Source organism: Rutilus rutilus (genome assembly GCF_951802725.1).
Source record: "Rutilus rutilus genome assembly, chromosome: 20".
NCBI lineage: Eukaryota > Metazoa > Chordata > Actinopteri > Cypriniformes > Leuciscidae > Rutilus > Rutilus rutilus.
The window spans coordinates 34,893,707-35,037,885 of NC_140225.1; the positions used below are offsets into that span (position 1 = coordinate 34,893,707).

The 144,179-nt window shown below is 41.5% G+C and overlaps 5 protein-coding genes and 1 long non-coding RNA gene across 10 annotated transcripts; 4 read left to right on the forward strand and 2 right to left on the reverse strand.

Annotated features, from left to right (window-relative positions):
• The first annotated feature begins 16,792 nt into the window (after positions 1–16,792).
• Positions 16,793–57,465, forward strand: vit (vitrin). Its single transcript, XM_084391822.1, has 23 exons — positions 16,793–16,853; positions 27,946–28,036; positions 30,103–30,162; positions 30,397–30,553; positions 32,033–32,166; positions 32,338–32,415; positions 32,651–32,830; positions 33,059–33,091; positions 34,338–34,376; positions 34,461–34,514; positions 35,861–35,923; positions 36,042–36,101; positions 40,255–40,329; positions 40,519–40,584; positions 41,055–41,114; positions 42,063–42,122; positions 42,945–42,977; positions 43,889–43,960; positions 44,050–44,197; positions 44,728–44,831; positions 46,014–46,240; positions 47,369–47,882; positions 56,404–57,465. Exons 2-23 carry the CDS (start codon positions 28,003–28,005, stop codon positions 56,580–56,582), a joined length of 2,430 nt encoding a protein of 809 aa, XP_084247948.1. The 5' UTR covers positions 16,793–16,853; positions 27,946–28,002; the 3' UTR covers positions 56,583–57,465.
• On the reverse strand, positions 34,568–37,784 carry LOC311279973. The gene is made up of 3 exons (XR_014625603.1): positions 37,134–37,784; positions 36,612–37,070; positions 34,568–36,247 (listed from the first exon to the last, which is right to left on the reverse strand). It is a non-coding gene; the product is annotated as an uncharacterized lncRNA (long non-coding RNA).
• Positions 57,466–64,292: 6,827 nt separating the features above from the next.
• Positions 64,293–78,938, forward strand: LOC311280106 (membrane-spanning 4-domains subfamily A member 15). Of its 3 annotated transcripts, XR_014625632.1 has the most exons (8): positions 64,293–64,523; positions 69,858–69,967; positions 71,345–71,458; positions 72,209–72,265; positions 72,432–72,590; positions 74,746–74,859; positions 76,777–77,203; positions 77,999–78,938. XR_014625632.1 is itself a non-coding variant. In XM_084392027.1 (7 exons), exons 2-7 carry the CDS (start codon positions 69,860–69,862, stop codon positions 76,813–76,815), a joined length of 591 nt encoding a protein of 196 aa, XP_084248153.1. In that variant the 5' UTR covers positions 64,293–64,523; positions 69,858–69,859; the 3' UTR covers positions 76,816–78,938. The 3 variants fall into 3 exon arrangements, 2 of the variants coding, with proteins under 2 accessions (XP_084248153.1, XP_084248154.1); XM_084392027.1 differs by having other exon boundaries at positions 76,777–78,938; XM_084392028.1 differs by lacking the exons at positions 64,293–64,523; positions 77,999–78,938 and adding an exon at positions 64,859–64,881 and having other exon boundaries at positions 76,777–77,217.
• Positions 78,939–81,917: 2,979 nt separating this feature from the next.
• On the forward strand, positions 81,918–104,627 carry ddx21 (DEAD (Asp-Glu-Ala-Asp) box helicase 21). Of its 3 annotated transcripts, none has more exons than XM_084391430.1 (16): positions 81,918–82,081; positions 83,612–83,752; positions 85,802–85,960; positions 86,208–86,280; positions 86,768–86,946; positions 89,449–89,566; positions 89,688–89,873; positions 90,647–90,792; positions 91,890–92,039; positions 93,333–93,494; positions 93,971–94,090; positions 96,705–96,778; positions 97,569–97,728; positions 98,825–98,959; positions 102,141–102,185; positions 104,201–104,627. In XM_084391430.1, exons 1-16 carry the CDS (start codon positions 81,977–81,979, stop codon positions 104,459–104,461), a joined length of 2,214 nt encoding a protein of 737 aa, XP_084247556.1. In that variant the 5' UTR covers positions 81,918–81,976; the 3' UTR covers positions 104,462–104,627. The 3 variants fall into 3 exon arrangements, with proteins under 3 accessions (XP_084247556.1, XP_084247557.1, XP_084247558.1); XM_084391431.1 differs by having other exon boundaries at positions 85,805–85,960; XM_084391432.1 differs by having other exon boundaries at positions 85,811–85,960.
• A 250-nt stretch (positions 104,628–104,877) lies between these two features.
• Positions 104,878–111,976, reverse strand: irf1a (interferon regulatory factor 1a). The gene is made up of 8 exons (XM_084391433.1): positions 111,741–111,976; positions 110,730–110,829; positions 108,902–109,081; positions 107,978–108,061; positions 107,783–107,896; positions 107,654–107,706; positions 105,958–106,051; positions 104,878–105,823 (listed from the first exon to the last, which is right to left on the reverse strand). The coding sequence occupies exons 1-8, from the start codon at positions 111,825–111,827 to the stop codon at positions 105,744–105,746; spliced, it is 792 nt and encodes a 263-aa protein (XP_084247559.1). The 5' UTR covers positions 111,828–111,976; the 3' UTR covers positions 104,878–105,743.
• Positions 111,977–128,468: 16,492 nt separating this feature from the next.
• Positions 128,469–143,483, forward strand: chs1 (chitin synthase 1). Its single transcript, XM_084392042.1, has 19 exons — positions 128,469–128,554; positions 131,280–131,415; positions 132,896–133,081; positions 134,121–135,226; positions 135,322–135,420; positions 135,558–135,734; positions 135,855–136,002; positions 136,093–136,158; positions 136,473–136,707; positions 137,567–137,767; positions 137,995–138,279; positions 138,872–139,051; positions 139,138–139,678; positions 139,766–139,911; positions 140,016–140,371; positions 141,532–141,642; positions 141,730–141,947; positions 142,059–142,125; positions 143,064–143,483. The coding sequence occupies exons 1-19, from the start codon at positions 128,508–128,510 to the stop codon at positions 143,136–143,138; spliced, it is 4,380 nt and encodes a 1,459-aa protein (XP_084248168.1). The 5' UTR covers positions 128,469–128,507; the 3' UTR covers positions 143,139–143,483.
• Positions 143,484–144,179: the final 696 nt, after the last annotated feature.

The following is a 144,179-nucleotide window of genomic DNA, read 5'->3' on the forward strand; positions in this document are numbered from 1 at the left end:
GAGACTGACTTACTGGGAAATACAGGGCCATCGGCATTGGGCGGCTTCAGGAAAAAACATTACTGGATTTGACAGCTCTTTTGAATTCTGTTTTCACAATGTGTGTATCAGACACAAAATACTTTGCAAAGTTTACATGACACTTCATTTTAAACTAATTCATCTTGTTTTAAAATGACTGTGAAGGCAGTGTAATGTCATACCCCAAGACCCTTTCAAATGAAATGGCAAAGGTGTGTTTACAAGTAGTGAAAACTGTCAATTGTGGTCAATTAAAGGATCTAAAATATAAACTCTGACCTTGTCATTATTTGCACAAATACGATGGCTTTATCACAGGACTCAATATTGGACATTTCTAGATTGTATTGCTCCTTTGATTCATTTCTAACAGAAATTAACCATGCACTGTAAAATCTATTTAGTTAGACTTACTTTAAAAAAGCATGTAAAAAAAACACAAAAAAAAACAAGTAAAGTGAAATAGGAATAGTATGTTGTACTGACAAATGCATCTCACTTACACAAGAGTTCTAGTAACAAAAAATAATAACTGAGAGTTATTTAATTTAATTTAATTTAATAATAAAATAAATATTGTTACCATTGTTGTGTTTTGCATGCTGAATGTTGAAGTCTGTGTGTGACTCAAGCATGGTCATTTGCAAGATATTGTTACAAATATAGAGGGATTGGTGTTTATGACGTAAGTGTTGGCAATACATTTTTAAAAGATCTTAAAAGACTTTAAAAGACATGAAATATATATATATGATACTTATTACTTCCCTTACTTTGAAACCAAATAAATGTGATTTCTTGTTGCATTGCTGCATCAATAGGAAGAGAATTACAATAGTATCAAAGAAGTTCAAAGTGCCCAACCAAAAGGCAACAATCTATGCCTGCCTACCCTCATATCAATAGCAAATTTATTTCTAGAACACAGTTCCAGTAGTGTGACTGAATGTGAGATTGAATAGATTAGATGATTAGATTAGATTCAACTTTATTGTCATTACACAAGTACAGGTACAAGGCAACGAAATGCAGTTTAGGTCTAACCAGAAGTGCAATAGCAGCAAGTGCAGGATATACAGTGGTTCCATAAGTGCAGAACATGGATATGTACTGAATAAATATAGAGTTGAATACTATTATAAACAAAAATTTACAGATAGATTGTCCTATGAATATAATATACAGATAACTATTACTGTGAACAGAGTTTACAGCTAGATATGTACTGAATATAATAATATACAGATGGCTATTACTATAAACAGAATGTTTACAGATAGATATGTACTGAATATAATATACAGATGGCTGTTACTATAAACAGAATTTTACAGATAGATATGTACTATGAATATATATACAGATGGCTGTTACTATAAACAGAATGTGAGCATAATATACAGATGGCTATTACTATAAACAGAATTTAACAAATAGATATATGTATAAGTTAGGCTAATGAGCAGTATAACAATGGATTTAAAGTAGTGCAAATAAAGTTTGGACAGAAGCTATCCGAGTGAAAGTGCAGTGGAAAGTAATTGCATATTACAGTTAAGGTACGATATTGCAATGTATATATAAACAGTCGGTACTGTAAATAAACAGTCGGCAGTGCAAATTGAGCATATTCCAGTCAAGGTAGTAGTGCAAGATGCATATGTAAACAGTTGTTACTGTAATAACAGTCAGCAGTGCAAATGAACATTATAGTATTGCAAATAACAAAATGGAGGCAGGTGTGAGGAGGGAGAGGAGAGTCAATCAGTATATGAGGGGAGTGGGATCAATGAGGGTTAGAGTTTAATAAAGAGACAGCTCTGGGGAAAAAACTGTTCTTTAGTCTGCTGGTCCTGGTCCGGAGGCACCTGAAACGCCTGCCGGAGGGCAGGAGAGAAAACAGTCTGTGGGCTGGGTGAGAGGAGTCCTTAAGGATGCTGCGAGCTCGATGCAGACAGCGTTTCCTCTGGATGTGCTCGATGGCAGGTAGTGGAGTCCCAGTGATGCGCTGGGCGGTTTTCACCACCCGCTGCAGTGCCTTGCGCTCTGCAACAGAACAGCTCCCATACCACACTGTAGCACAGTTGGTCAGGATGCTTTCTATTGCACAGCGATAGAAGTTCACCAGGATAGTGGAGGAAAGCTGATTCTTCCTCAGTGTCCTCAGGAAGAAAAGGCGCTGGTGAGCCTTCTTGACCAGGCTGGAGGTGTTGGTTGTCCAGGTCATGTCCGCCGAGATGTGGATCCCCAGGAACTTGAAACTGGAGACACGCTCAACAGCCATTCCATTGATGTGGATGGTGTCGTGTGTGCCTCTTGACACTTTCCTGAAGTCCACGATGAGCTCCTTCGTTTTGGTGGTGTTGAGGAGCTGGTTATTTTCGGTGCACCATGTGGCCAGGTGCTTGATCTCCTCCCTATAGGCAGTCTCATCGTTGTTGCTGATGAGACCAATCACCGTAGTGTCGTCCGCAAACTTGACGATGGAATTAGATCCGTACACAGGCTTGCAGTCGGAGGTGAAGAGGGAGTAGAGGAACGGGCTTAGCACACAGCCCTGTGGTACACCAGTGTTGAGTGTGATGGATGTGGAGCAGTTGGAGCCTGATCGAACATTCTGGGGTCTGTTGGTCAAGAAGTCCAAAATCCAGTTGCACATGGAGGTGTTGAAGCCCAGGTCTCCAAGTTTGGCTATTAACTTAGTTGGGATGACAGTGTTAATAGCCAAACTTGGAATACGTGCACTCAATAGCATCCACAATGGTTTCGGACACCCAAATGTCTGTTCCCTCAAATATTACCCCTATTTAAAGTTTTTTTTTGCTTTTAGTATGAATATGTTAGCCTTACTGTTATCTATAAGATAGTGTGCTCCAAAACAATGACAAAATTCACATTTAGAAGACCAAACCCAACGCTGAAAATGAAAATCAGGTTGATGTCAGAATCCAACATCAGATGGACGTTAATCTCCACCGTTGGACCGACGTTGTATTGTGATTGAAAATGAAAATCGTATTGCTGTCAGAAACCAACATCAGTCGGGTTCTGACGTCAACCCGACTTGCATTTCCAACCAAAATCCAACATCTGGTCGACGTTGGATGTTGACGTCAACCCGACTTTTATTTCCAACCAAAATGCAACCCCTGCAACCAAAATCATCTACTGACTGATGTTACTACTTTCTACTCAAGGACCTTTACAGAAATGTAGTGGAGCAAAAAGTACGATATTTGTCTTTCAAATGTAGTAGAAGTAAAAGGTTTCCAGAAAAAATAATACTCAAGTAAAGTGCAGATACTCAAACAGTACTCAAGTACTCAAGTAAATGTACTTTGTTACTGTCCACCTCTGCACGTCGGTGACAGACGAATAGGAATCCCTACCAAAGGGCCACAGCTGCTGACCACATCCAGTGCCCTGTGTAAACCTCCTACTCCCTCTTACCTGATGGGACAGGGCTTACACAGAGAAGTCCATCACTGCTGTTCCGACTCAGTGAGACTATTGAATAACACTGGGCAAGCGAACCCTTTCCATTGGAAAAGGAACGCTGTGGAAGCCATATCCTTCCTCGAAGGAGTAATGTGGAGATGAGATATGGACTAACCCCGTGGGTTAGTTTGCATATGGAATTACTGGGGTGACACCAATCTCTTAAGAGATGGGTTCTCCCAAAGGAAAGACATGGGCATCAGTTTAGGAGCGACCGTGGAAAAAGCAAAATATGGGATCCCTGCAGGATCAGACATATGGCACCCAGCCTAGACCCGGTTCTCAAGGATTCAGCGGGATATAGGCCTGGTGCCAGACACTCCGCCACGTCCGGCTGGCGAAGGGTGATGGAGAACTCAACAGGTTTTTGACTCTGGAGACATGAGCGCAACTGTAGGGGCAGCAAGCCGACATGAGACGGGCCTCTCTGAGCTTCTACCCGTTTGAGGTGAGATCACAGGAGGAAACTGGCTCTACACGTAGACTATAGAACCTAGCTAACATGTTGGGTGTCGCCCAGCCCGCAGCTCTACAGATATCTGTTAGCGAGCACCACGTGCCAGCACCCAGGAAGATGCAACACTTCTTGTTGAGTGAGCTTGCAACCTGAACGGGCAAGGCACGCCTTGTGCTTCGTAAACCAAGACGATGGATTCCACTATCCAGTGGGCCATCCTCTACTTGGAGGCCGGAGGCCTTTCCCTTCTGCAGGCCTCCATAACAGACAAGAGCTGATCTGAGGTCCTGAAGCTTTGAGTTCTGTTTACATACCGTCACAGAGCACGGACGGGACAGAGGAAAGCCAGGGCTGGGTCTGCCTCCTCCGAGGGTAGCGCTTGCAGGTTCACCACCTGGTCCCTGAAGGGAGTGGTAGGAACCTTGGGCACATAGCCAGGCCGGGGTCTCAGTACCACGTGGCTGTCACCCGGTCCGAACTCTGTTCTCTCATGGGAACAAGGGCTCCCTCTGTGACTTTCGTGAAGACGCGGGGAGACAGGGACAGCCCGAAGGGAAGGACCTTGTACTGATATGCTCGACCCTCGAACACAAAGCGCAGAAACGGCCTGTGTCGAGGGAGAATCGAGATATGAAAGTACGCATCCTTCAGGTCGATCGCTGCAACCTATTTCGGGGACGGATGCATTTGAAATGCGTTTCTGAGTGAGCATTTTGAACGGTAGCTTGTGGAGACTCTGATTCAAAACTTGCAGGTCCAAGATCGGTCGTAACCCACCGCTTTTCTGTGGTTCAATGAAGTAGTGGCTGTAAAACCCTGACCTCATATCTGCTGGAGGGACTGGCTCTATCGGAGGGTATGCACCATCACACCAATGAGGAGAAAGCGTCTTCCTTGAGAACTGGCTCTTTTAGATTACACTGCGTGCAGATTAGAGACTGGACAAACGAACCGCTCGGCTCCGAAGCGAAAAGCTGAAGATGCGATGCACCTGCTGCTCATTATATGCACGTGCCGCAATGCAACACAGCTGATGCAATTATCGCATGCCAATGTGCATTGGCTTGTTTTAGTTACACTCGAAGTAAATTGGTAGCAAGATTCCTATTCGTCGGGCACGACGTGGCGTCGGAGTGACCGACTGAAAGGGAACCATGGTTTTAAAACAGTTAACCATAATAATGTCAGTTGCACTTTATTTAACCTAAGTACTGGGCAATTAATGTAGGTGGTTGCACTTTATTTTACAGTACATGTACTTACAGTGTTCTTATCTGAGAGCACTGGGTAATATAAGCTAACTACATGGGTTATGGTTAGGTTTAAGGGTAGGTTCAGGATTAGTACCTTAGTTAGTTATTATTACTATAATAAGTGCATAGTGTGTATGTATATGTGTGTGTGTGTGTGTGTGTGTGTGTGTGTGTGTGTGTGTAAAAGGACTGTAAAATAAAGTTCTGCCAATATGTCTTCACTATAGTATCTATATAGTAACCATGGTTTAGTTTTTGTAGGTTAGGTTTCAAGGTCGAGTTCCATAGGTAGAGTTTTCTTTAGAACACATGCAAAAACACAATACAAATCTTGCAGTGATGGCAACATTTAATGTGTATTAGTATAATGTTTATCAGTAGTATTTGAACTGTAGTATTTGAACTTGAGTACAAAAAAAGATCTGCCACTATTTGCACCAGTATGTAAATAATATATGAAGCTCTCGCATAAGTTCTGCCGGGAAGACTCAATTGTTACGTCACTTATTACCTTCTCATCTATCCAATCATATTCCTATACTTATGGTATAAAAGATTGGTAGTTACACACGTCTGAGTTTGCAGATGCTGACGCTTCAATTCACCTCCATCCACCCCACCACCACCAAGATGGGTCTTTCCCTCCATCCACCCCACCACCACCAGGATGGTCTTTCCCTCCATCCACCCCACCACCACCAGGATGGTCCCTTCCCTCCATCCACCCCACCACCACCAGGATGGTCCCTTCCTATACCTCGCAGGGGGTCGGCTGCGCCCCTGCCTTCGTCTTCAGGCAGGATATGCAGATCCGGACCCTCGGATTGCAAGCTACGGACGGGGCCTACGCCAAAGAACTTGATTGCTTGTTGGGCTGTTAATAAATGTTAATTGTTACAGTATTTATTCTCCCGAGTCTTTCTGGTAGAACTAATACTATAGATATCCACCTACACAATAAAGGATGCTAATAGTGATTTAAAGTGAGAGAAAGAGGAAAACTCATGAGCTGTTCTTCGTTCAGTCAGCCGGATGATTTCAAGATGGCAGTGTCTGTTGTAACATTTACAATGTGAGAAGAGAATAAAAAGGAAAAAGTGATCACCTGATTACTGATGACCTGCAGCTGTCTGTCCCTCATCAGGATGAAGAACACACACCTTCAGACACACGGATACAGACTCTTCACCTGCTCTACTTACCACAGTACTTCTGCTCGTAAGTCTCCAGCGATCTTCGGGTAACCTTCGGGAAAAGACTCCTGTGTTTATCTGTGTGGAAATATACTGGCCTGATACTGTGTGCTCTTCAGCGTTCACGTTTCCCGTCTGCACCTGAACTCTTGCTTCAACCTCGTAACAGAAAAGACCCAGTTATTATCGTCGTCGCTGAAAGCATCTCCGTTTTATGTTCAATAAAAAAACCTGTTTGGATATCTGGTTCTATTCTGACATTAAGAAACTCACTGAGAATAAAATAACTCTTTTTACACGGCAATGATATTATTGTACATTTTTAAATAACAAGCATTACAATATTTTACAGATGCGTTACTGAATATTTACGGCCCTGTCTGTCAAAGTGACGAACAGTGATTATTTGTAGCACCACCTCTGTATTACGTTTCTTCTGCAGTTGTGTGCTGATAATAAGATTGCATTAGTATTTATACATTAATTGAAAGTGTTTTGAATCCATCCATGAGCACCTTTAAATGTGACCTGATCACAGTGGCTCGTATTGTGGGAATTCATAAATTCATAGTAAGGTGAAGGTTTATTGAGGTTATGGGCAAGAAAAGACGTTCCACTGGTTATTTAAGTTGGCAAGAAATCAAAATGAACCATCATTTATTTTCTAAATGCATGTTATTAATCTTATTGTGAACCAGGTTTAATGTTTACCTCAGCATTTTTTATTAAAATGTCTGGTAACACTTTATTATACTGTTCCTTCATTAATGAACAACTACAGAGGAACAAATGAGTAACGCATTATAAACACTCTAGTAACTGCTAACAAGAGCTAACAAGAAACTCTGATTAATGATTTAGTAAGTAGCGCTCAGTCGGATGAGGAAGTTTATTAGCTAATCAATAACTACTATTTTTCATACCTCACTGAAGACTATAAGAACTATTATATACAGGTTCATAATTCATATTAATAATGCATAATGTATAAGGCAAGGGTAGCCCATTAGTAATAAACCAAGTGTTTCTACATCTTTCTAAAGGATCTACTAATAATTTTGGATCAGTGTCTAAAGTGAAGATCATAAACACACTAGTAATGACTGAAGTGTCACCAAATCCATCAGAAGGAATTACTATTCATAATCTCAAAAGCTTAATGACTTCAGTCAATATGAGGGAGTTATCATGTTTTTCACTTTAGATACTGATCCAAATAATGAGTAGTTCCTTTAGAAAGATGTAGAAACACTTGAGTCATTACTAGTGGGTTACCGTTACTTTTTATTATAAATGATGCATTATTCATGTTAATTATGAACCTGTATATAGTAGTTGAAATAGGTATGGAAAATAGTAGTTATTGATTAGCTAATAATGAATTAATCAGAGTTTCTTGTTAGTTAGTAGTTACTAGAGTGTTAATAGTGCATTACTCGTTTGTTCCTGTAGTTATTCATTAATGAACAGTATAATAAATTTTTACCAAATGTCTCTGTGACATAAGCCAGACTTCTCCAATCATTTGCTCTGCTTAAACTCGGCCATTTCTTACAATCCACTGCAAACTTGGAAGTCCCTGGCCTGAAGGGTTTCTCTCTTTCAGTCGTCAGTCAGAAGCTTCACAACACTGAAGAAACCATCCGTCGCTACTTCTGTTTCATCACAACTTTAACTATATGGTTCACATACTTCCTCATAAATAATCTTGATTTGTATGACATTTTGATAAATGTATAAATATTAGATATGGCAATGCAGAATGTAATGATTTGCTTGTGAAATAAGCTTTTATTTAATTGTATACAATGGTCTGTCTGAATACTCGATTCTGATTGGCTGAAAGGTATGCAATAAAACTGATTAATGCACAGGTAGTTCCAGTCAGTTTAATCACCGTTCTATATTAATGCTCTGCTTTCACTGAAACACACACACACACACACACACACACACACACACACACTCTCTCTCTCTCTCTCTCTCTCTCACACACACACACACACACACACACACACAAACAAACACTCTCTCTCTCTCTCTCTCTCTCACACACACACACACACACACACACACACTCTCTCTCTCTCTCTCTCTCTCTCTCTCACACACACACACACACACACACACACTCTCTCTCTCTCTCTCTCTCTCTCTCTCTCTCTCACACACACACACACACACACACACTCTCTCTCTCCCTCTCTCACACACACACACACACTCTCTCTCTCTCTCTCTCTCACACACACACACTCTCTCTCTCTCTCTCACACACACACACACTCTCTCTCTCTCTCTCACACACACACACACACACACATACACACACACACACTCTCTCTCTCTCTCTCTCTCTCTCTCTCTCTCACACACACACACACACACACACACACACACATTTAACACTGCAAACATCATTAACAGCTTTAACTTGTCAATGCTGTCAGATAAGTATGGTATAAATGGGATAATCCACGGATAGCTGTGAATTAAACCATCTCTGCTTCGCATCCGGTGACTGTTTTGCCTTATTTAATGCACAGCTAGTCGTGGATTATGCTTTGCTGATTATATAAGCCACATTTAGTAGTTTTAGTTTAAACCACATTTCATTTGGAATGATTCTGAAACGTTTTTTTTTTATATTTGATAAATATAGGAGAAATTAGTTGGCTGTGATCCGCCCTCCTCATATACACGCCTTATTTTATATTTCTGTGTATTTTAATCTATTTATCTAATCTACAGAATGCATTTTTAAACGTGATCATATTTTGCATTGCATAGGCCTTTCTGTTCTGTTAGTTTTATTCACAATATAGAACTATATATTTAGTGTTCTTTCCTAACTGTATATTCATTTGTGTAAATACAGAGATTAGCTTCTGTCATTGCGTTAATTAGAGACACATCTGAATTTAGCTGAAGCTGTTATTTACCAGAGACAAACTCTGACCCGGTTATTTACAAACCTCACTGTAAATCTGGCAGTCATAAATTTAGCTTGCATAGTATGAACACTCACCAAAAGATGAATCTTTCAAATCTACACCAAATATAAAAATGCAGTATTTGATGGAGAGCGCAAGAGAACCTCTTAAAGTCCCCCTGTGGGGAAGATCCAGCTTTTAATGTTGTTTATGTGTCTATGTGGTGTTTAATATACTTTAAGACAAAGCATGTGTAAATTCATAAGTCGACACCATTGCTGAGTATTTCTCCTTAAAACTGCAGTGAACCAAAGACAGTCTCAAACACACGCTTTGAAATCGCTGGTGTTTCTGACGTCACAAACTACCTTGTAACCAATCAGATCATGGGGGGGGGGGGGGGGTATTAGCATAATGAAAGCAGGGGAGTCTCAAGAGAAGCCACGTTATCCTGGGATATTTTTCTGTTGATATGAAAAATCAGCAGGTGAATAATATATATTACGATGTTTTGAGTTGTTCAGAGCGTTTCTGATGATTGTTAGAATCTGAGATGGCGAAGGGGAACATGGTTTGTGTAACATTAGCAACACAAATACGATGGGAAAAGGGAGAAGAACGAGCTCGGGATATAAAGCGAGACGCCACTGACCCTGTTTCAGACAGGTTTCTTATGTAATCATCCACCGGACACTGGTGGGCGGAGTCACGCTGGTGGGTGGAGTCACATGGGTGGGCGGAGTCAGTGTAAATAGCCTCTGTCAACAAAAGGTGCGCTATTTGCATTTAGACACTGTTTGTCATTTTTATTGTTTAAATCAAGTTAAAAAAATCAGCTCTTTAAGGTAACATCTGCAGGCTATACCATATAGTGTATATGTAATACAAAATAGATGAATAAAAGAACATTCATGCCTGAGATTTTGTTCTTTCATAGTACTTATATAATGATGAAGCATCCCTGTACATTCAGCCTTGTCTTCAACACAACTTGTAAATTTCACTCCAGGTTTTTATAGTCGTCTACAGAGCCCATATTCTGCACTGGCGTCCATATGCTGCGGTTTCCATGCGGTCCAGCTGCGGCTTCCATATCCCAACCATGAGCTTTTCACTCGGCACTCGGCCAGGGCAGCGAGCTCATACACTTCCCTTATATCCTTTAGCATGAGATTCATATTGTGTACAGAACTGGCATCTGCTTTCAGTGTTTCAAACACCTCTAACTGTGTGTGTGTGTGTGTGTGTGTGTGTGTGTGTGTGTGTGTGTGTGTGTGTGTGTTTTATATATTCCCCCTTCTTGTGTAGATTTATGTGCATTACATCAATGATTAAGCATTAGCTGACAAAGATCATACACATCTCCTGCTACCAGCTCATGCCCAGATGTTGACCAAATGCATGGTCACTAATGCAACACAAGCTGTGTTTCCATCCAAAGTTGTGAATTTAACTCATGCACAAAAATGGAATATCGCATAAAACATTTGCGAATAAAGCGTTTCCATCCCATGTGTTGAAGAGAACAAAATCATCACTTGCTGGGAAATTGGTGCAGAATATCAGTAATAAAACTGTAAGTTTCTGCAGTCTTTCTCTTTCTCCCTCCATCATAAACGAGTATGTCTCAGAGCGTCAGACGAAACACAGTAAACGCTGTCATGTTCTCTGGTATTCGGATGCTGGTGTTCGGGAACACACTCGTGTGTGTGAGACGCTTCTAAATCATTCTGAAGACAGACTTTGACTCCGGTGTTGGGCCGAATTCTGACCACCACCAAATTATTACCCCTCTAGTACTGGTAGGTTTAGGATTAGTTGTGGGGGAGGGGTTAGGATTAGGGGTGGGGTTATGATTGTGGGGGAGGGGTTAGGATTAGGGGTGGGGTTATGATTGTGGGGGAGGGGTTAGGATTAGGGGTGTGGTTATGGTTGTGGGGGAGGGGTTAGGATTAGGGGTGGGGTTATGATCGTGGGGGAGGGGTTAGGATTAGGCAATCAGGTACTGACTTCAACGAGGGCGGTAATAATTTGGCAGGGAGTCGTAATTCGGCACAACGCCGGCGTTTCAGAACCACCAAACCAACATTTGAGATGCTGCAATGCCATTGGTCCGCTGGTTAGTCAGTGCGTTTACAAATTATTCGCCTCAATTGAGCAGATAATATTTTATTTACATTTTTAGAACTTATCCTCACCTTGGTGCTTCCATCTAACGTTTTTTATACAATATCCCAGAATTAGCATAAGAATAGGTGGATGGAAAGACAGCAACAGTTGGCTTTGTGTGAAAGCGCTGTAAAGCTCTGTCACTGCGACCCAAAACACCTGTGATCATGTCCTCTATTATTTCCCCTGTGCAATTTCCTGAACATTGGCAACTGCTTGAAGTTTTAATTTTGTACAACAGCAATGCAATAATAGTCATTACATCAGTGAAGCAGCAACTCCTGTTTGATGGGGTTTCTTGAGGACATGCAGTGGATATGCACTATATAATGAGATGTGTGCCATGGAAAACTCCTCCTGATGAGACAGGTGAGGCATAATAAATCATGGTAACACTTTACAATAAGAATCCATTTGTTAAATACATTAGTTAACATGAACTAACAATAAAACATATTTCAACATTTATACATTATTGAAATCAAAATTTGCATCTCTTAATATTATTTAATGGACCTGAGCTGACATGAGCTAACAACGAAAAGTTATAATTTTATTATCTAACATCAAGAAAGATGAAATAATACTGTAACAAATACATTTCTCATTGTGAGTTAATGTTAGGTAATGCATTAGCTAAAGTTATTACACGGCTCTGTGGAATACTTGACTCTGATTGGTCAATCGCTCCATCCAGCGGTACATTATTCCCAGATAACCACAGAAAACAGAAGCACAGGCTCATCCGGGTCACTGAAGGCAGCTGTCTCCATCATGTTCAGTTAGATTCAGTTCATGGACTATTAGTTTGTTTTCATTCCTCACATGTGTTTCCTTGTCTGTGTTTCCCGCCACCATGAACACTAATCACACTCATCTCAGCTGCTAATCATTTAGTTAATTGCCACTGTGTATTTTAGTTCCTGGCTGTGTTCTGTCTAGTGTCTGGTATTGAACACGCTGTCTCGTCTGCTCGCTATGTTTCTGAGTTATTTATTAAACTTGTTACCTTTCAATCATCTCCGTCTTCCTTGGATCTAATCGTGACAGCAGCGCTATACACTCGCTAGGAACGTTTTTTTCTTCATGGAAGTTTTGCGTTTGGTGAGCTAATAAATTATTAAAACTCAAATCAAAATTTAGTGTACAGTTATTTAATTATGCCATCCAGTATCGTGGACTCACTCTCTCTTGTTTCATACAAACGCTGCTGCCATTTTGAGACTATTGTTTTGTACACTGTTGGATTATAAGATACAAACAGGTACGATTTTAAAACAGTTTAATCTGAAATCAATCTCTCTTATCTCCATAATTATTTATGAGTTGAAATGCTGTGTAATAAGTGTTATGACTGTATACCGTATCTCTGAAATGTGCGTCTAGTTTGAACTCGCTTTGCGTTTAAACATTTAATAAAATATTTCAACTCAGAGCAATATTTTGTGTCAAATATTTTACTTATGTGGCAAGTAGCCGTGTAATAAGCGAGATAATGCACATCCAACCGGTTGTTATCTCAGAATAAACCCCCTCAGGCTGATGAAGACCTGATCCTGATCACCCTGCCGGATGTGCATTATCCCTTAACTAATGGACCTTATTAAACAATGGACGCAGTGTGCTTCTGATCTGGTCAGATTCGTGCAGTCTAATGCATTCTGCATCCCGTGCAGCAGGGCAACTGGGTGACGGTGAGGCGCTGTAGTCGCGGGACAGAACATCGCTCTTCTGTTCTGATTACAACATCAAACAGGTTCTCCCCTCTCAGTAAAACACCCACTGTGAATCCTGTTGAAAGCAAGTGCTGGCTAATGCTAATCGTAAATTCTCTAAGATTATTATTCACGTCGGCGCTAACGATGTTCGACTTCGCCAGTCGGAGATCACTGAAATTAACATTAAAGAGGATGCTGCACACTGGTGGTGTTGAGGAGAGATCCCCTCATATGTCTGTAAAGCGCTTTGGGTGTACAGTAGTACATATGAAAGTGTTATATAAATGCCTCATTCATTCATTCATTCATTCATTCAAGAGGTGTGTGAACACGCAAGTACGATGTCAGGCACTGTAATTTGCTCTGGCCCCCTTCCTGTTCGCAGGAGTGATTGTCCTCACTCAATGGCTGGCTGTCGAGGTGGTGTCCGCAAAATAATATAGAGTTCAAAAACAATTGGAAAAGTTTTTGGGGCAGACCTGACCTGTTGAAAAGAGATGGTATTCATCCCTCCTGGGATGGTGCTGCTCTTCTCTCTAGTAATATGGCACATAGTCTTAGAGCTCAAACATGACAATCCGGCTGAAGTAGAGCCCGTGCAGCAGGGCAACTGGGTGACGGTGAGGCGCTGTAGTCACGGGACAAAACACCGCTCTTCCGTTCCGATTACAACTTCAAATAGATTCTCCCCTCTCAGTGAAACACCCACTGTGAATCCTGTTGAATGTGCCCTAGTTATTGGCCATTCTATTACACGGAACGTGAAAATAGAGACACCAGCCACCATAGTCACATGTTTGCCGGGAGCCAGAGCGCCTGACATCAAAGCAAATTCAAAAGTGCTGGCTAATGCTAATCGTAAATTCTCCAAGATTATTTTTCACGTCGGCACAAATGATGTTCGACTCCGCCAGTCGGAGATCACCAAAATGAATGCTAAAGATGTGTGTGAACTCACAAGTACGATGTCAGGCACTGTAATTTGCTCTGGCCCCCTTCCTGTTCACAGGAGTGATGAGATAGTTAGTAGATTGTGTTCACTCAATGGCTGGCTGTCGAGGTGGTGTCCGCAGAATAATATAGGGTTCAAAAACAATTGGAAAAGTTTTTGGGGCAGACCTGACCTGTTGAAAAGAGATGGTATTCATCCCTCCTGGGATGGTGCTGCTCTTCTCTCTAGTAATATGGCACATAGTCTTAGAGCTCAAACATGACAATCTGGGGCTCAGGTCAGGAAGCAGACAGACTGGGTAAACCGACCGTCTGCTAGCTGTCTCACGTCACCAAGGTCAGATAAATCCCATCACATAGAGCCTCTTTCACCTAGATATCCTTTTTTTTTTTTTTACCGTCTGTTTACACGTTCTATCAATTGTGACCCATATCTGATACATGTATTTACACTTGCCATTCTATCTGAAACGTTGTGCATGCTTAAAGGGTTAAATTCTCTAGCACAGATGGATGAACGCGAAATATCCTTGATGCTAACTCTGCGATATATGCAAAGTTCGCCAAACATCACCATGATTTTGAGGCGGAGGAGGAAAAGTGCATCATTGCAGCTGCGCATACGCTTCAGTTACTGTGTGCGAGAGAGATCTCAGGACTGGCGGGAGCATATTGTGTCGGGCTTTAATGAGGAGCAGTGGGTCCGAAATCTTATGATGAGCAAGCCAACCTTTGATATGTTGTGTCAACGTTTGTCCACATTCCTCTCCTACGACGACACAACGTTTCGTCAGGCCATCCGTCCCTTTGCAGATGTGCGTCGGGGTTTCTCTCGTCATTAAACCGCGGAGACGTTGCCTAATGCCTCAGAAAACCCGATCTGCCTGTTTACATGACAGTCGCATTGGCACATATCCGATTTATATCGGATTCATTTCCACGTATGAATGAGGCCTGAAACCGATCTCGAAATATCCGAATGCACATATGTCACATATGAGCATAAAATCGGAATTGGGTCACATTTCACTGACAGTGTAAACGAGGCCATAGAGACTCTTTCACCTAGATATCATCATACAGAGACTGTGTCTGTTATCCGAACCAGGAAATACAAAACACTCCCAAACCCATTTAAGGGAAACACTGTAACTGATGTGCCTAGTGTTGGCAGAGGCTATTTACACTAACTCCGCCCACTGACGTCTGATTGGGCCAGACAAAATTACGTAAGACGCTGAAATGTCAACAGTAGCAATAGTGTAGAAGTAAGGCCTGTTGCAGAAAGTTTTGACTCAATCATCCCGAGATTTGAATCTGCCGAACTCTCTCTACTCCCTTTTCCCATCAAATATCAGACTGGAAAGGCATTTATTTTCAGTAAAAATTAAGGAAATATTCGAACAGGGAAAATAAAAGTATCTTAAAAAATAAAGTGTTTTATTGGTTAGGGGTAGGTGTAGGGAGGGCTTTATTGTTCCAATAAGGCGGCATCCATTTAATTATTTTATTAAATATAATCATTTACACAATAACAGTTATTATTGCAAACCATTTAATGTACAACAACACTGAGGTGTAAATAGTATCTCCAAGTATCTATAAGTGTAAATAGCATCTAACTGCCATTTACATTTATTGCAAAGAAAATCCTATTTTTACATTGTGTAAATAAAATCTATTGCTATTTAAACTTAGTGTAAATAACATCTATCACCACTTTGTTGGGTTTTGATTAGACTGGCGAGGAAACTAGACCACTTTTTCAATCTGTTCTCACTCCTGCATATCCAAGACTTTTGCGCATCATTGTACCGATGATAAAGTGCTGAAAGCGCCTCGCGACACCATGATATTGTATCATTGTTGGACTCCTTGAGAGTGGAACGGGTTTGGCTTTTTTGAATGACTGACAATGTTAATAGAACGTTTGTTCGAAATGATCTGGTCTTTAATAATGTTCTCAAAACGTTAACACACAAAAACATTATGTATAGCCTACATCATTCATGAAATGTTTTAGCTGGATGTTCGCCTAACAATTTTTATTTGTTTCAGATCGTTCTATTCAAAAGTAACGTTCACATAATGTTTGAAGAATGATATTTGTTTGATGTTTGATTCGACATTCGATAACCAATAAAAACGTTTTTATTTTTTTTAAAGTAAAATTAAGAACTTTTAACTGAACATTTAACGTTTTCATATGTTAGAAAACAATGTTAGAAAACCCTTTTTGGAACATATTTTGTTAGTTTGTGTCACTTCTCTTAATTGACTGTCATAAAACTGAAATTGATTAAAAAAAAAATAATAATCAGCTATTTATAATAAATAGATTTGAATCAAAATCTTAATTTGGTTTAATTTCCCCCAAAAAAATATATTTTTTCTGAATTTCTGATTGGCCAGCAAATAGGCTGGAGAGTAAAACATGCTGATGTTCTGTACAGCAAGAATGAGTCACACACTGTATATTATGGAGAGTTTTGATCGTGACCTTGATGACTGTTCACAGCTGTGCGTGTGTTTAGGGTGGGACTGAAGGAGGCAGTGACTTTCTCCCCTGCAGCATCACACACACACACACACACACACACACACTGACAGCAGCGCGCGCGACTGGAGTTTCTGTGCGCGTGAGCCGAGTAGCTGTAAAGGTAAGATCGACGCTCATTTCACACACTTTCATGTGGACTCGGTTTCTCTGAGAGGAAAAAGGCAAACACTTTTATATTTGTTTGAATTACCTGCAGGTTTGTGGTTCAGTCTTTTCTCCACATGTTTTCATCCGATACTTTTTTTCAAGTAAATATAGAGACAGTGTCGCATCACATAGAGTCAGTGTGTGTGTGTGCTCTGTTGGGAATTGTAGTGTTTATTTGGGCTCGGATAAGGATAAGTTCTCTCTCAGGTAGATGTGTGACATGCTGAACCTGCAGCCTAAAGCCATCATGCAGAAGAGAAGAACAATCTCTCTCATCCGCGCGCGTGTGTGTGTGTGTGTGTGTGTGTTTACAGCAGCAGTATGTGAGGAATCGCGGTGAGCTTGATCAGGCTTGTATTGAGTGTGTGGGTGTGTGTGTGTGTGTGTGTGTGTGTGTGTGAAGATGTGAAGGGAAGCTCTGTAGAGACATGTCTGCAGTTTGAGGACTGCTGTGTTTCTCCTGCTGCTGTTTGTTCAGCTGTCCCAACAGTCTGGATGATATGTGTCAACTTTTATTATTACCATATATCTATCTATATCTATATCTATATATACACACACTGCCCGACCAAAAAGGTCACTGTTTGGATTCAGGCAAACGCCTAAGATTGGATCTATGATTGGATCGGTATTGCAGTGATTATTATGTTTCTTATATGTTTGGCAACAGTTCTTCTAACTCCAATTGATGGAGTGTGTAGCTTTTCATCTCTTAAGCAACCATCATGGTCATATTCCAGCATGATAATGTGAAGATTCATAAGCCTCAGACTGTGAGAGAATGAAGAATCATGTTCACCTCAGAGTCCAGATCTTAGTTCAGTGAGAGTGTTTGGGATGTGCTGGAGGAGACTTCACAGAGTGCTGGACTCTTGCCTTGACAACACAAGATCTGATGCACCTCTTGATGGAAATAACATCACAACATTTATTTCCATTCCATCAATGTTGAAGTATATATGATAGGGCCTATATATACATGCTAGTAAACTCCAAAAAAGTTGAGAAAATGATTTTTTTGCTTGAGTACACATTTAAAATGAAGTCTTCCTCATCTGGAAAGAAAGATGACTATAACTCAACATGCGCTTAGAAATGTTTGTCCAATCAAATGCTGTCTGTAATGAGAATGACCCTCCCCCTAATTTAATTGAACACCCATACGCAAGAGTAAACAGATAAACTACTTAAACTTCAAAATGTGCTGAAAAACCTCATAAAAACACACGAAAACACTCAGAACTCCATAGCAACCCTACATTGTAAAGGTGAGTTTGGTCAAGCATGCGTTTACTGTACAACCATGTGACTCGCTGATTAACTACCATATACGTCGCATCGTTGGAGAAACTAACCAACGAGTGGCGACTTTTGCGAAACCATATTAACATGTTCACACCTCTGTTGTTTGAACCACGTCTCTTAGAACATTTTTTTTTTCGGGAATTGTTGAACTATGTTGGCAATGACGGAACGTGTGACGTTAGTTGACTAACCGTATCAAATTATCAATTTAAATGTTAAAGACACTTAATATAAAGTGGACTCAATGTATTTTTATTCTTTGAGCTGTTGTGCTTTTCCTGCAGTAATGCTTTCAGTTAGGTGGGGATTATGGGATATTAGTCAGTTCCTAGACGTGATTGTTCAGGAGATTTCTCAGCTCAAGGTACCAGCCGCCCCTGATCTGAACACTGGTCTTGTGACTCAAAAACACCTTTTACCATTTTGCTATTTTTATGTGGTGTAAATTCACTTCCATAGTGTCTCTACAGAGGACAAGCGCTTCTGAGAATGGATGGATGAATAATGTGTTTAGTTTCATGATGTTTGAGTGTGTCACAGGTTTTCTTTCATGTGTGGGCATTGGTTCGGTCTGCTCATTCTGGGCTTTAAGAAGAGCTGAAGCTCATTGATCTCAGAATTCCTCCCTAATCTGTGTGTTATGATTGCACTCAATGATTACAGAAACTGAGAAAATAAAGCTGTATGTGGTGAAGCGCCCGAAACACAACGTGAGTTCACACGAGTTCAGCTTGAGTTCAGCAAGTACCTAAATCACAGCGAGATGCATTGAGGAGGTTAATGGAGACGGACTCGGCCTGTTGTGGGGCAGAAAGGCCTTTGCATGTCACAGAGTGGTGCATGTTTGGTTACGCAGGGGTTTTAACAGGGGAAGCAGATACTGCTCTTTAAATACTACAGTATTTAACACTCACTACGGTGAAGATGGGATGTGCAGTGTACAGTAATCTAATGCGTGCGGCACCAGTTTAACCGTACATGTCATTATTCATGTCCATGGCTTTGACATGCATTAATTAAATGATGAAGAACGGTGGATTTGGGATTCTACTTCTCATCCGTCTGATCCACAAATACGCCTTAGCCCTATTCGGATGATAAATGTTTCTCATGTGGACGTCTGTAAAAATAAATCAGCGTGGCACCTCAGTGATAAAACTCACGCACTGGGATTTATTGACGGTGAAGGAGCGAGTTTTGTAATTCCACGAACTCGCTGATCACGTGATCAGTCACATGATCGTCTGCTGTAAATAACATGTCAAATGCTTGGAATAATACGAATAAATTCATATTTAATTTAATAATAGGAAAATAATGTTCTATTTATTATTTAATTATTTAATTCTCATGTTTAAAAATAGGAAGCTAGTCGCGTGTACGCTATATTCAAAATGGTTCTTATATCCTTACATTTTATCTCAAAATGATGTTATTTTAAAAATATGGAAATTAGCGGAAACAAATGAATGCAGACTCTTATTTACATGAGGTGAAAATAAAGCTGCTTGGTTTGTATTTTTAATGTTGTGCATAATAGCCTACATATTTTAAAATTGTATCATATTGCTGTCACAATAACGCCCCGTTTCAAATGTTTACGTGCTTTTTTCTCTTTCTCCTTTGTGTTCGCTGAGGTGGAGCGCTGATCAAATATTGTTCTTGTAAAAACGCTCCAGCATTTCAGTAATAAAAGTGCACATCTTTAAGATGCACGCAAATAACAGTGAAGCGCAATAGTTATTGTGCGTACGGTGATCGGCAGAGATCAGAAAGGATTTTGAAGCGATCTCTTCATGTAAACTCAGAGATGTGGAGTCAGACAGAAATGGTGTTTGTCAAGAAACAGTCGGTAATTCGGCCAGGGATTTTTACACCGTCGGTGGGAGAAAAACACTGATATTCTGGATTCAGACGGCAATAAAATCACAGACTAACTCCTGTAAAAGGGGAAAATACCTCACGACCCCCTGAGAAACAGTGACCGTCCGAATAGGGCTTCAGGTTGTTATGGTTGTACTGATTTGCTTGTATAGTCTTTCAAATGGCAGGTACACTTCATGAGTGTATTGAAGGTGATTTACTAAGAGTTCACGAGATCCTTTGCCCATATAATCTTTAAGCTAATAAGGTTCAGCGTATTTGGCTTGCTGTCCGCAGCTTCAGCTCGAGCTCAGATAACCCCCCCGTGGGAACACTAATGCTCGGATGAGGAGTATGGTAGCGAGATGCCTAAATGATGCAGGTGGAGCTGGGGAGGAGGAGGGACGAGCGAGGTGAGGTGAGCGGCTGACTATCTGCTTATCACAAATAATTAGGCCAGACGTACTCTCCAAACAGGCTGTGGTCATTGCGTTGTCATGTCCGTGACTTACAGCTCTCACAGATCATGAAGCACTCGCTGAAGGAGACCAGAACCACAGGAGCTGAGAAAAGCAGATCTAACCCATTCTGCACATTACCGAGGTCTGTCTGATCTAGCACACCTGCGATGCATTGAGTGTTCGTTTGAACAGGACAAAAGCGCATCATGTTCAGCTTTTTATTATAATGGTTGATCACAATAAATAATTGAATATCACATGAGTGTGTGTTATCAGAGTCTGCGGGACACTTATGGCGCTTTTCCATTACCAGTACCAGCTCGACTCGACTCGACTCGACTCGCCTCGCCTCAGCTCGGCTCGGCTCGCTTTTCGCTCCGTTTTCCATTGCAGATAGTACCTCCACAATAGTACCTGGACGTCATAGCGACGCCGCAGGAAACTGCCGTGACTTAATCTTTTACGCGAGACACGCGAGACACACCCGCTACCCACACACACACAGGGCAAAGGAGGAAATCGAGTGTATGCTGTTTTTGGATGTTTTTGTTTTTGTTTTTGCTGTTTTTTATTCAGGATACTGCGTCTGGCGCGTGCAATGATGACACAGTGGATAGTGACGATTCTCTCTGACCAATCAGCAGTCTGCCGTGTTTTCACGTCACATTTTAGTATCGCCTCAGCTCGCCTCAGCCCGCTTAGAACCTCGCCGGAGGTGGTACGAAAAAAAGTACCTGGAAGCAGGTACAGGTACAACTTTTACACAGTGGAAAACCAAACAGAGCCGAGCCGAGGCGAGCTGGTACTGTGTAGTGGAAAAGCGCCATTAGACTGCAGGTAAATGTGGCCCAGATCCGATGGTTTTGCTCACATGTGACTCAGATCTGTTTTTTCTCGTGACAGTGTGAACGGCACAAACCACACTGAACCTGAACTTTTCAATTTCGATCTGTGCCAAATGTATGTGGTCCTAAATCCGACACAGGTCAGATGTTTTGCAATGCGAGTGTGTGACCTCAGTCTGAACAGTCGTATGGGAATTCATGCGACTTTTACGTCACTCTAGATCAACATTCGGCACATTTCTGCGCTCACATTTCACTTCAAAGATTTTACAATCCCACGTAGTTGCTTACTTTAATGTTCTCTGTGTTGACAGTGTGCTGCGTGACGTCTTTATCATTCTTTTGTGCATGTGGGTAACCACTTCAGGACCGGATATGTCCGCACTGGAATCTGATATTGGACACGTTTAAAACAACAATGTGAACAGATATTCAAAAAAAAATTGGATCTGAGCAATAAATCTGAATTGAGCACTAAGACTCGCAGTGTGAACGTAGTCTAAGTGCAAATAGCTCATGATGTTGGCAAAGGCTATTTACAGAAATCCCCATGAAATCAAAATTGACAATTCTTATTTTTTAATGGAATATTGCAGTGTTTATTATTAATGATTTATCGGTGCACATCATTATTGTGTTAATAATCTTGAATCAGAATAAGTTCCTCTTGCAGCATCTCTTCTCTTCTCTGATGATGTGGGCGGGGCAACCTGTCCCTCACATGAGATCAGCCAATAGCAAACCACAACCATCCAGTCAATTCCCCACAGACACAATCAAGCCCCGCCCACATTTGTTCTTGTTCCAGAAGCGTTTCGCTCGGATGTACGACACAAAAGAGGAGAAAAGACGAGCGCAACTTCACTTTCATGCACATTTTAAGAAAGAAACCCATATGTGAACAGTAACAGTGGTCAGGGTCTGCGCCAATGCCCACCAAACCAGTTACTGTGACGTGTGCAGGTCATATGGTTAAAAGTAGACTTTTCTGACACAAATACTAGCCTATGTGTAAAGCCAAATGCTTAGTCTTTTAAAGTATTTTCCATATATAACCAGGGATCCCTTTCGAGGACACCTTTACGAAGGTGTGTTTCCCAAAATCATCATTAGCCAACTATTGTCCGAAAGTTCCGTCGTTATCAGCAGTTTAACCAGTCGGTGTTTCCCGAAGTGGCCTCTTCTACCTTCTACCTGTGGCCAGAAGAAGAGTTTCTTGTTTGACTTAATAAATCCTTATCTTGAGCAAAATAATCAAGACATTCAGTACAATCTATATCTTTCATTTCAAATACATACAAATGTCACGTCTTTTAGTTGGTCAAGAGATTTAAAGCACTGTTTTTGAAGAGTGCGCATGTGTGTAAGACCGAGCCTATGATCGAATCTGGAAATAAAGCAGAATAACTGAGGAAAATGAGAGATAGTCCTCAGATGTCATGTCTGTAAATTATATTAGAATTTATTAGCATTAGAAATGTATTAGCATCACACTACCAGTTTATTATTGTCACGGTTTGGGTTAGGTTAGGTCATGTTTCTGTGTCTTGTCATGTGATTCCCTGTTTGTCATGTGATCCTGCCATGTGTCTGGTCATTGGTTAATCTGATCATTGTTCACAGGTGTTCCTTGTCTTGTAATTAGTCTGTGTATTCAAGGCCTCATGTTTGCCCTGTGTCCCGGTCGAGTATTGATTGTTCTATGTCTTGTTTTCTAGTCTTGGTTTTGTGTTCCTGTTTTAGTTTAGAGTTTCCCATGCCCGGTCATGCTTTTGTTTTGTGTTTGTTTTATGTTTGATAATTACGTTTGCGTTTGGGTCCTCATCTCAACTCGCCTCCAGTGAATTCATCACAGTTATAAAGCTGGTTTTTTTTTAGCATTCAAAATGGTATATTAAAAGTGCAAAAATAATTTACAATCTTTAATGTTAAGACACATACTTTGAAATCAAGAACACTTTAATAAACTATCTTGTTGTGCACATTGCAAAGTAAATACCTAGAGTACATTAAAAAAGTACAGCAGCATATATAATCTCTTGAACAAAATGCATTATAATACATGAAAGATCAGTGAAATGCTATGGCAGAGATATTTTTATACACTTTTTTGTAGAACATTTCTGTTATACCTGTATTACTGAAAAGTAAAGCATCACAAAGTTACAGAAAAACAATGTGCAGAAGTGAATTATGCATTATGTACAAATTTAAGCCTACAAACGGCTGAACCAAAGACACAGAAGAGTTCGAAGGTCACATCTTCATCTTCAAGTGGACGATCACTTCTCTGAGAACGACTCAGTTTCCACAACCGAGGGCTTGTGGTTCAGACTCTGTAGTGTTTGAAGACTGCGTTATCACAGGGTCTGGGAAAGGAAGAAGAGTTTATATAGAATTAACCAATGATTAACATTTTTGTATCCATGTTTGAATATGTGCATTATAATTTGCATAGATATGCATTAGAATTGTGTTGTCTTCTCAGTTTACCTTTAAAAGGTTTGGCTATATCCTCATCAAGCTGGACATGAGTGTGTCTGTCGTCACTATATGAGTTACACTGAACATGAGATTAGAAGAAGCCCAACACCACTTACAGTGAGCAGAGTTCAATCAAAACTTACACAGAATTAGAATTACACAAAATAATGGCATTCCAGATGTCACACGCCATGCAAACTTGAGGAAGCTGGGTAAAAAAAACACTACATTTTCTATTAATTAGTTCCCCCAAAAAACTCGAAATCCTGTCATCAATTACCCTTCAGTAGTTCCAAACCATTTAAGACTTTCGTTCATCTTCGAAAGAAAATCAGATATTTTAACCGCTCGACACGATCGCTCTATATGGAGCAAATTATGTGCCATAATTAAACAAACAAATCCAGCATTTTGCAAACAAACTCGATCTGCTTCGCAAAGGAAAACTCGACTCGCAAACAAACAGAAAGCAATGTGCAAGTACAAAGCTCAGTTTGAGTGAAAATGCAGTGGAGTAACACATATGTATTGTGTTTTACAAATATAAAGAAATGAGCCAAGATAATACTTCACAAATAAATACAACCCATCCTACAAATTGCATGTAACCTTTGAACAAATACCAAATCTAGTGCATACAAATGCACATCTGTCTGTTATGATTGTGTGACACTTGGCTTTTTATGAGATCTCTCGGCTCCATTTTCTCACAAATGCAGTTGAGCAACTTCCTCTTCTAAAACAGTAGATGGCGCTAAACTAGGGGATTAATTTAGCGCTAGTCTCCCGGGAGAAGCACTGATTTGAAACTTGTCTTTGCCAGAGCTGAGGAAAATGACCGGTGAACGGGTGTGTTTCTGTCTTTATCTATAATTAACCTTTTTGAGGTTTTCTTTTGCAAAATGTTTATTGCATATCTAGACAGATTAGCACTTAGCAATGCACTCTCTCTAGGATGGGGAATCTATAAGCTGAAAGCTCTGCCATCATATATTTTTGTTGTTTTTAGCACGCAAAAAGTATTCTCGTCGCTTGATAAACTTGTGGTTGAGCCACTGTAGTCACTTGGACTATTTTAACAATGTCTTTAATAACTTTTCTGGGCCGGCAAGTTTCAATAACAGAGAAGCCTATGGAGGAGTGAGACAGCTCTCAGATTTCATCAAAAATATCTTAATTTGTGTTTCGAAGATGAACGAGAGTCTTACGGGGTTGGAACAACATGAGGGAGAGTGATTACTGAGTTTTCATTTTTGGTTGAACTAACCCTTTTACATTAACCTTATAGACCTTACATTAACCTTATATATTAACCACAAGAGCCACTCGCCACCAAGTGGACAGGGGTTAGAATTACACTTACACATTACAATACATCACTCTCAGTGTAATCTGTCAAAATAACGGACCGATTTTAGATTTTTACGTCAAATTCTGTCAATGACGGAAAAATGTCCTGTTATCGCACCTCTGGGTTCAATATATAACTAATCCTCTGGCATCCCTTTATTTAACGCATGTTTGGAGCGGCTCCTGAAATTACAGTTTCATTCACGGAAACCACAAGACTTTTACAACCCATGACCCAATCTCAGTCTACCTGTACTGTTAATTACAGTATGTGTTCTTTTTATAAAAAAAATGTATACATGCAAACTTATAGTAAATCAGGCCCGCCCTTACGAAAAAGAAGTATACTTCAAGTTCTTTTTATGAAGTATACTTAAGTAATGTTCAAGTATATTTAAGAAAAAAAAGTATACTTTATGTAGTAAGTCTACTAATGTCAATGTGTACTTGTAGTAAACTTGTAAGTGTACTATTTTAATACTGCTTGGGACTAAATTGGCCCACTTTTAGTCTATAAAAGTATACGTTTAAGTGTACTATAAGTGTAACAGTAGTTTAAGTAACTTTAAGTACACAACAAGGTTTCTCATTTGTGATGCATCTGTACTACAAGTGAACTTATAAGTATACTAGTAGTTTATTATTTTAATACAAGTAGTGCATTTTTTTGTTTATGTAAGTACACACTGAAGTGTCCTCTCAGTAAACTACTAGTTTAGTAGTTTACACTCCAAGTATACTTGTAAGATTTCTTTAAGTGAACATAACATTCTACTTTCTATTTTTGCACTTGCGGTATACTACTATGTTCAAATGTAGATATTATTTTTTTATACTTGAAAAATACCTTTAAATGTACTTTTAACTAATTTTAAAAACATTTGATTAGCTTCATGCATCCTTTTTTATCAACACTTGAATGTCGGTAAGTTTCATAAAGAAAGGCAACATTTTAAACAAAAAAAATTGAGAAAATCACATTTTTGTCAAAGATTACGCCTTGATCAGAGTCAGAACGATGATCAAACACAGATGGAGGAGATGAACTGATGAAGCTTCAGTCGTTTTCTCATCATGGGTTCAACATTTCATTTGGTAATATTAAGCAGTTTTTATTTACACACTGTTTAATGTTTGATGATCACGTTATTTTACATTTGAGTGAGCAATCTTCTCTCACTTTTTTCAGCTTCTTCTTCTCCAGTGTTTTGATCTGGAGATTCTGTACTAGAAGATGTGTCATAGCGCCCCCTACCGTATAACAGTGAAAACATGGATAGCTGGAAAATTCCGTCAATAATGGGGAAAGAGTAAAGTAGAATTAAAGTAAAGTCCTATGTGCACTACCAGTGGACTAGCCTTCACAAACATTTAGAGAGAATTAGAAACAGTTAGAAATATATCTGCTTTATATCAATATTCTAATCAATATTTTCAAACAATGTAAGTTTCATAAGACTAACACTATGTAAAAGAAAGTATATTTAATAAGCTACTCGATCAAAAGAGTTAACACAACTACAAGCCAAGTATACTTTGAATACTTAATTATACTTTATGTATATCTTGATCAAAAGATTGAGTACAAGCACAGGCCAAATATACTTGGACTTTTCTCATAAGTCAAGTATACTTAAGTGTAATTTGAAGTATATTTCTGAGAAGTACATAAAATGTAGACTGAAAGTATACTTTCTTATTTTTAGTTTAAAAGAAGTATACTAATAGAACTCTTGAATAAAGCTCTTCTCCGTGAGGGGGTGTCTCAGGCAGTGGGGTTGAGCTCAGAGATAATGCCGTCATTGAGATGAGAAACGACTGATCTGGCTTTTCATTTCGCAGTCTTTGTTACCCTGATGAGGTTGGCAGTGTGTGTGTTGAGCCGCAGAATATCCACAGGGCTTCATAAAGCTAGGGTTTTTGAAAGGGCTGCCATTAAAAAAACAGTTGTGTCCAAGACTAGTGCACAAAAATACACCATGAATGCAGCACGAAATCTGGATCCCTGAGATGGGGAACTTAAAATATAACATGGTCTGATGAGTTATCATTCACATTTCCTGTAACCAGACTGGTTTACTGGTTTAGAGAAAGCCATCTTAACATTCTGCTAGCTTCATTGCCAATACAAGGCTTTAAACTCTTAAAAATAGTAGATCATATTGTTTGACACCAATGATTACTGTAAAGTCTGTTATTCTACTGCTGTTCTACTGTTTCTACTCAGTGTCCTTTGTTCTAGTCCCGCCGGTCTTTAGTTGTCATGGTATATGATTTTGTTATTCTGCTGTGTGTCGTTGATATTCCTAGTTTGCCTGTGTATTTTTCTGCCTATGTTTTCAGTTCTCTTTGTCGGTTGTCGTTAACGCTTATGTTGAGTTTGGTAATGCTTTCGTTCTATTAAAGTCCCCCTGTAGTCAATCCTTATATCCCTTAAAACTCACCAAAATGACATATTTAAACTTTTTATAAATTTCTTCATGCCTTAAAATATCTTGCATGTAACTCGACACCCTTGCCTCATTTAGGGTCTATGAATATGCAAATGAGCCCTGCCTCCACTCACTGGGTTCCACCACAGGGGTACTTTACATAAGTATTGTTTTAACTTCATACTCATCATCGTGTTCCTGTTTGACACCACGTTTGCTCCAGCCTGACTTTTGCATTCATTCACATATTTCATTTTTGTATTTGCCTTTAAAGTTTCCAAAGCCTTTCCTTTGTTGGATTACAGGAAGAAATACAGAGGCTGAAGAAAACATTTGAGCAGATTTACACTGTGGATCTCAAGATGAGTAAATCGACTCTCACTGCTGTCTTTATCGGTAGGTGTTGTTGTTTTTTACGATTTTCTTTTTTTTATATATATAAAATTGTACTTCTGAAAACAGGTATATTTACTTAAAGGTGTAATGAAACACCTTTAAGTAAACCTTTTATTAGGGGTTCAAGCGCTGTAACCCTATTGTAATTGTTAAATTTTCAAAGGATCAGCATTCTCCCCTAAAAGTGAGCAGGCAGACCAAACCGTAAGTCGTAGAGACTTGAAACTTTGAGGGCTGGTAGTACTCACACCGCCTACAACGTCACCAGTGCTCGCCCCAAACGGCCTGACGGTGGCGCTACAGCGCTCAAAAGTACAAAATGGCTCATAACTCCTAAACCGTTAGGCGAAATTTTCGGGTATTTTGGATTTTTTTAAAAACCTACGTTTGCGAGTTCTAGGTTTTTGGCCCGATCGGAATCAAACCAGTGCAGCAAGATTCTCTGAAGTCTGATTGTCAATAGTTTTCAATAAAACGACGCCCTAAGGGCCGCCAAAACGTTCGAAGTGGGAGGAGCCACTTTTACTAAAAATGGCTATAACTCGTGAACGGAATGAGAAATTTTCACCAAACTCAGCGCACCTATGAAAGAGCTCATTTTGTGGTCGCGTTGAAAAGGACGTGGCGACTGGCCACTTGGTGGCGCTATAACAGGAAAAAACAGGAAAAAACATAAAATGGCTATAACTACTTCACCGTTAGTCCGATTGACTTGAAAATTGGCATCCAGTGTCTTTGAAATTTGAGCAGCTTTCAGACAAGGTTAACGGTTAGCGCCTTCACGTTTCTCATGTGCGTAAAGGATTGAGTATCGTGTCATTTTTCACACACACCCACGACATTCACACCGCATGGTAGAACTCCTCTCTCTGAGCAACTTTGCCTCTAGGACTGCCGCCGTCCATCGAATCGTTCTTCAAATATTGGAGATTATTTAAAAAAACAACATTGGTGAGCTAGTCCTAGGTTTTTGGCTCAACCTCGATTAAAGCCTCTGCGGCACAATTCTCAGGACTCTCTAGGGTCAACACTTATCAAAAAAATAAATAACTTTGGCCTCTGGATAGCTATAGCAGGGTCAGTTAAAAAACAGGCGTGGCCAAGTCTACCCAAAAGCGTATAATTCCTAAATGAATGATTTCTATGTGAACATTAAGCGTAGCGTTAGTTCTGGCAGGTCACGTTAGTCAAGCTCGCATCAGCTGATCCACGTCTACGTATAGGAATACGACGTCTATCACTGTATTCATATATATATAAGCTCCTTCAGTATTATCAACAGCTATCGCGTTTCTCAGGAGCTGATTACCCCAGTCTCCAGTCTCCAGTCAGGATTTGGCCTTCTGAGTGCCCTTTGAATCAGAATAAATTCTCAAATTATGTTGTACTTAAAATCTTGAATGAATGATATCTGCAATACATTCATGTTGGTTCTGTTTTGTTTCCCCTAAGGGGGGTTATTGATACTCTTGTTCATGCTAGACTGCATTGATGCACAGGGAGTTCTTGCCCAGAACAGAACCATACCGCCAATCCAAACTATATGCTAATGGCCAATCGTATTTGACGATAGTGGTCTTGACAGAAATATAGTAAAGTGTCATTTATTCCTGTGATCAAAGCTGAATTTTCAGCATCAATTCTGTGGTTTCCTATTGTTATTGTCACTGATTTCACTGTTAAATATAAATCTGACTCAGGCTTTATATGTATTTATATACTTTCATAAACAGTAAATATAAAGAAAAGTATTCATTTTAGAGTGTCTGTGATGTCTTTTTTTTTTCTACTCTGCTATAAGCGGTTTCACATGTGTACATTACGTCCACAAGACAAAACACTAGTTGAATTTACAGCCCGTTCAACATCAGAGAGGTGGAAGGAACGAGTATTAGGGAGATAAAGCCCATACGCTTTATTCCGGATTACAGTTTTACTGCTACTCTGAGTTCTGAAAAGATGCCAGGAATAGTCTTACATTGGTCTTATTTGATTTCAGAGAACGTAATAACTTGGATAATGTTGTCTCGTAATTTGCTTTTGCATTATGTTCTGTATGTTCCTAGCATTTCTGCTGACTTCCAGTGGAGCAAAGCCAAGTGGAAAGAACAAAAAGCAAAAACAAGGTAGCTTCAACGGGTGGGACCCTTTCAAAATGTACTCCTTTTTACCTTATTTACACTTAAATGGTGCATATTAGTATCTCAAAGGTACACCTTAGTACCTAAATGGTATATATTAGTAGCTACTGAAAAAGTGACAGTGACAACTTATTTTATTTTTTTTATTTTTTGAGAGTCTATGCTAATAGTAATTAGCATGTTTGCCACATTCTTCTGACATTGATTCTGCTTCTCCAGTCGTTCCAGCAATTGAATGTGAAATGCGGGCTGGAAAGATCAATCTCCCAGAGTTTATCGTGAAGTGTCCAGGGAACTGCAAGGAGACCAAGGAGAAGGTCTATGGGACGGGAGTGTTTGCCTCAATATCCAGTATCTGCAATGCTGCTATTCACAGGTGAGCTCAAACAGCTTGTGTTTAATGAGACCCGATGTTATGAGACTAGCCTGTGCTAGTTTAATGAGATGTTAAAGTCTGATCAGTATTAGGGTAAAACACAATACTATGCAAAAGCTTGGACTGCCTTGACCAAATTACAAGTTGCTAATCTAATCGAAAACAAACAAACACAAGTTTATTTTTTTAACTAACACATTAAAAAATGTGACAGACAATCAGTCTGTTCTTTGTTGAGTAAGAAGTTTTCAATGCTATTTTATTAATAAAAGTTCTTTGAAGGAGTCCTATGGTGCTGTTTTCCATGTACGTCTTTCTTTAGTGTGTAATGTTGCTGTTTGAGCATGAAAAAGCTCCGGTTATTCTCTATATCAGAGTCAGTGTTTCAATATTCCTCATTATAATAATTAATACGCAGAATAAAGGGGCGGGGCCTGGTTGAGTTAGTTAGTAGTGTGTTAAACTGGCGGTTATGGAAAGGGGCGGGACATTTCCCAAACACACTGGAAGCGCTCGACCAATCACAACACACTGCTCCAGCCGACCAATCAGAGCACAGTGTGCTTTTCAGAAGGAGGGGCTTCAGAGAGACAGGAACTAAACAGAGCGTTACTGACAGACTGGGAAGAGAGGAGCCGCAACAATGGAGAATATGAGGAAAATAATCAACATTTGAGCATGGAAACCTAGTAGATCCCAAACACAACATCAAGACTTTATACAAGGGCATAATATGACCTCATTCATGTGATAGCAGCTCAACACTTGCTGTAGTTCTTGTTGTCCTTAGTAGTTGTTGTGGTGTGGGGGAAATCAAGCTTTTTATGGCATTCCTTACCTGTCCGAACCCTGTATATGAGGCTGTGGATGTACCTCAAGCAGGGAGAAGATGTCTTTAGAGATCGCTTAAGGCCTTCCCTGCTTTGCGAGCATCTGGTAGCATCTGATCCTCAGGCGTCTGTTTAGAGGGGCTCCTGAGAGGTTTGGAGAGTAGATGAATTTATATTATGGCCTCAGTGGTCAAGTTCTGACACTATGAAACTTGATAAATGAGCAGATTTACACAGGTGGATCAGGTTGCACAAAATGCCTCTTCAACAAATACTGTTTTATTGCTTGCTGTGGTGTATCGGTCAGTGCACATGTGGGCTGCTGGTCTGCATCATGTCTAGGACTCATTCCCTAGGACTCAATCTCCTTTCCCTCTTATACTTTGGTACACATTTTGTACACCGCAGTATAAGGCAGACTACATGCATTGAGTTTGGATTATCTCCAGAAGTGATCAAACCTTCTTTGCCATTGGATCTCAGTCAAATTTAAGTTGCAAGATCTCAATTGAATTGCATATCTAATTAAGTAAATGCATTTGCATAGCATTCTATAAATTAAATTTAATGTTTTGTCTAGATATTTGCTTAAAGCTACCGAATTTACTAGATCTCACATGCATGGTGTTTTGCTGTGTGTTGTTTTCAGTGGAGTCATCACTAACTCTGGAGGAAAGGTAATTGTGATGAAGATGGCAGGACAGGCGATCTACAAGGGCAGCTTTGCCCACGGCGTCCGATCCCTGTCCTTACCCAACTGGAGAGAATCATTTTCTGTCTCAGGTAGGGTGAATTTACTCTGAGCAAACACTCCTACATGTAGGCTCGCTATAGCGATCAAAATGAAATGAGAAACATGGAAAGACACACTAATTTCGTAAGAAACTTACTTTCTCATATTTTTCAACTTATGTTTTGAATGTTGGATTTATAACCTTTGGTTTTATGTGTCAGTGGGTAAACCAAAGAAGGGAGTGATATATCCATCCACTCTGGTCTTTGTACACTCAAGACCCACCATAGTGAAAACAGGTAAGTGTTTGAGCCAGATAGTAATGCTAGTTTGTCATATTTCTATGTCTTTAAGTCTTTAACTCAAACAATAATGCATGGCGCTAACAATGCCAAGATCGTGGGATTGCTAAACTCCCAGCAAACTCCCTTTTGGCAGAACCTGATAGAGTGTGGATCCATGGTCAGAATCTCGCTCTTTGATGATGAATGTCAGTGTCCAGTAGCAGCTCATCATCCATTCATGTTTCCTAAGGTGAAACCAAAGACCTGTCGTACTCCACAGTGTCACCAGTGACAGAGGCTCCAGAGGCGGAGCCGAGCACCACCACAGCTCCGCCCACAACCACTCCTGTGACCACGCCCACATCCACAGCTCCACCCACAACCACATCAGCCAAGCCAAGGGCCACCGTTCATAAAGTCCGCGAGGCAGGTGAGCCAATCTGTTCAATGCCTGTTTAAATCTTTCATTTAATGCCTTGAATGAATCATAGTCCTTATAGTAAAATCAATCCTATGCTTTTATCCATTTGTTCGTGGGTCAGTTTTTCAGTACCCTCTTAAAATGAACATCCTGACTGGACAATATGGATCAGGTTCCCTTTCAATCCGTCCTTTTCCTCTCTCTGTTTCTAAAGCAAGATCTTTCTTTCTGATCTAGGCAGCAGTCACCCGTATTTCAGCTCTGTTGCACGTAAGTGGAGCGGGCATGTCGAAGCCTCCCTCATGTGGGACTTGTGTTCTCTGCTTTCTGCTGTCGTATAATTTTACTCAGAGATCTCTGGGTGTTTTTAGTTTTTTTGTGTGGTGGTTTACAGAGCTAATGGTCTCTTGCAGTTTTCCTTTGATTCTTGTTATTGTAGTAACCGTCTGGGACTTTTGGGGTGTAGATGGTGTTGGCCTGTGAAATCCCTTTTTTTAAATCTAATCCACTTTAAAGTACGCATGCAACAGCATTTACTTTCCACAACATGACGAGTGACAAAGATATTCAATAAGGAGAAAATTGTAAGGTGGAGTTTTATTTTATCCACTGATTACCATACCAGTGACAATTGTAGTTGAAGCCAGTGTTGGGGAAAGTTACTTTTAAAAGAAATGTTACAATATTGCATTACTCCCTAAAAATGAACTAATTACATCACTTTTTATGTAAAGTAATTTAAAGGAAATGTACATTTTATGCAGAGGAATGCATTATGTTACTTTTGCGTTCCTTTTTGTCACCTGCTGTTACTTTACACATTATATAAAAAAATACGATTATGTAATACACACTACTTGTAAAAAGTTACTTTACTAGTTGCATCAAAAAGTAATCTGATTACATAATGCATATTGTAAAATTTTACTTTACTCTTTATAAAAAAATAATCTGATTATATAATACACGTTACTTGTTATATCAAAAAGTAATCGGATTACATAATACACATTACTTCTAATGCGTTACTTTACTTGTTATATCAAAAGGTAATTTGATTTTGTAATGCATGTTACTTGTAATGCGTTCCTTTACTCGTTACATCAAAAAAAGTAATCTGATTACGTATATAGGTTACTTTACTAATTATATAAAAAGTTCTGATTAAGTAATACAAATTACTTTTTAAAAAGTTACTTTACTAGTAACATCCAAAAGTCATCTGATTACATAATGCATATTGCAATGCGTTACTTTACTCAATATATCAAAAAGTAATCTGATTACATAATGCACATTACTTGCTTTACTCCAACACTGGTTTGAGCACCAGTTGTGTCAAAGGCAAAGTGTAATAATACTAACATTTTGATAAAGGTTAAAGATATTTTTTTCTTTAGAATAAAATGCACTGATGAATCCTGTACAGTTCTGTAAGGTTACTGTTACAGCTGAAAAAGAAACAGAATATATCTACTGCTTCAATATCTATGTTCTCTCTAAATGCGGCATGTAGGACAGTCACAGAGTGCCCAAGGAAAGGGTCCTACGCAAGGTATGTCCTGCTTTAACACTGTGTAGTCTTCACTTCCTGTCAGTAACACAAGCCCTAAACTCTAACCGTAACATTTGTCTTAAGCATTTAGAGGCAGCTCAGTCTATGCCAATAGGTTTTTACCACGCACAAACACAGGTAAACCACTCTCCTATTACTCTGTCTGTGTTTCCTTTTATTGTGATGTCTGACTGTTGTGCTTTGTTTTTAAGTACTTTTGTTCTCTAATACTTTCTCAAAGTAAATAGCTTTATTGAGTTTTACTGGTTTATTGAGTTTGTGTCCTGAGCTGGATGAGTTATGTTGATCTTGCTGTTTTTTTCTATTGTACGTCTATCGCTCTTTAATCCAAATGTGAATGTGTTCCAAAATCTGTTGTATGTGTCACTTCCTGCTGCCAGCTGGTGGCGCTATGACTGTGAACAACAATAGCAACATTCATGTGATCAGCCCTCATGAGCAAACATACAATTTAATCTAAATCAGAAAATGCATGAGTATATGAGACTCTTCCTGTTTCTCTGTTTTGGCATTAATACCCTTGCCATGGCAACATCATTCAAGATATCAAAAATCCACTCGCAATTGAGCATCTTTAATGTCTTGGCATCATCAGTTCAAATTGAGGGAGAAAAAATCTAATTCTGCAATTTTCAAAGGATTCTCATTTAAATCCAAGATGGCCGACTTCCTGTTGGTTGGAGCTAATGCAAAATGTCAAACCAAAATTTATTCAGACACCTTCAACATTTCTCACATTATCACAGTTTATTCGCTATAGTTTAGAAAATGGTAATAGAATGTGACAAGAACAGATCAGAAGTCTGGTAAGGAGTTATCAGATCAGTTGATATTTCACTGGTTTTGTCCACAAATGAATTATGTTGAATATCTGTCAGCTGTTAAATTTTACTACACAATTAGATAATACCAGTTTAGCTCAACCAATTACCACGCAATGCTTCATTTTGTTCAGTCTGTGTGTGAAAAGAGCATTAGCAATTAAAGAAAAAACACTTCAGCAAAACATGATCAGCTCAAAGTGTCGGAATCATTTTTGCTCCCAAATGTTTATAAATGTTACTGGTAGTCACTGTATGAAGAGTGTTTGGGTATAATATGTCACAGTTTACTTTATTTTGCATAAATGAACTATAGTGTTCTGCACCCACTAGTAAAAACATATAAAAAATTATATCTGGTGTCTGAATAATTTTTGGTTTGACTGTATACGGAGTTTGGTGACACTAAAACTAACACCACCAGTGTAATCAAACCAGGGCATGAACCAGCATAGTAAACGAGCCAATATATTTTAATTCCAGACACTATTCGGGCTGGTTAGTAATTAACCCATAAACATTAATGTTCTTGGTCTAGTTGGCTTTGACAGGTTTCCATTGTTAATGTAAATGTACTGTATTCTTTCAGTGAGTGCAGCTTTAGATGTGCTGGTCTGAAACATGTTTGTGTTTTGACGGCAGGTGTGCTCAGGCCAGACGTGAGCTCCACCATCCGAAGACAGCCGCACGTTCCCTCAGCTTCAGGTTTGCATGACTCGTTCACTTGGTTCAGACATCACTCAGTAGCAGCTGCAGTGCAGGCATGAACTCTTGCTTTCTTCTCTCTTGGATATCGCTCCATCTGTTTCACATTGATAAGCAGCTTTGAGTCGGGTGCAGCCGCAGTCTGAGAGAAAGCAACACACGCCGCAGTCTAATCCCAGTAAGTATCTGCAGATGCCATCTATTAGCATGTGCTTGTCTTTGTCTAACAACGCAATTAAAGAAGTCCAGGGCTCTTTTTTACATCTAGAGGGATCAGGTAAAGCACCTTTATACAATAAACAAATCATACATGCCAGTAAACAACTATTGAGCTTTCTACTTCACCAGTGTCATTGATGTCAATTAAGTTAAAGAACAGTAGTAAACTAGATGCTAATGTACTAGTCCTGTAATTTGTTCCTAAGGCATGAACAAGGATCTTTCAGTTGATTTGTCACTGATTCCTGAGACTTATCTCTGGCACAAAATATCTGATGATTTTATACTACAGATCAATAAACAGGATGTTAATATTTAACTTGATTTTTACATGCAATTTTGCCACTAACTTTGCTCTCTTGTCAAATAAGAAAATATTTCAGAAACAAAGTCAAACCTGAATCAACACTTGTGTCTCTGAGCAACACAGTTGTAATGTTTAATGAGTTTGTTTGATCACCAAAATGACATATTTAAATGTTGTTTCTAAAAAACAAAAAAAAACGTTATGCCTTAAAATATCTTGAATGTAACTCGACACCCTTGCCTCATTTAGTATGCGCGGTTTTATAAATATGCAAATGAGCCCCTCCTCCACTCACTCACTCAGCTCTGAGATCCACTGGTTGACGATCACACGTTGATCTGATTGGTTACAAGGTAGTTTGTGACGTCAGAAACACCAGCGATTTCAAAGTGTGTTTTTGAGACTGTCTTTGGTTCACTGCAGTTTTAAGGAGGAAATACTCAGCAATGGTGTCGACTTATGAATTTAAACATGGTTTGTCTTAAAGCATATTAAAAACACCACATAGACACAAACAATATTAAAAGTTTGATTTTCACCACAGGGCGACTTTAACATTAAATGATAAATAATGTGTTTTTGAGTAAATTGGTTGAGTGAATAATTCTATGACTCACTCTCCTGTTGAAAGAGTCACAGTAAGTAAGAGTAAGAGTCGAGTGAATAATTCTATGACTCACTCACCTGTTGAAAGAGTCACAGTAACTCACAGTAAGAGTTCCCCCCCCCCCCCCCCACTGACTGTCTATCTGGAACTAACACAGATAAGTGGAGTGTGTCAGGATTCAGAGAAGGGAGGACCCAGGCGCAGAACAGGGAGTGATATTTATTGACAAAGACAAAACACAGGCAGGAACAGTCCAAACAGTAGGGCAGGGCACACACTGGAGAACAGGCAGGGATGAGACAAACCCAGGCTCTTTGGCAACAGTGGGAAGTTGACAGCAGCTCAAGGAACCAGAGGCGTGGCATCGGGGAGATGAAACAGCACTAGAGCGGCTCGCCAGGACAGACCCACACAAGACGAACACACAACAAAAGATAACAGAAACTAAAAACTGACAACTATGACTAGAAAAACAAAATACACTAATTAATAACTGGAGGCAGCAAAGGAGAAAATAAGGTAAATAAATAATTTCTCAAAATAAGTAACTAGTACTTGCAAACAAAAAGAAATTAAACAAGACTGCAACCTTGCAGAGAACTAGAGAAAAGGAAATAAAAGATTACTTAACAAAAAATAAAGAGCAGTAAAAACAAGGCTTGAGAGAACTAGAAGTAAATAAAGACGAGAACTAGACTAAAAACACAGGAACAAAGAAACTAGAATTTAACAAAAACAGAAATAATCAAATAAGGAAAACTAAATATACAGTAGCACTGACTGTTACACTACATACGATGAACGCAGACAATGCACAAAACAAACCAGCAAAGACATGAGGGAAAGAGGCACAATATAAAGGGACCAGAGCACATGAGGATCAGGAGAGCGCAGTTAGTGAAAGAGGACAAGACGTGGACTACACAAGGGGGCGTGGTAACAGGAAACAAGGGGGCGGGGTAACAGGAAACAAGGAGGCGTGGTAACAGGAAACAAGGAGGCGGGGTAACAGGAAACAAGGGGGCGGGGTAACAGGAAACAAGGGGGCGTGGTAACAGGAAACAAGGAGGCGGGGTAACAGGAAACAAGGGGGCAGGGTAACAGGAAACAAGGAGGCGGGGTAACAGGAAATAAGCAGGCGGGGTAACAGGAAACAAGGAGGCGGGGTAACAGGAAACAAGGAGGCGGGGTAACAGGAAACAAGGGGGTGTGGTAACAGGAAACAAGGAGGTGGGGTAACAGGAAACAAGGGGGCGGGGTAACAGGAAACAAGGGGGCGGGGTAACAGGAAACAACGGGGCGTGGTAACAGGAAACAAGGAGGCAGGGTAACAGGAAACAAGGAGGCGGGGTAACAGGAAACAAGGAGGCGGGGTAACAGGAAACAAGCTGGCAGGGTAACAGGAAACAAAGAGGCGGGGTAACAGGAAACAAGCAGGTGGGGCGGGGTAACAAGAAACAAGGAGGCGTGGTAACAGGATACAAGGGGGCGTGGTGACAGGGAACAGGGGGTGTGGTAACAGGAAACAAGGAGGCGGGGTAACAGGAAACAAAGAGGTGGGGTAACAGGAAACAAGCAGGTGGGGTAACAGGAAACAAGGAGGCGTGGTGACAGGGAACAAAGGGGCGTGGTAACAGGAAACAAGGAGGCGGGGTAACAGGAAACAAGGAGGCGTGGTGACAGGGAACAAGGGGGCGGGGTAACAGGAAACAAGGGGGCGTGGTAACAGGAAACAAGGGGGCGAGGTAACAGGAAACAACGGGGCGTGGTAACAGGAAACAAGGAGGCGTGGTGACAGGGAACAAGGGGGCGGGGTAACAGGAAACAAGGAGGCGTGGTAACAGGAAACAAGGGGGCGAGGTAACTGGAAACAACGGGGCGTGGTAACAGGAAACAAGGAGGCGTGGTGACAGGGAACAAGGGGGCGTGGTAACAGGAAACAAGGAGGCGGGGTAACAGGAAACGAGGCGGGGTAACAGGAAACAAGCAGGCGGGGCGGGGTAACAGGAAACAAGGAGGCGTGGTAACAGGATACAAGGGGGCGTGGTGACAGGGAACAAGGGGGTGTGGTAACAGGAAACAAGGAGGCAGGGTAACAGGAAACAAAGAGGTGGGGTAACAGGAAACAAGCAGGCAGGGTAACAGGAAACAAGGAGGCGTGGTGACAGGGAACAAGGGGGCGTGGTAACAGGAAACAAGGAGGCGGGGTAACAGGAAACAAGGAGGCGTGGTGACAGGGAACAAGGGGGCGTGGTAACAGGAAACAAGGAGGCGGGGTAACAGGAAACAAGGAGGCGTGGTGACAGGGAACAAGGGGGCGTGGTAACAGGAAACAAGGAGGCGGGGTAACAGGAAACAAAGAGGCGGGGTAACAGGAAACAAGCTGGCGGGGTAACAGGAAACAAGGAGGTGTGGTGACAGGGAACAAGGGGGCGTGGTAACAGGAAACAAGGAGGCGGGGTAACAGGAAACAAGGAGGCGGGGTAACAGGAAACAAGTAGGCGTGGTGACAGGGAACAAGGGGGCGTGGTAACAGGAAACAAGGAGGCGGGGTAACAGGAAACAAGCAGGCGGGGTAACAGGAAACAAGGAGGCGGGGTAACAGGAAACAAGCAGGCGGGGTAACAGGAAACAAGGAGGCGGGGTAACAGGAAACAAGGAGGCGGGACAATAGGAGCACATGAACAACACAAACACACAGAGCCATGTACTCAAACACAGACAAGGCTGCCAGGTCAGGACCCTGACAGAGTGAAACAAACAGCGAAAAGTCTAAATATCTGGACGAAATATCAGAGATCTTGAAATTGTGTTCAGCCAGTCTAATTTGAGGACCGGAACTAACTGTTCTGTAATCAAAGATGAATACTAAAACGTTAACCCAAAAGTACCAGTTCATTATTTTAAAACCACCTGTGGCCAGACCATAACTTCATACGTTTTTTGTCTCTAGTTTTTTTTTTTTTTTCGTTTTTTTTTTCAACAATTTCTAAGAACATTGGTAAAAGTAATAAAAAATATAAAGCTTTTCTTGCTCAATGCCTCCTTTTATATTTCACCTGTAGTTTAATTAATATTTCCATGCTTCATAAACTTTAGCTTGTTTTATCTCTCGTCTTTAGAGAATCAGTTCAAGTCCATTTCATGTCTTGTATGTTGGTAATGTATTGTAAGCAGTTTCTAAATCTCCCCGTCTAGCATTGGCACGACGAGATTGGACGCACCCTGCGTACGCACGACCTGATTGGTTCTCTGGCACCAGAAGGCCAACAGGTATCTGCAGGCCCATCCAGTCCAATAACGTAACCCTCCATAAGCAAACATTAAAGAAGACATAAACGAAGGCTAAACATGCTTTTAAATTCCGAGTGAATATCCATAAACTCATAATAATTCATGCTAATCCTTACTCCATCATGTCTAAATCTGACATGAGGCCCAACCATCACTTTCTGTGTTCAGATAGTAGCCACTCAGTGCCAAACACAGGCTATAAATGGAGCAGGACGAGCATTGCTGACCCCGCAGGTAAGGAGAAATGTAGAAATGTTGTTATACTGTAAATCCTCTACAGTATCAGAGGAGAATAAAACAGAAACACATAAATCTGCATTATGGCTTCATAGTGTGCATAGCACATGTCTGTTTTGATCAGCATAGCATCATATCAATGTATGATGTTCCTACAAAGTCTGCTACTGATTTGTACACTGCACTCACTTCCTTCATGTGGTTTAAATAGACCATGACACAAGCTTTCAAGGCCGTTTAATAAATCCATGCCAATGTGCGGCCCATATGATATCAAAACATTCAGGGCATGTGTTTCTGCTCTATGACTTTGGCTTTATCATCCATGTCAGAGAACAGGTGGTAAGCTACGATTTTATTTACAGCTTTTGATTGTCTGGCTTTTTTCGCTAACACGTTCACACAGGTATTATGGGTATGTTTTCGCTGAACTAACAGTTCCTGCACATGCTGCCTCTCTTCTGCAGTTCTCGACCCACGGCCTGATAACACAGAGTATGAGCACCCCTATAACTTTGGACAGTTTTGTGAGTATTCTCTTATTTTATTTTGAAGTAATGCAGAATAAAGCATAAAGGTCTGTGTGAAGAGTGTATGTTACTGTTCACATGTGCTATAACACATATGCAATGTTCCATATGTGTTAGAACAAGGGTTTTAAACTATCCCAAGCTGGTTCGCTTAGTTGGTTTAAGCCGGTCTTCCAACATGGCCGAGATGATCTGGTTTAGTGCGTCTCCCAGAAGTCGTCTCATATTTAATGAAGCAAAAAAATTGGATCATTGATTCTTTTATTTTCCTGTTTATTACTGGTGAAGCTGCTTTGAAACAATCCGTATTATATAAAGTGCTATAGAAATAAGCGTGACAACTAAGACTTGTAGACATTTAAGAAACTACTAGGGAGTGTTTTTATCACAGCCTTAAATGTTTTAAATGAATGTGTGTGTGTGTGTGTGTGGTAATGTATTTTTGCACGACTTTCAGGAGATTTTAACTCTCCTGATGTTGAAAATAAGATCTTGTTCTTAAGTGACTTGCCTGGTTAAATAAAGGTTAATAATAATAATGCAAAATAAAATAGTATATAGAGAACAGAACAAATAAATGCATCTTCGAGAAAACAAGTGAGTATAGAAATGGTAGGAGGCTTGCAGTGAGTCTCTGATGGCAGTGTTGGACCGCACACACACATCACGATAATGTCTGTCCCCGTGTCTGGATCCAGAAGAGTCTTTACTGGGAACTTCAGTCTTCTGCTGCTGGATTCTGGGTTTGTACCACAGGGTCGGTTTCAAGGGAAGAAGTGTATGGCCCTCGGCTTTACTGTACATGTTTAAAACCACAGGGCTCGTGGCTGATCTGAGATCTGTTACTTGGTGTTACTGTAGTGAGGAGGGTCACCATCACTGTGAGTCACTGTGTCTTTGTGAAACTGGAGGCCAGACTCATGTGTACATGATTTCTGTTTCCAGCTCCTGAGCCAGTAGAGACGACAGTAGACCACAAGCTTTCTGAGACGAGCCACAGCAGAGGTGTGTCACAAACACAAGCACATTTATATACAAAAGCCCACAGTTCTTTCACCATGCACAATATAGTCCAGTGTCTGCTTAAAGTGCACCTATTATGCTATTTTAGAGGTTCCCAATGTTGTATTGGAATCTCTTACGATACGTTTACATGCATCCAAGATCAAAAAACACTTTAATGTCCTCATAATCTCCACTGCAGCGTCAGCTCTTTTCTCTCAGTGTCTGAAACGCTTCCATCAAAGATTCAGTCTCTCTAAATCCCGCCTCTCTGAGAGCCGCTCTGCTCTGATTGGTCAGAAAGCAAACGCTCATTATCATATGTGACACAGCTCTTGATTCACAGTGATACGAACGGTAACGATGGCGAGGGTTTTACCGTATCAATCTCATCAAAGTGGATTTGCTTTGTCTGCAGAAAACAGCGTCTTCTCGACACGAACAACACGAACCAAACTCTCAGATAAAATACAGTGTTTGAGGGCGGGGCTAAGAGACGCTGATCAGCCAATCAAGACCAGAGGCCGACATTATGCAAATTAGTTACAAACCTAAATAGATTCATCAGGAAGTGAGACTGAATCACTGACGACTCTTTTCAGTTCAGAATCACTTCTTTCTTTTGGAAGACGAAAACTCCATTTATCTGCACTTTGATCTATGAAACTTTGCAGATCTTTAACACTCACAAACATCTCTATTACACACTACATGAAAGGGAATATCAGAAAAGGCATAATGGGGCACTTTAAGAAACTGTGATTGGATGGTTTTTTTTAATGATTGTGTGATTAATCATTAATTAGTGTGTGATTACTGTCACAGAGGCGCCTGCGGAGTCAAACCCGTTTGAGTCAGGTGAGGAAACTAACTAAACTAAAGTATTTATGGAGGAAGATAAAAGCCTTCAATGCAACAGAAGCTCATTGGAAAAACTTGCCTATACACACACTTCACTGCAGTTTCCAGCTGAAATGAACACTAAATACAGTAAAACACCAACAAATTGTATTCCTTTTGACAAAAATTATGATTACAGGGAAATATTATTGATTAATATTAACTTATTTTCACGCTGTTCCTTACACAATACTATGTTATGAGCTGAAACACTTTTATCATAGTGCATGATTTGTAAACTAATACATTTTGATGTTTGCATCACATAAATAGCTCAATTTGTGTGTCTTTTTTAACAAAGTAAACTTGCTCAGTAGCTCACCTGATACAGCAGTGCAGGATCGCTCGGGTACGAGTCACGATAAAAGAGCTCAAAGCAGCTTTAAAATGGCACGGTTGCTTCAGCAAATGTGTTTTTATCTCATGTTTGCTTATGTACACACTATCGGTTAGGGTTTAGTGTAGGTGCAATGTTATTTTCAAGCGCATTAATCTTGTAACGCCGCTCACTGGACATTTCATTTTCGAACAATCAACATAATAATAAGTTACAACATTCACATTCATCTGTTTCCGTGAAAATTAAACACGCTTTTGGTGCCTCTCATTGGACATTTCACTTTAAACGTGCAGAAACAGAAATGTTTTTGCAATGAGCCTGTGTTGCTTTATTACATGTTTTGCATTAAAAGTTAAGTAACTTGATCAGCAAAATCCAGTACCAGGTTCTAGGGGCCTTTCTTCTTATGTAGGCAAACTATTTGATTTTAAATTGGGACTTGATAATATGGTCATACACTTAGTTCTTCACAGTACTATAGATAACGTACAGTGTTGAAGTGTAATAGCAACATCCTCTGATTTCCCAGGATTTCCCAACACTCGACACAAATCAACAGCCAGAGCTCCTGAAATCAGCGTTCGGACACTCGGAGATCCAAGTACGTTCCTTCAAAACTGACACTGGTAATAATAGACTAATACTCGCTTCCTTTCGTGGCTCTCATTGGATTCTCATCCGTCTCTGTAGATTGTAAAGTTGATATTGCGTTCCTCATGGATGGCAGCTGGAGTATCGGGAAACGACGATTCAAGATTCAGAAAGACTTCCTTGTGGAGGTTTCCCAGGCTCTCAATGTGGGCGTAGAAGGAGCCATGATGGGCATCATTCAATACGGGTAATAATGTGTCCCTGTGCCAGAAAACAGACAGATGCGGGAGGGACTGTCACTTAACCTACAACTAACATGATCCCGTTAGTATTCGCAAAATTACGAATAAAATGTGGTTTTAGCATACATTAATTTCCCCTCAGAATCAGAATAAGAAAGAGCTTTATTGCCAGTTCTGCTCGCGTACACACGGCATTGTTCTTAAAAAATAATTTATTCCTGTGATCAAAGCTGAATTTTCTCCAGTCTCTCTAGAAATCACTGTAATATGATGATTTGATGATCAAGAAACATTTCTGATCATTATCATATTATCTTTTTTTTTTTAAACCTTACTGATCCCAGACTAGCTTGATTTGTGTTTGAGTATAATGTATCATTTACTGACGTCAGCGGTTCTTTGAGTTTCAGTTCTGACCAGTAATCAGGAGATTTGCAGATTTCTACATCTCTAAATGAACTTACATGCTGTCATACACAAATGTACCAAAATATAACTGGCATGACAAATCATAAGCATTTCATTTCTGATCCAGGGATGATGCGGTCACAGAATTCAGTCTGAAACAGTTCTCCAGCTCCAGTGACGTGAAGCCAGCCATCAGTAAAATCGTCCAGAAGGGAGGTCTGTCACATGTAGGTGAGTGAATAACACTGAACCGTTCTGAGCTGGAGTTATCACGTGGTTTCACATCTCAGTTCCAAATAAGATCTAAATCTGAGCTGGGAACAGTGGTGAAATTACAGGGCTGGTGCCACTCTGTGGTGTTTCTGTGTAAGCTGACCAAATGCCTGAGGTTTATCCAACCTAGAGATTTGCTTGTATGGTTTGTGTTATAGATAGTGTCTCACTTTAATAAAACAGATGAATCCTGTAAAACAGCAGCTGCCTGTAAAGTCAAAGATAGCCTGAGGACACAGCATTATCTGCTTTGAAGAATCTGGTTGGATGATGTTTAATCAGAGCCGTAGCCCTTCATCTTCTCTATGTGATTTACACAAACACACTTGTTTGGACTCTGAAACCCCTGAGGACTGCAGTGGCCATGAAAACTCTCTGGACACACAATGTAGGAATTTTAAATGACAAAATGTCAAAGCAAGTGTCATGTGTTGTTAAGAAATATGGCGTTAATATTCAACACATATTAAATGTTTGTTGTTGTTGTTTTTGTTTTCTAATGAGAACATTGAAATCCTGGACTCACCCCTAAAAGATTCGCTGGTCTTTTCTCCTCTATTGTGCCGTATATCCAAGTAAAACGTCTTCTGGAACAAGAACTAATGTGGGCGGGGCTTGATTGTGTCTGTGGGGAATTGATTGGATGGTTGTGGTTTGCTATTGGCTGATCTCATGTGAGTGACAGGTTGCCCCGCCCACATCATCAGAGATGCTGCAAGAGGAACTTATTCTGATTCAAGGTTACCAGGGACATAAATCATTTAGAATAAACACTGCAATATTCCATAAAACACAAGAATTGTCCATTTGGATTTCATGGTGACTTTAATGCAGCATGTTTAGGTGTGCTTGACGTGCCCCGATACTTTTAGGATCCTCTGAGGGCAGCATTTCTAAAAATATTTCTTTTTAAATCCATTAGCTCAAAGTTTGAATATTCAATTAAACTTAGCGGAACGAGGTTTTACTAACTGCTGCATTGATAGTTTCAGCAGTGGCGTGCAACACCCTGCCTTTCCCCGAGTCCTGGAAGCATTTAAGGAAAGCGTTTGAGGGCCGAGACTGGAGGCGAAACAGAGCTGCGATTGAAACACAGAACTGTAGATGTTTTGTGCTGACTCTGGCTCTGTGCTCTTTAAGGGAAGGCCCTCTCCTACATCAACAAGCACTTCTTCAGCGATGCTAATGGGAACCGAGGCGGGGCGCCCAACGTGGCGGTGGTGCTGGTGGACGGCTGGCCCACTGACCGGGTGGAGGAGGCCTCGAGGCTCGCTCGAGAGTCCGGCATCAACATCTTCTTCGTCACCATCGAGGGCCCCGACGAGAATGAGAAACAGAACGTGGTGGAGCCCAACTTTGTTGACAAGGTATTAATATCGAGAGAGGTGGGGTGTCCGATTTCAGTGTGTGTAAGTGCCGTGAGAAATGAACACAATCATTGGGCTAGTATTGTATTGTTCACTGTCAAAACAAACCGGAGAACATCATTTTATTTTCATTAAATGAATGTACTATATTTCAAATCAGCATTCTTTCTTTAATATTTTGTATTTCATGTTACTAAGCGATAAAATAAAAAAGGTATAAATTATGGCACCATTTATTTCTATTTAAAAATGTTAAATTATGAGAAAAAAACACATTTGATACTTATACTCAGCAATGGTGTTGACTTATGAATATGCACATGGTTTGTCTTAAAGCATATTAAAAGACACACCACATAGACACATAAACAACATAAAAAGCTGGATTTTCACCACAGGGGGAATTTAAGTTAGAAATGGAGCAAAAGTATTTAAAATCCATTGAATGGAGGCACAGAATAAAAAAAAATAAAAAGGTAATTGCGACTTTATACTTTATAACTCACAATTGAGAATTTATATTCCCAATTCTGAGAAAAAAAGACATGACATGAAATGACAATTGCAAGTTATAAAGTCCAAATTGTGAGATGTAAACTCACAATTACAAATCATAAAGTCCAAGATATAAATTTGCACTTGCAGTCAGAATTGTGAGATCAAAAGTTGCAATAACCTTTTATTTTTTAGCTTCTATACATTAGTGCCATCTGGTGGATAGAAATAAAGAAAATATTCTGTAAAAGCCCGTTTACGCTGCCGCGTTAAATACTTGAGCTCGTATTTATTGTTATAGTTGTGATGTGGACTCTGCTATTGTATTTAGAATGATTTTTAAACTATATCATTATGTTATCATCCTTGAATGCGAATAGGCCTTAATGCCATGATGCCACCATTGGATGCCTATAAATACATACAGGGCAAGTGTACAATACAAGTGGTACTATTTTTTACGACCTTTTAGCCTTTATGAATCATGTCCATGATTTGTTTTTGTGTTTACATAACAAGTGCCACAAAAGTCATCAAGTTCCGTCCCATTCCAGAATTTTTGTTCTGAAATTACCGAAGCTATCCATTAATAAATTGAAATTGAAATTAAATTGAAATTGTTTTGTGCCGCAGGCTGTGTGCAGAACCAACGGCTTCTACTCGCTCCCGATCACAAGCTGGTTCGCTCTGCGTAAAGCCGTTCAGCCTCTGGTGAAGCGTGTGTGTGACACCGACCGCCTGATGTGCAGCAAGACCTGCCTGAACGCCAACGACATCGCCTTCGTCATCGACGGCTCCAGCAGCGTGGGGACCGGGAACTTCCGCACCGTGCTCCAGTTCGTCGCCAACGTCACGCGGGAGTTCGAGATCTCGGACACGGACACACGTGTAGGAATCGTGCAGTACACGTATGAGCAGAGGCTGGAGTTCGCTTTCGGACAGCACAACAACAAAGCCGACTTGCTGAACGCTATCAAGCGCATAAACTACTGGAGTGGAGGAACCAGTACGGGAGCCGCCATCACGTACGCCGCGGACCAGCTCTTCAGCAAATCCAAACCCAACAAGCGTAAGATCATGATTGTCATCACGGACGGACGCTCCTACGATGACGTGAGGGCCCCGGCGCTGGCGGTACATCGGAAAGGTGAGTGCGGCGGTAGGACGCAGTAGGTTGACATCATTATCGAGTTTATAGACCAAAAAGGTGCAGATATATTTGTGATTTCTGATAAACGCTGTTGATATTTGAAATCACCAAAACAAACAACCCCGACCCAACAGGACCACACCCCTATCTTTCATAGCTCCGCCTCCACATTCAGCTATTCGCTATGATACACAGGAAACGACTCTGGCGGAACGACTGCTGTGCCCGCTGCCCGAGGGTATGATGTCATCAATAAGGGGAAGCAATTTGTGTTACTATGATAATACAGGTCGAATGTCTAATTGTTGTTTAGCTTTGAATGCAAAGTCATCCCTTCCATCCCACAAAACAAACACCGTTTTATTTTACTTTGCTTGAAACGGGAGGTGGAGGAGGTTTAGAGGCTAGTTCCAGTCTTATAATAATAATAATAATAATGCAAATGAACAAACAAGCGTAGATGACACACAAGTATATTTTCAAGCAAAAGACAGCATATCTTAGTTCTGTAAAACACTGCAAAACCAACGTTACTCATGTATTGAGAAGAAATAAAGCAACCTCGGTGTCGATTTTCAGGCCTTCCAGCTCCTTAAGGTCTCCGCAGCACTGGAAATCAAAAGATGCAAAAGAGAACTCAATTGGGAACTGTTGCGCTGTCTATTCACATGACGGGTGTGTGAGCCAGAGCACCAGTACCCGATTGAATTCTCTTTTGCGTCTGATCGCGCTTGAATGTTGTAAAAGCACTTTAATGAATGATTGGCTAATCATAGGACAGGCCTACATTCAAACCATCCTCGGTCAGATGCCCTCTCTTGCTTTGCGGAGCTGGTCCAAAGGACCCTTTTAATTAAGGGAATCCAAAGAACCCGCCCCACTCGCCCAGATACCAGACAACCAATCACAATCGATATACTCATCAGATGCATTTCATCACTCCGGCTTGGATACCACTCCACCAACACCGCCTATACATTAGAAGCTATGTTCATCCTAGCATTCTTCGGTTTCCTCCGCTGCTCCGAACTGACCATCACTTCCTTATTCGACCCAAATATTCATCCTACTATTTCAGACTTACAGATCGTAGATAATGAAACCATATCATTCTTCATTAAACAAAGTAAAACTGACAGAGCTAAAAAAGGTCACTTCGTATATATTTTCAATCTACAAACTCCCATCCAACCGTACCATGCTCTTTTTAACTACCTGCAGTACAAACGGTCCACGTCCAAATGCCCACTCGACCCACTCTTCACTAACGACTCCAATCATCCAGCTACGAGATTCTGGTTCCAAAAGCACCTTAAAGCAGTCCTCAACAAATCCGGCGTCACAGCAGATAAATTCTCTAGCCACTCATTCCGTATCGGAGCAGCTACCACAGCCGCACAAAAAGGTCTCTCCCAACAACAAATCAAAACCCTCGGTCGCTGGTCATCGAATGCCTTCAAAACCTATATCAGATCCAGCCGTTTTCACATCAGAAATGCTCACCAAGCCCTAACTAATTAGTTCGTTTATCTCTATCACCTGCTGCGCTTCATTTTTAGTTACTTCCGTTACACCAAACCTTCCGATTGCATCTGGGCTCGCCGCTTGCACGCTCGCTTAATATTCATAGGAAACGTTTTACAATCATATGCAGACTCCCCCATTCGCACGCTGCGACGGCTCACCCGTTCGAAGGCTGGGCTCTGTCCCCCTTCCGAAGCGCTGGTCGAGCCCTCCCGTTCGAACTGCAGTGAGAGCCTGCCCGTCTTAGTCGTCGCCGGACGGCCGCTCGTGTCGCTAGGTGGGCTCCCCATTCGTCGGGCCGCGAGGGGTCTATCCCCGTGCCCCAGCCCCGTCGAAGCGCCGGTCGAGCCCTCCCGACCGAGTTCAGCGGGCGCCCTCCGTCCAACCTGGCGAGGCTTACCCGTCCGATGCCGTGAGCATATAAGTTCCCGTTGGACGCTGCGAGAGCCTTCCCAGTCGAACAGGCAAGCTCGTTCCTTGGTAAATATACCCTTCACATTTTGGGGGGATAAATTCTACGCTCGCTGTCCTACGTTCATCTGGCCTTTTTGGGGGGAGTACTCTGGGGTCGGGCCGAATTCCGAGCTCGGAGCCCTCCCCCTGGACAGCAAGCCAAATACGCATTATAATATTACATCAGATTTCATTAACATGTGAACTCGTGAAATGAAGTTTTATGTAACAAAGTTCGGGAGGAGCATGTTCAGGTAATCATCCAATCAGCACAAGAAGAAGCCAGTATAAATAAAGCCTTCCCTTACCTCCTGTCTCATGACTAATTTCTCAGCATCCCGCCACCACCCCATCACCTCACTTTCAGCTGGGTCTGATCATAGATACCTATGAACTATACATTTATAGGGGGGAGTACTCTGGGGTCGGGCCGAATTCCGAGCTCGGAGCCCTCCCCCCGGACAGCAAGCCAAATACGCATTATAATATTACATCAGATTTCATTAACATGTGAACTCGTGAAATATTTGTAACACTTTAAGCAGAAACAATTCATCACAAAAATGAACACGTTCTTTCTGAATTGCACGCATGCAGCGGACGGTCGCGGTATGGTGCAAACCAGGCTTAAGCCTAACCAGGGCTTGACATTAACACCCGCAAACCCGCCAGGTTGTATTGTACTTGTATTGTTGGTGTCACAGGGCTTGAATTTCGGCGTGGGATTGCGCATTTTACTCATTCCCACAGATGCTCGCACTCAAAGTTTGTGCGCATAAAGCCGCCTCTCAGTACTAAATTGAGTTCTTTTTCTCAGCTTATTGCGCTTAAACAGTCAAATACACACAAAATAATGTCAAAATGCTGGCCATGGCGAGTATGTCACGGGCGTGCAACAAGATGAACCCAAGCGCAGACAGTACACAATACAAACGGGATTTATTGATATAAAACAGAAAACAAAACCCACGAGGGGGCAAAACAACACAGGTAATGGGTGACTAGACTGACAAGGCTTAACTATATAAAGACAATAAACTTCACTAACAAAAACTCTAGACAAAGTATTCACAGCAACAACAATTCACAGATACACATTTCACAATGAACCGACAAAGGACAGCAAACACAAGGGGATTAAATAGGGACAAACTAATGAGGGAACAGGTGAATATTAGGAGGAGATAATTACTAAATGAGGGTAACAAGGAGGGCGGGGCTGGGAAACGAGACAACACAAGCACATGGCCAAACTAATGACCAAGCGCTTGTACACAAAACATGGGTCTGTCATGATCCTGCCACAAGACTAGAGAACTACTAAAACACAAGGCAGAATCATGACAGAACCCCCCCCTTAAGGAGCGGCTACCAGACGCTCCTCAAGAGGACATTAAACACGAGACATGACTGACTGAGACAAAGACACAAACCAACAAAACATGACGAACAACAACAGTGGCAAACAAGAATAAACGATAACAGGATTGGGGTGAAAAATAAGAAAAAACAAACAAGGAAGGGGAGGTGGGGGAAACACAGTGTCCTTGGGGAAAAGTCCGGGGTGGATAGGTGAACTGGGGGTCTTGGGTTCACGGGAAGGGGGCTTAGGACGAGGAATGCGGGATGACTGGGAACCATGAGGAGGGGTCCTGGAGGGAACAGTCCAGGGCTTAGTTGTGACAGGGGTGGCTGAGGAAACACACAGGGTCTTGGGAACAGGGGAAGTCACAACAGGGGCGGCAACAGGGGGAACAGGGGGTCTCTCCGCTGCCGACTTGGACACGGCGCTCTCCGCTGCAGCCTGGGGCACGGCGCTCTCCGCTGCAGCCTGGGGCACGGCGCTCTCCGCTGCAGCCTGGGGCACGGCGCTCTCCGCTGCAGCCTGGGGCACGGCGCTCTCCGCTGCAGCCTGGGGCACGGCGCTCTCCGCTGCAGCCTGGGGCACGGCGCTCTCCGCTGCAGCCTTGACAGGGGCCTCCAAGATCCGGACTAGGCTCTCGAGGTACTTAGATAAAGTATCGGCAGAAACAGACCGCAAAACCTCTTTGGCAGCTGAATCGGCCACGGACCTCTCTGCCGCACTCACCACAGTCTGTTTCCCCACTGCTGCAGCGGGTTCTGGGACAGCACTCACGGCTGCAGCGGGCTCAGGACCAGGCAAGGACGACGGTTGGGAGGTTCCTCTCCTCCTCTTCTTCCTTCTGGGCCGTGGTACCGAGGCTGTAGCTGGACTGGTGACTCTATGGAGTTCCACGGGAATTGGAACAGGCGCTGGGAAGACAGTCCTGGGAGGTGTAGACTCCGTCGACGAGGCCTCTGATGCGGACTCCCAGGACAGCCGTCTTCCCCGCTTGCCGCGAAGAGTAGCCACTTTGGGAGTAGTGGAGAAAACAGTCTGGTCCCCCAGCGTAGCCACGGCAAGAACACGACCCTCCGGGATCACGGGCAGCATGCCAGGTGGAAGTGGGCTAGTGGCACTGGGCGGGTCTCTCCGTGACAGGTGGGCCACCATCTCCTGGAAAGGATGACAGACCAGCCTCTCCCGTTTAGCCAGAGGGGGGATATCATTAAGGCCCGCAATGAGGTAGCGATTAAGGAGGCTCTCAGGTAAAAAACACCTCCTCTCCTCCACGACCCGGGCATACTCATTTAGAGATCGTTCTTCCTGGGGAGGAATTGGCAGTTTTCCCATCTTGGAGTCGGAGATGGCCTTGAGCCACCAATCCTCCAGAGGGTCCGCTGAAGACTGAAGGGACGAGGACAAACTGTCTGCTGGGTTCAGTTGAGGTCGGTTCATTCTGTCACGGGCGTGCAACAAGATGAACCCAAGCGCAGACAGTACACAATACAAACGGGATTTATTGATATAAAACAGAAAACAAAACCCACGAGGGGGCAAAACAACACAGGTAATGGGTGACTAGACTGACAAGGCTTAACTATATAAAGACAATAAACTTCACTAACAAAAACTCTAGACAAAGTATTCACAGCAACAACAATTCACAGATACACATTTCACAATGAACCGACAAAGGACAGCAAACACAAGGGGATTAAATAGGGACAAACTAATGAGGGAACAGGTGAATATTAGGAGGAGATAATTACTAAATGAGGGTAACAAGGAGGGCGGGGCTGGGAAACGAGACAACACAAGCACATGGCCAAACTAATGACCAAGCGCTTGTACACAAAACATGGGTCTGTCATGATCCTGCCACAAGACTAGAGAACTACTAAAACACAAGGCAGAATCATGACAGAGTATTCACGTAAACACAGTCAGTTCCCTTTCAAAAGCTACAATCGATGCTGCGCTGCTTAGCGCATTGGGAACGTCTTTAATCGTGACCAGCTGTGAATATAGTGGAATATAATATTGACCCGGAGGTATTATAGCCTCGGTCGGTGACTTCATCAGCGCACACCCGCGACACAAGGCCACAGCTGCATCGTCAGGTCTTTTGTCTTCAGAGGCCTTTCTGTGCATGTGTGCAAACATCTCTCTCTCTATCTGCTACAGATTTTTTGTTAGGAGTTAGATTCCAACTGGCAGTGTGCAGATTTTTTCTCTTTCTCATCTCTGATCAAAAAAAAAAAAAAAAAAAAAAAAAGCGAAAAGAGTTAAATCAAAGAAAAAGAAATGAGTTAACAACAGAGTAAGCGCTGTGTCCCTCAATGTTCTCGTCCTATGTCAGAACTGGATACACACAATTACTGTTTTGTTTGTTTGGGGGAGGAGCTCTTGCGTTGGAGCAGGGTGAGTGCGAGCATTGTGAGCTGTTCACAGTTAAAATGCTTCGTGCTCGCATTAGCTACTTCCAGACTGCACCCACATTACCATCGTGGGGCTCCCGCATGGATCTGGCTGACGAGCAAGAGACGGGTCCGTCCCTATCGCTTGCTTGATCACCAGATCCACACGTCCCCTCGCGTGATCTCGAAGCGCGCTCCGGTGCTTCTTCGGTTCACGCGGGGGACGATGACGAATCTCTTGGGTCTGCGGACCACGAGCAGCCTACCTCTGAGCATTCCTCTCACAATGATAAATCCATAGAGGAATTGCTCGAGGTGCTTACTCGCGCGGTGGCCAGGTTACAGCTTGACTAGCCAAAGCTTATCAAGCTGCAGGTCAGGCTGGTCCTGCGCTGCACACTATGGCAGTGTTACAGGCGTACCAGGCGCTGCACACTATGGCAGTGTTACAGGCGTACCAGGATGACCTGTTGAAGGACTTGAGTGTGGGAAGTACCATCGATGAGGAGGCATTCACAGAGCTTCGTCGAGCCACAGACCTGTCTCTCCGTGCCACTAAGCAAACGGCCCGTACCATCGGCCGTTCAGTGTCTGCTTTGGTCAGCACGGAGAGGCTCAACCTCACGGGTATCAAAGATAAAGATAGAGTTTTTCTTCTCGATTCTCCAATTTCACCCTCTGGCCTATTTGGCCACCCAACCTCTCCCCGGTCCTTCAAAAGCCAGGGAGGTTAAAAAGCAGAGTGTGGCGAACCACGCTCCCCCTCGCAGGGATTGGGGACATCGCACTCAGCAACCCCCCAAAGCAGACCTCAGGACTGTTATCAATAGAAAGAAGAAGTCCTAATGGTCTGGCGGCCAGTCTGGTGGGGGTAGCCCCCCGCGGGACGGGATGCGTAAAAGACCTGCTTGCCCCTTCCCGTTACCCTCACGAAACCTCTCCATCCCACCGCGTCCGGTGTTTCGGGGGCAACTGTTTCCAGCGAAGTGTTAGATGTTCCTGCTGTCATCCAGGACACAGAACATCTAACATCTCCTCAACAGGAAGTGTTAAAATTGATACCACTCTCAGAGAGTCTGGCAGCGTGGAAACTTCTGCCAGGCATTTCTGCGTGGGTATTAAGCACAGTACAAATAGGATACAGAATCCAATTTATTCGTCGTCCTCCGCATTTCAACCACTTCCGTGAAATCAGAGCTGTCGCATGTACTGTCACAAGAGCTACAATCTCTGCTGAGCAAAGAGGCCACAGAACATGTTCCTCTTCCAGAGAGAGAGTCGGGTTATTACAGCAGATACTTCCTGGTTCCCAAGAAAAATGGGGGTTCGGTCCAATCTTAGATCTTCGAGGCTTAAACCGTACAGTCAAAGCGCTCAAGTTCAAGATGTTAACTGTCAAGACGATCTTGTCACAAATTCAACATCACGATTGGTTCGTCACGATCGAACTGAAGGACGCATATCTTCAAATAGAAATATTGCCACAACACAGGAAGTTCCTGTGGTTCGCTTTCGGGGGCGAAGCGTACCAATTTCGGGTTCTTCCATTCGGCCTAGCCTTCGTCTGTTATGGGGCCCGTAACAGGGGGGCGGCCGCCACCAAGCAGACCATGTCACATTGGGTCAGGGATGCTTTTGCCTATGAGGCGCCCGGTCAAGCTTCGCCAATGGGTCTAAGGGTTCACTCCACCAGAGGGGTCGCCTCCTCTAGTGCTCTGGCAAGGGGTGCCCCCTTACAACTTGTTTGTGATGCGGCAGGCTGGTCCTCTCTGCACACATTCATAAGATTTTATAGTTTGGATGTTCATGCTACTCGGGGCTCCCACGTCCTTGAGTCGCACATCACATCACAATCTAATGTCTGAGGCCGTCTTGCGTTCTTGTGAGCACACCTACACAACCGTAAGGGGTCCAGACACCTTCAAGCACGGCGGTGTGGGTATTCCAGTTCCCAATGCGCTAAGCAGCGCAGCATCGATTGTAGCTTTTGAAAGGGAACGACCCGGGTTACTTGACTGTAACCCTGTTCCCTGAAAAAGTGGAACGAGATGCTGCGCTGCATTGCCATGCTGAAGATGTCCCAGGACTGCTCTTCGGACAAAATATCCTGACGATGCAGCTGTGGCTCATCTATTTATAGCCTTGTGTTGCGGGTGCGCACTGGTGACGACCGAGGCTATAATACCTCCGGGTCAATTCTATTGTCGTGTTACACACAATATTCACAGCTGGTCACGATTAAAGACGTTCCCAATGCGCTAAGCAGCGCAGCATCTCGTTCCGCTTTTTCAGGGAACAGGGTTACAGTCAAGTAACCTGGGTCGTTCTGTTTTAAGTGAACATTAACAGTTGAGAAAGGAAACGCATGTGTAACAGTATGATGGATTTGTGCGTCATGTCTTAAAGTGAGAGCAGCCTAATATACCTGCTGCCAAATTATGAGATAATAATAAAAATATCTATATGGCAGTTTTTCCCCATGGTATCAATGTCAGAATTGTGGCAAGTGAAAATGCTAAGTGGCTAGTAACTTTGGAAAACCACTAGCCACAGTGGCTGGTGAGCAAAAGAGTTAGTCAAGCCCTGAGTCTAACATCTGACTGATTTTTGGGAATGTTGTACCAGGACCAGCCAAGGATGTAGATCTAGAATCACATTAAACGTCATAATTCACAGGCTGTAGCTAGAACTTTTTGGCCCTGAATAATAAAAGTGCCCATTTTCGAGCATATATTTGCGGTGTGATAAGTGTTTTCCTCTGCTGTCTCTCACGCTCCAGGTGTGATCGCGTACTCCATCGGGATCGCCTGGGCAGCGCAGGACGAGCTGGAATACATCGCCACTGACCCGGACAGAGAGCACTCTTTCTTTGTGGATGAGTTTGACAACCTCTACAAGTATGTATCAAAAATTATTAACAACATCTGCAACGAATTCAACTCCCAACCACGTAACTGAACCATTGTGGAATATCACCAAAAATCCAAGGAGCAAGTGCATTTCCACACAGTTACAATTACAGTGTTACAGGTTTAGTGCAGTTAGAAGCGGGCAAGATGTTTCCAGCTTTGAACAAAATACAGTGTGGAAATGGTCATTTAACGATGGCAGTGAATGTGTGTTCAGTGACTTTGGATTACAGTGTGACGGACTTGTATTGGTATGAGAGAAAACACAAGCTTACAGTTTTTGCATAGATTGTGTCAGTTAAAGATTATTTATATTTTACATGCTAAACACAATAATATGAAAAATTACATAATAATAATATCTTTTTTTCATATGGAAAGTTAACTGTCTGCATAAGATAGAAGTGCCAAGCAAAGAAAATGTTTGTTAATTGTAAATGAAAAATCTTTTTTAATGATGGGGAATTTGCATATGTTCAGAAGACAGGATTGTTAATGCATGCATGAACTGACTGATGTTACTGTAATGTACAAGATATTTGTCAAGGCACAAAGGTGACCAGTATTGGGAGTATTATGACTGTTTCTAAGAGAATTTACAGAAAATACAAGAAGAAAGGCAACATTCAGAAAGCTCCGGTTGTGTGGTTTGATGACTCATATCCATTCGAACAGATGTTGATCATAGACCTAAAACGTTTTTTACTTGTCATTTTAAATTCATATATTGAAATTTTTGTATTTGTATATAAAAATTCTTGTATTTTTTTTTTAAGATGACACAATTTGTCCAATATTTTAATGTAATTTTTAATAAAATGATTATTGAAAACCAGCAAATTCATTGATTTGGACTGAAATGTTAAGTGTCTGGGAGAGAATATCTTTAAACTCTGCCAAAATCTTGATAATTATTTTGGGTAATAAATCTGTCAAGCCATAGTATGCAAGCAAATGTGTTTGTTTGTTTCTGTTGTTGTTGTTCTTTACATTGCAGGCACACACAGTCGCACACATGACGAGTAGATTAATATGCTGAGATTTATTCCAAAGAATGAAGTAAAAAAATTGGCCAATGGCCAATATGGTAAGTTAGATGAAATTCAAAACATACGTTCGGGAGGAGCCTAAACATTCAGTTCTGTCAATCATCATTACGAGCACACTATTTAAGCAGCAGACACAACGTCATCTCATTGACAAATTCTTCCGGCAGCCCTCCTCTCCCCTTCTCCCTCTGAACGGGCAGGCGAACTAGTGAATGTTAAGTTAAGTACCTTAAATAATCTGTGCTATTGGTAATTGAATAGAATGGGTGGGTAACAAATTCTGTACTACTTAAGTCCATTTTATTTAGCACTTTTCACAATTCACATTGCTTCAATAAGCTGTGCTATTGAGAATAGAATAGAATAGAATAGAATAGAATAGAATAGAATAGAATAGAATAGAATAGAATAGAATAATTGGGCAACATAAATTCTATACTGCTTATGTCAATATTATTTAGCACTTTTCACAGTTTACATTGCTATTGAGAAAAGAATAGAATTGTCACATTTCTAGTTTTATTATCTTTTCAGTTCTTGTCGGTTATTTCTATCTGGAAGGCCCTGAAGAAATCTTCCCCTCTCAGGTCCCCAGATCCAGAGTCCGCTCTCAAGTCCATTCCAGAGATTGAAACCCTCGAGTGCGTTCTAGAGTGACAAATTCCCGCTCCAAGGATTACAGCATTGCCAATTCCAAGGGTCACAATGCTTTCAGTAAGGGATCTTCCCGAGTCCGCTCCAGTGAGTAAAATTCCCAAGTTTGTTCCAGTGTGTGAAATTCCTGAGTCTGCTCCAGATAGTGAAATCCCCGAATCCGTTCCTATGAGAGATATTCCAGAGTCTGCTCCAGTGTTGGCTCCAGCCCCCGACAACAGTCCAGTGATTGCTCCAGCCCCCGAGTCCACTCCAGAAAGTGCAGCACTGACCATCATGGCTACAGCTATTTTGTGTGTGCTGGCTGCTCACAGGGGTGTAGTTCCTCCCAAGAAGTTTTGGGGGTGGGAGGGCTACCTGTCCACAGCCATGGAGGCTATCCCAGAGCTGCCTGCTCTCCCAGACAAGGCCACTGAAGCCTTCCCAGAGCTGCCTGCTCTCCCAGACAAGGCCACTGAAGCCTTCCCAGAGCTGCCTGCTCTCCCAGACAAGGCCACTGAAGCCTTCTCAGAGCTGCCTGCTCTCCCAGACAAGGTCACGGTGACCGTCCCAAAGCTGCCTGCTCTCCCAGACAAGGCCACAGAAACCTTCTCAGAGCTGCCTGCTCTCCCAGACAAGGTCACGGTGACCATCCCAGAGCTGCCTGCTCTCCCAGACAAGGCCACAGAAGCCTTCTCAGAGCTGCCTGCTCTCTCAGACAAGGTCATGGAGGCCATCCCAGAGCTGCCTGCTCTCCCAGACAAGGCCACTGAAGCCTTCTCAGAGCTGCCTGCTCTCTCAGACAAGGCCACTGAAGCCTTCTCAGAGCTGCCTGCTCTCTCAGACAAGGTCATGGAGGCCATCCCAGAGCTGCCTGCTCTCCCAGACAAGGCCACTGAAGCCTTCTCAGAGCTGCCTGCTCTCTCAGACAAGGCCACTGAAGCCTTCTCAGAGCTGCCTGCTCTCTCAGACAAGGTCATGGAGGCCATCCCAGAGCTGCCTGCTCTCTCAGACAAGGTCATGGAGGCCATCCCAGAGCTGCCTGCTCTCCCAGACAAGGCCACTGAAACCTTCTCAGAGCTGCCTGCTCTCCCAGACAAGGCCACTGAAGCCTTCTCAGAGCTGCCTGCTCTCCCAGACAAGGTCACGGTGACCGTCCCAGAGCTGCCTGCTCTCCCAGACAAGGCCACTGAAACCTTCTCAGAGCTGCCTGCTCTCCCAGACAAGGCCACAGAAGCCTTCTCAGAGCTGCCTGCTCTCCCAGACAAGGCCACTGAAACCTTCTCAGAGCTGCCTGCTCTCCCAGACAAGGCCACAGAAGCCTTCTCAGAGCTGCCTGCTCTCTCAGACAAGGCCACTGAAGCCTTCTCAGAGCTGCCTGCTCTCTCAGACAAGGTCATGGAGGCCATCCCAGAGCTGCCTGCTCTCCCAGACAAGGCCACTGAAGCCTTCTCAGAGCTGCCTGCTCTCTCAGACAAGGCCACTGAAGCCTTCTCAGAGCTGCCTGCTCTCTCAGACAAGGCCACTGAAGCCTTCTCAGAGCTGCCTGCTCTCTCAGACAAGGTCATGGAGGCCATCCCAGAGCTGCCTGCTCTCTCAGACAAGGTCATGGAGGCCATCCCAGAGCTGCCTGCTCTCCCAGACAAGGCCACTGAAACCTTCTCAGAGCTGCCTGCTCTCCCAGACAAGGCCACTGAAGCCTTCTCAGAGCTGCCTGCTCTCCCAGACAAGGTCACGGTGACCGTCCCAGAGCTGCCTGCTCTCCCAGACAAGGCCACTGAAACCTTCTCAGAGCTGCCTGCTCTCCCAGACAAGGCCACAGAAGCCTTCTCAGAGCTGCCTGCTCTCCCAGACAAGGTCACGGTGACCGTCCCAGAGCTGCCTGCTCTCCCAGACAAGGCCACTGAAACCTTCTCAGAGCTGCCTGCTCTCCCAGACAAGGCCACAGAAGCCTTCTCAGAGCTGCCTGCTCTCCCAGACAAGGCCACAGAAGCCTTCTCAGAGCTGCCTGCTCTCTCAGACAAGGTCATGGAGGCCATCCCAGAGCTGCCTGCTCTCCCAGACAAGGCCACTGCAACCTTCCCAGAGCTGCCTGCTCTCCCAGACAAGGCCACTGAAGCCTTCCCAGAGCTGCCTGCTCTCCCAGACAAGGCCACTGAAGCCTTCCCAAAGCTGCCTGCTCTCCCAGACAAGGCCACTGCAGCCTTCTCAGAGCTGCCTGCTCTCCCAGACAAGGCCACTGAAGCCTTCTCAGAGCTGCCTGCTCTCCCAGACAAGGTCACGGTGGCTGTCCCTAAACTGCTGGAGTCTCCTTGGCTCCCTGAGCTGCCTGCACTTCTCTTGTGCCCTGTAACACTGGTATCACGCTGGAGGTTTCCTCTCCTGCCTAAGCCATCCCCTGTTAACCTCCAGAGCGCCCACCCTCTCACCTCTGGGGACACCTTGTGGGAGGGGGCTGTACTGTCATATTTCAAGTTTGTTTTTGATCTGTTCAGTTCTTTTCTATGTTTCTAAGTTAGCTCATTAGTTGTTATTTAGTTATGTCATCCTCTGTCTCCTGCCTGTCTTTCTATGGAGATTATTGTTAATTATCTGGTTAGCTCCCTTGTTTGCCTATGCACTTAAGCCCTCACTTTCAGTCTCTCCCCTGTCTTGCACTGTTGTTGTTTGTCGTTAGAGTTTAGTTGGTTGTGTTCCTTTCTCCTGTGTATCCCTGCGGATGGCAAATTAAAACTTGTTTCAAGATTCCCTTGCCTTTGTGAACGATCTACTGCAGGCAGTCCATGAATAGAATAGAATAGAATAGAATAGAATAGAATAGAATAGAATAGAATAGAAAATCACGAAATGTAACCTAGTCTTACTTGATTTGATCATAGTTTTACTTTATTATAGTTACTTTATATTTTAATATAAGATAAATAATAAGATGTCTTGTTGTCTTGCTGTAGAGTTTTTAATGCCATTCATTTTTTAATGAAAGTTGAAGTCAATTTCACAATTCACATTGCCTCAATAAGCTGTGCTATTGAGAATAGAATAGAATAGTTGGGCAACAAAATTCTATACTGATTACACTTACAGAACAATTAGTAAAAGTCTTAGAAACAATGCAAAAGCACAAAATGTAGCCTAGGCTTACCTTTTTCTATCAAAATTTTGCTTCATTTTATTGCCATTTTAATATAAGATAAATAATGTCTTGCTGTATCATTTTAAAATTCCATTCATGGTTTTTTAATGAAAGTTAAAGTCAATTTTATTTAGTGCTTTCACAATTCACATTGGTTCATTTTGCCATGCTATTGAGAATAGAATAGAATTGAAATGAATAGAATAGAATGGTTGGGTAACAACTTATATACTGCTTAAGTTAGTTTTATTAAGTCAGTTTCATTTACAATTCATATTGCTGCAAATAAGCTGTGCTATTGAGAATAGAATAGAATATTTAGGCAACATCAATTTACCTATATTATTTACCTCTTTACAATTCACATTTCTTCAATAAGCTGTGCAATTGACAATAGAATAGAATAGAATAGAATAGAATAGAATAGAATAGAATAGAATAGAATAGAACAGAATAGAATAGAATAGAATAGAATAGAATAGAATAGTTGGGCAACATAAAGAGCATGTAAGAGATCAGGCTCTGCTAGACACGTAATCTCAGGACGTGACAGTCCTCTGGTGGCCTGGAAGCTGAACTGCTCTGACCCTTAGGGACGATATTTGCACATATATTCAGCACATGCTTATGCTTGTACGTCCACAGGAGCCCTGTATAATCCATGTAGTAGCATTGATGTAAGATGAGTCCAGTGAACACAACAATGAAGGGTTCGTCTATGTTCTTGTCACAGGTATAAAGGATATTTGTGAGAAATGCTTGTCATGTCATTGGTGAGAGTACAGAACATGGACCTCTGATGAGCTCCTATGATTATTCCCTTTTTCACATTAATTGTCTGCTAGTTTCCACCTACATTTTACAATAAAAAGCCATGGTATTGTCAAAGGGTAAAGAGATTAATGTCCTGACATTACTCACACTAAAAAACAAACGATTAACTCTTTCATGGTCACAATTTTTGGTTTCTCAGAAAAGTCTGTGCAGAAAGATCGTGAAGTTGAGGCAGAGTAGAATGAAGAAGGGCAAGATCACGATCCAGGTGAGAAAGTGAATAGAGAGTAGGTTTGGACAAAGTGTCTGGACAAATGTTTCCAGCCACCACCAGCATTTTTGATCATTTTCACAAAACTTTCATGGCCCCCAGAATATTTTGTTGTATGAATGTCTGAACATTCAATATATCAAAAGAAAGAAAGAGCCAAATTCCGTCAATGAGTTCAGATACCTGAAATAGCAGGGACATCTATAATATCTCAAGATATAGTTACCAATGGACCAACAAATATAGTTACCAAATGTCACTTGTGCAAGATGTTTGGAAATGCAGTATATGAAAGGAATTCTCACATTACTGTATACTGAGAGGTTTAATGTGCTGGGGAAACCGTTGTGTTTGCTGATTGTCATGAAGACAGAATATATTTGCAGCCTTAGAAAAAGACAGACACAGATGAAGTACAGGCAACAGCTTGATTTGGGTGAGAAGATCCAAAAATAACCAAAATCACATCATCATCATCACCATCATCACCATCATCATCATCATCACCATCACCATCATCATCATCCCCAGGAAAATGGCTCAAATACTCACAGAAGAAAGATTCTGCATACTGCTTTGCATATCTTTGGTATTATGTGAAGCATGATGTGTTTGTGAGTAGTGGATTCAAACACTGGAAAAAGGCACTAAACGAGTTTCACATAATACACAAACTTGATCACACAAAGATTGAGTTTGTCTCCTGGAAAGGTTTAGGCTGACTGAAGCAACACATCCTGATGAAATTAGACAAACAATGGAGTACATGTGATGTGATGTTTTGTTTTGTGTGGAATTAAAGAATCTCCCATCATCCCTAATCTGGTTTACACAGGGTGTATAGCACCCCCTGGTGGACAACAGTTGTGTTACAATCCTGATGTTCTTGAAAGGGATAGTCATTGTAATTAATTGTTGTTCTAATGCTGTGGCTCTCTTTCTTTTTCTGGCTTTTTAACTGAGTAGTTACATGTAAATATGTCATATGTCTATCACTGTATTTCTCTAAACGTCAGAAACAAACAACAACAAAAAACACATACAGGTTAGGTTAATATCATTTCCTAGACTTCATTAAAAAAAATTAATTGCCAGTGTTTTCACAGCTTTTTATTTATGAACAATTATTACTAATTTGAATATATACTTTTATTAAAAAGTACAATAATCACCATCATTCTCATGTGTATTATATGTGGCAAATTCAGGAGAATCAGACGTGTGTTTGGACCAAATATTTACACCAGTGTAGCTGAAATCATTAAGAAAGACAGCAGGGAAGGACAGAGAAGGAGAATGAGAGAATTAATGCCATGTAATTAAACATTCTTGACATTATCATACTTCTAAGATCTTAAAAGAATGCGACAAAGGTTTTAGAAGAACCGTATCCATGTCTTGCACGTTGAGGCGATCAAACCAATTCAAAATGTATTAAAAGCACAAAATTTTACTTTCGAGCTGAAAATATCATTTATTTGTAAAACTATGTATTTGCAACTTTCCCACAAGCTACACTCGTGATTTAAGCTATTTGCAAATAATATATATATGTTTTTGTTGTCTAATATGCCGGAAACACAAAAGGTTTCTTGTCTCGTTGTTACGGGTGAGGTCAAGCGCACGACCAAGGAGATAATATAGGAGACTTTTAATACAAAACCTAAACCAGGAAACATACAACCACATATCACGGATAACTCAAATAATGCAAGACAAGGAACAGGGAGAAACAGAGGGATTAAATGGGAAGTTGAGTATGATACATCTGGATCCGGTTAGTTTGTCAGGAAGCAGCTGTTATCTTTTGGGAGCTGCTTTCGACACTCCATTCCCTTCTTTCTCACACTGACTTACAATCTCTCATACTCTCTCCTCATGCTTCATCTTTGCCAGACCATTATGTGTAGTTGAGGAATGCCTTACAGCACTGAAATGTGTTCTTCTCTACTCTTCATGAAGTTGGCCATTGTTTCTGTTTTCTGAGCACAGATTTGACCTCTTTTCCCAAACATCCCGTAGTGACGCCCCGTCCTTCCCTCCCTCTGTTTTCTTCTCTGTTTTCTTTCTCTTCAGCTCTTGCACAACTTCCTTGTTTTCATCTTGGTGGTTTATTACAGACTCATGCAGGTAATTGACAAGCTCTCTCTTTCACTGTTTGATTAGTTGCTTGTTTTTGATGCTCACAACATGCTCATGAACTTCAGTTACAGTTGGCTGAAATGTGCATTTCTTTGTGAATGAATGTCAAAAATAGGAGACTTGATACAAATTGACTGGCTGACAGAAAAAGAAAAGGCTTTAAGGTTGGTATACAGTCCACAGGGCAGTCCAGTGTAAAGTCTTGAAGTTTGAAGGTTTAAAGCATTAGGATACTAGTGCGCAGCATCAATGACAAGTGGTTATCGTTGCTTCATAATCAGTTGCTAGTGTGTTCAGGGAGGCTGTTAAAACATTGGCAGGCGGTCACTATGCAGACAATACTGTGGTAAGTTACTTTTAAAAGTGATGAGTTATAACATTGCATTACTCCCTATTGAAAGTAATGTGTTTTGTTACTTTTGCATTGCTTTTTCTTATCTTGGCAGGACTGGCTTGTATGTTTTTTTAATAAAAAAATAATTTGGCAAATGTAAAGTCCCTTTCACACCAGAAGTGAACTGAATAAAGTGAAATGCAAATTCACTCTTGTGCAGTAAAGGGCGCCACACAAACAAACCTTTCAGCGGTTCTGCCGTTCTGGACCGCAGAAGAACCGGACGCAGGAGAAGTTCAACACTCTTACTTCAGCAATAAACACAAAACTGTGACGTTTAATAGTCATTTTTGCTCATTTGTATGGTTAAATTGGATCCTCAAAGGTCAGCAGCAGAAACATTGGTTAATAAAGCGAGATTAAATACATAAAGTACATTTGTGTTATTTAGCATATTTAATTATTGCAGGTTTCCGTAATATTCTGTTTGTATTTCACTGTTTTTATTCATTTTGAGGAATACTGAAACTGTTTTTGTGCAAGTGGGATGAGTAAATGCCTACACACGTATAGGGGCCCTATCTTACACCCGGTGCAATGAAGCGCCAAGCACGACGCAAGTGTTTTCTGCTAGTTTCAGTCCGACGCAATTATCATTTTCACGTCCTGCGCCACGTTGTTTAAATAGCAAATGCATTTGCGCCCATTTGTGCGCCCATGGGCTGCTGGTCTGAGAACGAGTGTGTGTTCTGGCACATTGTTGGAGCGTTGCTATTTTGAGGAACAGAAATAGACAGAAATAGTTTTGTTATTTAATGAGCGCATTAGTAATGTGCGCCTATAGGCGGGTCCACAACGCAGCTACTCTCTGCTTATTAAACACACACAGGGACGCAGAGCAACACACAAACATGCCAAATATTTAAAATAAAAGGATTACAATGTAAAAGATTATTATTGTGTACATAAAGATATGGTGAATCCGGCTTGTCCCATAGATGGTCTGCTTGCCCACTTTGACCTCGCGCACGAGCAGATGCGCTCTGGAGACGCTTCGGTCTTTCCACTATCAAATTCCGTCATGTAAATAGCGAATCTGCCTTGGCGCGAGCGCAACTGGCATTTAAAGGAATGGGAGATGAGACTGATTGGTTTAACGCACGTAAATCCCAAAACACACCCATTACGCATTAAGAGAATAGGGACGACCCTTTTAGACCGTGCGCCTGGCCTTGCCGTCGTTAAACTAGCAAAAGTGGATTTGGACACGCCCTAAGTGGACTTGCACCGTGCGCTTTAGACCATGCGCTTAGATCGTTAATATAGGGCCCTTAGTCTAGAAGTAGAACTAGCTTCACTAACTCGCACTGGCCCTGCGTCAATACATGGGAAAACAAAGTAACTTGCATTACTTATTTGAAAAAGGAACTCAGATATTTAGTAGTAAATCTAAAAGTAATGTGTTACTTTACTAATTACTTGATAAGAAAAAGTAATCTGATTACGTTACAAAGTTACTTGAGGAATAGCACACTAAGACTGGCTTCAAACAGCTTGCTTTAGAGTGTTAGATGTGATTATTTTGAAACAACTTTATTATTAACCATATTTTCAGGAATCCTGCGCTGTGCTTTATAACTGATTCGACTTTCTATCAAAATTGACAAATTTTGCAACATCAACATTCACTTCTTGAACTGAACTTAGATGGATGATTACATTATGGTGGTGGGTTGAGTAAAGCTGTTGTTGTAACTGTGCTGCAGTGATGGTGGAGGGTCCAGTTGTGGAAAGGCTTGAGTAAAGCTGTTGTTGTAACTGTGCTGCAGTGATGTTGGAGGGTCCAGTTGTGGAAAGGCCTTGAGTAAAGCTGTTGTTGTAACTGTGCTGCAGTGATGTTGGAGGGTCCAGTTGTGGAAAGGCTTGAGTAAAGCTGTTGTTGTAACTGTGCTGCAGTGATGTTGGAGGGTCCAGTTGTGGAAAGGCTTGAGTAAAGCTGTTGTTGTAACTGTGCTGCAGTGATGTTGGAGGGTCCAGTTGTGGAAAGGCTTGAGTAAAGCTGTTGTTGTAACTGTGCTGCAGTGATGGTGGAGGGTCCAGTTGTGGAAAGGCTTGAGTAAAGCTGTTGTTGTAACTGTGCTGCAGTGATGGTGGAGGGTCCAGTTGTGGAAAGGCTTGAGTAAAGCTGTTGTTGTAACTGTGCTGCAGTGATGGTGGAGGGTCCAGTTGTGGAAAGGCTTGAGTAAAGCTGTTGTTGTAACTGTGCTGCAGTGATGTTGGAGGGTCCAGTTGTGGAAAGGCTTGAGTAAAGCTGTTGTTGTAACTGTGCTGCAGTGATGGTGGAGGGTCCAGTTGTGGAAAGGCTTGAGTAAAGCTGTTGTTGTAACTGGTCTGCAGTGATGGTGGAGGGTCCAGTTGTGGAAAGGCTTGAGTAAAGCTGTTGTTGTAACTGGTCTGCAGTGATGGTGGAGGGTCCAGTTGTGGAAAGGCTTGAGTAAAGCTGTTGTTGTAACTGTGCTGCAGTGATGGTGGAGGGTCCAGTTGTGGAAAGGCTTGAGTAAAGCTGTTGTTGTAACTGGTCTGCAGTGATGGTGGAGGGTCCAGTTGTGGAAAGGCTTGAGTAAAGCTGTTGTTGTAACTGTGCTGCAGTGATGGTGGAGGGTCCAGTTGTGGAAAGGCTTGAGTAAAGCTGTTGTTGTAACTGTGCTGCAGTGATGGTGGAGGGTCCAGTTGTGGAAAGGCTTGAGTAAAGCTGTTGTTGTAACTGGTCTGCAGTGATGATGGAGGGTCCAGTTGTGGAAAGGCTTGAGTAAAGCTGTTGTTGTAACTGGTCTGCAGTGATGGTGGAGGGTCCAGTTGTGGAAAGGCCTTGAGTAAAGCTGTTGTTGTAACTGTGCTGCAGTGATGATGGAGGGTCCAGTTGTGGAAAGGCCTTGAGTAAAGCTGTTGTTGTAACTGTGCTGCAGTGATGGTGGAGGGTCCAGTTGTGGAAAGGCTTGAGTAAAGCTGTTGTTGTAACTGTGCTGAAGTGATGATGGAGGGTCCAGTTGTGGAAAGGCTTGAGTAAAGCTGTTGTTGTAACTGTGCTGCAGTGATGGTGGAGGGTCCAGTTGTGGAAAGGCTTGAGTAAAGCTGTTGTTGTAACTGTGCTGCAGTGATGGTGGAGGGTCCAGTTGTGGAAAGGCTTGAGTAAAGCTGTTGTTGTAACTGTGCTGCAGTGATGGTGGAGGGTCCAGTTGTGGAAAGGCCTTGAGTAAAGCTGTTGTTGTAACTGTGCTGCAGTGATGGTGGAGGGTCCAGTTGTGGAAAGGCTTGAGTAAAGCTGTTGTTGTAACTGTGCTGCAGTGATGTTGGAGGGTCCAGTTGTGGAAAGGCCTTGAGTAAAGCTGTTGTTGTAACTGTGCTGCAGTGATGTTGGAGGGTCCAGTTGTGGAAAGGCTTGAGTAAAGCTGTTGTTGTAACTGTGCTGCAGTGATGGTGGAGGGTCCAGTTGTGGAAAGGCTTGAGTAAAGCTGTTGTTGTAACTGGTCTGCAGTGATGATGGAGGGTCCAGTTGTGGAAAGGCTTGAGTAAAGCTGTTGTTGTAACTGTGCTGCAGTGATGTTGGAGGGTCCAGTTGTGGAAAGGCTTGAGTAAAGCTGTTGTTGTAACTGTGCTGCAGTGATGTTGGAGGGTCCAGTTGTAGAAAGGCTTGAGTAAAGCTGTTGTTGTAACTGGTCTGCAGTGATGGTGGAGGGTCCAGTTGTGGAAAGGCTTGAGTATAGCTGTTGTTGTAACTGTGCTGCAGTGATGTTGGAGGGTCCAGTTGTGGAAAGGCTTGAGTAAAGCTGTTGTTGTAACTGTGCTGCAGTGATGGTGGAGGGTCCAGTTGTGGAAAGGCCTTGAGTAAAGCTGTTGTTGTAACTGTGCTGCAGTGATGTTGGAGGGTCCAGTTGTGGAAAGGCTTGAGTAAAGCTGTTGTTGTAACTGTGCTGCAGTGATGTTGGAGGGTCCAGTTGTGGAAAGGCTTGAGTAAAGCTGTTGTTGTAACTGTGCTGCAGTGATGTTGGAGGGTCCAGTTGTGGAAAGGCTTGAGTAAAGCTGTTGTTGTAACTGGTCTGCAGTGATGGTGGAGGGTCCAGTTGTAGAAAGGCTTGAGTAAAGCTGTTGTTGTAACTGTGCTGCAGTGATGTTGGAGGGTCCAGTTGTGGAAAGGCCTTGAGTAAAGCTGTTGTTGTAACTGTGCTGCAGTGATGTTGGAGGGTCCAGTTGTGGAAAGGCTTGAGTAAAGCTGTTGTTGTAACTGTGCTGCAGTGATGGTCGAGGGTCCAGTTGTGGAAAGGCTTGAGTAAAGCTGTTGTTGTAACTGTGCTGCAGTGATGTTGGAGGGTCCAGTTGTGGAAAGGCCTTGAGTAAAGCTGTTGTTGTAACTGTGCTGCAGTGATGGTCGAGGGTCCAGTTGTGGAAAAGCTTGAGTAAAGCTGTTGTTGTAACTGTGCTGCAGTGATGGTGGAGGGTCCAGCTGTGGAAAGGCCTTGAGTAAAGCTGTTGTTGTAACTGTGCTGCAGTGATGGTCGAGGGTCCAGTTGTGGAAAAGCTTGAGTAAAGCTGTTGTTGTAACTGTGCTGCAGTGATGTTGGAGGGTCCAGTTGTGGAAAGGCTTGAGTAAAGCTGTTGTTGTAACTGTGCTGCAGTGATGGTCGAGGGTCCAGTTGTGGAAAAGCTTGAGTAAAGCTGTTGTTGTAACTGTGCTGCAGTGATGGTCGAGGGTCCAGTTGTGGAAAGGCTTGAGTAAAGCTGTTGTTGTAACTGTGCTGCAGTGATGGTGGAGGGTCCAGTTGTGGAAAGGCTTGAGTAAAGCTGTTGTTGTAACTGTGCTGCAGTGATGGTGGAGGGTCCAGTTGTGGAAAGGCTTGAGTAAAGCTGTTGTTGTAACTGTGCTGCAGTGATGGTGGAGGGTCCAGTTGTGGAAAGGCTTGAGTAAAGCTGTTGTTGTAACTGTGCTGCAGTGATGGTGGAGGGTCCAGCAGCCGCAGGAGCGCCGGAGCCGATCAGCTTGGTGACGGGCGGCAGTAAACCTGTGCACCGCTTCCTCAAAGGACAACCCAAGTGTATCGGAGTGAGACACACAACACCATCCTTTCAGATGAATACAACTATTCAAGCACAGATCAATCAGGAATCATCCAAATAAATAAACCTAATTCACCCAAAGGGGAAACAAGATTATTTTGTTTTCTTGTTTTAAGGAAATACTCACTAAATTTCACAGTTTCACTTTATTATGATGTTCCCTTTAACACATTCTGTTGACTATAAGTAAAGTTGCACCTACATGTCTACTAACTGTCATTAGAGTGTTAGTAAACTGGGGGTTAGTAGAATAAGTTGACATGTAGTTGCAAAGTTACTTATAGTCAGTAGAATGTCTGTAGGAGGAACATCACAATAAAGTTATAGAGTTAGCAGATATTAAAGGATTAGTTCACTTCAGAATTAAAATTTCCTGATGATTTACTCTCCCCCTCGTCATCCAAAATGTCCATGTATTTCTTACTTAAGTCGGAAAAAAAAATGAAGGAAATTAAATAAATAAAAATTATTAAAAAATGTATAAAAATTTTAAGGAAAACATACAAGATGTTTCTCCATATAGTGACTTAAATGGGGTCCAACGGGTCGAAGGTCCAGATGTGCGTTTGAGTGCAGCTTCAAAGTCTCGACACGATCCAGCCGAGGAATAAGAGTCTCATCTAGTCAAACCAGCGGACATTTTAGAACAAAATAAACATTTATATACTTTTAACCACAAATGCTGGTCTTGCACTCGCTGTGATGCGACACACATTACGTAATCAGGTTGAAAGGTCAAGCGTGACGTAGGCGTAAGAACAGACCCAGTGTTTACTAAGCGAACGTGCAAAGACTGAGTTAAACGACATTTACAAAAAATACAAAAAATAAAAGGTAAAACAACGATGTCGGACGATTTTGAAGTTTTTCGCCGTACCCTTCATTTTCCGTCTACGTCAGGTCACCGCCTGACGTTTCCAACCTCATTACATAACGTGTCGCATCACAGCTAGTGCAAGACCAGCATTAGTGGTTAAATATATATATATATATATATATGTTTATTTTGTTCTAAAATGTCCGCTTGTTTGTCTAGATAAGACTCTTATTCCTCGGCTGGATCGTGCCGTCTAAAGAAAGAAAGACATGAACATCTTGGATGACGAGGGGGAGAGTAAATTGTCAGGAAATATTAATTCTGAAGTGAACTAATCCTTTATAGCATGACCTTGTCATTACATCTGCATGCAAAACCTTTTTTTTTTTTTTTTTTTACTATTTGTCCACTGCTGTTTCCCTCCCATTACTGATGAAGATGAGCAATATTACTGATGAAGATGAGCAATATTACTGAGAAGCAGTCTTCTGAGAGACGTTTCACATTGATTCACATGATTGTCCGTTTCCATGTGTCCGGTGTAAGATTGTGCTGGTGATGATGGCCGTATCCATGATCATGTTTGGAATCACCATGAATGTGCACTCCGATCCATTAACCTTGGAAGACACGTACACCCCCTTCTGGCTCGGGATCCTGGTATGTTCTCGTCTTCTGACTATATTAGCATGCTTTGCCTTGAAAGATCTTTCATTACTTCTAAGAAAACGTCTAAGGCCACAGCCAACTACACTAATGAACTACACCTCTACAAAACTAGCCTTATGTTTCAAAACAAAATCATTGGATTGGATCCCCACATTTGAAAACCACTGGTCGACAGATTAAACATGAGATTATTCCACTCATAAAAGTCAAAAAATGTTCTAATCGTAATATTACTTTTACAACTGACCAAATGCAAATCTGCTACATCAGGTACAACTTGCATTGAACCTATTTTATTTTTTTTATTTTTTTTTGTCCTTTAAATTTAGTTGGCAAGTATCATGTCCTTTTGATTCATTTTACAATTTAACTGAAATCAAATGGTATATCATTTCACTTTAGTAAAAAAACAAAACCATTTCACTCACAACAATGTGCAAATGCAAAAAGATGTCAGTCATTTAACACAAACGTTAACCAATTAAAAAACAATTCTAAACATTAATTAAAATGGGTATGCATCGTACATCAAACATCTAAACAATTTATCAAACTCAATTACAAAATGTGTAAACCTGAATATATAAGTGTTAAATACATTTGATATGTTACTGTTTTGAATTCATGCTTCATGCACTTTATGTAATTCGTTCAAATTAAGAGGTGGACTGTGTGAATCTGTGTGTATTATAATAGTATTTAGCAATAGTTGAATACTAAATGTCTTACTTTTTTTTGCAGTTCTTTATCTGTGGCATTTTGTATATCCTGGGTGAACGCAACCCCTCCAAAAAGATCGTAAGTGTCTGTGTAACCTTTGTGTTTCACTGTTTGTACTCATGAATCATTTTGAGAATGCTTGTGTTCAAACTATACAGTTTTCTCTATTTAAAGTGTAATATTACTATTCTTAAATGTGTTTGATATTTTACACGTTGATGTTTTCTGAACTGACTGCTCTCAGATCACAGCCAGCCTTGCTCTGAGTATCATCTCGACCATCGGAGTGTTCTGTGCTTGTGTGGAGTTCATCAGAGCCATCGCGGGGATCAATCACATATACTGGAATCATTGGAGTGAAAATCAAACAGCGGTGGAGCGACGACATCTCGAACAACATTACGTGAGGGTCTTTATGGATTTAATACTGCTCTGTCATTCATGAATAACTACACAGGAACAAATGATTAACACCATATTAACATTCTAGTAACTGCTATTAACTAACAAGAAACTCTGATTAAAGAACTGGTAAGTAATAGCGCTCAGTCAAAAAGGTCTCCCAGAGGATTACTATAAGCACAGGTTCATAATTAATGAGAGTAATGCACAATGTATAATTAATTGTAAAGTAAAGTCATGGTAACCTAAGAGTAATTAGTCAAGTATAACCAAATCATTCACAAGGAATAACTAATCCTTATTAATTAATTTAATTAATGATATGATTGTAAAGCGCTTTGGGTGTACAGTAGTACATATGAAAGCGCTATATAAATGCCTCATTCATTCATTCAAGTAGGGAGACATGCTACTCTGGCTGTGTATGAGCTGCTCTCCCCCAGTTACACTGGGCTCTTTAAGAAGGACCGAAGCTCCCCTGCGACTCGCCTGGGTGAGGAGAGGTATCGGGTAAACGGCATTATGTTGTGTTCTTGTTTGCCTCACTTTCCTGAATAAGGGTAAGGATGTGGATGAGTGGCAATACCGAAGGTTTTAGCTTGGGCAGGAATATAAGAGGTTACCCACTTTTTGTCTATACTGAGGTGCTAATTATTGAGGTTTTTATCAACTCGCATGCTCCCTTCGGTAGGCGGCCCAAGTTAGAGCAGGGCGAACAGACCGGGAGTTCACAAGGGTCCCTCTTTCCTGTTTCCCTCCCTCCCCAACTGCTTTAGGGATGCAAGCTCACCTTTGGATGGGTGCTTCTATAGGTCTCCTCAGTATGATCAGTGTTCAAAAATCGAGTAGAGATAGATTACCCAGGGTGTCCCTCGTTGTTATTGTTGCATGCTAGAGTTTAGCCATTAACAATAGTGGGAAGATCCTTTACTCAAGGCAGGGTATGAGCTGCTCTCCCCTAATTACGCTAGGGGCTCAAGTAGAGCAGACTCTTCCCCATGGTTTCCTTGCGGTATTAAGTTTGGGTGACAAGAGTTTTGGCCAAACTATTATATGCCTTCTCTTGTTTGCCTCCTTCCTCAAAAGCGATCGGTTGTATGCTCCCCCCTGAATGAGTGGTAATACTGAAGATATGTAGTTGGGAATGTTCCCTAAGAGCCCTGTCGAAGTACTGGTGAGATATACCGAGCGTAGCTGAGGCTATGTTGGGTATTTTTCCCGTAGAGATCTGCTCCTGGGGTCTCATAAGGCTGAGGTCTGTCCCACAAGGGGCGGGAGGGAGGTATATCAGCTGGGAATTCCCTGACTATAGAGAATAGAAGCTTGGGGATTTCTCCTAGTATCTGGGGATATTGGCTTAGGAAGTCGTGCCACTATACGAGACACATGGGATGCGGCCATGGGGTTGAAGCGCTTCTGACTCTGGATGAGTATCCGTAGAGTCGATTTATGCTATGCCCATGCCTATGCATGCAGCACTCCTTCAGCATGGCGTAGTGGGAATTGGTTCCCCATAGCATCAACTCTATGACACAGCGTTGGAGTTCCACTTCGAAAGGGAACGTCTCCCTTGGCTTGCCTGCGAGTCTTCTTCAGACAGAAGAGCTGATGAGCCTTTTGTGCTCGCGGGCTCTCCACATGTGACGGACTGTCGTCTGCATACGCAAACCCAGTGACAGAGGGGTGTATGTTCAACCACACTCTTACAAATAAAGGTGCTTCAATGGCATCGATGGTCACACTAAGAAAAAAGTGTTTCTTTAAGAACTGATCACTGAAACGTTCCTTGTGAACCAGAAATGGTTATTTTATTGCATTGCTGTGAAAAACCCCTTTATTTTTAAGAGTGCAGTGAGTGAGTATATAATGAGGCAGATGTTATTAATTAAGTCCGCCGTCTTAGTCTCCGTCCGCCGAGGTTTTGTTCTTCTATTGCATTGCTGTGAAAACGCCCTTTTGCAACCTTTATTTTTAAGAGTTTAATGAAGGAGCGATTATGCATGTGCAGTTTTAATCAAAAAAAAAAAAGTTACTATATGAACAGAAACTCCGGTTTGTGTGATACTGTGATATTTCTGTGCTATGGAAGAAGGAAAAAAGGATGTATGGAAATGATTATCCCTATGGGACAATAAAGACTCTATCTATTTTCACAGATGGGCGTCGAGAAGATAGAGCGAGTGTTCTTCTGTCACAGCTTGATAGGAGGGAGTCTGCTTATAGCCATGACGTTCTTCGCTCGGGCAGCGCTGCGATCCAGCAGGACTCAGGTAATCTCAGATCCTCTGTCAAACACCACAGACTCAAACTCAAGGAAGAAACGCTTCTGTATCATATATATATATAATCTTTTAGGGATTCCCATAAAGGGATCACTTTATGGATTTAGTTTTAATTCATTAATTTAGTTTTAATTCAGTTTTATTTTTTAATTACATTGTATGAATTAAACAGCTCGTAAACATACTTTATTTCTGGAAAACTGTAAATAACCTGTTAAACATAAAAGTATTATGCAATAATTTAAGAGATTTCACTGTATATAGAAATTTTTTCTTTAAAATTGAGTGCTCTTTTCTGATTGGGTCGTGGAAAGCTGGAGAGAGAAAGAAAGAAAGAAAGAAAGAAAGAAAGAAAGAAAGAAAGAAAGAAAGAAAGAAAGAAAGAAAGAAAGAAAGAAAGAAAGAAAGAAAGAAAAAGAAAGACAAACAACGTTGTGCATTTAATAATCATGAAAAGGGTAACACTTTAATGATGGATTAATTCCCTAACATTAGTTCATGCATTAACTAACAATGGACTAATAATGAGCAATTATATTTTTTGCAGCATTTGATAACTAATGTTATTATATCAGATCTTATTGTTAAGTGTTACCATAAGTTAATTTAGTTAATTTACAAAGACTGCATTAAGAGGTGAACTATATGATCAACATTACTTTCCTTTAGGGGAGACCGGGGACAGTTGCAACACTTTTTGCATTTCTCTCAGTTACTCAGAGACTATTTGGACTAGACCAACCACATTTGTATATATTAAACGTGCATCTGTCTGCTAATTACCCATACCATTTAAAGATGATTACATATGACATATCGTTCACAGTATTTATTTGAATGGAAGAAGCCAGATGCTGTGACCCCGACCCAGGGGACGATGGCAACATGTTAAAAATACCTTAAATTTCACTAATTAACTCAATGAGCATAGAATTCTGAAAATATTAACTGTTTTAGGCCTACTATAATATTGTAGTATTATTTATTTATACAATAATATTATTGTGGCCTATTATTTATTTATTTAGTCATATTTATCAAATAACAGTTATTGAGTTTTGTTCATGTGTAGAACATAGGCCTACAGTGTGCGGGCGTTACAGATGCTAATCAATCTCTCCATATTTCAGTGTCAGACTGGAAGAATTGAACAATTTGCAATGCAACAAACTTTTATTAAACATGCAATTTATAACATGTTGCAACCGTCCCCGACCCGATCAGCCATCATACGCCTGCTAGACACACTGACTCTGACACATGCTAACCATGTCACTTAGAAGTCAACAAAACAATAATTCAAACTAAGTAAGTTTCGATTAATTCATACAAAATGTCAGGACAGTATGACAAAAATACATCTCATGAAAAAATGTACATTCATACCTCCAAAACCAGTTTTGTTGAATAAATACAGCAGCAGATGTTGAATATGTGTTTTGTGGTCTTGGTGTGGGCGGGGGGTCTAACTGTGCATGTGCAGTATGAGTGTCATCACTCTAGCTTGTTTCTGATTGGAGAAAAATGACATGTTGCAACTGTCCCCGGTCTCCCTGCATTAATGCAGTGTGTACTTTATAATATAATACACAGGAATATTTTAATCACAGTATTCATCAATAATTCAACAATAGTTCACCTGGGAAACCTTTGTTTCCTACATAGCTGTGCTTGTGTTCTGTCTCTGCAAGTAAACTAAAACTAATAAAAGCATTTCAACTCAAATCAATATTTCATATCCATTAAAAAAAAAAAAAAAAATTACTTACTTTTTTTTAAAGTAAGATAACGTATCGTAATCACACTGTCAGGGTTTATTTAGCCATAATGACCGGCTGGCTGTACTTTTTCCTGACACTATTCATCATTTCATAATGTTTATGGATGACTTCCTGGTCTCCGCAGGCCGTTGTGGTCATGAGGAACCTGCCGTCCGCGGAGTGAACTAACACAGATCATCTGAACATCACCTCATGTCCGTGAAGAAGGAGCCAGCGGATTTCACTGATAATCAACTGTGATCTTCAGAGTTGCATAGAGTATATGGTAACGGGCATTAGAATGTAGTGTCTCTTCTTAGTGTTACTAATACCACTGTTTTGTTCTGAGACTGACAATATAAAACAGCCGTCAGTGTTCTTGTGTCCAGGACAAATATCTAAACATTTTTAAATCAAGATACTTTTATTCAAGAAACAAAATGTTTCCCCTTTGAATTAAATTCATTTTCTGAACACATTGGCAGATATTTGGTCTTGGTTTTAAGCTTAAACTCAATTTTGATACATTTTTCATAAAACAAGATTTAAAGGGATGGTTTGGAGTAAAATCAGCCTAGGGTCTTTTGCACCATGAGCTCGAGCCGAACACCCCCAGAAGCCTTTTCTCCCCTCGGTTGAACATTATTAAAGTTAGAGCTTATTTAGAGATATCAGCCGGATGGTTTAGTGCAGGCGCTAATGGATCCTATGATGTATCTGGTAAATTACCCCACTAATAATGCCCAGAATGCACCAAACCTCTACAGTAGTACAAATAGGTTCTGTACTCATAAAACGAGGCATTGGAAAGTTTGTAAGTACATCAGGAGTTTATTTAAATAACACTTGCCTGACGGCTAATGCTACCGCTAACCCGGACGTCGACGTCACTTCAGTGATTTGGGAAAAGCCTGTAAAAGTCCTGCAGAAAGCGATGCATAAGGATGCAGTGTAACGATGCCCAGTTCCAGGAATGCACTAATATTTTGTTGGTAGTTCCAGTTTATTACAATTATTAGTTAACACTAAGTTGTTAACACTTCGGAAAAAATAATAATTTGTCGTTACACTTCATCCTTATGATCGCTTTTCCCAAACCACTGAAGTGACGTCGACGTCCGGGTTAGCGGTAGCATTAGCCATCAGGCTATTTAAATAAACTCCTGATGTACTTACAAACTTTCCAACACCTTGTTTTATGAGTACAGAACCTACTTGTGCTACTGTAGAAGATTGGTGCATTCTGGGCATTATTAGTGGGGTAATTTACCAGATACATCATAGGATCCGTTAGCGCCTGCACTAAACCATCGGCTGATCTCTAAATAAGCTCTAACTTTAATAATGTTCAACTGAGGGGAGAAAAGGCTTCTGGGGGTGTTCGGCTCGAGCTCATGGTGTAAAGGACCCTAGGTGCTCCGAACCATCCCTTTAATATCTGAAGTAATTTTCTTATCTTGATTTAAAATAATGTAAACCTATTTTTTTGCAGTGTAAAAAAAGCTATTTTTCAATTCACATTAACTCAGAAACACACACTGAATCTTGGCTATTTACTGTGAAGACATTTATCACTCGTTGAACTTATTATACTTATTATCCAACTTATTAAGGTCAACTGCTCATATACGGCCTCATATACATCTTTATATTGGCAGATATACATGACTCAAATCATAAACATTTCCTAAACGTCTGACACACATTTACAAATACATATTCCAAATGAAAACACCAATCTTACAGTGATCATGTATATTCAAACGTAACATCAGTCTCTGTGATCTGATCTCAAGTGCTAAATACAGTTTTGTGATCCAGTCCATATTAATTCAGTTTAAGTGTAAAGCTTTTCACAATACAGTTTCAAAGCAGCTTTACAGAAAATGCTTGTTTCAATGTTATAATCGAGTGTTATCAGTCAGAGATGAGCGTGTCAGTATAGCAGTGATGTGCAGATATGATATAATACATGTGGTTTGATAATGTCATGTATTGAGTTAAACAGACACAGCGAATATGTTGCGATTACAACTTGTGCTTGTAATGATTACAAGATATATAAGATATGTGAATCTGCAGGTCCTGCTTTCCCTTGAAACATCTCAGTCTCCACATTATCATCATGTATATCTTCACACTTGATCAAAGCACTATATTCTGTCCCAGAAGTCTTTGACTTTAATACAGTTGTTTTTTACAGCAGGAATACTCCTTGTCCACATGTATATTTAAGGTGATTTTTATTTTCACATTTGTCATTTTGTATTAAGTGTGTGTACTTGATTAAATAATCAGGCAAGGCAATATTTTCTCTACTTCTGGATTTAATTTAGCCTGGTTTAAAACCAGACCATTCTCAGTAGTAACTGAGTTATGGTCTGGCAAAGCTTCATTAATAACTCATTTCCAAAGGGGCGTCACCAACGGACGTCGCTCAAAGGCCTCTGGGCGCAACTGGATAGACCTAAAACCAATCAGAGCGATCGTCATCGTGTAAAGCCCGCCCCAACGTTTCTGATTGGTGCCTCGATTTGGACGGATTAGAAATGGGCTTGAATGGGCTGTTTGCCAGATTACTTGCAGAGCAAATCTAAATTTGCTGGAAGTTTGTCTGGGTTTTCCCAGGCTAGACTCAACTGACACAAACACTACAATATCACAATGGGGAAAACGTACTTCCCACAAAGACCGTTTCCCCAACAATGATCCTAGATGTAGGAAAGACTTAAAGGCCTCCTGAAATCAAAATGTACGTTTTTTAGCTTTTAGTATGAATCTGTTATAGCGTTAAAGGAGAACTCGGTAACTCTAGCGAACTCTCGTCACTTCTTCGCTGATTTTCCCTTTTGTTGTCGTGTGTTTTCCCCACGAGCTCCCCCTACAGCTGTGGGAGGGCGTATATTTCACAACACGGTCGTAAATAACTCCCTTGCGGCGCCTCCTCCCCCTCTCTACCGCTGCTCATGTGCGTGTGTTTTGATCGGAGCAAGCCAACTGTATCGTGTGGAGCTAGGTCTACCGAGGTGGGTAATCTGGTAATACATCATACATGCGTGTTTGTTTATGTCGAATTGCCGTAAAGCAATTTGTGTTTCGCGCTCGTTCTCGTTCTAGTTCTCGCTTCTCAGGAGACTTCCAATTTCTATCTTGCCGGGACGGTAGTGCCCAAGTTGCAAGGTTGGTTTTCCGCCTGGGAACGCTGGGGGGAGCGGGGAAAGTCACCAGTATCACCAGAACAGGTTGTTTAACCATCCAAATGATTTCTAGACAGTTTTATTAAGTTAAAAAAGTTACCAAGTTCTCCTTTAAAGCGTAACTCTCGCCAAAATGCAACCTAGGCTCTTTTTGTTAATCTGCCCGAGGCAAACTTTCATTTTAAAGCATAATTAGAATGGAAACGCCACTTTTAAGTTTGACCGTATTTTCGTTGTAGGTTAAATGCCTTGTGAATGGGAGTGAATGGGGCACTTCTATGATAGCATCAAAAATCTCTATTTTTAAAACACTAAGAAGGCTCGACACAACATGAAACTGTGCTGGAAGTATCAGCGGCTCTACACATGAACTCCAGCACTGAGAACAGTGTTTGTGTACACAAAGTTTACTAAAGAGAAAGATTTTGACAGTCAAAAATAGTCGATTTCCGAATGCGAATGAACTGACTCTGAATTTTAGTATTGTTTCTTATAAGAGGATCCTTTTTCAAATACAAGGTCAATATTGATTTTCACTAACGAGAAAACAACAAATTATCCGTGAATTTATATTGAACTAAGCTTTAGGAGCTTTCCATCTTTCCTCTCCTCCCTGCTATTTTTGACTGTCAAAATGCCGGCGGACGGAAACACAGTGAGTTGATCAAAATCTTTCTCTTTAGTAAACTCTGTGTACACAAACACTGTTCTCAGTGCTGGAGTTCATGTGTAGAGCCGCTGGTGATACTTCCAGCACAGTTTCATGTTGTGTCGAGCCGCATTAGTGTTTTAAAAATAGCAATTTTTTATGCTATCATAGAAGTGCCCCATTCACTCCCATTCACTCCCATTCACTCCCATTCACAAGGCATTTAATCTAAAACGAAAATATGGTCAAACTTAAAAGTGGCGTTTCCAATCTAATTATGCTTTTAAATGAAAGTTTGCCTCGAGCAGATTAACAAAAAGAGCCTAGGTTGCATTTTGGCGAGAGTTACCCTTTAAGGTTATGAATAAACTGGTGTGCTCCAAAACAATGACAAAATTTGCATTAATGAGATACAAGCATTCAAAACTTACAGTCTCTCACTTCTGCTAAAATGGATCAGGAATTTTTATGACATCACCGTGACTTCAGCTTCTCATCACATCTTCTGTCCAATCAGGTGCTCTCTAGAATCTGAAGTTCCGGCCCCTCTGCTATAAACACCGGCCGAAGCCACCGTTGACACGGAGCATTATGGGTTGGAGTGAGATGTTATATATATATGCGTGTTCGTAAGCTTTCGAAAGCACAGGACAATACAGAAGTGTTTCTTGAGGAAAAACCTGACGCACATAATTCACATCTGTCACAAACATATTAATCTTTGTTTTCCCCTTGCAGTTTAAGCGGTTCACAGAGAACGTGTTACACTACTTTTCCAATGTAAACATTCGCTGGATCGCTAGATCTATCTATCTATCTACTTGCTTAATAATGTTGGGTTAAAAATAACCCAACATAGTGACCCAATAGCTATGTGTAACCCAATGGTTGGGGTAAAAAATAACAATTTTTTTTAATGTTTATATATACTGTACACACACAGACACACACATAAGATTTTTATGAGATTGTATACGATATATCAATCTTTCTATATACGATTTTATTTTTCTATTTATTTGTTAGAAGTGTGCTGCGGCGGGTTGTGCTCTTAACAAATTAATTTCAAATGCAACGTTTGAGTTTTGACGCGTCTGGCGTTCCGTACCGCGTGGCACGGTTAAAGCCTCGCATTAAAACTCTAGACAAGAAATGAACAAGCTAAATCTGCCGAGGGCGGGGCCTGTCACTAAGCCTCCTTCTGATAGGTCAAATACCTATCAGGAAGTGTCTTCTGATTGGTCATCGCCTTTTTTCTAACGATCACCTCAGTCGTTTGCGGTTTTACTTTTAATAATTTTCATCAGCTGCTATTCTGTTTTACTTCCATACGCACATTTAATAAGTTCCTCTCATTACTAGGCATCACATGCTGTTCCCTGTAAACCCAGCCCCGCCTACTCGAGTTCCGCATGTCGATGCGCACGTCCTCTCTGCGCATGCGCGCGTGTCGCTTCCGGTTCCTTCTCTTTCTCGTGTGTGATTGAGTCCGGTCGCACATGTCCATCTGCGCCTCAACACCAGAGATGCCGTCGCAGACCCTGCCTGAAGCCGAGCCCTGCACACAGATGGAGGAGGTGGAGAATGGCCTGCTGCTGCTGAAGGTTAGTTAGACACGTATAATCTCCAGATAATCTCACACTCGAGCGCTTTAACTGAGAGACTCGCGCGGATGCTGATGACGCAAACAAACGCGCGTTCACATCACATCATCACCGGACTGACAACCTCTCGTTATGTCACAGCAGTCCTGTTACTGTTACTGGTTCTGTTACTGTTACTGTTACTGCAGTGTTAAAGTGTGTTATTCCGAACCCAGACAGTGTACATGTGGGCTCACGTGTGTTAAAGTGCTGTGACGTGCGTCACTGATCACGTGAGAGCATCATGAACATGAATAACACGTGTGTGTTGTTTTGCTAGTGAGCCGACATGCTAACGACACATCGGGCGATTCCGACAGAATCAAATATGAATTAGATCGACATTTAAATATCGTTCATAAAGAGATGGTTAAATAAATCCACGTGAATGGAGAGGTTTAACCCAAGTCTTAATTTAGGCTTTTATTCGCATATAAACATTGATCAGTGAATGTACAGGAAGCACATCAGACACAGTACAGTGAGGATCAAACATGAGAGCCAATCAGGTTCGTCCTCGCGCGTCATGTGACGTTCACACACTTTCTTTCAGAATACAGTATATGCCAGGGACCATAAAAGAGTTTTCCATAGTTATGGAGCGATACCAACAGAAATCTGTATGCTTTCACTCTTCTACTGCAACCACTACTCTTCCTGAACCAAGAGAAAGGTAGAAATAATAATTAATATTAGAAATAAGAGAAAATAATATTATTTCTGTATCTCCTGTAATATTTTACTGGAATTATTTATTTCTCACCAAGGAAGTGTCTTTCATAATAATAAATACATTTTACCCTGTTAAATATTTTATGATTAAATATAAAATCATTTAGCCAAGTTCTCACAGAAACCGTTTATCATTTATTTCGATCATGTTTCTATACTGAACAACTATGGAAAAATATTCACACATTTATTAAAGATTATGTCCAGCAAGATATATCCATAACTTTCAAAGACATTATTTTTTGGATACTTTGATTTTGACCCCAATAAAAACAAAGCTTGCTTTGTGATAAGTGTAATTTATTTTCTTGGCAAATTTTATATACATAAAATGTAACTTCATCAACATCAAACCAGTTTTTCTTGTTGTTTTTAAAAGAATTTAAAATGTACTGTAACAATATTTCATCTTCAGTATATAAGACAGCAAGTAAAACAACCTCAATTTGTAATTACTTTAATTTGTACAGTAACTGATGTATAAAATAATATCTTGCACTCATGGCCTTTTTTTCTCTATCTTCTCCTATTTTTTAACAAATCATTGTTAACTTTTTCTTTTCTTCTCCTGTATGACATTGAACATATTGTTCATAAATATTGTGTGTATTGTATACAAAGTTGTATGTCATTAATGTCCTCTCTGTGCAGTTTGCAAGCGTAATGTATAAAAGGAGAGAAAGGTGTTTAGATGAGCTTATCATAAAGACGAGAGGAGCCTCAGGTGCGCTGCTCATCACTCTCTCTATCTCTCTCCAGAAGAAGAAAAAGAAGATGAAAGAGAAGGTGTTGGCAGAGGCAGAAGAGTGTGAGTCACCGGCTCCTAAAAAGAGGAAGTCTGAGAAGAGTGTCACGGAGACTCCGGATGAGAACGGGAACACGGACACACTCCACATCAAGGTAGCGTTCAGTTCATCCATATTCTCACTTTCCTCTCGCAATTCTCACTTTCTCTCGGTGGAGTTGCTTACAGTTTTGAGGTTTTCTCGTAATTTGGACTTTTTTTCATGCAATTATGACTTTTTTCTAATAATTCTGTCTCACAATTGTGACTTTTCATTGCAATTCTCACCTTTTCTCGCAATTCTCACTTTCCCTCGGTTGAGTTGCTTACAATTTTGAGGTTTTCTCGTAATTTGGACTTTTTTTCATGCAATTATGACTTTTTTCTAATAATTCTGTCTCACAATTGTGACTTAATCGCAATTCTCACCTTTTCTCGCAATTCTCACTTTTCCTTTAATTCTCACTTTTCTTGCAATTCTCACTTTTCCTCGCAATTCTCACTTTTCCTGTAATTCTCACTTTTCTTGCAATTCTCACTTTTCCTCGTAATTCTTACTTTTCCTGTAATTCTCACTTTTCTTGCAATTCTCACTTTTGAGTTGCTTACAATTTTGAGGTTTTCTAGTAATTATGGCTTTATTGCTCTTCTGACTTTTTCCTTGCAATTCTCACTTTTCTTGTGGTAATTCTGACTTTTCTGGTAATTCTGTCTCACAATTGACCTATGGCTAAGCCACGCCCCCTCCACTCACTCAGACAAACAGTCAACATTCGGTAACAGGCGCTATAGCGGTAGCTGTCACAGTAGGAGACATTTCACAGGAGGCAATTGATGATTTTTGGAGACAGAAAGATTATATATCATCTCGAAGTCACCAAAGGGGCCTTAACTGTACATTAGAGGGTTATATTAATAATTTCATTGTTGAGAAGGTCGATGAAAAGCTTCAGCTCCAGACAAAGATTTACAGGTCACAGTGCATACGTTATAGTTTGGTGCTATTTCACTTCAAACGCTCGCTTTATACGCGCGTCCTATTCGCTTTGGACGCGCGAATGGATTCAAAATGTTCAAGCGTCGAACTAGACGCGATACGCGCGAATTTGACGCTCTATTCGCGTTTGGTGTGAACGCAGCATAATGAACAGGCTGCGATGTCAAGATTGCAATGCTGGAATGAGTGTGTGTATCAGAGAGAGAGAGGCGCGGGCGCGGTCGAACAGTGGAAACATAAAAACATACTCCATTTTGTTCATACAGGACATCATTACAACTGCAAAGTATTTAGCCTACTTATATTTGTGTAAAACACAACACTGTGTCTGGCTATTTACAGAAACGTTAATGAAGCTAAGTGACATGATGTACAACGCAGCTAGAAGCTAGGCTAACGTTAGCTTAACGTTATGTTAGAGATGTTAAAGATAACGTTCAAATACGTTGTTGACTTACCTTAGAACAGATGTAGACATCCTTCTTTAATTGCGTTTAGTTGGTGTTGTGGTCTACCGCATAACTTAATCCAGAGCAGACACTTATCTCGGTTGAAATGTGGCTTGGGAAAGGGTAAAAAATACACACCGTAGCCCAGCCGCTCAGGATACCTAGTGTCGGAGTTGCATGTACCCCATGCACACCGTTTGACCATTTTAAACTTAAAATGACAAGAAAAAACATATAAAAACGAATGAAAACTGACTAACTGCAATGCATTTCAATGGATGTGGAAGCAGAGAATGTCTGAGTGTATGGTTTAGCTATGCGCACTGTGATTGGCTCATCGCGTTTGGGGGCGTGGCTTAGCCATAGGTCAATTGTGACTTTTTCTCGCAATTCTCACTTTTTCTTGCAGTTTTGACTTCTTGCAGTTTCGCGCAGTTGTTTCTCACAATTCTGACCTTTTTTCTCGTAATTCTCTTTTTCTCTTAATTCTGTCTTTTTCTCGTAATTCTGTCTTTTTCTTGCAATTTTGACCTCACAAATCTGAATTCTTGCAATTTATGAGTTTATATCTGACAATTCAGTTTTTTTTTTCTCAGAATTGTCAGATATAAACTCAGTTGTGAGGTATAACGCCTGAATTGTGAGAGTGGCGATGTCCTTCTTTGTGTGTTTATACTGTGTAATAAATGTCTCTGGTTTACGTGTGTTAATCTCCACAGAAGAAGAAGAAGAAGAAGACGACGAAAGCAGAGGCAGAGGCAGAGAACGGCAGCGCAGCGACTGAGACCCTGACGGACACACACACGCCCGAGACACCGGCAGATCCAGCACACACACACACACCGTCCAGCGAGGACTCGGACAGCGACCGCGAGACAGTGCGTTCACGGCTACTCCTCAGTGTGTGTGTGCGCGCGTGTCTGTTTGCTGATGCTCAGTGCGTGTGTGTGTGTGTGTGTGTGTGTGTGTGTGTGTGTGTGCGTGCCTCTGTTTGCTGATGCTCATTCTGTGTGTGTGTGTGGTGATGCTCAGTGTGTCTGTGGTGAAGCTCAGTGTGTGTGTCTGTGGTGATGCTCAGTGTGTGTGTGTGTGTGTGTTTGCTGACGGATGTGCTTGTTTCCACAGGAAACCCCAGAGCAGAAAGAAGGAGCTTTTTCCAACTTCAGGATCTCTCCCAACACCATCAAACTGCTGCAGGGTAACGCTAATGCTACTCACACACTCACTGCGCAGTCAAAGCGTAACGCTACTCACACACTCACTGCGTAACGCTACTCACACACTCACTGCGCAGTCAAAGCGTAACGCTACTCACTGCGTAACGCTAATCACACACTCACTGCGTAACGCTAATCACACACTCACTGCGCAGTCACAGCACACACCAGCGTATATTGAATTTTTCCCCTATTAAAGTGAGGATGTTTCTGTGAAAAGTAAATAAATGTACACTTGCATCTCAAGCTCAAGCAGCTTCTGAGAGACAAACGTGTGATATTAGCATTAATGCTGAATGATGAGTCTTTCTGAAACGAGCTTGACTGCATTATAATCAGCTTTATCTTCCAGTGTAAATGTGTAGTTTGTTGTGGAAGCTGCTGATTCACTCACACGTAATCAGCGATGTAACACTGAATACACTGAACATGTGGTGATTTATATATATATATGTGTGTTTCCTTCAGCGCGCGGTGTCTCATACCTGTTCGACATCCAGGTGAAGACCTTCAACTCAGTGTATGATGGGAAAGATCTGATCGGCCAGGCCAGGACCGGCACCGGGAAGACCTTCTCGTTCGCGGTTCCTCTGGTGGAGAAGCTGCAGTCTGACATGGAGGACCGCCGGAGAGGCCGAGCGCCCAAGGTCTCGCCCTCACACCACACACAGCAGCACAGCAGTGCATTATGGGTCCTGCTGCAAACGAGGGCTACCCACCTGGGCAGATGTTTTTTAGCGATGCGCCAATATTGGCTGATTATCTCAGCCTGATTACAGAAACAAATACTGTGGACAACTGCTTTATTTTACAACTTTAACTTACTAAATGTAGCCTCTTCTTGGAACCAGGTAAAGATTCCTTAAATCGTCAAATTAGACATAGAAAAAAAAAAGTTTGGTTCCGGTTGGTTGTCAGGTGAGGTCATGGGTCGGTAGGGAATTTTTATTTTATTTTTTTATAAAAAAAAAACATTTTCCCCCAGTGGCAGCAAGGGATAGGTAGGGTTAGGGGTGTGCCGGTTTCAGAAGTAGTGATGACCGTTATGACGTGAGTCAAATGTGACGGTTGCGTTGCGACGTTCGTCTGTTATAGGACAACTTAGTTTGAATAAACGAGCAGACACTGATTAGCTACTTGATCGCCTAAATTAAAAACAAAATAATAATATTTGTGTAGTGTTCAATGTTGTTATCGATAGAGATGTGCGGATGGGGTATGATTTCATCCGCAACCGCATCACAAAACTCATCATCCGCACCAACGTTTTCTGACCAGATTTCAAAGCCGCACCCGCCCGCCATCCGCTGGTTGTTTTGCGGTTGATGGACGATGCAGTGCTCTGCTGATGCGAGCCGCAAGAAAGCCCTGGTCTGTTCTAGAAAGGATGCAGCAAAGATGTTTAATGCTGATGTATGAGGCCTACGCTGAGTTTCATTCATTTACGATGAGATGCGCTCTAGCTCACGATGCAGTGCAAGTGAACGCGGCGCGCCGGCGCCTCTATGTCACGGTTATTATATTGTCTGCTATATTTGCTTTTTATTTATTAAATACATGCAATTGGTTGATGAAACATTTATTAAAATTGAGATACAATTTGTACAAAACGAAATTCGCTTTAAAGAAAGGCTTTCTACGAAGCAAAACTTAATGAAGCGGTAAAAATCATGTCTCCCGATATATTGCGCATCTTATGATCCCATCTTTTATTACAATTGTTTTTGAGCTAAAATGTAATACACATCATATAGGCTATATACACACTGTATATGTTTCCTTTATCAAACATGTTTGGGGCCAGTCAAGGGGTAATTAAACTGCACGATCAGTTATCGGTAATGAAACGTTGTTTATTATTGCAAATGTTTTTCATTTGTTTAATAAATCTAATAATGATGGTACATCACTATATCATAGTCATAGCTTTTATTTCTATCTCAAATGATTGGCGGTCGGTCAGGGGGTACTTGGCCTACACTCTTTAATAGACGTATTCACGTTTAAACACAATCTAAACAAACTATTATTCAATGCATTACTTCTATATAACTATATATTAAGTTGCTCGAGCAAGTGGCAAAATATTTAACCATGCACTTATATTAAAATCGCATTCATAAATAAATCTTGCATGTCACAAAGAACTTGTTTTTCCACCTCCACGAATGATAAAGTGTAGTTTTCCTTGATTTACCCGGTCTTGAAGTAAAAAGATGACTGAAAAATAGTAGTATTTAGTTAAATGCATTTATGGTGAGATTACTACATTTTATTTTATTAAATGCATGCGCTGTCACTTTAATTCACTTTAATTTAATTGGAGGACAACAGGCATCTTGCACCGCAAGAGTGCTGTACAAAAACGTAAATTATAGTTCGCCTCAAAGTTTTTTATTTATTTAATTTGTATTATTTCTTCCCCAAGCTCATAAAATTAATTTGGGTCGCACATAAATTGACAGGGTCGGTCGGAAACCGGAACCAAACAAAAAATTATTTTTTTAGGCCTTAGTCCAACCTTTCTTTCATATAAAATATTCTGTAACAAAAAATAATTATTATTGGAGCTACATGAACTAATGATGTTCTCCAGCAGGATCTGAGATGATCACACTTATTTACTTTACCTTGGTCGCATACTGACCTCATGTGGTGCATTGTGGGATTTTCAAATACTGTTTGCACTTGTCTTTCCCTGCCTGTTTAAAAAATGTTCATTCAGATGTTTGTGTGGTATAGAAGCTTGTTTCCGCCACAGAATAAAACATTTTGAAAGATAATTGCAAGTGTTTATCTCACAATTGTGAGTTTACATCTTGCCATTCTGACTTTATATGACTATATCTATATATCTCCCAGTTGCATGTTATAAAGTCAGAATTGCTTGATATAAACATGCAATTCTGAGGAAAAAGTCAGAATTTCTAGTTTATTTCTCTCAATTCTGACTTAACTCACAATTGTGAGAAAAGTTGCAATTACGTTTTTTTATTTTTCACTGTGTGGCGGAAACAAGCTTCCATATTTTGGTACGGTTTGTTTTTCTACAAAACGATTGCTCGCGCGTTTAAGCCAAAGCCTTCGGATCAGGAGGTTTGATTCTGCTAAGAGAGAAGAGTCGTGACCGGATGAATGTGTCCCGGCAGGTTCTGGTTCTCGCACCGACTCGAGAGCTCGCGATTCAAGTGTCCAAAGACTTCAAGGACGTCACGAGGAAACTGTCTGTTACGTGTTTCTACGGAGGAAGCTCATACAACCCGCAAGGTAGGAGTTTGATCATCATAACACTAGTGACTGTGACTGAATGATCAGTGAAAGAAACATGTATAGTTGAGGTGTAAATGGCTAAATTGGCACATTTAATAACTGAATTGTGGTGCATCAGTGGAAGCGATCCGCAACGGCATCGACATACTGGTGGGAACGCCGGGCCGGATCAAAGACCATCTGCAGAACAACAAGCTGGACTTGTCTCAGCTCAGACACGTGGTTCTGGACGAGGTGGACCAGATGCTGGACATGGGCTTCGCTGAGCAGGTCGAGGAGATCCTGTCTGCCTCCTATAACAAAGGTAATCGTGTTCACGTCGAGTCCCGGGAGAACTTCAGACGGATTTATAGGGGCTTTCGCACCGGAGGAACCTCTTCATCGTTCCTACAACTATTGGCGGAAGTTCCCGGATGTCGGCGTGTTCGCACCGCAGGAACTGGGAACGATTTTAGTTCTAGGAACTCTTTTAGGAGGAACTAATTCACTCCTCCTCCAGAGTCAGTCTGAACCAGCGCTATAGGAACTATCCGTGACATTAGTGTTCGCTGATTGGCCGAACGCACGCGACACACCAACACCCGCCATTTAAAAAAGCGAAACTCAGATTATAGCCTATATATTTACTCCAGAAACTAACTCTACGAACATGGAAAACAGTGATAGATGGACCTCTTAATCTTTACGCTGAGGAGAAAATCCAACAGAACTTTGAGGAGACCAAGAGAAACCTGATTATGTATTTCTGCTCAGCAACACTGGATATCAACACACGGCATACGCTAATAACTCTTCATTACTGTCTACTTTTATGTTTAACATATGTTAAAGCATTCTCTCTAATAACACATCAGCGCGTCAAAATAAGTCACAACAAGAAGCGTGTCTTGCGTCACTTCAGAGTTCCTACTGGCGGTGCGAATGCAACGGGAACCATTAGTTCTCGGGGAAACACCCCGGTGGCTCGTTCCTGTAACTGAGTTCCTAGAGCTATCCGGTGCCAAAGCCTCTTATGACTGAACGTTTCAGAAAGTGGCTTTGCATTTGTAAACAGTATTTCTGGACTTTTCCTCTCAGATGCGCAGGAGAAACCACAGACGCTGCTGTTCTCAGCCACGTGTCCCTCATGGGTTTACGACGTGGCCAAGAAATACATGCGCTCTCAGTTCATCCATGTGGATCTCATCGGGAAGAGGACCCAGAAAGCCGCCACCACAGTCGAGGTAACCGTGAACACGTGATCTCCGCTCATCGTGAGCTGTTTGGTCAGTTTCTCGGGAGGATTTTAAAGGAAAATCTGGGACATATTTTGTCAAAACAGCTTTTGACAATGATGTGACCAAATGTCAGTATTTATTAGGTAAACAACGTCAGATACAAAGATAATTCTGAAATCAAAACCTATATAGACAGAAAACATGGAGCTGCTAAAAAAAAAACTTAATTTTATTAATGCCTAAAAACACTGATGCTTTAAATCTGTCACAACATTTGTAATGAGATTTGAAGAGTGTAAACGCTGAAGACTTGCGCTCTGTAAAGTCAGTGCAGGTTTTCTCCTCTAGGTGGCGTTAAACACACACACACACACACACACTCTGATGGGACGGTGTGAAACTGCAACAGTCATTCATTCTATCTCGTCTGATGTTTTTCCAGCATGAAAAGGGTGCAGTGCTCACAGGACGAATTAAGCTGTTGCCAAAATAATAATTAACACTTAGTGTTGCAATAATGTCTGTCTCACTGTGAGAGTGAGCATGAAGAACATTATGATCTTTTTTTTTTAATTTGAATTTAAATGCAATATTTGCCTAGACCGGATTTTAAAAGATGCACCAGTGTTTTTATGAGGAGAATAAGTGAAAGTGAAAATAATTTTATTATATATACATTTTTGTTTTTGTTTATATATATCTATATCTCAACCTTTGTCTTATGGGTTTAGGTTTTAAAAGTAATGTTTGAAAAATAACAAAAGTTTCAATTTGCAATTTTGAGACGAAGTAACCTCTTTGTCGTAACCTCTATCAGCCAATCAATACCAGAGGCTGGCATTATGCAAATTAGCTACAAACATACACGGTTTGAGCAGTAAGTTAGACTGAATTACTGACTACTCGTTTCAGTTCAGAATCGATTCTTTCACTCCATTTATCTGCACTTTGACTTCTGAAACTTTGCAGACCATACTTTTTACATTCACAAACAGCTTTATATTACACACTACACAGAAGGAAATACCTGAAAAAGCATAATTGTTTTTAAAAGAAAAGTCCCCCATATCTGCTGTGTAAAGCACTTGTTGTCTGTCGCGCAGCACCTGGCAATCGCGTGTCACTGGTCTCAGCGGGCGTCGGTCATCGGTGATGTCGTCCAGGTGTACAGCGGCAGCCACGGCCGAACCATCGTCTTCTGTGAGACCAAGAGAGAGGCCACCGAGCTCTCCATGAGCACGTCCATTAAACAGGTGCGCCCACAGAACGCTAACACACTGACAAATCTGTAACACACATGAAACACGCCTTTGACACGCCTGTGATACACCTGTGACAAACTAATGACAAATCTGTAAACTCCTATAACACGTCTGACAAACCTGTAACACACGTCTGACACACCTGTAACAACACCTTTAACACACCTGTGAGACATTTACATTTACATTTATGCATTTGGCAGACGCTTTTATCCAAAGCGACTTACATTGCATTCAAGGTACACATTTTACATTTTGTCAGTTCTTGCTTTCTCTGGGAATCGAACCCATGACCTTGGCGTTGCTAGCACCAACGCTCTACTGTTTGAGCTACAGGAAAGCCCTGTAACACATCTGGGCTACAGAGACGCATGTAACACACCAGTGACACATCTGACACTTGTAACGACACGCTTGTGACATGCCTGTGACACACTAACACGCCTGTGAGACGCCTGTAACACTAGTGAAACACCTGACACACACTTGTAACAGCACACCTCACACACCTGTAATGACACATCTGTAACAGCACACCTGACACACACCTGTAACGTCACACCTGACGCACACGTAACGACACACCTGTAACAGCACACCACACACACACACACACACACACACACCTGTAACAGCACGCCACACACACACACCTGTAACAGCACACCTGTTACGACACATCTGTAACGGCACACCTGACACACACTTGTAACGACACATCTGTAACAGCACACCTCACACACACACACGTAACGACACACCTGACCTGACACACACCTGTAACGACACACCTGTTACGACACACCTCTAACGACACACCTCTAACGACACACCTCACACACACCTGTAACCTGACGCACACGTAACGACACACCTGACCTGACACACACCTGTAACGACACACCTGTAACGACACACCTGACACACACTTGTAACGACACATCTGTAACAGCACACCTCACACACACACACGTAACGACACACCTGACCTGACACACACCTGTAACGACACACCTGTAACGACACACCTGTAACGACACACCTGTTACGACACACCTCTAACGACACACCTCTAACGACACACCTCACACACACCTGTAACCTGACACACACCTGTAACGACACACCTGTAACGACACACCTGTAACGACACACCTGTAACGACACACCTGTAACGACACACCTGTAACGACACACCTGTAACGACACACCTGTAACGACACACTTAACACACACCTGTGCGTCTGCGTCTGCTGGTGTGTGACTCTGGGTTGTGTGTTTCAGAGTGCGCAGACGCTGCACGGAGACATCGCCCAGAAGCAGAGGGAGATCACGCTGAAGGGCTTCAGGAACGGCACGTTCGAGGTGCTGGTGGCCACCAATGTGGCGGCGCGCGGCCTGGACATCCCTGAGGTCGACCTGGTCATCCAGTGCTCGCCACCAAACGTACGCCAGCCGTTCTGTTCAACATCAGTTTATACTGCAGAAATATACTTCATATCTTTAAGGCCCGATCATTCTAAAAATAATAGTTATAGTTTTTTTTTTTAAGTCAGTCCACACCACAGTGATAACGACACAGAGGAATGATATCGTTGGAATCTTTAAGGATGTTTTTTTTTTTTTTTTTTTTTTGCTGATGAATAATATAATCAGAATCCATCCTGCTTTAAAGAGCTTTTAGTGAGACAGATGGCAAAGCTGAAAACAAAACTTATAATAAACAGAACAATATTGTATATAGTTTAGTTGTCTTTATAGTTGTTGTTGCTGTCTAGAACGGGCCTATTAGCGCACGTTTACTTGTTTCGTTACCCGCTGCCACCAGTAGACCCTGTTGATGGATTCTTTGCTCTGTAGTTTGTAATGATGTGTTTAGTGTTTAATTCTCCTGTTGTAACGAGCTTGATCTGCACACGCAGGACGTGGAGTCGTATATCCACCGGTCGGGCCGCACTGGCAGAGCCGGGAGAACAGGTGTGTGCATCTGCTTCTACCAGCGCAAGGAGGAGAACCAGCTCCTGTATGTGGAGCAGAAAGCGGTGAGACGTTAATCCTCTAACTGGTTAATGTAGGTTAACCAACAAACAATAAATGAATGTAATGTAATTTGTGATCAGACAGGCATGAAAATGTAACTTTTTTTTTTCTGCAGTCCGTAACTTTTTTGGGTTGAAAATTATTCAAAATAAATTTTAGAGCAAGTACATAACCAGCCAGTGTTCAAAACTCTCTGCTTGCCTTAGCTCGATTCACAACGGTAAGCTTGTAATAATGTCTTTAACTCCAGTTGTACCGGTGTATTTCCGCGGGAAATTCGAGTCTTTGCAAGAAATGTCTTTGCGTCACATCTGTACTCATAAAGTCACATCTGTACTCGTAAAGTCACATCTGTACTCATAAAGTCACAACTGTACTCGTAAAGTCACAACTGTACTCGTAAAGTCACATCTGTACTCGTAAAGTCACAACTGTACTCGTAAAGTCACATCTGTACTCGTAAAGTCACATCTGTACTCATAAAGTCACAACTGTACTCGTAAAGTCACAACTGTACTCGTAAAGTCACATCTGTACTCGTAAAGTCACATCTGTACTCGTAAAGTCACATCTGTACTCATAAAGTCACAACTGTACTCGTAAAGTCACAACTGTACTCGTAAAGTCACATCTGTACTCGTAAAGTCACAACTGTACTCGTAAAGTCACATCTGTACTCATAAAGTCACAACTGTACTCGTAAAGTCACAACTGTACTCGTAAAGTCACATCTGTACTCGTAAAGTCACATCTGTACTCATAAAGTCACAACTGTACTCGTAAAGTCACAACTGTACTCGTAAAGTCACATCTGTACTCGTAAAGTCACAACTGTACTCGTAAAGTCACATCTGTACTCATAAAGTCACAACTGTACTCGTAAAGTCACAACTGTACTCGTAAAGTCACATCTGTACTCGTAAAGTCACAACTGTACTCGTAAAGTCACAACTGTACTCGTAAAGTCACAACTGTACTCGTAAAGTCACATCTGTACTCGTAAAGTCACATCTGTACTCGTAAAGTCACAACTGTACTCGTAAAGTCACATCTGTACTCATAGTCACAACTGTACTCGTAAAGTCACATCTGTACTCGTAAAGTCACAACTGTACACGTAAAGTCACATCTGTACTCGTAAAGTCACATCTGTACTCGTAAAGTCACATCTGTACTCGTAAAGTCACATCTGTACTCGTAAAGTCACATCTGTACTCGTAAAGTCACATCTGTACTCGTAAAGTCACAACTGTACTCGTAAAGTCACATCTGTACTCGTAAAGTCACATCTCGTAAAGTCACATCTCGTAAAGTCACATCTCGTAAAGTCACATCTGTACTCGTAAAGTCACATCTGTACTCGTAAAGTCACATCTCGTAAAGTCACATCTGTACTCGTAAAGTCACATCTGTACTCGTAAAGTCACATCTGTACTCGTAAAGTCACATCTGTACTCGTAAAGAAGAGTCTGGGCTAGTCGGCTATGAGTGTGAGGATGCTGGAGATTTGTAGCCTTTTCTCACAGCACTTGATATAATTAAACTTAGCAATTTGATGGCGGATCCAGAAAGGTTCAAACGACAATCACCAGTGACAACAGACTTTCGACAAGAGACTGTAATCGGCTCATGCGAAAACAAGGATGAATATCGGAAGGGCATTGAATGTAGTCACGCAGTGCTGATGTTGTTTACATTAACAATTTGAGAACAAAGTATAATTTGCACGGTATGACGTGATATGATAAGCGATCGTTAGATTTAATCGGCGCGATTTACTGCAATGCTTTTTTCCCTTTAGTTGGTCAGTACAAAAGTGAATGTTACTTGTTCAGATTTGCACATTTTCTGGTGAAAATTCTTTTGTTGGTCATACTTCCAAAAAGTAGGATCTGTGATTGCGAATGCCAGTATCCGCACCACTGGCGCGGTGATTGACAGCCACACATTCTCCTCAAAACACTGGATTCATCCGCGCTGTGCCGAGACACATCCCACGTAAAGTTGATAATTCCGCAAATAACTGCAATTGCAGATTTCTAACAGAGATGGCGACAAAGAGGAAAACTACGGACTGCAGCTTTAACTTTCTGAATTTTAAAAACAGTGACGACATAATTCTAAATGCTTAATTTCCCCCAGACCCTCATCAAGCTTTAAATCTAATCATTTTGCTTGTTTTAATATAGCAGTGTTTATGACAAGCCTTCCTAATATTGTGAGGTGTAAATAAATGGTCTCACTTTATATTAGGTGTCTTTAACCTCTATGTACTTGCATCAGAGTTAGTTATGCACAATGTTCTTATTGTGTTGATGTTGTAAAACACGTATGCTGATATCGAGGTGGATTCGGGTCAGGCTAGGACTGGTTTGCTGGTTATGTGTATGTTTAAGGGGTTAGCAGTTTCATTTTAGATGTCATTAGAGAAATTTAAGAAGTTTAAGTATTTAAAACAAATTAAGTACAATGTCAAAACATGAATGTAGACAATAAGTGCACTGGATCAAATCATTAATTTAAATGTTAGTACATAGTAGTCAAAGACACTTAATATGGTGTCAGTCTAACAAATTATGTTTTTTTTAATCGTTAAATCTTGTTCACCTCCTTCAGGGAATCACCTTTAAACGGGTCGGGGTCCCGACAGCCAACGAGATCGTCCAGTCCTCCAGTAAAGACGCCGTCAGGTCAGAGACCAAACATATGATGCACATTAGTCTTCAATGTTCTGACACTTGCTTTGAACAGAGGCAATGCTGATGCTAATTCAAAATATATCACGTTAAATGCTATGAAATAGTCAAACCAAAATTTATTCAGACACCTTCAACATTTCTCACATTATCACAGTTTATTCCCTATAGTTTAGAAAATGGTAGTAAAATATGAGCAGAACTCAGTTGATATTTGACTGGTTTTGTCCGTCCTTCTGTTAGACTGTCTCACACATGAATTATGTTGAATATCTGTCAGCTGTTAAATTTAACTACACAATTAGATAATACCAGTTTAGCTCAACCAATCACCAAGCAATGCTTCATTTTGTTCAGTCTGTGTGTAAAAAGAGCATTAGCAATTAAAGAAAAAACACTTCAGCAAAACATGATCAGCTCAAAGTGTCCGAATCATTTTTGCTCCCAAATTTGTATAAATGTCTGTGATTATCACTCAGATGAGCTGCCTCATGTACGCTGGTGTGTGTGTCTGTTTATCGCTCAGATGAGCCGCCTCATGTACGCTGGTGTGTGTCTGTTTATCGGTCGGATGAGCCGCCTCATGTACGCTGGTGTGTGTTTATCGCTCGGATGAGCCGCCTCATGTACGCTAGCTAGTGTGTGTTTATCACACGGATGAGCCGCCTCATGTACGCTGGTGTGTGTTTATCGCTTGGATGAGCCGCCTCATGTACGCTAGCTGGTGTGTGTTTATCACACGGATGAGCCGCCTCATGTACGCTGGTGTGTGTTTATCGCTCAGGTTCCTGGACTCTGTTCCGGCGTCTGCAGTGGAGCATTTCCGCGCTGCGGCTAATGAGCTAATCGAGGCGCGCGGGGCGGTGGAGGCGCTAGCAGCAGCGCTAGCTCACATCTCAGGAGCCACGAGTCTCGAGCAGAGATCACTCATCAGCTCCGACGCTGTACGTCTCACACACACTATCCCAACACTATATCACACACCATATCATAACGTCACACACTATATAATTTATTCCTGTGATCAAAGCTGAATTTTTGTGAGCGAGCGTGTGAGTGAGAGTGAGTGTGTGTGTGAGTGAGTGTGTGAGAGTGTGAGTGAGAGTGTGAGTGAGAGTGTGAGTGAGAGTGTGTGTGAGAGTGAGTGTGAGAGTGAGAGTGAGTGTGAGTGTGAGAGTGAGTGTGAGTGTGAGTGTGAGAGTGAGTGTGAGAGTGAGTGTGAGAGTGAGTGTGAGAGTGAGTGTGAGAGTGAGTGTGAGAGTGAGTGTGAGAGTGAGTGTGAGTGTGAGAGTGAGTGTGAGAGTGAGTGTGAGTGTGAGAGTGAGTGTGAGTGTGAGTGAGAGTGAGTGTGAGTGAGAGTGAGAGTGAGTGTGAGAGTGAGTGTGAGAGTGAGAGTGAGTGTGAGAGTGTGAGTGAGAGTGAGTGTGAGTGAGAGTGAGTGTGAGTGTGAGAGTGAGTGTGAGAGTGAGTGTGAGAGTGAGTGTGAGTGAGAGTGAGTGTGAGTGTGAGAGTGAGTGTGAGAGTGAGTGTGAGAGTGAGTGTGAGAGTGAGTGTGAGAGTGAGAGTGAGTGTGAGAGTGAGTGTGAGTGTGAGAGTGAGTGTGAGAGTGAGAGTGAGAGTGAGAGTGAGTGTGAGAGTGTGAGTGAGAGTGAGAGTGAGTGTGAGAGTGAGTGTGAGAGTGAGTGTGAGAGTGAGTGAGTGAGTGTGAGAGTGAGTGTGAGAGTGTGAGTGAGTGTGAGAGTGAGTGTGAGTGTGAGAGTGAGTGTGAGAGTGAGAGTGAGAGTGAGTGTGAGAGTGAGTGTGAGAGTGAGTGAGAGTGAGTGTGAGAGTGAGTGTGAGAGTGAGTGTGAGAGTGAGTGTGAGTGTGAGTGAGAGTGAGTGTGAGTGAGTGTGAGAGTGAGTGTGAGAGTGAGAGTGAGTGTGAGAGTGTGTGAGTGAGTGAGTGTGAGTGAGAGTGAGTGTGAGTGTGAGTGCTCTCCCAGTGATGGGGAATCGGTGTGTTCTCTCTGAATGATTGTGAACGGTCTGCTGTTCTCTCAGGGATTCGCCACCATGACTCTGAGCTGCTCTCAGGAGATGCACAACATCGGCTTCGCCTGGCGAGGCCTGAAGGAGCAGCTCGGAGAGGAGATCGACGAACACATCCGGCGGATGACCTTCCTCAAGGGCAAGAAGGTGCTCACGCTCTTCACACACTCCTCACACACACACACGCTCTTCTCACGCTCTTCTCACGCTTACACACGCTCTTCTCACGCTTACACACGCTCTTCTAACGCTCACACACGCTCTTCACACACGCTCTTCTCACGCTCACACACGCTCTTCACACACACTCTTCTCACACTCTTCTCATGCTAACACATGCTCTTCACACGCTCTTCTCACTCTTCTCTCACTCTTCTCATGCTTACACACGATCTTCACACACTCTACACACACTTTTCACACGCTCTTCACACGCTCTTCACACACTCTTCTCATGCTTACACACGCTCTTCACACACTCTTCTCACACTCTTCTCATGCTTACACACGCTCTTCACACACTCTTCTCACACTTCACACACTCTTCTCACTCTTCTCATGCTTATACACGCTCTTCACACGCTCCACACTCTTCTCACTCTTCTCACACTCTTCTCATGCTTACACGCTCTTCACACACTCTTCTCACACTCTTCTCATGTTTACACACGCTCTTCACACACTCTTCTCACACTTCACACACTCTTCTCACACTCTTCTCATGCTTACACTCTCTTCACACACTCTTCTCACTCTTCTCACACTCTTCTCATGCTTACGCTCTTCACACACTCTTCACACACTCTTCTCACACTTCACACTCTTCTCACACTCTTCTCATGCTTACACACGCTCTTCACACACTCTTCTCACTCTTCTCACACTCTTCTCATGCTTACACACGCTCTTCACACACTCTTCTCATGCTTACACACGCTCTTCACACACTCTTCTCACTCTTCTCACACTCTTCTCATGCTTACACACGCTCTTCACACACTCTTCTCACTCTTCTCACACTCTTCTCATGCTTACACACGCTCTTCACACACTCTTCTCATGCTTACACACGCTCTTCACACACTCTTCTCACTCTTCACACACTCTTCTCATGCTTACACACGCTCTTCACACACTCTTCTCATGCTTACACACGCTCTTCACACACTCTTCTCATGCTTACACACACTCTTCTCACACTCTTCTCATGCTTACACACGCTCTTCACACACTCTTCTCACTCTTCTCACACTCTTCTCATGCTTACGCTCTTCACACACTCTTCTCACACTTCACACACTCTTCTCATGCTTACACACGCTCTTCACACGCTCCACACTCTTCTCACTCTTCTCATGCTTCTCACACTCTTCTCATGCTTACGCTCTTCACACACTCTTGTCACTCTTCTCACACTCTTCTCATGCTTACGCTCTTCACACACTCTTCACACACTCTTCACTATACACACGCTTCATGTGTATCATGCTTGATAATTTATCTATGTAGGTTAAACTACACATTATGAATATTGCTTCTCACCGAATCTGCATAAAAATGGTCACACTTTACAGTAAAGTTTCATTAGTTAACAGTTAATATATTAACTAACATGAACATACAATGAGCAATGCAGTATTTATCATATTTTGTTAATATTAGTTAATAATAATCCAGATGTTCATGTTAGTTCACAGTGCATTAACTAATGCTAACAAATACAACCTTTGATTTTAATAATGTATTAGTAAATGTTTAATTGAATATTAACTAAGATTAATAAATGCTGTAGAAGTATTGCTTATTCTCAGTTCATGTTAACTAAGGTAGTTAACTTAGTAATCTAATGTTACAAACTGGTGTGTTGGAACACACACACATTCCTCTGAACACAGAAACCTGTTATTGTCATTTATAAATGTAGGAAATGAATAATAATCCCATTACAGGGACTTCTCACTGCAGGATTTCTAATACAGCTGCAAACGTTTGGAGGCTATCTTAAGCAAAATGGTTGAAAGCCCATAAATACAATTACATGTGAATATTACTATATAGAAATATTACTTTTGACCACAAGGTGGCGCTGACGCACCGGAGGAACCTCTTCATCGTTCCTAGAACTATTGGCGGAAGTTCCCGGATGTCGGCGTGTTCGCACCGCAGGAACTAGGAACGATTTTAGTTCTAGGAACTCTTTTAGGAGGAACTAATTTACTCCTCCTCCAGAGTCGGTCTAAACCAGCGCTATAGGACCTGTCTGTGACATTAGTGTTCGCTGATTGGCCGAACGCACCCGAAACACCAACACCCGCCATTTAAAAAAGCTAAACACAGATTATAGCCTATATATTTACTCCAGAAACTAACTCTACGAACATGGAAAACAGTGATAGATGGACCTCTTAATCTTCACGCTGAGGAGAAAATCCAACGCAACTTTGAGGAGACCAAGAGAAACATGATTATGTATTTCTGCTCAGCAACACTGGATATCAACCACACGGCATACGCTAATAACTCTTCATTACTGTCTACTTTTGTGTAATAGTTCTATCTAATAACGTATCAGACAGGAATGTTGGTCAGATCGTAACCTAATGAACACAGAGAATGCGAGCGCTGTTTGTTTGCTCAGGCTCTTGCGTTCTCAAAATAAAGGTCCGAAATAAAAGTCACAACAAGAAGCGTGTCTTGAGTTCCTACTGGTGGTGCGAATGCAACGGGAAAACGTTCCTAAGGGAACCATTAGTTCTCGGGGAAACACCCCGGTGGCTCGTTCCTGTAACTGAGTTCCTAGAGCTATCCGGTGCCAAAGCCTCTAATGACTGAACATTTCGGAAAGTGGCTTTGCATTTGTAAACAGTATTTCTGGACTTTTGCTCAGACTCAAAATAAATTTGATTTTAAAATGATTTTGTCTATCAATGCGAAATCAGTAACTTTCTGCTGGCATGGGCTGAAGATGATCCGGCTCGAATTTGATAAATCTTACAAGCGTTCAAATAAAAGTATGTTGAACTTTTGAATGCAAAGCTTTCTTGTGCTTTAGTCAACTTTGTGCTCCTTTTTTTCTCCTTGCCCAGACCTGACTAATCATCTATGATCGCTTTATCAAGGACTTGTTGCAGACCTATGTTATTGTTAATATATTACATTATTTTCAAATATACTGAATGTGAAATACTTCTACATCACGCTAGAATGTACACTCTCAATGAGACTCAACGTTCTGCTTCTGTTCTGAAGAGTTTGTGTGGAAATGGTCTTGATGTTCTGTTGGGAAAGATGCAGTGTGTAACGTGTGCTGTGTTTGTGTTTCTCTCAGGGTGTGTGTTTCGACGTCCCAGCTGCTAAACTGAAAGAGATCCAGGTATGTGTGTTTGGAGTCGTTTGTAAAGCGAGACTCGAGGGACGTGTCCGTACAAACGTCCAGCTGATTCCCGTTCCCCAAGCCACTCGCTCTCGGGTTTCACCAGCGCAGGCTTGTCAACAGACACACGCGTGTGTGTGTGTGTGCGTGTTCGCTGACTCGGCTTGTTTCTGTCAGTGTTCATTCTGACAGCAAATTCTGATTTTGTTTTAGTCATAGTCTTTTGACTAAAATGGCATTTTCTCACATTTCTGACTTTTTATTTAAGAATTAACTCCTGTCCCGCATCAAGCGCATGCTAACTCTGTCCCGCATCAAGCGCATGCTAACTCTGTCCCGCATCAAGCGCATGCTAACTCGTGTCCCCCCGCATCAAGCGCATGCTAACTCGTGTCCCGCATCCAGCGCATGCTAACTCTGTCCCGAAACAAGCGCATGCTAACTCTGTCCCGCATCCAGCGCATGCTAACTCGTGTCCCGCATCAAGCGCATGCTAACTCGTGTCCCGCATCAAGCGCATGCTAACTCGTGTCCCCCCGCATCAAGCGCATGCTAACTCTGTCCCGAAACAAGCGCATGCTAACTCTGTCCCGCATCCAGCGCATGCTAACTCTGTCCCGCATCCAGCGCATGCTAACTCGTGTCCCGCATCAAGCGCATGCTAACTCGTGTCCCGCATCAAGCGCATGCTAACTCGTGTCCCCCCGCATCAAGCGCATGCTAACTCGTGTCCCCCCGCATCAAGCGCATGCTAACTCGTGTCCCCCCGCATCAAGCGCATGCTAACTCGTGTCCTCCCGCATCAAGCGCATGCTAACTCTGTCCCGCATCAAGCGCATGCTAACTCTGTCCCGCATCCAGCGCATGCTAACTCGTGTCCCGCATCAAGCGCATGCTAACTCGTGTCCCGCATCAAGCGCATGCTAACTCGTGTCCCCCCGCATCAAGCGCATGCTAACTCGTGTCCCCCCGCATCAAGCGCATGCTAACTCTGTCCCGCATCAAGCGCATGCTAACTCTGTCCCACATCCAGCTCATGCTAACTCTGTCCCGCATCAAGCGCATGCTAACTCTGTCCCGCATCAAGCGCATGCTAACTCTGTCCCACATCCAGCTCATGCTAACTCGTGTCCCGCCGGCACGTTATTCAAACGTGCGCATCATCCACACACACATCAGTTCTGACTCGATCTCTTACCTAATCCTCCCTACCGAACATTTCCATCTAGTTTTGATCCGTTGACGAAAATGTCAACAGTTTTTTGTCATTCAAAACTGTTTTTTTTTTAGTTCTCGTCTCTTTTTCGTCTGAAATTTCGTTGACAAAAATAATGCACTTAAAGGTGCAGTGTGTAATATTTAGGAGGATCTGTTGACAGAAATGCGATATCATAATCATAATGATGTTTTCAGTGGTGTATAAAGACCTTACATAATGAACCGTTATGTGTTTATTAGCTTAGAATGAGGCATTTCTCTCTACACACACCGCGGGTCCGCTTACATCCACATGTTTCTACGGTGGCCCTGAACGGACAAACGTGTTTCGTCACTGTTGTTCTTCGTGTAAAGAAGCTTCAGCTAAAGTCAGCGAATAAAACACTGACACAATGATGAACAAGTCACAATAATATTCACAACACATCGTTTCACTGAATAATTAAGTAAACCTTATTTCTTAATTTATCTTTGTAAAGAAACCTCATTGTTTAAGTGGCTACTCTCTGCTGTCTCAGACGACGACATCACTTCCTGTCGGCCACCGTAACTTCTGTTGGATGCAATTCGCAACCTCACCACTAGATGCCGCTAAAACTCTCACACTGCACCTTTAACATCAGCTCTGACTGAACCGAACATTTTCGTCTAGTTTTTATTCGTTGACAAAAATGTCGAAAATTTTCGTCATAGTTATTGTCATTCAAAACTGTTTTTTATTTAGTTTTTGTTTCGTTTTCGTCTGTGACGAAAATGATTGGTCAAGGAAGTGAAGGCTGTTTTGTGTGTGTCTGCAGGAGAAATGGCAGGACGGCCGGCGCTGGCAGCTCGCCGTCGCTACAGAGCTCCCCGAGATGGAGCAGAACACACGTCTCACCGGCGAGCGCACACCTGGAGGCTTCGGGGGATTCGGTGGACGAGGAGGAGGACGAGGAGGAGGAAGAGGAGGAGGGGGAAGAGGACGATCCTTCGGCTTCAAGGGCAACAACGGCTCCGGTGGGAAACGGGGACGAGGAGGCGCTCAGAAACGAAGCTTCAGTCGGGCGTTTGATTACTGATGGAGGACTGTGATGGTCTGACGGACTGTCGTGTTTTTACTACCCTTTCATTCATATTCACTCTTTACTGGAGTGTTACGACACATTAAATAGGCTGATTGCTTTTACTTGCAGTTGTGCTATTTATATGATGAACTCCACTGATATTAAAGTGGTTGAAACTACACCGACTGTTGCTTTTTCTTTGTTCACAAGGTGCTCAGATTCTCTGGCTCGTATTCTTACATGGGCTTGAATGAAGTGTGACTTTGCAAACCATTTTTTTTCTTTCATTTTACTAGAAAATAATCAAATTATACTGTAACATGAATCATGAATCATAATAGAAAAAGAGAAAAGCCTTATTTTACAGTCTAACCTAGGGAAGCTTGTTTCCACCGTGGGAATAAAGTTAAAAATCCTTTTTTTTTTTTTTTCTCGCAGTTCTGACTTTTCTCGCAATTCCGAGTTTCATAACTTCTAATTCTAACCTTTTTACTCGCAATTACGAGTTTGTCACAAACAAAAAAAAAAACAGAGGAAAGAGTCAGAATTGTCACAATCCTGAGGAATAAAAAGTTTTTGTTAAAAGTCCCATTTTAGTCAATTTATCCCTTAAAACTCATCTTTAATCACCAAATGTATGTAAAATGAATGTAAGTCGACACCCTTGCCTCATTTAGTATGCACGGTTCTATGAATACGCAAATGAGCCCCGCCTCCACTCACTCGCTCAGCTCAGAGATCCACTGGTTGACGATCACACGTTGATCTGATTGGTTACAAGGTAGTTTGTGACGTCAGAAACACCAGCGATTTCAAAGCGTGTGTTTGAGACTGTCTTTGGTTCACTGCAGTTTTAAGGAGGAAATACTCAGCGATGGTGTCGACTTATGAGTTTACACATGCTTTGTCTTAAAGCAAATTAAAAACACCACATTTAAAGTTCATAATGGAAACGAGCTTTCATTCAGTTTCGCTTAACCAGCTAATCAAGGTCTTCAGGATTGTCTAGACACGCTGCAGGGCAGGAGCGAGCGTTCCTGCGGTTCGTAACGTTTCATCACATTTTTGTCCTTCGTGTTCATTTGGGAATGAGGGCGACACGCAAATGAATCCACAGAATGAACTTTATTTAAAGACTTGGAAAATAAAATGGCTAATATCTTCTCTGGGAACCTCGTGTCACTATGATCAGTGACCCCACTGTAAACTCAGCATCACTCAGGAAGCATCTCGTGTCCATTAATGAATGTGCGTTTCCTTCAGTTGATAAAGCACTGGTAAAGTATGATTGTGTTGATCAGTCGTACTGGCTGGACGAGGTGTTGTGAATGTTGCAGTCTGTCTGGAAGGAGTAGCCGGAAAACTCCATCGTCTCACCTGAAAGCAGAGGCGTTCACAGATGTCAGTGGCACATCTCCTACATTAGCTAATGAGAATGATCAGCTGGTTGGTTTGGTGTGATCATTGAGTTGTCCAGTACACAAGTGTAGGATGTGCAGATGTTGTCTTACACAGGCACCCCATCCACATGGAGTTGGGTCTCCAGCCTCGGTCGCTCTCGTACGACGGACTCCAGTGATCCAAGTTCTTCAGGTGATCCACAATCTGCAGGAGGAAAGCACACGGTCTTGAGCTTTTCTCACTCAAACACTGAGATAATGAGGTCTACCATCGACTATTAAAGTCTTGTGTGGTTGTTGAAGTGTTTTGAGTGGTTGATCGATACAGATGCAGGAAAACCTTGACCGGGGAGGGATTCCAGAACGCAGGTTAAGCAACTTATCCAGGGTAAGTTTACTCAAGAGTAAATCGATAAAACTAAATGTACGCAAGTAGCCGTTGCAACTAAACGTTAGAAAACAGCCAGAAGGTTTGAAAATCTTGGTGTTTTTCGGAAAATCTTGCAGATTTTTGAAAAAATATATATATTTTACGATTTTTGAAAATCTAGCAGTCTCTCGGACAGACAGATTCATTGTGATTTGGTGGTTAGGATATTTGAGTGTAATATCTGTTATTGATATCTGTTCATGTTTATCAGACAGAAGCAAGGCTTCACCCTTTAAAGCTTCAGCAAGAGATCTTGTTAAATGCTTAAATGTTAAATCCACTGTTATATTATGATTATTTTAAATGTAACTCCTGAGTTACCAATGAAAGCTATGGACGCTTGTTTCCGCCACAGAATAAAAAATAAAAAAGGTAATTACGACTTTTTTATCTCACAGTTCTGACTTTTTATCTCAGAATTGCGTGATATAAAGTCAAAATTGAGATATAAACTCGCAATCGTGAGAAATTAAATAAACAAAAAATTCTGACTTTTTTTCTCAGAATTGCATGTTTATATCTCGCAATTCTGATGTAAACTCGCATTTGAAAATAAAAAAGTCAGAATTGCGAGATATAAACTTGCAATTGTGAGATAAAAGTTGCAATTATCTTTTAAAATGTAAAATATTCTGTGGCGGAAACGATTAAGCTTCCATAGAATACAGGCATTGAAAAGTTGTCAAACTTCAATAGTGATGAAGCGAAACTACGACGAATACAGGACCTCGTTTATAAAACGTTGTGTAGAAACCGTCCTAGAAATGATCCTGACACTGACAGCTGAATGGTTTTAGATTTTCCCCTTGTGATTAATGTCATTAACATATAAAAGAGCACCAATCAACATCCAACTCCTCTAGAAAACCTGCAGTTCTCCTTCTTTCCACTTCAAATACTGTTTTTATAAATATGGACGTTTTATAACTGAGGCCCATTATTTTTACTTTTCCATTTGTTCCAAAAGCAGAATTAAAAACAGAGTTTCATATGGAAACTTGTTTCTGCCACAGAATAAAAAAATAAAAAAGCCAATTGTGACTTTATATCTCGCAATTTCTGAGATAAAAATTTGCAAAATCTTTTAAACTGTTTTATTCTGTGGCGTAAACAAGCTTCCCCAGTTTCATGCCTTTCCAAAAGAGGGAAAAAGTATTGAGAGATTGATTACGTTGGTCAGAAGAGAAAAAGATGACAAATTTAATGCCAGGCTAATATAACACAAAGTATATTAAATGTACATAAGATTTTTTTTATTTTTTTTTTTAATGAAAGTGCAAATGTTTTTACTGTGGAAACATCTCATCACTGCCTGTGAAAATGGCCAGACATTAATTTCCTCTTTTGTTTGTTAGTGTTTATTATAGTCCATCTTACCTTCAGCACTGCTTCTGTCTGCTCGTGCTCCTCTGTTCTGTTCATCTGCAGTCCTGCGGAGGTAATCAGCCATTTTAACCCTTTACTGTCCTGTCCTCGACTGTGGACGAGTTATGATCAGTACTGTACCCTGTGAGCAGTAGATGGCCGGTCTCTCCTCCTCAAAACCCTTGGGAAGATCCTCTTTTCTCAGCGCTTCTGCTGTGGAGCCGCCTCGATCGTCTGAGAACTTCCAGAAGGCCTCTGAAGACACGGGAGAGATGTGTTCAGATTACTGTGGACGGAGGTTGGTGTTTGAGTTTGCCAGCTGTTATTGGTAAGTACCTGTAAATCTCTCCAGCGGTAAGCTCCTTTGTGTCGGTGGTGGAGGCGACGCTGCTTTACGATCGGTTTCCAAACACCGTAATGCTGAAGAGAAACACGTTACATCACATGAGTCTTATTTATGCATTAGTAAAACTGATCCAAATCACATTTAGGAACATTTCATGCAAATCAATATTGGTAGTAAATGCATTGTTGGCTATATTTGACAAATTGCTTTTGAAAGTCACTTTGTAGAAAAGCTTGTTTCCAACACGGAATAAAAATTATTTTGGACTTTTTTCTCGAAATTGTGAGTTTTTTCTGGCAATTGCAAGTTTACATCTCGCAATTCTGACTTTTTAGATCTCGGAATTCTCACTTTTTCCTCACAATTGCAAATTTCTCCGAATTGCAAGTTTATATCTCACAATTCTGACTTTCTCACAATTTCAAGCTTATATCTCACAATTCTCACTTTTTCCTCACAATTGCAAATTTATCTCGCAATTCTGACTTTAACAATTGCAAGTTCATATCTCGCAATTCTGACTTTATCGCAACTGAATTCAGACTTTTTTTTATCACATTTGCAAGTTTTTATCTCACAATTCTCACTTTTTCTTCACAATTGTAAGCTTATATCTCGCAATTGTGACTTTTTGATCTCAGAATTGCGTTATAAAGTCAGAATTGCGACTTTCTGACTTTTTCCTCGCAATTGCAAGATTATCTCACAGTTCTGACTTTCTTACAATTGCAAGTTTATAACTCGCAATTCTGACTTTTTCCTCCTTTTTATTCTGTGGCGGAAACAAGCTTCTATAATATTTGGATAAATCAATAAATGTAAATACGTATACAGATGCATTTTTTCTGTCACTATATGTTTGTTTAAACTAGAAATATTAAATAGTTATTCAGAAAGTTTATATGAGCAAATACCTTTGCGTCTCTTTATTGTTTTGCTGTGTGGAAGGAGAATATAAACTCTGAAAGCATTGTGGCCTTTCTTGATGCTTTTGTCTTGAAGCTCTTTGACGTCCGTCAGGGAATTGAGAGCGCATCGGAAGTTTGCTTTCCATGTCTTGGGATCGGGTTTGTCTATGCCAGGTTTGTATCTCCCTAAAATCCATGAAAGGAGAGCATGACTGGCACCAGGCTGTCAGGACCTACAGTACTAGTTCCTGAACAATTCAGTTGTATTCCTGGCCAAGTTGGTTATTGCTTGCATTATTTAACTTCTCTAAGAATATTTTGAGAAAAGAACCAATATTTGCAGAGTGTTTGGTGAAAACGCATGCAGTTTACATTGTTGCAGACGTTGGCATTAAATGAGCTGATCTTGAAGGTTCACCTGTTCTCATCTCAATGTTAACAGTCTGAGAAGCTGATGAGAGGTACAGTGACCACAGAAAGTATTCAGACATGTATTGCAATTAAAAATGTAAACATATTGTTGCATTATATATCAAAACAAGTCACATTTATTTTAAATACAGCACCTTTTTAGTCAAGCATTTCACAACATAAAGTGTGTTAGCTTATTAAAACATCAAGCAATAGATATATTGGTCAATAAAAAGAGGACAAAAAGTATTTGATAACATGTTGAACATGATGATAGTTATTATGATTCTCTTCCCATCGAGATCAGCTGGTTAAAAGTGACTCGGAAAAGTGAAGTTAATTCTGAGAAAAGCTCTGGTGCCACTTGGTTGGATATTTTGTATCTAATGAAAAGACACTTTTTAGTGCCACTTTAGTGTCCAAATGCTTTTTGGGGCCGCCGTGTCTATATCAATCAGATATTGTGGATGAGTTTCTAGAAGACTCGAAACATCAAGTGAGAAATGACCCTGCAGCAAATCTGCAGTCACTCGGTTAAAACCTGGACAATTTTAACACAGCTGGTGTCATTTGGTTACTAATGTTCAATTAATATGCTAATATGCATGTAAATAGCAGATTGTTAACAGAAAGCATTATTATTCTTCAAAATGTGTAACTATTATTCAGAATTATATATTTTTTGCCAATTTGCAAGTACACTCTTAAAAATAAAGTTTCCAAAAGAGTGTTTTTGTAGCAACGCAATAGAATAACATTTTTGGTTCCCCAAAGAACCTTTCAGTGGTCAGATCTTTAAAGAACCATGTTTTTCTCAGTGTGCAGAACATTTAAAAAATCTAAAGAACCTTTGGTTAGACTTTTTTTTTTTGATGGTCCACTTTAGACATTATACTAATTTACCATACTTTAGTGGACCATTAAAAAAAAACTGTGTCCACTGTACACTTAAAAATAAAGGTTCTTTCTTGGCATTGATGGTTCCATGAAGAACCTTTAACATCCATGTAATCTTTCCATTCCACAAAAGGTTCTTTAGATTATTAAACTTTCTTCATACAAATAAAGTTCTCAAGTTATTTTAGGAACTGATCACTGAAATGATTTTTGGGGAACCAAAAATGGTTCTTGGCAAATGAAAACCATCTTCTGGAACCTTAAAAGTGTAAAGAAAGGTTCTATTGATATTAAAGGATCTCAATGGAACCACCAAATATCCAATAAAAGAGTGTATGTCACAACTGACCTAAAATGTAAACAACAAAAAAAGGATATTTGAAGAAGAAAATCTTGTTGATGAAAGATTAGGCTGAGTTTTTCACAGATATCAACATGATATGAAACATTTGTTTTAATGAAGCTACACAGTCAGACTGTTGATTATTTTAACATGTGCTGTAATCGGAGACGTCCGTCACTTTACCTGTGTGCATCGCCCAGTTTCGGAACAGAGTCGCGTCCTTCTCGATGTTCCAGCCGTGCCGGGCCGCATGTTTCCAGGGAATCTGGAAAACTCTGGCCGACTGCAGTGTAAAGAGAGCACAGAAATATCCGCACTCTTAGAAAAACAAAGAGATTATAGAGCCCTATAGAACTTTATCGAGCCTTTTCTTCAGATCTGTATAGAAGGGTATGTGATTTGGTTCAGATCTTTTCGTTAAATTTACGGTAAAAAAACGTCAGCTGTGGTAGCAACATATAAAAAATACGGTAGCAACATTTTAGGTTTTACAGAATTAACTTAAATTTGCAGTAGACCGTATTTAATTATCTGATATAATGTTAATTTACCAACCTACTGAAGTATTAATATCTGTTTTGAATATTATACCAACACACAACTATTGTAATACACTGACAGCCACAACCACCAATCACAGTAGAGATGAGAGTCACATTATGAATCAAAGCTCATCAAACAGCTTTTCCACAAGAGAGTTAATGCTGATATACAGAAGCTGCGCAGTGTCATTCACACACACACACACACACACAACACCATCAGGGTAACACACGACATTTAAAAAATGCAATAAACATTAATTTGACAACATTAAATGTAACATGAACCCTAATGTACATAACTGATAAGAATAAGTGATTAGAAAAAACTTAGAAGAAACTTAGTTATTTCAACAAAAAATACATCAAATGTGAAGTGTCACGCAGGGAATTGTGGGAATGTCAATTTACGTTTTTTTCACTGTAAATTAATCAATGACTTGCTCTTTTTCACTTCCACTTCCCAGTATTTTACTGTAAAATTACTTTAAATGTACGTTTAGATCTATCACAGTTATTCACCGTATATTGTACGAAAACTTTTTGTTAACCAATTAACAGTTTTTCACTGTAGTCTTTTACCGTTAAAATCACGATAATTTTTTACAGTGATATGAATCAAACCCTATCAGTGTCAAGCATCAGATCTGACCTGGTCCAGCCACACGACTCCGGGATATCTGCCCGAGTCGATCTGTTCCTCCAGCCACGGCCGTAAGCGCAGGCGTCCCTGGTGCATCTTCAGTTCTGGCGTCAGCGTGCTTCACTCCTGAGTCCCCCAGATGTCCACTCAGTGCAGTCATGAACAGCACACAGCTCACTGAAACACATCACTGACAGTCACACTAGCAACAGGAAACATCACACCTGACTCGCTCTGCTGGAGTCACAAGGGAAATCTCAGCGTCCTCGTACCTGCACAAACCGGTTTGGAGGGTTTCCTTCCAACCGCAGGATGATTTCTGTGGTATTGAGGGGCCAAACACAGTCACGCCTCGTCGATCCGACGCCTCTGATGTCAGTTACTCCACTGAAAGCTGCTATACACCAGTGTTAGTCACAGAGTTATTACTGCAGGGACAAACAACTTCACAAAAGCACTGCAGAAGAACTAACCTAGCATCTTTGTGCAGAGATTTCTTATATAATGGCATAATTTGCATAAGAGTCGCACGTTAGATGCTTATCAGTCAGTCTCATTAATGTTGGTGAGTCATTCTTTGCTTTGCTTTCCTGTGAACTTCATGCATCTCAGGTATTTTCCAAGGAAACAATCATTGGTCTCGCTCTTGTCATGTGCAAAGATTTTTGTTCATCCAAACTTCCAGAAAACAAACAAACAGTTTTTCTTCAACCAATCAGAAGGCTGTAGTTTTGTAGCAGATTAAAGGTAAAAACATTGTGAATCTGGACCAGCTCTGATTAGCCGTTTGATAATACAGGTCAATGATGAGATTAGCTCACATATTCTCCCACCGGCCACTTTATTAGGTACACCTGTTCAACTGCTGGTTAATGCAACTGTCTAATCAGCCAATCACAGGGCAGCAACTCAATGCACTTAGGTATGTAGACATGATCAACTGAGCATCAGAATGAGGAAGAAATGTCATAAGTGACCGAACGTGGCACATTCTGAAGTGTTTCAGAAACAAGTAGAAAGCTCTACTGGGACTTTCAGGCACAACCATCTCTAGTGTTTAGAAAGGTCTGAGAGAAAGAGGAAATATCTAGTGGGAGAAAATGCCTTGTTGATGCCAGAGGGCAGAGGAGAATGACCAGACTGGTTCAGCTGATAGAAAGGCAACAGTAACTCAAACTAGAACGTTCATTTCCTGAAGAAAATGTAAGTTGTGCTTGGAGTGGCAAAACTCGGGACTCGGTTGCTAGGGTGTTTCTAGGCTGTTGCTAGGGTATACTGGATGGTTGCTAGGGTGTTGCGAGTTGGTTGTTAGGGTGTTGCTAAGGTGTTGCTATGCGGTTGATACAGTACTTGGCGTGGTTGCTAGGCGGTTACTATGGTATTCTGGGTGGTTGTTAGGGTGTTGCTAGGTGGATGCTAATATGTTCTGGGTGGTTGCTATGGTCTTGGTTAGTGGTTGCTAGGATATCCTGGGTGGTTCCTAGGGTGTTGCTAGGTGGTTTGCTATGGTAACATGGGTGGTTGCTAGGGTGTTGTTAAGCTATTGCTAAGATGTTCTAGGTGGTTGCTAGGGTGTTGCTTGGTGGTTTCGAAGGTGTTCTGGGTGGTTGTTTGGCGGTTGCTACGGTATTTTGGGTGGTTGCTGGGGCCTTGCTAGGCAGTTTCTATGGTGTTGCTAAGTGGTTGCTAGGATATCCTGGGTGGTTGCTAGGTGGTTGCTATGGTAACCTGGTGGTTGCTAGGGTGTTGCTAAGATGTTCTAGGTGGTTGTTAGGGTGTTGTTTGGTGGTTTCTAAGGTGTTCTGGGTGGTTGTTTGGCCATTGCTAAGGTATTCTGGGTGGTTGCTGGGGCATTGCTAAGCAGTTGTTAGGGTGTTCTGGGTAGTTGCAATGGTGTTGCTAGGCAGTTGGTAGTTGTCACAGATGGTTACTATGGAGTTTTTTATAGAGTTTTTAGCATGTTCTTAGTCTGATTTAACACTTAGCTAATCACTGCTAGCATGTGTAGCATGTTGGAAGTCCAGTTTGCTAGAATGAGTCAAAAGAGCCAGCCCCCATCTCTATACGATGTTCTGATGCAGAGATATAGGTCTTCCTGAACGGTTGCTGGGGTACTCGGTTTAGTTGCTAGGGAGTGGCTTGGTATCTGACAGTGATGATGTTACTCCAAAGTCTGCTTGTCAGTATGAATGATATAAATCAACCGCAACTCCTCTATGATGTTCAGATTTGAAGATATTCCCTTTTGGATTTGGGTTGCTAGGGTGCTCGACAGTGGTTGGAATTTGGCATAAAAGGGGTCCAACTTGGAACCAGCAAGGCGTACCTAATAACGTGGCCGTGAGTGTGTGTATCAAGCGAACACCTGAATGTATATCTGCACTGAAATGGCCTTATAATAACAGAAACAGATATGAGTCTGATCCAAGGGTTTATATGCCAACACGTACACATTTGACCATATTTCCCAACATTGAACATTATAATATCAGCTTTTGGAACATTTCCAGTGTTCAAAAACAGAAACGTTTGAGTCTTTTCTGCAGCTCGGGTAGAATATCTCAACCTTCAGCCTTTGCCTCCATTACTTCAGTGTAAATCTGGTTTGGAATGACATCACTCATCCGTGTCAGCTTATGCTTACTCAGACCTGCATCATTAAACACAAGGCATCATCCCTACTAAAAGAGTGATAAACATGTAATCCTATAGGGAAACAGCAGCAGGACATGCCAGGACAATAACTGAGAAGGAACTAAAGAAATCACAGATTATATAAACACAAGATGACAAACAGATGAAACCAGACACAGGTGAAACTAATGGGTAACCAAGGAAACAAACACAGAAAGTAAACACAACAATAGGAACAAAGTAAACTAAAAGTCCCAGAAGACATAGCTTAAATGTGACAGTAATTCAGTGATTGCTTCATTTAACTGAGTTTATTTATTTGTATCCATTTATCCCCCTGTTTATAAATGATTGCTCAGTTGATTTATCAAATGATATTTTCATGGCACATATGAGCCCCCATTAACTTCACTTCACACTGACCCAATTCCTGTTCTGATGTTTCCTCAATGTTAAAACAAGGCTGAGCCACAGAATCTTTACGGAAATGTCATGTGATTTTTCTTCTTGTGGCTCACCATCCCACTTCCCAGAGAACAAACATGTATTCCAAGAACGTTTTGCTTATGTTCCCATTAAGTTATCAAAACGTTATTATGGAAAGTTCTCTAAATGTTTGAAACGTCCAGTTTAAAAATATATATATTTTTATATATATACTGTATATCCCAAACAGCAACATAGTGTCGGCCCAGATCCGGCCCACATCTGGGCTGTGAGGATTCCACATGTACCGGCTCTGGGCCGACACTATGTTGCTCTGTGGTTACATGAACGATAAGAAAACATTAAATCTTATAATTCTTCAAACATAATGGGACCGTTATGAAACAAGCAGTAACATTTAAAAAAAAGCATTACATGGACGTCCAGCTAAAAGTTTCCGAAAAAATAAAAAAAACATTGCATGAATGATTTATAAGTAATATTTGTGTGCTAAATGTTATGCTGGGTTAAGATGTTATGCCACTAGGAGTGGCTCCCAGAACTAGAGAGTGGTGATAGTCTGCAATTACTTTACGGACTGGTCTAAAGTCGCATAATACTGAAATAATATGTATTATTATTATTATTATTATTATTAGTATTATTGTCAATATTAGTATTGTTAATATTACTGCTGCTATACTTTATTAATCTTTATTAAGATTTATTAATCACACACATTTTTTTTTTGTTATATCACACTGGAATAACCTATTCATTAAAAGTATTACTGTACCTGTATACACTAGATACATCTATATATTTAGCTGTTTTTTCTTCTTCTTCTTTTTTCTCCCCTCTATGTTGTGTGTATATGTCATTTGTCTATTACTTTGTGTATGCAACTATGTCTTGTTAATAAAAAAAAGAAAGAAAGAAATGCTCTGCCACTAGGGGTCGCTATTATCCTGGAGTGTTGAGCTACAGCACACATTACTTTTATTAGTACTAATGTAAGATACAACACTTTCCCTGTGACACTGCGCTCTGCTGGTGTAGTTCCCCTGTCGGCCACCAGAGGTCCTCAGTTTAACTCTCTCTCTCTCTCTCTCAATTCAATTCAATTCAATTCAGAAAGCTTTATTGGCATGACAAAAAAGTACATTTTGTATTGCCAAAGCATCACAACAACATAGAAAATGATTTAGAACATTTAGTACACAAAATTATAATAATAGTTAAATTAAATAAAGATAGTATTATATATATTATCTTGGCTAGTTATTGCAAAAATAAAAATACTGATAACATAAAGCAATAATAATAGTGTAAACAAAGATTAATAAATAAAATAAAAAAGGATTATATTGCAGAAAACATGTATATAAAAAAACTAAATAAACAAACACTGAACTTGAACATCATATATGTGTGTAGGTGTGATGGGATGGGTTAGGCTGTGTGTGTGATGGGGTGTGTTAGGCTGTGAGTGAGTGTGTGTGTATTGGGCGTTTGCTGCTCTGCTCGTCCCTCAGGATGTGGAGAGATGCTACTAGTCTTGCTGCTATATTGGAGCATTTGGCTTCTTCGCCAAGGATGAATCTAAGTTTTTGGGTTGGGTTACAGGTGTTAAATTGGGGAAATATCTTATTAATTTTGGGGTAATATTGGTCTCTGATGTGTTCATATTTTGGGCATTCTGTGAGGAAGTGCAGCTCGGTCTCCGGCACTCCCAGAATGCAGTGCGTGCAGAGTCTGTCCTCCCGGGAGAGCCAGGTCTGTCTGCGCCGGCCCGTCTCGATGGCCAGGCTGTGTTCGCTGAGTCTGTACATCGTCAGGGTTTTCCTGAGCTTCACATCACTCACTGTGCTCAGGTAGCTCGCAACAGTGTACTCTAGATTTAGTGCCGAATAACATTCCAGTTTGTGTTGGTTTTGAATGGTGTTCGTCCAATGGGTGATGTACTTGTCTTGTTCTGTGTTGATAATTTGTGCAGGCCGAATGTGTGTGAGTGTGTGTGTGTGTTGAGGCGAGCTGATCTCTGCAGGAGAGAGCTCAGTCAGTCTCAGCACCAGCTGGCACAGGGGACTCCTCGCTACGCTCAGCTCTGGTGTGTGTGTGTGTGTGTGGCACAGGGGACTCCTCGCTACGCTCAGCTCTTGGTGTTTGAGGGCTCTGTAATGGTATGTGTTGGGGTCGCTTGTTTTCAGGTGTTTCCAGAATTTGATGGCTCTTTTTTGGATGTTTAGGAGGAGAGGGTATTGGCCTAATTCTGCCCTGCATCCGTTGTTTGGTGTTTTTCTTTGGACTTTGAGTATTCTTTTACAGAAATCTAATTGTAGAGTTTCAATCGGATGTTTTTCCCAATTTAAAAAATCAAATTTTATAGAAGGACCCCACACTTCACTGCCATATAGAACAATTGGTTCAATTATTGATTTGAAAAGTTTGAGCCAAATTTGGATTGGGATGTCAATTTTGATTGATCGTTTTATGGCATAGAAAGCCCTCTGAGCTTTCTCTTTGAGTTCATTCACAGCCAAAGTAAAGTTACCAGTTGGAGTTATTTTCAGGCCGAGGTAAGTGTATGCTTTGGTGCTCTCAATGGTTCTGTGTGAGAGTGTGAATGTGTGTGTTGGTCCCTGAGATCTCTCTCTCTCTCTCTCTCTCTCTGTTTAACTCTCTCTGTTGGCTGTTTGTTTATGATGTCCTTGTGTTTCTTCAGTCTGACTGCAGCTTTATGTCAGTTGTAATGTAAGCCCCGCTGGTCTAGACTACTGCTACCTTTTAAAGCATTTTTGTCTCAGTGCATGCATTAGTCTGGCAACGCCACCACTAGCTTAGCTTAGCATAATGAATGTAATCAGATATTGACTTGGGACTAGGGACGTCCCGCGTGACGTCACGCCATTTGGAGCAGCCATCTTGACGGAATAGAAAATGCTAAACCGCTGGTGATAATACAGCCAGAGACGGGCTCTGATACAGCTCGTCGCGAAATATTCATCTATTCTTCTATCATGCCCGAGCGATGCTGTGATACCGATAGCCTGCTAAGCTTGTGTATGCTTTTAATGAAGCTCCGGTGTAGCGTGATGGGAAGTGGATAAGGTAACTTAGCTGTAAATGTCACCGAACCATAGACGCACCGAACTCAATGTCAGGAAGTTTTTCCACATTTAATGCCTGTAAAAAGAACTTGTGGTGCTTCATATGGATCTATGATTCCTAATTCCTTTATCTTCCTCTTGTATATTTCTTTTTGTGATGACATGACGTGAACAGTTAGCTGACGGCCGCTGTGCTAATAATAGATAGTGGTCAGTGTTCGTCTAAACCAGTGACCGTGACGCTGAAGTGTGTGAGAACAAATGAATAACATAAGTGTGAACCACGAACATTTATTTATGTGGATTAAATATTTAAATTTTAATCATTCTGTGTCATTTTTCAATGTCAATCTTTTCATTATTTACATGTTTATGCCCAAAATGCTATATTATTCAAAGTAGTTGACTGTCATTCTCCTCTATGCTGTGTACGTTATTGATTAAATAACCTAGCCTATTTAACATCGTTACAGGCACGATCGCGAGCATTCATTCATTCAACAATTTTAAAAGACTGGAATAAACACCAGCACACACAAGCAATCTTTTTATAGTCAATTTAATTAAAAAATGTAAACCCAACAGGTATGAAATGTCAGAAAGAGAAAAAAAAAAACAGTTAATGGGAAGACGAGCATAGGACTGCTGCAGCTTACTGGATATTTAGCCTATTTATTATTCAGATTGCACAGTTGTAAAGAAAATATATTTATAGGAACATTTCAGCAGGTTCAAGATAATTAATACAGTGACCATTATATACTATTATATTATTTTAATCAATTCGCAGCCATAAAACATGTGATAATCCGCATTCTCATGTATGTAGGTGCGCTGAAGTATTCCGTCAAAATGGCTGACACGCGGCTAGGGGTCACGTGACTGGGAGATCCTATCTCTGCGCCCAAGTAACGTTAGCAGTGCTTCGCCTGCGCTTCACCCCAATATAGTCCCAAGTCAATATCTGATTCCATTCATTATGCTAAGCTAAACTAGCGGCGGCGCTGCCATTCAATGCATGCACTGAGACAAAAATGCGTTTGCCCACCGATCTACTGTAGGGGAGACGGTGAATAACCCCTATTTCAAAACCGGTGGCGTGTTCCTTTAAACATTTATTTCCCCTCATCATCTTGTGGATAATGTTTGTTTGTTTGTTTGTTTGTTTGCTTCTGCTGACCTCTGCCTGTGTGTTGGACTTTGTTCTGTCCGGTTCAGGATCCTCGAGTGTCACTGCTGTCTTATTCAGTGGATCATCTGATCAACACGGATCTAACCTCATCTAACCTCTGGGAACATGAGTCTCAGTTCTCACATATACAGTTGCACTGACTGCTGGATTTAGTTTAGATGATGCAAACACACACACACACACACACACACACACACACACACACACACACTATTTGCATTGGAAAGTGTGTAGGCGATTCCTCATGCTTATTGGCATTATGAAATAAAAATGGGTTTTAATGAGGATCTCTGTGAATTTTGCTTTAAATTTCAGAAATCATGTTCACACACACACACACACGCACGCACTCACTCACTCTCTCTCTCTCTCTCTCACATACACACACACACACACACACACACACACACTCACACACTCTCTCTCTCTCACATACACACACACACACACACACACTCACTCACTCTCTCTCTCTCTCTCACACACACACACACACACACACACACACACACACACACACACACACTCACTCTCTCTCTCTCACACACACACACACACACACACACACACACTCACTTACTCTCTCTCTCTCTCACACACACACACACACACACACACTCACTCTCTCTCTCTCTCTCTCTCTCTCTCTCTCTCTCTCTCTCTCTCTCTCTCACACACACACACACGCACTCACTCACTCACTCACTCTCTCACACACACACACACACACACACACACACTCACTCTCTCTCTCTCTCTCTCTCTCTCTCTCTCTCACACACACACACACACACACACACTCACTAGAGCCCAAAATAACACAACAAACAGCGGGAAGTGTGTCATTGTGTTAATGTTAGTCTCTGATTTCTTTGGGTGGATAAACCAGACATTTAGTTATCATCAGCAGTTATCATGGCTTTCAGAAGCTCTCACACACACACACACACACACACAACATGGCTTCCAGAAGCTCGGCTTGGAGTTCAGAAGCAGAAAGACTTTCTCAACAGTGCAAAATCCAGCAGTCTCCATGGAAACGGACTCTGAGAAGAAGTGCATATACAGTATCAGTGATACATAACTTGATGTTTTATTGGCCTTATAATCCAGTATAAGTATGAGTGTCGATGCACGAGTTTTATAAGTTCATAAACACAGATAAAACTACACAGTGTGCATAACTGCTTAAAGGAAGTTATGTTTTTCATTATTCTTTTCACTGTTAAAGAGATGCAATGAAAAATGACTAACGTGTGATTTATGTCCATTAGCGATCCAAAGATTTCATGTCAACACTTAGCCGTGGATTTCTACTCAATATGAGTATGTGTTTCCCATCAACAATTACACCTGCAAATTATTATTATACTCAGGAAACAGGAAACATTTGCTTGTAAATGTGATCAGAATTACAGTAGAAAGCGGTTATGGACTTTTTTATGCTGTTCACTTTATACATCACATTTGGACTGAACACCATTATATGAGGCTTCATGTGGAGTAGAATTGAAACTGTTACTCTTTGGCTTTTTACAGTGTTTTCATTTTGTAAGAATGTTTCAATCAAGCAGCTTGAACAAAAAGCTTAATTCTACATACTTTTGGTAACTGTAGGGGTCGCTGTTACACATCTACTGAAAGAGTGCAGAATCTGCTGATCAAAACACAGGAGAAGAAGAAGCAGAAACAAGCAACGCAATCAACATTAAACAGCATATAAATCAAAACTGTCTAATGTTACTGAATAAAATGTCGCCCCAGGACGAGCTGCAGGACCGTGAAGCTTTGAGGTGTTGATGGACTCGATCTACTCCATCTGAGTTTGATCATCGTTCTGAGTCTGATCTGGATGTAGTCTTTGACCAAAATGTGATTTTATCAGCTTTTACTCAAAATGTTCCTTGTTTAATGAAACTTGATAAAAAAGAATGCATGAAGCTAACGTGTGTTTTTGTTTAAAAGCAGAGGCTCTGTTCTTTCTTTTGATATATCGCATATTCAGATATTCATTGAACATATTCTGGGGGCCATGGAGCTTTTGTGAAAATGATCAACAACGCTGGCGGTGAAAGAGTTAATGTGTTTTTAACTTCCCGGCCACTGTAGATTCTGTGCGAGTTTTCTAGATCAGTCTTTCAGATGCTACAGAACACGTATATGATCATTCCCATCCAGACCGAATTAATACTGTGAAAAATGTATATTATGAAAATGTTTTTTTGAAAATATTTAGTTCCTATTATGTTGTATTATTGTATTTACATGTAAAAACATTCTATGAACATTTTAAGTGTAGTGTCATTATGGGAAATCACCTCTCTGAGTGGTTTCCTGTGCAGTCCGGAGTGAGACAAGGGTGCATCATCTCCCCTATCCTCTTCCTGGTCGCCATAGACTGGATCACAACCAACACCATAGCAGACAGACCCAGAGGCATCCAGTGGACTCTGTTCTCCCAGCTGGAAGATCTTGACTTCGCTGACGATCTTGCTCTCCTATCAATCAACCAGCACAACATGCAGGCTAAAACTGATGGGCTGAACAACTTTGCCAGACAAGTTGGGCTCAGTAATAACACCTCCAAAACAAGTGATGTGTGTCAACTCCATCCCCACAGCACCCATCCTTGTTAATGAGGAACCACTTGAGTTTGTGGAAGATTTCACCTATCTGGGCAGTCTCATCAGTAGAACAGTGGGGCATCTAAAGATATTAAGGCAAGGCTGGGAAAGGCTTAGGGTGCCTTCTCCCAACTCCGTTCTATATGGAGATCAAAACAATACAGCCTTAAAACGAAGATGATCCTATATAACTGTAATGTAAAGTCTGTTCTGCTGTACGGTTCAAAGAGCTGGCCAGTTATCAAAACTGACATGAGGAGAATGGAAGTGTTCCATAATGGATGCCTCCGACGAATATGCCAGATATATTGGCCTAATAAGATCTCCAACAATGAATTGTACAAGAAAACGGGAAGCTGGAGTATCACCAAGGAGATTACACATAGACGCTTGAGATGGCTAGGACACGTGTTAAGGATGGAGCAGGACAGCATCACAAAAGTCGCCCTAAGATGGACACCACCTAGTAAAAGAAAACCAGGGAGACCCAAAACCACCTGGCGCAGAACTGTGACACAAGAGCTGGAACAGATGAACCTGTCATGGGGAGAGGCCCAACATGCTGCCAGGGACCGAATACAACGGAGAGTGCTCATTGAAGCCTTATGTCCCATAGGGGGGTGAAGAGAAATGATGACGATGATGATGATGTTGTATTATTACACTTCTCGGCCACTGTAGATTCTGTAGAGGTTTTCTAGAGGAACTCTCTTAAAAATAAAGCTTCTTTATTGGCATTGATGGTTCCATGAAGAACCTTTAAAGGTGACAAATTACCTTTTCACAAGATGTAACATAAATCTCTGATGTCCCCAGAATGTGTCTGTGAAATTTCAGCTCAAAATACTCCACAGATAATTTTTTACAGCTTGTTAAAATGGACACTTCTCAGGTTTGAGCAAAAAAGCACAGTTTTTGTGTGTGTCCCTTTAAATGCAAATGAGCTGCTGCTCCGCCCCCATTCAGAAGAGGACGGAGCCTTTACGCGAGCTTCAGAGACTCCGGCAATAACAAAACAGGCCAATCTCACTCATCCAGAATCCCAGAATAACCAGTAACTGTCAGGGATCAGCTAGGCTCCATCACCACTCAATCACAAAGATCGCTGTCACCTGAGGATCACCTGCACTTCATCAGCTCATCATCACAAACACATATAAGCACACACCTCACTCTGGCACTTTGTCTGGTCTTGTTCATGAGTAAGGACTCACCTACCCGTCTGCACTTACCTCCTAAGAAGTGTATGCAACGTCTATTCGTCTCCCATCCAGTTTCTCCAAGTTTCCATCGTCTTCCTGGTCTCCCTCGTCCAGCCTCTACTCGCCTCTCTTCCAGCATCGGTGTGTGCTTCCGCCATCTACCTCCTGGTCATCCGCAATCTCCTCAACCATCTGCGACGGAAAGAACTGTCAGTATCTCCATTTACCATTTCTCAAAGACATTCTCATTTACCTGCACCCGTTGGTACTCACAACCTCCTGATATAAAAAATCTGTTTCTCACCTCTATTCATCTTGTTGCGAGTCTCTATTCCGTAACAGAAGACCAGACCCACACGAGCACTTTCAGGATCCACGTCCGCATCACCCGTCACCATCACTTCACCGCCAGTGGCCACCAGTCCCGTGGCTAATCCAGTCCCCTACTCTGGTTCGGCGGAGGATTGCGACAGGTTTCTTCTTCAGTGTTCGCTCTGCTGAAGGGGCGAGCGCTCCTCTGGGCTCCACTGTTTCTCTCAGTACAGGCCCTCCTCGACTTCATGTCCGATTTCCTCTGCCGCCAGCTCAACTCAAGAAGAGGCCCACCGAGACCCATTATCAAGTCCACTCAATAATTGGCAAACCTCTCAACAAGAAGAATGTGTGATTCTCAGAGGAACCTATCCAAATGCAAGTGGGACAGTTACACACTGAATCCTTCTCTTTCCCGGTTCTGGAGAATTCCACCGCTGGTATCATCTTAGGCCGCCTGTGGTTAGCGCCACACGATCCCGTTCTCTCCTGGATAACGGGAGAAGTCCTGAAGTGGGGCGATAGCTGCTTTCCAGGGTGCTTTCCACATCTTCCTCACCCTGTGATTCCCCTTCCAATCAACTCCACCTCCAGTGGCTACGCCCCCTTCAGTGACATGTTCTGTCCCATACGGGCATCGTCGTTGCCTCCACACCGGCCATGGGACTGCGCCATCGACCGTCTTCCGGATGAGCCAGTGCCCCACGGTAAAATATACCCCTTATCTCTTCCAGAACAGAAGGCCATGGAGGAGTACGTTGAAAGGCTCTCCAACAGGGTTACATCTGCCCTTCCACTTCCCCTGCTGCTTCAAGCTTTTTCTTTCTGGCAAAGAAGGATGGAGGCTTGCAGCCCTGCACTGATTACAGATCAAGTTCCGATACCCACTTCCTCTCGTCCCAGCAGCCCTGGAACAACTTCGTGGAGCAACCAAGTTAGACCTCCAACGCGCTACGCGTATAACCTTGTCTGGATACGTGAGGGGGACGAATGGAAGACGGCCTTTGTGACCCCTACTGGTCACTACGAATACCTTGTCATGCCGTACGGTTTGGTAAACGCCCCCTCCGTATTCCAGGACTTCATGCACGAGGTGCTCTGGGAATTCCTCCATCGAACCGTTATCGTCTACATAGATGATATTCTGATCTGTTCCCGGAGCCTCTGGCCGAACATCGCCAGGTCCTCTAACGCCTCAGAGAACACCAACTCTTCCTGAAGGCCGAGATCTGCTCCTTCCATCAGCCTACCATCCAGTTTCTCGGCTATAACATCAGTGAACACGGCATCCAGATGAACGAGGGGAAGGTGAATGCGGTTCGGAACTGGCCAACCCCTTCCTCCATCAAAGAACTCCAACGTTTCCTCAGATTCGCAAACTTATATCGTCGGTTCATTCACAGTAACAGCCCTATCATCTCTCCACTAACCAATCTCCTTAAAAACAAGCCCAAGTCTCTGTCCTGGACATCAGAATCCTTCACCAGTGCGCCGCTCCTAATCCACCCTGACCCTGGTTGAGACACTGGTTGAGACACTGGTTGAGACCCTGGATGAGACACCCGTTGAGACCCTAGTTGAGACCCTGGTTGAGACACTGGTTGAGACACTGGTTGAGACCCTGGATGAGACACCGGTTGAGAGCCTGGTTGAGACACTGGTTGAGACACTGGTTGAGACCCTGGATGAGACACTGGTTGAGACACTGGTTGAGACTAGACCCCGAAGCCGCCGCCATTTGCGCCATTTAGAATTTCAGCCGCCGCCAGCCAATAATTTCGTAAGCCAAATTGAGCCGCCATCTGATAAAGTTTGGCTGAGCCGGCTAGAATTATTTGCATCAAATAATAATTCTATCACATAGAGACATACACACATGAAATATATAAACAATACACGAGATCTATTTTCCCACTGGATTCATAACAGCACAGTCTTGTGCTCGTTGCTACGATACACAGACTCACAGTGAATTGACGACCAATTAAAATTGCTCGTTTTCCGTACAGAAGAAGCAATGCATTTTTTTCTCGCACTGAGGTGAAATGGCGGAAAGAAGCAAGCAAGGTAATTTTGATCTCACTTCTCACATACTTTCCTAATTCCTACTTACTTTTTTTTTTACTTAGGCCTACCCAGACTTTTGTTAAATCTTCAGGGCACGGTTGCACAAACACCTGAATCAAAGATTGATGTTATGAACCAAATATTCTGGAACGGAGAGATTTATAGCACGGAACGTGATATTACTGCAGTAACAAACCACCGTTTCCACATTGCTAATTCACGACGCATGCTTCAGTGTACATTGAAGTGAAATGTGCAAAACTTTGTCCAAAATAATACTGATAACAGTGTGTGTTTATATTAAGGCGAGACACGGCAGGTAAAAACATCGTTTTTTTTTTACTGGTCAATTTTGAGATTTTGGGAAATTTGTCTTCAATAACATGTCTTCTTTCAGACTTGTGGTGAAAAAAAGTCAGAAATACACATTTAGGTCTTTATTTTACTACACTTTGTCTGTTTGCGTCTGTAGATTTCTCATAAATTCAACAAAAGTTTGCGTTCTTAATCAACATACTTCTCCGCGATCTCTGCCGTCACCCTGTCATCACACACACCGTTAGAAAGCTCTCTCTCTCTCCTGTACAATGCTGTCGGATCCAAATATGGTCATTTCCTTTTTATCAGCAACCAATCGTGAAAGTAAAAAGACTGAATGCGCGATCTCATTGGCTGATGATAAATCTTTAAAGCCCGTTTTCTCAAAATGACCTTTCTCTCATACTCCAAGTCCGAAATCTCCACTTCAGTAGTACCTAGTTATATTATGATGACATTTACAGAGGGATTTGTAAATATATTATTCCTAGCCTGATATATATAACATTTTATTCCAAAAAACATGGCGAAAATAATTTTTTTAAGGCTACTGACACAGTATATTCTGATTTACAGGATAACAAAAGTAGATATCCATAAATCCCTCTGTAATTTTTTTCCCATCTAATATGTGAACACAATGAAAAAATATTTTTAACCAGGCTTTATCCAATACTCAGATTTCGTTTTTTTAAAATATATGCAAATTAGCACATATTTAATTAGATATTGCCTAATTTGCATATTTAAACATTAAATTAAAGAAAACTTGTAATACATTTTTCAGCTTCAGCCATTTGCAGCTATGAAAAGTTTGGCGGCTGCAGCAGCCATTTAGGTTTTGGCTGAGCCGGCTAGCCAGCCAATAACTTCATCAGCCAGCCATTATTCTCAAAACAAATGGCTTCGGGCTGTAGTTGAGACCCTGGATGAGACCCTGGTTGAGACCCTGGTTGAGACCCTGGATGAGACACTGGTTGAGACACTGGTTGAGACCCTGTTGAGACCCTGGTTGAGACCCTGTTGAGACCCTGGTTGAGACACTGGATGAGACCCTGGATGAGACACTGGTTGAGACCCTGTTGAGACCCTGGTTGAGACCCTGTTGTGACACTGGTTGAGACCCTGGTTGAGACCCTGTTGAGACACTGGTTGAGACCCTGGTTGAGACACTGGTTGAGACACTGGTTGAGACCCTGGTTGAGACACTGGTTGAGACACCGGTTGAGACCCTGGTTGAGACACTGGTTGAGACCCTGGATGAGACCCTGGTTGAGACCCTGGTTGAGACACTGGTTGAGACACTGGTTGAGACACTGGTTGGAGGGTGCCAAGGAGAAGTTTACAGTACTCACCGATTACAAGAATCTCCAATATCTCCGAGACGCCAAACGACTCAGCCCCAGACGGACAAGATTGCACACAGTAGCAAGTGCAGCCTTACGGAGAGACTCAGGAAGAGTTTCTGAATGTTAGTCATTTACATTTGTGGAGTTGTTGTGGAGTTACACTGATCATCTCATCATCATGTTTAACTTCTCCACAAGTGTCCACAGTTCCTGACGGTGACATGTTCTGGTCAATAGTGTTCAGTGCTCGTCTGTGCTCAACCACAGAACGGTTTCATGCTTTGCTGGATCATTGCGTTAGAACTGGTCTCTGTTGTCGCTTGTGGAACCAAATGTCGGCTGGTGTGTGTAAACGTGCAGATTAAGGGCCGGTAATATTATAATAAGATCCTCTTCCTACATCAGAAGGACAGCGAAATCTGATCGGTTTTGACATGCTTGCAGAGAAAGGCTCACCAGAACACAGTTACTGGGTTTCACCTTTTCATGTTTTCTGGGTTGGGAGAAGCACCGGGGACCCGATTATAGCACTTACACACAGAGAAACTCAGATTTTCATGATATGTCCCTTTTAACATCCAATTCTTTCCGTTGCTCAAAAGGTTCTTTAGATTTTTAAAATACTAAGAACTGAAAGGTTCTTCGTGGAACCACATGCGGTTCTTCTCTGGCATCACTGCTGATGTGCCGGAGTTCAGGAAGAAGGAGAATCAGCTGATCTGGGACTGAACACCAACATCCAGGAAGTTCTGGCTTTATTCATCCTTCAGTTTCAGGGTGGAGGAGAGTCACACACACACACACACACACACACACACACACACACACAGTCATCTGACGCTCATCTGTGATTTACCCCAGCGTTCCTGATCCCAATTCCCCATGTTAGTATCACACAGGAGACACACAGCTGAGATATCATGATTATTATATAACTGATGTAAATATACAGCTGTTTGTTTATCAGAGTTCATCTTTATCTGTTCGCTGTGTGATAAAGTGTTGTGCGTCAGATCGCATTAGTTATAAAACTCAGCTCATCTTCTCCACCCTTGGATTCGGCCGAGTCCATGTGTGCATGAGATAAAGTCAAGACAGAGTCTTCAATGAGGATTCAGTCTATTATTCAGTAGTCATATAGTATTTTCCATATTAAATTCCAGATGTGTGTGTGTGCGTGTGTGTAAATCCTGTTCCTGATAAATGCCGTTTTGTAATAAGTGTTTCCAAAGACACATGAAGCAACTGAGAAACGGCTGATCAATTAGATCCTTCCCTTCAATCCATTATTCAAAGCATTAAGAGTCTCATGTAATATTATGATGATGTTAAGCGTGTGACTGAACTTTGGTCCAGGTCATAAATATGTTTTCCGATCAGGCCTGTAATAAGGATGAAGCTCGCAGATCTTTGGACTCTTTTATTACCGTGAGCGGGTTGAGATTGCAGGCATTACTCACAGTGAGATTTAAGTCTTCTGTCCATCAGCGAGTCTGCATTACTCTGCGCTGGTGAATGGAGTGAGAGAGACAGAGCTCAGAGATGGAGGAACTGAAACAGAGGAGACAAAAGAGAGAAGGGCGACACAGGTAAAACACTCGCCATCAACAATCAATCCTGAGTTTGAAAGCACAGCTCAATGCTTTCTTTTCATTATTGAGGTGAAAGAAGTTGAATTATTCTTAAATACAAAGCATTGTAATGAAGATGTGCTTATATTTTAAATAGAAGCTCAATGCAGTACCACATTCACACAACAGCTGAAGTTTAATGTTTATTATTTTCATTGACTGATTTCATTTTATTATTATGAATAATAATAATATATATAAGTAGTCAACATTTGAAATAGATAAAAACCTTTCATGTCCCTTCAATTTTGACTACTGTGTAAAAAAAAAAAATATATAAAATATATATATATATTGGGATGGGAATCTTTTGGTAGCTCACGATTCGATTCAAATTGATTCTTGATTTTGAATCAAATTTCGATTCGATATGTTTATAGATTTTATTGTAGTTTACTGTTTTGTGTTACTTTTCTAACTTGACTGCCGTAGTTTTTTGCGTTTCGTTTTTCTTCCCATTTTAGTCAACCCATATTATAAAACATCGTTCGGGTAGAACATAACTTTTGTCAGGCCGCCATTGTAAATAAGAACTTGTTCTTAATGACTTGCCTGTAAAAATAAAGGTTAAAAAATAAATAAAAAATAAATAACAGACTCTGTTTACATTGAATACTCAACACGATGTGCATTTTGACATGAGTGTGTGTGTGTAGCTGTGAAAGAACTGAATTCACGATCGCATGATGTGTGTCCGTCAGCGCGAGCATCGAGTCCTTGTTCGCGGCTTACTGTGATTAACCTCAATAACTTTAAGTAACTTTAAGTAGTAGGCTACTGCGAAGTTAAAGAAGTGAAACATTTTAGAAAAACGATTTTTTAAATGTGTGAATCGATACAAATCTGTAGAAGAATTAATCGCGATTCATATATGAATAGATTTTTTCCCCGCACCCCTAACATAGGCCTATATATAGGCTATATATATATATATTAGGGCTGGGGGAATTAGCGCGTTAATCTTTGCGATTAATTTGAGATGTTTAACGCATAAAAAAAAAAAAAAAAACACGCAATTGACCCAGCACCTTTTTTTTTTTTTTTCGTTTTAATGACTTCCTGTTGCGGCTGCTATTGAAAAGGCCGAAAATATGCCGTCCCGCCCCTCCGTGTTCGGCGATCAGGTTTCATTCTCGCAGAGCTTGTTTAGTAACTTCACGAGCGGGTCTTTTGTGTGCGCCGCGCTCTCCGTTCTGTGTGTGTGTGTGTGTGTGTGTGTGGGCGCGCTGCTGCGCTCTCTGCTCAATGTTCCGCTCCGTGTTTGCGCTGCGCGTTCTGCTCTGTCGTTAATGGCCCAAACGCTCCAATCATGTGCCGATCACGCACTGGAAAAGCAAAGTCCGCTCAAATAACGTGACATTTGAAAGTAGTAGACTTCTGTTTGCTGAGCTGGTATAGCCATGCTGGGCAACGATGGTAAAATGACCTGTTCTGATCACATGCTGGTAATAATAGCTTTGTATGACTATACTTTATTTTGATAATTAGTCAAAAGATAAATCTGTTAAATCTGAGTATGTTGCATAGAACTGAATGAAGTTTAATATTTTAATATAGGGCTATTTTCTGTCCAATTTGTGTGGACATTTTTGTGTGTTGTTTAATTTAATTAGTGATTCTACGTTTAAATATTGATGATTACAAGTTTGGGGGAAATGCGATTAATTGCGATTAATCACAGCAAATTGTGCGATTAATTAGTTAATTTTTTGTAATCGATTCCCAGCCCTAATATATATATATATATATATATATATATATATTACATGGCTTGGTTGAATTCTGATGTAATATTTGAATTATATGTTAATATTTGAATTATATGTTATATAGCATTTTGTGTCAAATTATTGATTTATTTGGTAGGTAGCCATGTAATAAGCGGGATATTGTAGAGCGAGGCGGTTGTTATAGCGAATACAACCCCATCAAGCTCCGCTTCGCGTCGGTCCCGATCAGCCTCTCGGGGGTGTATTCGCTATAACAACCGCCTCGCTCTACATTAGCCCTTACATATTGGATCCTGCATTCGCTCTTAAAGTGACGGCAGCCTCATAAACCCGCTGCTGTCTGTGTTTTAGATGTTAATCAAACAACAAAAGACAAAGAGAAAATCCCTCACTGCTCTTGACTGAATAACTTTTGTAACTTTAATAATGGATTAATCTATTTTTCATGGTTGTTAAAAAAATATTCATGTCCGGTAAATTTTCGTAAGTTACCGGCCATTGGCAAGTCTGGCAAAAAGTTAGTTATGAGAGGTTGTTTCATAAACTGAATGTACTGTATGTTGTAATGCTGTGAAGTGATTGTATTTCACAAGCTTCAGGAGCCTTATTACATATATGATGTTTACTACATACAGTATTAAAAATATTAAAGATACTAAATGTATATAAGGTGCAAATTAGTACCTTAGAGTAGCAATACGTCAGGGTACTATGAACCTTTTAGGGGTAAATAAGGCTCAAAGATGTTCTTGTAAAGATTTTGCCCCAGCGTTACCCTTAAAGGTAAAATTTTTGCAAATTTTTCAGATTTTTGAAAAACAAAACACTTTTTACTCCCATAAGCACATTCCAGGTGACTGAACTGAAGAAACACATTGTGTTTGCATTGAAGCACTGTTGCCATCCTCTCACGAGTTCCTCTGTCTGATGGTTGTCTTCTAACGTCTGCACAGAGACACCTGGGACCCGTTCCAGCTGAACCCGATCGGAGCCGAGAAAGAGAAGAAGAGAACATGCTTCCGAATCCTGCAGAACCTGGTGGCTGTTATCGTGGCCCTGCTGGTGCTGGTCAGCGGCGTCGTGAGCAAGGTGACTCATAACTGTTATGACCATAAACATTTATAGAGGATAACAGCAGTCCCACCCATCCCTGTTAACTGATGGCCAACTCCATGGTGACGTGTACATTCACTGGGATTCTCGCTCGCACGAACATCTGGACCCGTCATGCTTACGATTATGGTTTGCATGCACAGAATCGCTGAGTTATTGAGATATTTTATTGTTGAGTTATTGTGATCATATTTATAGTTCTGAAGTTATAATGTTGTTGTGAAACAGTCTTAAAAGATCAATGACCAGGAAACACTTGCTGAAGACAGACTGGGAAAACACCATGTAAACCAGTGTTAAAAACACACAATATAACCCAACGTGAAAGGAAATCTTAACAGTGAAGGGAAAGCCATGAAGGGACAGCAGATCTCAAACAATGTGTACAGTTTTAAAATGACTATTCAAAGCTTTATTCTTGAAATAATGAGTTCACACTTTATATTAGCTGTCCTTAACTGCTTAACCATTTGATACAATTTACTTATTGTGTGCATACATATTTGTGCCTTTTAACATTTAAAGAACTTGCATTTATTTACGAATTTGTAGTTACGCTGTTAACTTTACACCTAACCTTAGATCCTAAACCCAACCATACCTTAAACTCATTAGCATTAAATGTGGGAATTTTACACAGTAAATACATAGTCTTGTTGATATTTAACTCTTTCCCTGCCAGCATTCTTGAAATAAGTCACCAGCCACAGCCAGCGTTTTGGCCCCCAGAATATTTAGTTGTATGAATATCTGAACATGCAATATATCAAAAGACAGAACAGAGCCTCTGCTTTTAAACACAAAAACATGTTTTATTCTAGCTTCATGCATAATTTTTTTTGATCAACACTTGAATGTCGGTAGGTTTCATAAAAAAAAGCAGTATTTTGAAGAAAAAGTTGAGAAAATCTCATTTTTGTCAAAGACTACACTACATCTGGATCAGATTCAGAGCGGTGATTAAAACACAGATGGATCGAGTCCTTCAACACTATCAAAGCTTCACAGTCCTGCAGCTCGTCTTGGGTTCAACAGTTCATTCAGTAACATTAGGCGGATTTGATTTATATGCTGTTTAATGTTTGATGATCGTGTTAAATTACACGTGTGTCAGCAATGCCTCTATCACTCGCTTCTGCTTCTTATTCACCTGTGTTTTGATCAGGAGATTCTGCACTCTTTCAGTAGATGTGTAACAGCGCCCCCTACTGTATAACAGTGAAAACATGGATATCCGGAAGATTCCGTCAATGGCGGGGAAAGAGTTAATGTTAGCACATAGTAGTTAAGGCCTCCCAATTTAAAGTGTGACCAAAAACAAAGTATAATTTGTTTCTTATTGCAGTTGCTGACATTTTAATGATCACACAACATGATAGGAATGATTCATATTAACATGTGTCAGGTGTGTTGTGGTCCAGTGCATTAATGTCAAGGCTGTTCATCTGTATCGCAGGGCTCACTGCTGGTTCTGACCACTCTGTCCAGTCCAAAGTCTTTGAGGACCAAAGTGGAACAGCAGTTGTACACGCTGCTGTTGATGTGTGTCCTGGTGATGCCGAACTTCCTGATGTTCCTGAAGTCTATGTGGAAGTGTGTCTTCAAGAGCTATGTGGCCCCTAACCCAAAGACGCTGGGAATCGTGAGTTGACGTGATGCACAATAACATGAACTTCAAATACCTTTACCTTCTAACCCTTTATGGCAAATTTTGTACGAAAAGTAATGAATGAGTCCAATGGTTCACTAACCACTAGCCCACCTTAAGAAAGCGCTGTATAATTATGGTTCATGTTCATCAGACACCGTTCAGACGCGGTTCTTAAGGGGTTTCTTGAGTTAAAAATGTCTAGACTTTTGTGCTGTCTATGTGATCATGAACAAGACCCACATATTGGTTTGCATGCATGAAACTAGTTGACATACAGTACGTAGATGGAAAAACGTACTCTCTCAGATATCCCAGCTTTCCGTCGAATCCAAATCAAATGTGAAACAGCTTGGGTGCGAAAGTGGGAGTGAGTAAAATCAAAGGCACATCTTCATGTCCGAGACCATCATAACACCTGCAGTGCTTACCACGCATCTGGCAATATTATGAAGTGTACACAACATCTGAAAGTTGTTATAAAGTAGGGGTGTCCAAGCCTGCTCCTGGAGATCTACTTTCCTGCAGACTCTGCTTGTTGTAACCCTGAAGCCCTTGATTCGCTTGTGTTTAATCAGGGTTGTAGCTCTCCAGGAGAAGGACTGGTGACGCCGGCTTTAGAGCAGCACCACTAACAATATTAAAGCTAAAATGAGAGCTAATCTACTAGTCGACCATCCTAATCTATACAATTGCCAAGGTGGTCTTCATTCTCTATCCCAGTTGAACAAGTTTATGCACCAAGGCCTCCGTAGATCCAGCTAATCAACCACATAGACCAGCTTGGACCAACTACAAACCAAGAAAGACCAGCTTTGAGCAGCTATGCAAAACCAGCGACCATCAAAAGCTGATTTTATTTGGATGTTCCTGCAGGTTAGACATACCAGACGATCTTTAGCGAAGGACACGCTCATGCTATTAGATAACAATGATGACTTGACGGCAGAAGAGTAGTCAAACATGCATGAACTGATGATATGTATACCTTGAGTGCACTGGAAGTTGAAATGTGCTGTTAATGCTTCTGCAGATGTGTGTGATTGAGAGTCTGGTGGCGGTCGGGACGGCAGTGCTGGTGCTCATCGTGATGCCTAAGCTTGATATCCTCACAAACCTCTGCATCCCTGGAGGGATCTGCATCCTTTCATCCTTGCTCCAGATCGCCTTCCGCTTGCAGACAAGAAACTGGATGATCATCTACCCCATATGCTCCCTCATCCTAGTGCTCAGCGGTTACACTCTACTGGGGATCGACTACTACGTGAGAGAATCCACACACACCATTGGACAAGTAGACCATTGTTACGTATATGTCGGCATTGCGATTTTTGCCTCGGTGTTGGTTTCTCTGAACTGGTGGGAGAACCCTTTTCAGGCCAGCACTAACATTCAGGAGATGCTCAAGGAACTGGACTCTTTCAGAGACTCTGTGTATCTGTTCACCAGCCTGCTCCGAATAATCGTGACTCTGGGGGTGTACTTTCTGTATTTCTGCCTGATTGCTGACAATCCCATCGACTGGGATGCGTACACCAAAGCCAGTAAAGGCACGGTAGAGATAGCCGTCGGGCTGTTTTTCCTGCAGGCGTTCTGCTCTGCTGCGTGCCACTGGTTTGGAGTCGTGGCCTGCAAGATCCACGCTGTGAGATATGGTTTTGCCCTGCCGGTGTCATTAATCGGTCCAGTAACACTATTCCTGGGCATTATACTCTTCTTGACGCAAGCTGAAAATCTAGTCCCTCCACCTCCAGTTGCATCTACCATGGCCGTAATTACTGACGGTAACAATTCTACACAAGTCATTTCCTCTCCGTTCTGGCCATTTTGCTATGAACTTGAAAACATCAAGGACGTCAATACCACCCCGGTTGTAATTCTGGAGATTTCCTATAGCATCTGCAGAACGTCACTCAACAATCCATACGCCATGTGGCCGTTCTCCATGCTGGCGCTGGAGGGGGTCTGCATGTGGCTCGGGCTCATCGCATGCACGTATTACGTGTGGAAAATAAAAGTGCAGAGAATTGAACGCACCTCTCAGCTTTTCGTACGTCGCCTGTATGAATCCGCCTTCATTGACCTCTCGATGCTGCTGAACACCAAAATGAAAGTCATTCGTTCGGCAAACAAGGAGAGGTACATACATTCAGACAGAATCATGATGTATGTGATACACATAATACAGTACAAGTGCATTAACCGAGTCAATCTGTTTCCTTTCTGTCATGCAGTAGTGACATTGAAGTGGAAAACTGTGTCATTTACCTTTGTGCAACAATGTGGCATGAAACATATGACGAGATGCTGAAAATCTTGACCTCAATGTTCAGGTATTTATACTGTGATGGATGAGCAATGGAAATGTATTACAGCTCGAACCCCCTTAAGAAAAACCTAGTTGGCTTTTCTTAACTTTCGAGCAGCCGGCTGCTGTTCTGTATTCATATTCCTTGTTTGTTGGTTTCAGATTGGACAGATACAGAGGGGATCCAAAGGAGGAACACAAGGATGTCTTTGACTTTGAGTGCCATATTTATGTCGACGATGCCTTCATGATAGAAAAAGACAAAGAAACTGGCACTGAGACAAAGCTTGTCAACACATATGTTTCCGATCTTATAAATGTTGTCATGGAGGTGTACAGGTAAGGCAAAGTTTTCCTATTCGTTATCAGCTTATGGTATGTGACTCATTTGGGCAGATTGATGTTATTGATGTTTCACAACCAACTGTAAACCAAATTTCCCTGTTTTTTGCCTTCAAGGGTATTTACAAATAAGGAGCCCGATGAGGTTTCTATCATTGAAACACCGTACGGTGGTCGTCTTGTGTTTGTCATGCCAGAGGGAAACATGCTTTATGTCCACCTGAAGGACAAAGCTCTGATTCGAAATAAAAAGAGATGGTCACAGGTGAACGTCAAAGCCTTATTCCTTAGTATGAAGAATAATTCAGTCTTTGAATGCTTACCTGAACCTGACTGAACACGTGTGCATTTTCAGATCATGTACCTGTATTACCTGCTTGGTTGGAAAGGATACTATGTCAAAAACCCTCAGAAAATAACAGTAAGTTTTCATTGATCGTTCAGTCACTGGTGATGTTTGATAAGTCAAGCTTCACTATTACTTTATTGCTCATATGTTGGTTTAGTGATTCAAGCAAACGCCTAACCCTAAACTGTCTGTGCTGCATAAACCGTACAGCTGATTAGATTTACGTTAAAAGGTCTTGCACACTTGCACTGAAGAACCCAAGCCATATCTAGAGACCAGAGACACAAACACAAACTCTTTTGACTTGAGCGGCCATGTCAAAACCACCCAGAAAACCACATACGGCTGAAGATAACTTTATGTTTTTTGACACTGTGTTCTTACAGAGACAGAACAACCCATCCCGTGCCAGTCTCATATCATTAGATAGTGAGACTTATTTACTACCCACTCATGATAATGATAGCAAGAGGAAGCATATATCTGATGACAACACATATATCATGGCTTTGGATGGAGACACAGACTTCCAGCCCGGCGCTCTGATACTGCTGGTCGACCGTCTGAGAATGTATGACACCGTGGGCGCAGCGTGCGGACGGATCCACCCCACTGGAATGGGTAAGAATCATCCGTGTTCAGCGAGGGCGTAGCGGTACACAGAAGTCACGGTTTGGTGCGTACCTCGGGTTTGGGGTCACGGTTCGATACGAGTTCGGTACAACATCCCCAATGCTAGGTTTCTTTTATTTATTTTGAACAGACAGTAGTGAACTCTTTATTCTAACTCATTGGTTTGATTCAAACTGATTTCAAACTTATTGATTTCAAACTCATTGATTTGATTTTTGATTTTAGATTGATTAACGTGATGTGCGTAGCCTGCGCTGTCATTTTCTTTGGGCATGCAATGGCGGATGCGCATTAAATTTTACGGTTTTGGGAGAAATCACGGAAAGTGGCATCTAAATCTGAGCCTACTTCAACTTTCCATGAAAAAAAACTTAATTATCTGAACAGTTATTATCATCTTTTTAAAAAAGCTTTGCTTATTGGGAAAGTAGTATGTTAAAACACATCTTTGAATTATATAACAGTATTACATTGAACTGACAAAAGACTGTATATGGAATAAAGGATGAAAGCAGCAGCGCTTGATTATATAGCAGATAATGACGTGCCCTTTTATTGACCTGCAATTCAAATACTGATCAATATACAAAGTCCATTGACCCTTTCCGGGAATTATTGCAGTTTTATATAAATGTCGCACCACACCACACATGCTGGGAAGATCCATCGAAAAGATAGCTAATCTTAACAAAACTTGACAACCACCATTTACAATGCGATAACATTGCTCAGCTATCAGAAAGACGTGCCTGGAGAAACAAACTGCTCAAATGCAGTTATGCACACTACACTCCATAGTTCAAAACAGCGATTCATGCTCTTTGGCTCTGTGAATGTGACGTTTCAGGCCCAATGGTGTGGTATCAGAAGTTCGAGTATGCAGTGGGTCACTGGCTCCAGAAGACCGCGGAGCACGTGTTTGGGTCGGTCCTGTGCAGTCCAGGCTGTTTCAGTCTGTTCAGAGGATCTGCGCTGATGGACGACAACGTCCTGAAACGATACACCACCAAAGCCACCCGAGCCTCTGAGTATGTGCAGTACGATCAAGGTAAATCCCTTCCTGTGGGTTTGGGAGGGAATGAATGGCCTAAAAAAAATGAACCCCACCCCCCCACACACACAAAAAAAGGCATGTAACTCTGGCATGTATTTTTCCCCAAAGCATTGTAAGCCTAAGCTGATTATAAAGACCATTGGTGGCAATTGTTCTTTGATCAACTTACGCTTCCTTTAAGTCCTGCCAGCTCATCATCTTACTCCACCACTCACGTTTAGGTGAGGACCGTTGGCTGTGCACGCTTCTCCTGCAGCAGGGCTGGCGTGTGGAGTATAACGCCGCCTCTGATGCTTACACCAACTCTCCTCAAGAGTTCAAAGAGTTTTACAACCAGAGACGTCGCTGGGGTCCTTCGACACTGGCCAACACTCTCGACCTGCTCCACAGCGGGAGTGAAACGGTCAAGAGGAACACCTCCATATCCATGCTCTACATCTTGTATCAGATTTTCACCGTGGCTTCCTCCATTCTGGGCCCTGCATCTGTTACCCTTATGATTGCAGGTACATTTTCAAAGACTTGAAGGAAAGGGATTTCAGGGATCCAACCAAACACACCTGAACAAGTTAGTCAAGGTCTTCAGAGTTAATAGAAAATTGCATCAGTGTTTGATCATGGTTTGAGCTAAACTCTGACGGACAGTGGGCCTCCAGGCCTGGATTTGAGGAACCATGTAGTGGAACATTTGGTCAACCTGTAAAGGGTTGGTGTATTACTTAATCTGGTAGAAACTTGGTTGAGCTGGTTAACCATCTGACCTTCTTAGGCTGGTATGACCTGTTTTTTACCCCCAGCAAAGTAACTTTAAAAATACATAAAGAATCATCAAGATTCTATGATAGGCGTGTCCAAACTCGGTCCTGGAGAAGAGTTTTTCTTCAACTCACCTCAAAACACCTGCCTGGACGTTGCCGTGTGAGACCTTGATTAGCAGGTTCAGGTGTGTTTAACTGGGGTTGGAGCTGAATTCTCCAGGTGGCTCTCCAGGAGCAGGAGTGGATGATTATTTAATGATACGCATATTGAACATGTTTCTGTGAATATATAAAAGTATAAAAAGTGAGTACTGCTAATTTTCTTTTTTTTTCATTTTAGGAGCATTCCAATTCGTGTTTAAACTTTCAGGCACTCTTTCCATAATAATTGCGGTTATACCTCCAACAATTTACATGATCATATGTTTTTTGGCCAAACCCAACTTCCAAATCACGATTGCTGCCATTCTGAGTGTCATATATGCCTTCCTGATGACTGCGTCCTTCTTTTCCATTATTGGTAATTATTGTTAATTGTCGTTTTTTCTTTGCATTTGAATTGTGTTGAAAATGTGCTTTGTGACATTCCACCTCATCTCACTTTAGGTGACATGGTTATACAACAAACATTTATAACTCCTACTGGACTCTTCCTGGTGTCCGGTGCGATTATGTACTTGGTGACAGCCATTCTTCACCCTCAAGAGAGCACTCTGATCATCTACGGTCTGATGTACTTCATCTGCATTCCCAGTGGCTATCTCCTCCTCACCATATACTCCCTAGTCAACATGCACATTGTATCTTGGGGAACTCGAGAAACCAGCAAGGGCAAGGAGCAGAAAAAGCAAGTGGGTATCGTGTGCAATCGCGACTGCAAAATGTGCTGTTGGGATGTGAAGATCCAAGTCACTCAAGAGACCGAAAATCTGCTGCTTCAACAAATGCAGCAAGCCGTCAATCCAACACAAGCTGCCAAACCCGAGCCCATCGAGCCGCCGGCTCAGAGCGCCATTGAAGAACCGAGCCATTTAGAGGCCAACAAACTCATTCTGGACCTAGACGAGGAGATGAGCCATAAGAAGGACAAATCCAAAGAGATTCTCAACAAGGACAACAAGGAAAAAGACACGGACTCCGAGAGAAGGTAAAGAATATGAAAATGTGTTTGGATTACAATTGCAATGCTGAAGAAAAGTTCTTATTGGTTTACAAATGGTCTCTCCAAATACAGTGGGAGTTCCAAAAGCACTGAGAAGAAAGTGGACAAATTTAACGATGACACAGACTACACAGACGATGAGGACGACGACGACGACGATGATGATTATGATTCTGATTACAATAATTTGGAGCCGAAGGAAGTTGTGCCTGAGAGTGGTAAGAGATGACATCTCATCATACAGATATCTCCCTTGGTTTCACGAGTGTAAAGTTGGTCTGTGCATTGAACTATTATTAAAAATTCTTATTCTAATGGACAGATTGGGTGGAGCCCGTGAAGAGAGAGTTCCTGAAGAAACTGACCTATGCAAATCTGAAGAGAAACCTTCAGGAGCAGATCAGATACACGCTGAGGAACAAGAACCAGGAGGATCTGTGTGAGGAACTGGTGTCGATTCTCACCGACACCCTGAATGATGAGCTGAGGGATAAAGTGGGTCCGGAGGATGTGCTGACCGAGACTCAGCTGGAGGAACTGCAGTACGCCCTGAATGAAGCCGCCCGACGCATCGTAAAGTCCAACCGCATCGAGAACGGAGCGCAGAGACTGGAGCGCCGCGTCAAGAGGGGGATCGAGAGAACGCTTGTGGCGCCACAGGTTGAGAAACTGTCTGAGGTAAGGTTTTGTGAATGGCCCTGATATACTCACAGCGAAGTTATTCTTTTCTCTTCGCTCAGGAGTAAAAATAAGCTTTAAATACCTTTGCAGCAATTACACTGTTAGCAAACATCATGACTCCGCCCCCAAAATTCTGTAGTAAACGTCATGACTCCGCCCACAATTATGTTAGCAAACATCATGACTCGCCCACAATTCTGTTAGCGAACATCATGACTCCGCCCCCAAAATTCTGTAGTAAATGTCATGACTCTGCCCACAATTCTGTTAGCAAACATCATGACTCGCCCACAATTCTGTTAGCGAACATCATGACTCCGCCCACAATTCTGTTAGCGAACATCATGACTCCGCCCACAATTCTGTTAGCGAACATCATGACTCCGCCCCCAAAATTCTGTAGTAAATGTCATGACTCTGCCCACAATTCTGTTAGCAAACATCATGACTCGCCCACAATTCTGTTAGCGAACATCATGACTCGCCCACAATTCTGTTAGCAAACATCATGACTCCGCCCACAATTATGTTGAGAACATCATGACCCCGCCCACATTTCTGTTAGGGTACATCCTGACTCCGCCCACATATAGATGAATGAGTAAACATGAGCTGCTCTTTCCTCTCAATAACAGAATAAACACAATAACAATGAGAAAACAGCAGTTCAGAAAGCATCTGATCATAGTGATGTGGAGATGTTTGCTCCAGCTCTGAGATTCAGATCTACAGTCACGTCACGTTTACTCATACAGCACTTTATACAGTAGATTGATTTAAAGCAGCAGCTTTACAGTATTAAACATGAAAAACAGTGTCAGTGTCTCTTTCAGTCAGACTTACAGCTTCAGTTTCTACAATAAAGTGGCTCTCCAGTGTGTTCCTGTTTTTACTCGCGTCTGAACAGAAGAAATGGGTCGATCATGAATGATTCATTCATTTTATACAAATATGGGAATAACTTGGGAATTGTCTCAGGAGTTATTAGTTTTTTTTCTTAACAAGAATCATGTAGTGTGAAGCTTCAGTGGTTTATCAATGCATTTGGCTAAATTAACTGATCGACTTTTAAAGTGAGCCATATCATTATTGGTAATGAATTTGCCTGTGCTACAATTTCATATGAAGAAAGGAAAACTGTTTCCCTGTGTTACCAGGATGAAACCGATTTCTGGAATAAACTACTAGAGCGTTACCTCAAGCCCATTCAAGATGACAAAGCTCATCTCGACGAAGTGACAAGGGAGCTGAAGTCTCTACGAAACAAGGTACGGTTGGCAAATTAACAGCTCATCTTTTCTGGCCCGTAACTTCATATGCTAAATGTGAACTATTCTCTCTTTTTGTGTGTGCAGGCAGTGTTCTTGTACTTCATAATTAACGTCCTATGGGTTGTAGCGACGTTCTTCCTCCAGGCCATTGGCGGTGATGTTCTGAGCATCGAGATCCCGAAGTACTACCCAAACAAAACGCTGGCACCGGACCCCATGAGGGTGGAGCCGCTGAGCTTGATGTTTCTGCTGTCTTTTGCCATTCTGCTCATCGTTCAGTTCCTGGCGATGCTCTACCACAGGTACAACACTCGTCACGCACCGTCACACCGGCACCTGGACAACCCATCCAATATCATAGATATATGGACCTTGATTATTTGAGACTGAAGCCCTGTTGTCTTCCATTACAGGGTCTACACCCTCATCCATGTGGTTTCGTACAGAGGCACGGAGAAAAACTACAAGCAGAAGGATGAGGCGAGTAAACGCTCTTTAGTGCCGTTTAGCCATGATTCAACTAAGCTGACTGTATTTTTATGCGGATTTGAACTGAGATAAGCAGTGTTGAGGAAAGCTACTTTGAAAAGTAATGCATTACAATATTGTGTTACTCCCTTAAAAAGCAACTAATTGCGTTCCTTAGTTACTTTTTAAGAAAAGTAATGCGTTACGTTACTTTTACGTTACTTTCTCTCACCTGGGCTGGACTTGTTTATTTTTTAGAACAAAAAAATTATATTTTTGCACAAATGTAAATACCCTTTCAGACCAAAATTTAAATAATAAGGCTGAAGTAAATGCAGATTCACGCATGTACAGTAGAGGGCGCCGCTCAAACAAACCTTCCATTCTGGAGAACAGAAGAACAGATGCAGGAGAAGAAAGAAACACTTACTACACTAATAAATACAAATTGGTTTAACTGAATCATCGAAGGTCAGAAGACGTGTATTTTTGACCATACTTTTGACAAAAAAGGCTTTATTGACCAAAGTACATTGGTCAATAAAGTGAGATTAAATGCATAAAAATTATTAATTATTTGCGTATTATTCTGATTTTAATCATTTTGAGGAATACTGTATTTTTTGAATATTTTTTTTTAATGAGTAAATGCACGCTCACATTTAGTCTAGAACTACAATAACCATCATGTTTATACACACTCACTCTCTCTCTCTCACACACACACACACACACGCCTCTGCACTGAGATTTGTCTCAACATGAGGACAGGAGAGCTGTCAGTCAATACATGTGAAAAAGTAACTCAGATATTTTGCTGTGCATTTAAGAGTAATGCTCTTCTTTACTTGAAAAAGTAATCTGATTATGTAACTCAAGTTACTTGTAATGAGTTACACCCAACACTGGAGACCAGTACACTCTTTTTATAATGGTTTTGTTGTTCACAGGAGGATGAAGATGATGGGTTTATCCTGGGGAATGAAATGCAGAGTACTCTCGTCATCACCGGCGACGACTTGTGAAACTATCACTCTTTCATTAGTTAGCGAGTTACAGTCGAAGTGAACGAAGGGTTTCTCAGTGAAGCCGGATTAACACCACATGCCGAAAGAGGAGCGAGGATTTGTTTACTGTAGATTTTTGTACTGAATAAAAGTCACTATTTTCTATGTATGCTTTGAATGGTTTACATTTTGATCATTTATATCTGTGTTAATAAATTAAGTTTGTCAAATATTAAATGTTCTGCAACAAATAGGCCTGGACCCGTCTATTTCCTGGAACCACATTTCATTAAAAAATCTCTTTTTATGGTGATGCAATGCAGGATGAGTTTATTATATCATCATCAGTATTACCCAGGCTTCAGGAACATGTGTGTTTGAGCCGTTTAATAAAGATTCTGTCATTATTTACTCGTGTCGTTCCAAACCTCTGTGCATTTCTTCCATGAACACTCATGTATTTAAGGATATCCAGGACATCTCCACTGTGACATCAACGCGCCGTAAACATTTCATAACATGTATATTACATAAGATCAGTCTTCTGATGGCCTTTGATCAGTTTGCTTGAAGAACAGATTGAAATTTCAGTAATTATTCTTGAAGGATGGATGGAGATACGGATAGATAGACTATATAGACAGATGGATTAACGATAGATACGATAGATAGATGGACAGAATGATACGGATGGATGATATGAACAGAATAATAGACAGATATGGATGTATAGAATAAAGATAGAACGATAGTTAGATGATAGAATTATATGAATGGATGGATGCATATATGGATAGATAGAACAATGATAGATGGACAATGAGATGGATGGATATGTAGATCAATAGTTAGAAGACAGACAGATGGATGTATGGACAGATAAAACAATAGATAGACAGAATGATATAGATGGATGGACATATGGATAGAATGATAGACAGACTTATAGATATGGATGTATAGAACGATAAAGACAGAACGATAGATGATAGATAGAATGATAGATTTGGATGATAAACAGATAGAACGAGACAGATTCTGGAAGCTGGTCCAGCATAA

Excerpts from the sequence above, each read along its gene's own strand:
- LOC311280106 (XM_084392027.1), top strand. The coding sequence starts at position 69,860 with ATGGTGGAGGGTCCAGCAGCCGCAGGAGCGCCGGAGCCGATCAGCTTG. Across the intron at positions 72,591-74,745 it reads GACATCTCGAACAACATTAC|ATGGGCGTCGAGAAGATAGA; the intron begins GTGAGGGTCTTT and ends CTATTTTCACAG. Across the intron at positions 74,860-76,776 it reads TGCGATCCAGCAGGACTCAG|GCCGTTGTGGTCATGAGGAA; the intron begins GTAATCTCAGAT and ends TGGTCTCCGCAG.
- irf1a (XM_084391433.1), bottom strand. The coding sequence starts at position 111,827 with ATGCACCAGGGACGCCTGCGCTTACGGCCGTGGCTGGAGGAACAGATC. Across the intron at positions 107,897-107,977 it reads ACCGCTGGAGAGATTTACAG|AGGCCTTCTGGAAGTTCTCA; the intron begins GTACTTACCAAT and ends CCGTGTCTTCAG. Across the intron at positions 106,052-107,653 it reads AGACAGAAGCAGTGCTGAAG|ATTGTGGATCACCTGAAGAA; the intron begins GTAAGATGGACT and ends TTCCTCCTGCAG.
- chs1 (XM_084392042.1), top strand. The coding sequence starts at position 128,508 with ATGGAGGAACTGAAACAGAGGAGACAAAAGAGAGAAGGGCGACACAG. Across the intron at positions 131,416-132,895 it reads TCAGCGGCGTCGTGAGCAAG|GGCTCACTGCTGGTTCTGAC; the intron begins GTGACTCATAAC and ends TCTGTATCGCAG. Across the intron at positions 142,126-143,063 it reads ACTACAAGCAGAAGGATGAG|GAGGATGAAGATGATGGGTT; the intron begins GCGAGTAAACGC and ends TGTTGTTCACAG.
- ddx21 (XM_084391430.1), top strand. The coding sequence starts at position 81,977 with ATGTCCATCTGCGCCTCAACACCAGAGATGCCGTCGCAGACCCTGCCT. Across the intron at positions 93,495-93,970 it reads TCCAGTGCTCGCCACCAAAC|GACGTGGAGTCGTATATCCA; the intron begins GTACGCCAGCCG and ends CTGCACACGCAG. Across the intron at positions 102,186-104,200 it reads CTAAACTGAAAGAGATCCAG|GAGAAATGGCAGGACGGCCG; the intron begins GTATGTGTGTTT and ends GTGTGTCTGCAG.
- vit (XM_084391822.1), top strand. The coding sequence starts at position 28,003 with ATGAGTAAATCGACTCTCACTGCTGTCTTTATCG. Across the intron at positions 32,416-32,650 it reads ACCCACCATAGTGAAAACAG|GTGAAACCAAAGACCTGTCG; the intron begins GTAAGTGTTTGA and ends ATGTTTCCTAAG. Across the intron at positions 42,123-42,944 it reads TGAGACGAGCCACAGCAGAG|AGGCGCCTGCGGAGTCAAAC; the intron begins GTGTGTCACAAA and ends TTACTGTCACAG.